The sequence below is a fragment of the Mesoplodon densirostris genome, chromosome 8 (genome assembly GCF_025265405.1).
Source record: "Mesoplodon densirostris isolate mMesDen1 chromosome 8, mMesDen1 primary haplotype, whole genome shotgun sequence".
Taxonomy (NCBI): Eukaryota; Metazoa; Chordata; class Mammalia; order Artiodactyla; family Ziphiidae; genus Mesoplodon; species Mesoplodon densirostris.
The window spans coordinates 90,269,949-90,375,763 of NC_082668.1; the positions used below are offsets into that span (position 1 = coordinate 90,269,949).

The 105,815-nt window shown below is 38.1% G+C and overlaps 1 protein-coding gene and 1 pseudogene across 3 annotated transcripts; one reads left to right on the forward strand and one right to left on the reverse strand.

The window, feature by feature from the left end:
• Positions 1-4,299: 4,299 nt before the first annotated feature.
• On the reverse strand, positions 4,300-97,053 carry SLC25A12 (solute carrier family 25 member 12). 3 transcript variants are annotated; one of them, XM_060106476.1, is made up of 18 exons: positions 96,972-97,053; positions 95,974-96,027; positions 77,682-77,824; positions 67,139-67,254; positions 58,892-59,031; positions 48,350-48,496; positions 46,052-46,190; positions 45,283-45,376; positions 43,585-43,669; positions 32,556-32,637; positions 31,115-31,273; positions 28,017-28,069; positions 27,690-27,770; positions 11,588-11,728; positions 9,397-9,535; positions 6,436-6,594; positions 6,232-6,322; positions 4,300-4,937 (listed from the first exon to the last, which is right to left on the reverse strand). In XM_060106476.1, the coding sequence occupies exons 1-18, from the start codon at positions 96,981-96,983 to the stop codon at positions 4,739-4,741; spliced, it is 2,034 nt and encodes a 677-aa protein (XP_059962459.1). In that variant the 5' UTR covers positions 96,984-97,053; the 3' UTR covers positions 4,300-4,738. The 3 variants fall into 3 exon arrangements, with proteins under 3 accessions (XP_059962459.1, XP_059962458.1, XP_059962460.1); XM_060106475.1 differs by having other exon boundaries at positions 6,232-6,336; XM_060106477.1 differs by lacking the exons at positions 77,682-77,824; positions 95,974-96,027; positions 96,972-97,053 and adding an exon at positions 62,426-62,529 and having other exon boundaries at positions 6,232-6,336; positions 67,139-67,195.
• On the forward strand, positions 36,412-36,922 carry LOC132495296 (small nuclear ribonucleoprotein E-like; annotated as a pseudogene).
• Positions 97,054-105,815: the final 8,762 nt, after the last annotated feature.

Here is a 105,815-nt window from a genome sequence, read left to right on the forward strand (position 1 = left end):
GCCATGGCCGCTGAGCCTGCACGTCCGGAGCCTGTGCTCCGCAACGGGAGAGGCCATAACAGTGAGAAGCCCGCGTACCGCAAAAAAAAAAAAAGAGAGACATGTACCACAATGTTCATGGGAGCACTATTTACAATAGGCAGGACATGGAAGCATCCTAAGTGTCCATCGACAGATGAATGGATAAAGAAGATGTGGCACATGTATACAATGGAATATTACTCGACCATAAAAAGAAATGAAATTGAGTTATTTTTAATGAGGTGGATGGACCTAAAGTCTGTCATACAGAGTAAAGTAAGTCAGAAAGAGAAAAACAAATACCATATGCTAACACATATATATGGAATCTAAAAAAAACAGAAAGGTTCTAATGAACCTAGGGGCAGGACAGGAATAAAGATGCAGATGTAGAGAATGGACTTGAGGACACGGGGAGGGGGAAGGGTAAGCTGTGACAAAGTGAGAGAGTGGCATGGACATATATACACTACCAAATGTAAAATAGATAGCTAGTGGGAAGCAGCTGCACAGCACAGGGAGATGAGCTCGGTGCTTTGTGACCACCTAGAGGGGTGGGATAGGGTGGGTGGGAGGGAGGGAGATGCAAGAGGGAGGGGATATGGGGACATATGTATATGTATAGCTGATTCACTTTCTTATACAGCAGAAACTAACATACCATTGTAAAGCAATTATACTCCAATAAAGATGTTTAAAAAAAAGACATTAAAAAGACTTAAATAAGTGATAAAACATGTTCATGGATTAGAAGGTCCAATAGAATAACATTAATTCTCTCCAAATGCCCTGCAGAATCATGGCAACTCCAATCAAAATCTCAATGTGTTTGGTTTGTTTTTTTCGTTTTGGGCAGGAAACTGACAAGCTGTTTTTAAAATGGATATGGAAGAACAAAGAACCAAGAAGAGCCACGAGCTCTTGAAGAACAACAAGGTGAAAGGACTTGCTATACTATATATCAAAACTTTTCAAAAAGATATAGTAATGAAGAGAGTATATACAGCACAGGAGAAGACCAATAAAACAAAATTAAAAGTCCAGAAATAAATCTTTGCATATATCAATGCTTAATATATAATAGAGAAAGCACTTCAAAGCAGTAGGAAAAGGAAGGTTTTTTTCAACCAATGGTGCTGGGACAACAGACTAACCATATAAAGAAGCAAAAAATAATAATAATAAATTACCTCATACCACATGCCAAAGACAGTTCCAAGTAGGATGAAACTTCTGTGAGAGGCAAAACTAATAAAGCATTTAAGAAGAAAATATCAGCCATATTCATAACCTGGAGAGAGAAAAAAATTTTAAGTGAAATATAAACCGTGCTACCATAGGGAAAATTGATGTATTTGAACATATTAAAATTAAAACGTTAATCAAAACATTGTGAAAAGACAAGCCACAAACTGGGAAAAGATTTCGTAACACCACTCATAAAGGAATAGTATCCAGAACATATAAAGAACCCCCTGCCAATTATTAAGAAAAATGGACAAAACCTGAACACACATTTCACTCACCAAAGATGAAATCCAAATAGCCAATAAACTTATAGGCATTCTCACATGCTATGCGGTGGAAAGTAAATTAGTAAAGTCTTTGAAGAACAATGTGGCAATATATATGAACATATAAAAGGCATCCGCTTCATTTGATATAAGGAAAATGCTAATTAAAATCACAAGATAACATTATACACTCGACAGATTGGTAAAACTTAAAGAGCCAATAAACTCTTGAAGGAATGTAAATCAGTACGAGCATCTCTGGGAAATAGTTTGGCATGATCTAGCTAAGTTGAATCTTATAAACCTTGTGCCTCTGTGGTTCTGCTCTTAGGTATATATCCTTTTAAAAATGCATACTCCAAAACACACATACAAAATATCCAGAGCAGCACTGTCTGTAATATACCCAAACTGGAAACAACCCAGATGTCCAGAGTAAAATGGCAAAATAAATTGTAATATATTCATACAATGGAATAAGCAAATCATAGCTTATATAGCAACTTATAGGGATGAATCTTATAATGTTTAGAAAAGGAATCAAAAGTATACAGTATAATTTGATTCACATAAATTTCAAAAACAGGAACTAAATAGTGTGTTTAGGAATGTATATGTGGGTGGTAAAACTATAAAGAAAAGCAAAGAAATGAAGAGCAGGGATGGTGTTAAAGACAACAGCAGGGGTTATAATGGGAGGATCCTGTGGGGGAACTTCTAAGGTATTAGAAATGTTCTCTTTCTTGACCTGGGTAGTTACATGGGTGTTCACTTTATGACTGTCTGTTTAAAAAATATCTATGTGTGTGTCTGTGAATACATATACACATAGATGTTTCATGTATTTTCTGTATATCACACTATAGTAATAAGATACACAGATAGTAAATATGGAAAGACATTTGACCTCACTAGTAATTAGTAAAATGAAAACTAAAACACCTATCACGATTTGCCTAAAATGTAAAAGACTGACAATATCCATTTTTGCTGCAGTTGCAAAGAAATAGGCATTCTGCATATGCTGTCAGAAGGAAAGTAAATTAGTAAAGACTTTTTGAAGAACAATGTGACAATATATATAAAAATGTAAAACCCATTATCTCTTGAAGTACCAATTCCAATTTGAAATATCCATCCTAATGAAATACTAGCACCATGTACTCAAAATACGTGTACAAAGATGTTTACTGTTCACTGCAGCATTGCTTGCAATAGTGAAAAAAGTGAATAAATGTCAATAAGGGAGTTTTTGTGAAAACTCCCTTATTGACATTTAACCCATACACTGGAATACTATGCAGCTGTTAAAAATTAATCTTTGTGAACTGACCTGGAAAGATCTTAAAGACTTCAAGTGAACAAAAGCAAGTTACAGAACAACACATACATAGCATAATCCTGTTTTTAAAATATAAATATGTACATACATTTATATACATATATATGTATGAAAAACAGACTACAAATTTATACTCTAACCTGTTAGCAGTGATTACCTCTGGGGCAGGGAGGTTAAAGGGAGAAGCAGGGTAAAGAGGGTACTTTCACATCTTTCTCTCTCTCTCTCTCTCTCTATATATATATATATATATATTTTTTTTTTTGTCCTGAATCTTTTGTAAGAACATATCCATAGACTACTTGCTTACTTTTAACCAGTGGTAATAGCAAAATAACTGTATTGCTATTTATTCCATTCCAGTGAGAACAGCTGAATACATTTGGAAATAACTTGCTTTCGAAGCGAATTCTTTTGTTCCTGGAGGGCCTCGAGAGAGCCTATAGTGTGTTACAGGGCTGTCAGCCATCAATTGATGAACCATGTGTAGGATATTAAGTGACTTGGTCCAGCTCCAGGCTCACCCCTTGAAAATATCTGCATACATTCTCATATGCCAGCTCATTGGCAATAGCAATAATGTTTTCCCAAAGCACTTTGCTAAAGTAAATAAATTCTGATGCTATACATCAAATCACAACCAGAGCAAAGTGTTGATGTGGCTGTCAAGATGCATGTTTAGATCTAAGTTAGCAATCACACCCTTGGTGAGTGACTTTTGGAATAAGTTTGTATTTGGATTCATAACGAAGAGCCTAGACCCCACCGAATTATGAGATAGAGCTTTTCTCTTTCTTCTGCACTCCTCTCACTCCACCACAGCCCTTTCCAAATCAAATGATGTCCTATAAAAGTGGGAAAGAGGGAAACCTGATCATTAGTTATTGGGAATCGGTAGTGAATCAAAATAAAAAGTACTCTTGGTACCTTTATGAAGGAAAATCCAACTCCATGCATACATTTTGGTGTGCATTTTATTTTTGATTGGAATCATATCCATATGAATGAAAATTGCCAAAGTATTCTTTACTCTTTTGAAAGCTAGGCCCTTGCTTTGCTGTGTCAGAGGAAGGCAAAACTAAGCCAGTAATGCTGGAGACATCCCTGTTTCCATATGCACACGGGCAGGAGAGGAGCTATCTAGGAAACGCCTTTTGATTGGTGAACACAGGAGAATCTATACACACATGAAATATAAATGGAAACATATCAGCACACACACAAGTCATTAACCTGGTCCTCCGGCATCCACTGGCATGCATCTGTTCCAAAGGGTCTCTTCTTCAATGGTCTCAGCACTTTGCCTCATTACGCCTCTTATCAGCAAATACCTTTTTATTCCAGAATGGAAAACAAGCTAGGAATTAAATACATCCAATACTGAATGCTTTATTTCAGTTAAGTCACCAATAAGAGAATGAATTTAATTTTAATACATTTATTTTCGTGTGATTCTTAATAAAGCACTTTCAAAACATTCTGTACATTTCAAGCCACTCAGAACTGCATTACATTCTATAAATGTGATTTGTCGGGATGAGGTGCCAAGATGTCTCTGTACAAAGATGTACAATATGTACAGTCACTATAAGTGCAAGCTGTGCAAAGCAGTCTAGGACAGTAATTCATGCCAAGGCTTAGAAAACATTTCAACACATAAAACTAAGATTCAAACTGCATTGTAGTTTTTTTTCCTGGGCAAATGATTAGTTTATAAACAAATATATGTATATGTCATATAGAAAGAATAGTTTGACCCCTCAGCTCAGTCAGCACCATGCAGCTGACTGGATGCGTTACGGGGCTGCTCTCCTAGGCCTCTCTCTAGGGCGCCATTTTGCCGCACTCGATGGTTGTCTCATCACTGAGCTGCCGCCGCCACCTTTGACTGAACCACAGCAACACTAGGAGGTTTAAATTTGGGGAGATAAAGGCCAAACTTGTTTTCGATGCCAGCAAAAGTGGCTGTGGCGAGTCTGTATCCGCCGATGTGGTCGGGATTGGCAGGAGGAAGGTCTGCGATGCGCGACTTAGGTGTTGGTTCTGAGCCAGAGGGTTTGCTGTTGATAGGGAAAGCCAATGGTTAGTGGGCTCGAGACTGATAAAGATGGAAAACTACTGAACACTTTCAATCTGACCCACGTGCCTCAAAGAAGAGTGTCTGTCCAATGAGTTCCTTGTCATTTATGCTGCGTTAGTCATTATTTACAGCTACTTTGAAAGCAACACATTCACATATTTGATTAAGAAGAGAAATGGCCTCAATTTCATATACATATATAGAACCACAGAAAAGAGACCAGAAAAAATACACTCAAATATTACCACTCTGGGAAGTAGGAATATGGATGATTTTCTCTTTTCTATTTTTCTGTTTTCCCAATTTTTTTACACTAAGCATAAATTAATCATAGAAAATTTACATCTTTCTTTTATTTTGACATAATTTTAAAAGCTTTTTATGTAATAGACTCACGAAGGTTATTACTAAAATTACTTAAATAGATATAATTCTTACTTTTCCAGGATGTAAAAGTATAGAAAAGCCTGGAATTGTGAGACTACTGTTCTTACTTTCTTTGTGTTAAGTCCCTCTACTTCTTGGTTCAACAGCTAATTCCCTACTTGGCTTCTGAGCAGGAAAGGGGTTCACAGGTTTATGAGGAAAAGACTCAGATACAGAATTTGATCTTCTGCTGAAAAGCTGGTAATTGCTTCCTTTGGGTACAACCTTCGCCAGCAAATTCAAGTGATTCCTCTTGTCCACAGCACAAGCTTCAAGTACTAAGCTTCAAAAGGCTCAATTTCTGGCCTAAATGTCACCAGTGATTTTGTCCATGGGCATAACCTCTCTTTGAATTTTTTTTTTTGCAGTAAATCAGTTCTAAGAATGTCTATACCTATCGAATAATAAATTATGGTGAATAATGAAATCTTGGGGGTGTGAAAGGGCTTGACTGAGTCTTAGAAAGTTTACAGAAGTGTAACTAATACCAATTTATATTACTTCTGGAGAAAAGGCCATATATAATAAAATCCAAATAAGGAGCTAAATCCATGAAGCTCAGTATCTGCTTACACTTAGAAGACAGTTATTCACATTACATTTTAATTTGCTACCTCCCTAAACTTTCCCCAAGTAGCTGCTTAATACTTGTACGATGTCACCCTGCCAAGGTCTTACTCCTCCGACACTGAAGCTTCTCAAGTCCACTGTCTGTTTTAAATGTGTTGGTCCTACAGGATCCACCTGTCCTGTCAGTTTCTGTTCCAAAACTGCCTTAGTAGGCTGAACAAAGACCTGTTTTGGGTTTTGGTGCTTTCTTTATAAGGGAGTTGAAAAGCTGCACTTACAGGCCTCCAAAATCAATGTAAAACCACCGCTGAAGAAGTTCATAGGTGACCAAAGTAACACCAAACTGGGGAGAGGATCGAAACACTCGAGCTGAAAGAGAAAGACTGGGGCAGTTAACAGCAGGATGACTATGGCAAAGACAACCAGTGGGTAATGGGACCAGGACCCCAATGCCAGCCTTTCCACATGGCCCCAGCCCCTACCTGCGGTCCCTTTCCAAAATGCAGAGGGCCCTTCTTCCCGGAGTATCTTCCTGAAACAGTCGATGACACCACTGTAGGTCGTTTGGCCAGCGCGGGCGGCCACCTGCAGTCTTGTCTTGATGACATCAGCAGGGGTCACCAGAGAAGCGGCAGGCACACCTTTCAGGAGAAAGGCACATTTAATTCATCCAAAGTGCCTTAACAAAGGATAGACATACTGCTAAAACTAACAATACAATTAGCAGCTTTAACTGGAGGCTTCTTAAATAGATACCTGGGCGCTAATGGAAAAAAGGATCTATAAGCCTATTAGCTGCTTCAATGGGGTCAGAGCAAAGCTCTTTTTTTTTCTTTCTGAATTAGGAGAATCACTCTATATTGCATGATCCTGAAGAACTGTGAGAGGGAAAAAAATGCAGCAGTGTTACTAGGACAATCCCCAAGTGTTCTCCTTTAGGTTTCAATTATTTTACCTCCTTTCTTTTCTTAAATAAGATACAGTATTTTCATGTATAATAGAAAAAATGAGGATATTGCCAATTTAATGAGCTGCTAAATATATCTGATACCAAGCTGTAGTGTTTTTTGCTGATTCCTGTCACCTTACTGTGCAAGGTGCATATCAACACTCATATATCCACTCACCCGTTTGAGGGGCTAACCTGAGAGCTGACTGTGCCCCTTTCAGACATGCTTACATGACAGAAGTCATTACAACTGAAGCAGAGGAGGCCAGGCAAGCAGTTAAGGAACGTAATGGAACTGATCATCAAAAGGCCTTGCCATCCGTCCCCTGTGCCCCAGCTCCCCGGGGCCATGTTAAGATTCAGCAGCAGCAGGACACACGAGATGGATTTCACAACCACACCTTTCACTTATAAAACAAAACAGGGAACAAAGGAGCAAGATGATCTTCCTCAGGGGGAAGAAATTCAATTTGGCCTGAATATCACCGAATGGTCACTAGGCAGATGGAGCTGAGACTCTGGGGGGCGGGGGTTCTGTTAGAGACGATGCAAACATCCCCCCCCAGAGCCCTCTACATTGTTCAGACAGAACTGCCGCCTTTGGAATGTTCTGAATTCTGAATGTTCTCAGTGCCTGCCAGCAAAGCTTTACAGGTAAAAATTAGAACAATTCATCTCTCATTCTGAAAACTGACATCGAATGTCTGTGGGCAAGAAGCTGGTGCTGACAGTTCCATGAAAATGTTTACTTGGTTCCATCAACCACTGGCAAAATGCCTGTCCATGATTAGACTGTTCTTTGCTGCTGCCTGGACAGCAGAGAGGAAAGACTGGGGGGAAGATTTGCTGGCCCTCACTTAAAATGGGGAGGCTTGCATAGCACAGGGAGATCAGCTCGGTGCTTTGTGACCACCTAGAGGGGTGGGATAGGGAGGGTGGGAGGGAGGGAGATGCAAGAGGAAGAGATATGGGAACATATGTATATGTATAACTGATTCACTTTGTTATAAAGCAGAAACTAGCACACCATTGTAAAGCAATTATACTCCAATAAAGATGTAAAAACAAACAAACAAAAAATAAATAAATAAAATAAAATAAAAATAAATAAAATGGGGAGGCGTTGGTGAACACCCAAAAGGAACTGGATGAACACTCGGTGCCAAGACTGAGCAGGCAGCTTTACTGGCTTTCAAATTATAACTGCAAGTGACTGCCCCAAATAAGGGCTCAAGGCTCCCTGGAAGAGTTTCTTGATCATCACAAGTCATTCCCTGTCATCATGGATGAGAAGAGTAACATGCCCACCCAACACCCCTGGAAGCAAGGGCCACACACCACACTCCAGGGAGTGCTCGGGCTATCCTGCTGTACTTAGCCAGCAACCAGAGGAGAAGGTACCCAGTGAGCCACACGGCAGTGCCAGGAGCCAAGTGGTAAGAGCCACCCTAAGCACCTGGGGACAGCCCTGGGTTTGTGTTCATTCACCTTGCTCGTTTCTCTCCCTGATGAGCTGTAATGGGGAGCAAACATGCGCCCTTTCCTTCTTCTGTCACATCTGAGGGCTGGTGCAATAAAGGACGCCTGGTCCTCCCCTGCTATCCCGAGTCAGCTCCCTCACAGCTCAAGAGGAAGGCTGGAGCGTGAGATCAGGAGGAAGCGTCTTAGTACCTTCCTGCACTTGTTGGGCTCCTCTTTCAGATGGAATCTCTTCTGTGCTTAATCTGGTATCTTAGACCTGATGAAGATTTTCATTCGTTTTGTTAACATTTACTGAGCTCCTATTATTACTATGTTGGCCATGTAGGGAAGGCAAGGATGAACAGAATGAAACCCCTGCCCTCAAGGAGCTTCCAGTCCAGTACAGAGGGTAAAACTTATGCAAACCACCATTAATAAAAGACAAAAAGTGTTAAGCGACAGAGAAGAGATGCCAACGGAGTGCAAGGTGGTGTGCTGGGGAAGTACGGCTCACTTTGGTCTCATGAGGACGATGGCAGAAGGAACAGGAACAGCTTCCTGAAGCAAACTCAATTTTGAGCCAAATCGTGTTGATTCCAATATACAGAATTAGAAAGTGAGAGCATGCTTAGACCTGTGCATCAGGATGAGGTACAACAAAGCAACTGGTTTGATGAAGAATTTTTCCACCTTAATGCTTAGCTTGGCTGCACCCAAGGTTTCAGGGGTAGAGGAGGCTAAGAAACATGTTACTGATGAAAGCCCAATTGAGATGGGCAGAGCTAAATTGGCTGGGAGTTGCTACGCAGCGGCATTAAGCTGTTTATCCACATTATGCAAATGTAATTAACTCTCATCAGAATTACAGCACACCTCGCAAAGGAGAAAAAGCGATCATATTTAAACTAAGTCAGATACAAACAATAACCTTTCCAGAAATAAAGGGGGAAAGCACATACAGATTTTGTACTTCTTAAAGAGAATGTAGGGGGAGGCGGGGACTCTTTTGGTTTAAAAAAAAAATTGTAGTTACCTGCCATGGCTCCAGCTGTAAGGAGATATATACCTCCCACGTGTCCGTTTTCATCAGCCAGAAGTAGTTTGCAGTGAGCATAAACAGGAAAATAGATTGCAGAGAAGGGAATGTCTCGGAGGAAGCACGCTTTGGCACCCTGTCACACAGTGAGGAAACAGTGCAAAACAGTTGTGTAAACAAGGTGTGAATGCCCACGAGGGATCCAGGATGACAAGCCTGAGATGTCCCTCAAACAGCATTGGGACTGATGTGAAAGGGAAACGGGAGAACCAGCCAGGCACAGGGAAATAGAGACATTGCTCAAAGTTTGAGAAACACTGGTGGACCCAGGAGTCCTAGAGTTAGTTAACTGGGTAATGATGGTATTCTGACAACTAAGAATTTTTTGGCATTTCCAGTATAGATTCAGATTTTAAGGTTAATAAAAATTCAATGCTCAAATCTCTAGGCTGCTTGTTCTGTTTGGCTTTGGTGAGTGCCAGGGGGAGGGCGTGTGGGTGGGAATAGACTTAGAAACCCAATATTAATAGCTTGATTTCAAAGCAACCAGCAAAGGCAGCCCCCAAAACTAACAAATTACCGATTCAACCCACCTCAGCTTTGAGTCCCTGAAGTACCAGGTAAGAAGCTATGGACAGGAGCAGTGGAAAAGGAAAGTGACTATTTTAGGGAAGCGGAAAAAGAAACTACCAATCTTCCCTCCTCATTCCCCATGTCCTAAACAGCAGAGGACGGGGGAAACCCAGACAAAATACTTTAGCAGGAAATTTCCCTGGGAGTAGAAATCCAGCCAGGTACAGCTTGTCTCAGTGACTGAGGTTGCAATGAACACCTTCCTCAACCCCACTGTTCTACTCCCCAGGCTTTAGCTAGCCAGGCAAAAACTCCATCTTTGGTACTTGTTTCCCCGATGGCTCTGTTTTTAAAAGACAAACTCAAACATTAAAAAAAAAAAAAAAAATTCCTGGGACTCTCTGAAAGATGATACAGAGAGAAACAACTTTAATAAAATCAGCTCTCGGGCTTCCCTGGTGGCACAGTGGTTGAGAGTCCGCCTGCCGATGCAGGGGACATGGGTTCGTGCCCCGGTCCGGGAGGATCCTACATGCCACGGAGCGGCTGGGCCCGTGAGCCATGGCCGCTGAGCCTGCGCGTCCAGAGCCTGTGCTCCGCAACGGGAGAGGCCACAGCAGTGAGAGGCCCACCGCAAAAAAAAAAAAAAAAAATCAGCTCTCAAAGGGAATTCCAAAAAGGATGGAAGTTGGGGGCGGAGGGGAGGGAATATGTACAAAACTCTCTCAGGATAGGCATCATTGGTTTACTGGTCTCCTAAGAGCCTTGTAGCTGTGTGATTCTAATCTAGAGAATTTCTGATTTCCAATTTGTAGCTACAGAAGCCAATTTATACATTTCTACTGTGATGGATCTATAAATAAATCAGATGCTGTGGAAACACATTGTCTGTAAAAGCTAAATTTACATATACTGCCTTTATACCAGGCAAAAGAATAGAAAGAAATATTCTTCCTTGTTTAAGAAAAATAATAGCTTCTGCTCCATTACATCTGATCTGTAGTGATGGGAGTAAGTACACCTGTGGGGAAGGAATCTGTTGACTGGCATTTTGCTGAAGTACAGCACACCCTGGTCTGGTTTGGTTTTGTGTTTTTAAATGGAATTCATTATTGACAAATCCCACCACTTAACTTCTTAAAGACCTGAATCCTACGAAACCCTACTACTGTTTCACTGTGGTCAAATTATTAAGACAAAGAGAAGCTCCTACTGGGAAGATAACAATAGAGATAACTCAGACTCAAAATAAACGTAAGACTATTTTGAAGTCCTAAACCAGCCCAAAAAAGAACACCAAAGAAACTTCCCAAACCCACCGTCAAATAAAAGGCTGTGAGCCTGCAGCCAGCGGGTCTGCAGGGCTGGCCTCCCTGCTGGCAGCTTCATAAAGGCCTGAAGATGACAACAGGAGAGCGTGTTTGTATATCCCACTGCCTCTAATAGAAGTGTCCTGGTTTTTCCTTTTTGTTTGATTTTCTACTCCAGGGACTACCCTGCTGGACAAGATTCCTTTTCCATTTGGCGGGGGAGAAGTCTGGTTCCACATTTTTTCACATTTCTATTGAGTACATTACAACCTCTCTACTGAGATAACCCAAGGGAATCTACCCACCTTGTACAGACCAAAGAGTCCCAGGTCCCGGAGCACATTCAGGGCACTGACCCTGGGTCCTGTGGTGATCTCTCCAGCTACCTGCAGGCGAATCTTGACTATCTCCAGAGGGTTAGTAAAGATGACCTGAGAGCCGCCAGCCTGCAGGCAAGAAAGGAGAGATAGAGCAGATTTCCAAATCAGCCCCACTGGAAGTACAGGCAAGAAAACTCCGGAGATGCCTCCACATTGTACCACTTGACGCTTCCCTCTTCACGGGGGAATGAGAGTCCGATGCTTTGGCCTGTGCTGGAGGGGCTCACAGGGATGGCCCGAAACTCTGTCTCAAGCTTTGTTTCTACTTGAAAGGTCAAGAGTGTTTCCCAGAGCAGTCTTTCCAGGGTTAACCCAGCCATATGCAAAATGGCAGAACTAATAAACTCATTTGGAAAACAAAAGTGAAGCCAGAAGTGGCAGCACGAGAGCCAGTGAAAGGGAAAGAGATGGTAGCGGATTGACTGGTATCTTTTACCAAGCTGGAGCTAAAATTCGGATCTACAACAGTTCCTCTCCTCTTCTTAGCAAGCGTTCTCCTCAGCTCAACCACCTGCTTCTGCTTCACTGGACTGCAGAGCAATTAACACAGAGGTGTTTCTGCCCCACAGAGGTGGCTTAAGTCAAAGGGGAAAGTCTCCTCTAGTTCAAATTCTAAAATGTACTATCCTGAACAAAACTCTGAGACAGATCTACAACTACACCCACAAAAGAAGATAATTTGGAAGGACAATTGCAGTATCATTTCAAGACCAAACCAGAAACACTGTTCAAAGACAAGAGCTGGGAGATGGAACATCTAGTTACCATGAGAATGAGAGGGCAAATCAAAGCCACACTCCACACTCAGCTAGCGGTGGGTGGGTGACTGACAGAGATATTTGAATTTGGCTAATGAAAGTGTATTTGCACCTGAAATCTGTTAACTAGTTGGGGGGGAAATGTTTAACAAAACTGCTACCAACTCCTTTTTTGGTTTCTGTGAGAAAGAAAAAAAGTGTTTATGTGTATGTGTGCACATATGGATATATAAAAATAAATAAAAATTTAAAAATATAAATATATATACATCTCCATTCATGAAGTGAAAAAATCTCATTTGCACACCTTCATCTCAAGTGTAGCTGTTTACATTATATAATCAGAACCACATTCGTATAATCATATTACATTATATAATCATAACTTCACTGTAATAGCGTGTCACATGTGAAACAGGAAACAGGTACCTCACTGGTGATTCTAATTCCACAGGTATGGGTGGACTACAAACAACACCCATAGAACTCACAAGCAGGGGCTTTCCTGGTGGCGCAGTGGTTAAGAATCTGCCTGCCAACGCAGGGGACACGGGTTCGAGCCCTGGTCCAGGAGGATCCTACATGCCGCAGAGCAGCTGAGCCCATGCACCACAACTACTGAGCCTGTGCTCTAGAGCCCACGAGCCACAACTGCTGAGCCTGTGTGCCACAACTACTAAAGCCCATGCGCCTAGAGCCCGTGCTCCGCAACAAGAGAAGCCACCACAATGAGAAGCCTGCCCACCACAACGAAGAGCAGCCCATGCTCACCACAACTAGAGAAAGCCCATGTGCGGCAATGAAAACCCAACGCAGCCAAAAATAAATAAAATAAATTTATAAAAATTTTTTAAAAAGTTATAAAAAAAAATACTCACGAGCAACATTCAATGCCACTTCATTACTCTACCTTCACCCACATTCCCGTTCAATTTTTCTAAAACCCACAGCCCTCCCAGACCCCCTTTTCCAAGGGGGAGCAACAAGTCCCAGCCCATTCTCCTAACTGGCCAGGGGCTATAAACCAACTAAATACTCTTGCTCCAATTCTGATCCCTTATTCCTGTCAACATCCACAACTGCCAACAGTGACACAAGATTCCTTCCCTCTTTGTGAACCGCTTGCTGTCTTGGATTCCTCAGGGCCCTAATCCTCTTTTTGTCCACCAAGCACAGAGGGTGCAGCAATTTGCTGTCTCTCTGTGGACTTCCTGCGACTCCCAACTCGACAAAATCCAGACCACTGGCACACAGGCCCCTGAATGATGACTGACCCAATTTTACGTGTTGGTTTGCCTGTGTTTCTCTCTCTTTTAATCTAGGGCACTGCCGGCAGGAGGAAGTATTTCAATGTTTCAATCGAAGCAAACAATACTTTCAAAAGGATTGCTGGGTGAAAAATTATGTCAAAATGATAATCCAAGTAATTGCTCCCCGTAGCTAGCATTAAAGACCAAACAAATCGAAAAAGTTTACTACTTCCCTGAAATCTCTTGTTTAAATAATTGTTGCAAAGGCTGTCTTTGGGAAAATGCACTTTATGCTCTCAACTAAAGCAGATTAAATTTTAAAAAGAACCAATTTTTATTATAATCCCCGAAATCTGCCACCACCAGATGATGTCAACCCCTGGGCGCCACTCATTAAACGTGGATGTTATGTTTAAATAAATACAAGGTTCTTTCATGTTTTTAACCATTAGTAAATTATAACATCCTGCAGAGCAGGAATACTCCAACTAGCACTCCCCCCAGCCACAGCTCCCTCCTCCTCCTCGCTCTCTCACAGACCCTTTTGGAAATAACTGCCAGTTTACTGAGGTTTGTATTTCTTTAACAACTCTTCAAATTTCTTTCTACGGGTACATGTAATAGGCTTTCAGTTAAAACAGTACAACTAAAAGAAGGAAACACAAACACATTAACCACTGCATGCTTTGAAGATCTGTTACCCAGCACATATACTAAGTCCCAGCAACTCAATGGAAACAACCACAAAATTAAACACATATATATATATATGAAATATGAAAAATGAGTGTGTAAACAATGAAACAATGACACTATGATCAAGGCACACACCGTGAGTTTGTTTCACACCTATGTATGTACTCTACTATGATTGAAGGAGAAAATTTCTACTAATTTCACCGTCTGTATATGCTTTAAAAATTAATAATCATTTTTAAGAACTTTATGATAGACCTAGGAATATGTAGATAAATACTATTCCAGATGAAATGGAACAAGACCCCATGGGGCACTCTTAGGTAAAAATCCTTTCTGGGTCCCCTGTTTCTAGTTTGTAGGCTTCATTCAGCCTCCTTGACCTTCCCTTAGTTCCAAAGGGCAGATTCAAACAGTTGCTTTTCAGGGAAGGGAGGGAACACAGAAACAAAGCAGGAGCAATCAAGAAACAATACTGCAGCCATGCGGCAGGTTCCTGATGCCTCCTCAAGGAATATATGTAACAAAATACCTTTGAGTTCTTCTGCAGGAACTAAGGCCGCTACCCAGGTGGAGGATGTTAACTTCAGGTTGAGCACAGGATTCCTGGAATACTGCCTGGTTATCTCACCACCAACCAATCAGAAGAAAGGTACACAGTGGAAGATAAGGAAGACTCTGACCCCCTCCCCAAATGATTCACCCTTTAAAAACTTTCATGGTTGAGCAGAATATTTGAAGGTGGTTTTTGGACACGAGTCTGCCTTCTGCCCAGACTGCTGGCCTCCTAAAGCAACCTTTCCTTTTCCAACCAACACTTGCCTCTCAAGGTACTGGCTTTCAAGAGGGGAGCAGCTGAACCTGACTTCAGTAATACAGAAACACTGAGTAATAAAGATTGCTATCTAATTTGTTTAAAACTTTGGATATTTTATAACACTTGAAGGAAAACATACAAGGCAAATACAGATTGTCCTTTTTTAAACGCTGAGGTTAACCACTCTCATACATATTAAACTGGGAACAGGGGGCAGGGGGAATAAGATCTGCAATTAATTCAGTCACTCTGGTAAGAAATGTAGTGACAAAGAACAAGGATTATGATGTTATCACATCCTTAACTTTTTCCCCTCTGAGAAACAAACACCAGGAAAGTATCATTTCTCCTCTATATTAAGATGCTACTAATTGTTAAGTGGTATCCTGAATTTAATAACAGCTTTCCACAGGGAAAAAACACTACTTACAGTAAATACAATCACTTAATATACAGAATTTCAGAAATGTCAAATTGTGAAATATATAGTAACTTTTCAATAAAAAAGTACCTGTATTTTTACAAATATGCTAACGTTTGCTATTCTAAAAAGCAATAAAATTAAACAGAAAAAAAATTTTAAATGCCCATAAGTAAACAGTTAAGTAGAAATAATTATATGCTCTTAATCAGGCAATAAGATTAGGTAATAAATCATGCCAAGTGACATAAACAGAACATAAAGTATTAGGTACCCATTGATTACAAATATATCAAAATTTACCTAAGTTTATCAAAACCAGAATAGCTTTAGAGATGAAAACATTGGTTGCTCCCCTGGAAGGAGAAATAAATAGCTAGGAGAAAGAATTTGCAAAGCATATGCTATTGTATCTTTTAAATTCTGAATCATATGAATGTATTAACTATTCAAAAACAAAAAAACAACCCCCCCATGAGCACCACAAATAAGAAACAGAACTGGCCTTAGAAACAATGGCTCTTTTTACATACTAGGTCCTCTCTCACACATTCTTTCCCATGGTAAACTTGGTAATTCATACACTTTAAATGAATTTTTAAAAACTAGTTAGCACTTGTTATCTGTGGATCCAAAACTTTTAAAAGGCTTATCAACATATACATATATGAACATCAAAAAAATCTAACCAATTAAAGCTAGTGATCTGAAATAATAGACACCAAGATAAATAAAATTTCAGGTTAAAGCATGATGATACGCAACTATGACATAAATATATATGGACGTTTAATGTGTGTGCGTATGTATGTGTGTTCATGTTAAGTATGCAAGCATAAAGTTAAGACCACACTGGTTCCTGGGAATGGGAGCTGGAGAAACTATTTCCAAACAGCTCTTTACAGAGATGTGCAAGCTCAGCTTGCCAAGAAAGACATGGCTTAGGGAGCTGGCTAGCTACCAACTGTGGCTCCCAGGATTAGTAAATGCTCCAACTAACAAGTGGACCTCTTGCTGCACCTATATGGGCATGGGTATGGGTGTGTGTGTGTGCCCATGTGCACATATAGGCCAAAGACAGAAGAGTAGAAAGATTCCAGGTTTGGAAGGCTGTTGACCTATATGGTTGTTAGCTTTGTAACCTTAGATAGGTCATAACCTTTCTATTCCTTGTTTTCCTAATATGACAACAGAGATTCCAACAACCTCACAGAGTTCTTGTGCACTAACCTAAGGTGAGAGCGCTATGCAGATTGAAAGCAAAATACCAAGGGAAGGGATTTGTTCTCCAGTAGGTATGTTCATACAGGGCTATGAAAACACCTGCAGCATAATGGGGTTACATCAGTCCTTTGTTGAGCAATAAATACATTTTGAGTTTTATGACTTATCCATTCAGAAGTATCTACTCCCTGAAAGAGGTAATGTGATCAGTCAGGTAAGTGCTCTGGCTAAATTTAACAACATAAGAACCAGAGAGATGATTAAAAAATACATGTAGGTCAGTCCCTTTAGACTTTTAAACTTCCTGCTTTGCTGACTCAGAAAGACATTAAATTTTTTCCCACTTAGGTTTATGAATGTGTCTAAAAAACTCTACATCATCTTTTTCTTTTATAAAAACAACACAGAGACTATTAAGATAATTAATAGGCAAGTCACAGCCTGGGAAAAATATTCATAACACATACACCTGACAAAGGACTGTATCCATGATTTATAAAGAACTCCTACAAATCAATAACAAAATATGAATAACCTAATAAAAACAGGCAGAAGACTGGAACAGATACTTCACTGAAAAAGATGTAAAAAGCCAATAAACACATGAAAGGATGCTCAATACCTTTAGGCATCAGGGAAATGCAAATTAAAACCACAGCAAGGGGGCTTCCCTGGTGGCGCAGTGGTTGAGAGTCCGCCTGCCGATGCAGGGGACACGGGTTTGTGCCCCGGTCCGGGAGGATCCCACATGCCGCGGAGCGGCTGGGCCCGTGAGCCATGGCCGCTGAGCCTGCGCATCCGGAGCCTGTGCTCCGCAACGGGAGAGGTCACAGCAGTGAGAGGCCCGCGTACAGAGAAAAAAAAAAAAAAAAAAACCACAGCAAGATATCACTTCACACCAAGCAGAATGACTAAAACAAAAAGACTAAAAATATCAAACATTGTTGAGGATGTGGAGTAACTGGAATATTTGTACACTGCTGATGAGACTGTAAAATGGTCCACCCACTTCAAAGAACCAACAGGCAGTTTCTTTTAAATTGAACATACATCTACCCTAGTCTACTCTTAGTCACCCAAGAAAAATGAAAACATATGTTGACAAAAATATTTGTACAAGAATGTTTATAACAACCTTATTTATAATAGATAAAAACTGGAAACAACCCAAATGTCCATCAATAGAAGAATGGACAAGCAAATTGTAGTTAATTCATACCACGGAATAATGCTCAGTAAAATCAAACACAAATAAACAAAAAACCCAATACTGATACCCACACAATAACAAGGATGACTCCTGAAAACACTCTGTTAAGCAAAAGAGGCCGACAATAAAAGAATGCATTTCGTGTGCGCTGTTGATATGAAATCCAAGAAGGAACAAAACTGTTGACAGAAATCAGAACAGTGGCTGCCTGGGGGAGGGGAGGAATGATTGACTGGAAAGAGGCATGAATTAATTTTCTAGGGTGAAATGTTCTTTATCTCACTCTTGAGTGGTGATTTCATGGGTGTATACAATTGTTAAAACTCATTAAGCTGACAGCTAAGTTTTTTTAATACATTAATTATACCTAAATAACATATATATGTATATATATTCAGATATATGCTAAATTTCTATGATATATATCTATGTAATATTTTAAAAAAAGAAAGAAAAGCCACTACAAATTTGAATGGGCTCATCTAGATTTATTTTGACACATGGAGAAGGCCTTGATTTGATTCCCTAAGAGCATTATAGAACAAAAGGAGTTGGTCTTTTCTTTAAAATCAAAATATTTGGGTGTACATGAAAACTGCAGCATATATTAGCTGTGTGATCTGGGATAAGAGTTAGCCTGTCTGAGCTTCTGTTTCTCATCTACCCATTTTATAGGAGGTGGTAATAGTGCATGTTAAAGTAACTGGAAAATTCTAAGTTGACAACAAAGTATTGATATTATTCCTGCACACAACAGATACCATAATTAAACACTCAATTATATATATATATTTTTAAAATAAATTTATTTATTTTCATTTATTATTTTTGGCTGTCTTGGGTCTTTGTTGCTACCCACGGGCTTTCTCTAGCTGTGGCGAGCAGGGGCTACACTTCATTACGGTGCGTGGTCTTCTCATTGTGGTGGCTTCTCTTGTTGCGGAGCATGGGCTCTAGAGCACGTGGGCTTCAGTAGATGCAGCTCGTGGGCTCTAGAGCACAGGCTCAGTAGTTGTGGTGCACGGGCTTAGTTGCTCCACAGCATGGGGGATCTTCCCGGACCAGGGATCGAATCCGTGTCCCCTGCATTGGCAGGTGTATTCTTAACCACTGCGCCACTAGGCAAGCCCTAAACACTCAATTATATTTATGTCTGATATGGACATGTAATATATGTATGTGTAACATATATGTATACATTTATACATATATAAAGGGAGGATGCTCATAAGCATCCATAACAGATATTTACTGAGTAACTGTATCCAAATGCATACACTCTTATCTCATCCCCACCTAAAGAAGGGTGGAGAAATTATTAAATCTAAAGTTCGAGTTACAGATACAACAACAAAAAAATCATATCACATCTAAATCATAAATTCTGAACTATTAAAGTCTTTTTTGAGAAGATTTTAATATAGATATAAAATAGGTTTGGTTAATGTTCCCAATGAAGATTTAAAATTTGAAAACACACACTCTGTTTATAATTCTGTTCCCAAAGGTTATATCTATTTCCAAAGTGAGAAGCTCTGCTGTGATTTTCTGCTGCCCTTAGAAAGTGAGAGTATTTCTAATCAGGAAGTCAGAGCCAACAAAACTTCCATCTGGTTTAAAAAATAATGTGCATGATATGGTCACCTTATCTATGGTAAAGGAGGAAAGAATATACAATGGAGAAAAGACAGCCTCTTCAGTAAGTGGTGTCAGAAAAACTGGACAGCTCCATGTCAAAGAATGAAATTAGAACATTTCCTAACACCATACACAAAAATAAACTCAAAATGGATTAAAGACCTAAATGTAAGGCCAGACACTATAAAACTCTTAGAGGAAAACATAGGCAGAACACTCTATGACATAAATCACAGCAAGATCCTTTTTGACCCACCTCCTAGAGAAATGGAAATAAAAGCAAAAACAAACAAATGGGACCTAATGAAACTTAAAAGCTTTTGCACAGCAAAGGAAACCATAAACAAGACGAAAGACAACCCACAGAATGGGAGAATATATTTGGAAACTGAGTAACTGAGAAAGGATTATCTCCAAAATTTACAAGCAGCTCATGCAGCTCAATATCAAAAAAACAAACATCTGAATCCAAAAATGGGCAGGAGACCTAAATAGACATTCCTCCAAAGAAGACATACAGGTTGCCAACAAACATGTGAAAGGTTGCTCAACATCACTAGAGAAATCATTAGAGAAATGCAAATCAAAACCACAATGAGGTATCACCTCACACCAGTCAGAATGGCCATCATCAAGAAATCTACAAACAATAAATGCTGGAGAGGGTGTGGAGAAAAGGGAACACTCTTGCACTGTTGGTGGGAATGTAAATTGATACAGCCACTATGGAGAACAGTAGGAAGGTTCCTTAAAAAACTAAAAACAGAACTACCATATGACCCAGCAATCCCACTACTGGGCATATACCCTGAGAAAACCACAAATCAAAAAGAGACATGTACCACAATGTTCACTGCCGCACTATTTACAATAGCCAGGACATGGAAGCATCCTAAGTGTCCATCAGCAGATGAATGGATAAGGAAGATGTGGCACACGTATACAATGGAATATTACTCAGCCATAAAAAGAAACGAAATTGAGTTATTTGTAGTGAGGTGGATGGACTTAGAGTCTGTCGTACAGAGTGAAGTTAAGTCAGAAAGAGAAAAACAAATACCATATGCTAACACATATACATGGAATCTAACAAAAAAAAGGTTCTGAAGAACGTAGAGGCAGGACAGGAATAAAGACGCAGATGTAGAGAATGGACTTGAGGACACGGGGAGGGGGAAGGGTAAGCTGGGACGAAGTGAGAGAGTAGCACTGACATACATACACTACCAAATGTAAAATAGATAGCTAGTGGGAAGCAGCTGCATAGCACAGGGAGATCAGCTCAGTGCTTTGTGACCACCTAGAGGGGTGGGATAGGGAGGGTGGGAGGGAGACACAAGAGTGGGGGGATATGGGGATGTATGTATACGTATAGCTGATTCACTTTGTTATACAGCAGAAACTAACACAACATTGTAAAGCAACTATACTCCAATAAAGATGTTAAAAAATATATATAATGTGCGTGCATACGTGTGTGTGTGTGTGTTCATGTCTGTACATGCACAAAAGCACGTCTATAAAAGCATTAGGAGGAAATATACTGAAATGTTGACAATGAAAAATAAAACTTTCATTTGGTAATATCTCTGCTCAAAGCAAAACACTGGAAAAAATTAAGGTTAAAAATTTGTGTGAAAGGGCCTCCCTGGTGGCGCAAGTGGTTGGGAGTCCGCCTGCCGATGCAGGGGATACGGGTTCGTGCCCCGGTCTGGGAGGATCCCGTATGCCGCGGAGCGGCTGGGCCCGTGAGCCATGGCCGCTGAGCCTGTGCGTCCGGAGCCTGCGCGTCCGGAGCCTGTGCTCCGCAGCGGGGGAGGCCACAACAGTGAGAGGCCCGCATACCGAAAAAAAAAAAAAAAAAAAAAAAAAAAAAAAAAAAATTTGTGTGAAAGATCAAAGACCTAAATGTAAGATCTAAAACTATAAAACCCTTAGAAGAAAATAGAGGTATAAATCTTCATGATCTTGGATTAGGCAATGACTTCTTAGATAGGACACAAAAAGCACAAGCAACGAGAAAATATAGATAAGTTGGACTTCATTAAAATCAAAGTCCAGTTCTTCAAAGGACACAGTCAAGAAAGCGAAAAATATTTGCAAATCACGTATCTGGTAAGGTACACTAAATATATACAGAACTCTTGTGTGTATACAGAATACCCTAAATACATATAGAACTCTTACAATTCAATAATAAAAGACGAACAGGGCTTCCCTGGTGGCACAGTGGTTGAGAGTCCGCCTGCCGATGCAGGGGACACGGGTTCGTGCCCCGGTCCAGGAAGATCCCACATGCCGCGAAGCAGCTAGGCCCGTGAGCCATGGCCGCTGAGCCTGCGCGTCCGGAGCCTGTGCTCCGCAACGGGAGAGGCCACAGCAGTGAGAGGCCCGCGTACCGCAAAAAAAAAAAAAAAAAAAGACGAACAACCCAGCTAAAACATGGGCAAATATTCTGAACACATTGTTCTCCAAAGATAAACAAATGCTAGTACATTCATGAAAAGATGCTCAACACTGTCAGTCATTAGATCACAGTAAGATACCACTTCATACCACTAGGATGGCTATAACGAAAAGACATAATAATAAGTATTGGCAAGAATGTGGAGAAATCAGAACCCCCATACATTGCTGGTAGGATTGTAAAATGGTGCAGCCACTTTGGAAAACAATCTGGCAGTTCCTCAAAATACTAGTTAGAGTTACCATATGACCCACCAATTCCTCTCCTAGGTATATACACAAGAGAAATGAAAACATATGTCCACAAAACTTCTTACATGAATGTTCATAGCAGCATTATTCATAACAGCCAAAAGGTGGAAACAACCCACGTGTTCAACAATTGATGAATGGATAAAAAAAAAAAGTGGTATTATCTATATAATGAAATATTATTCAGCAATAAAAAAGGCCTGAAATACTGATACATACTACAACATGAATAAACCTTGAAAATGTTACACTAAGTGAAAGAAGCCAGACACAAAAGGCCATATATTGTTTGATTCCATTTATATGAAATGTCCAGAAATGGTGACTCTATAGAGACAGAAAGTTTATGAGTAGTAGCCTAAGACTTGATGGGGAGAGGGCGGGAAAATTGGAAGGCAATAGCTAAAGGGTACTAGGTTTCTTTTGGGGACGGGAATGTTCTATAATTGACTATGGTGATAGTTGCACAGCTCTGTGAATACACTCAGAACTGCTGAATTGTACACTTTAAGTGTGGGGAATTGTATGATATGTGAACTCTATCTCAATAAAGCTGTTATTTTAAAATTTTTTCCTGAAACATAGCAAGCATTTGATGAATGAGAGAATGAATGAAAGACTGAACGAATGGAAACATAAACTAAGTATGAAAGAATATAGATTAGAGACAGAAGGGGCTTGAATCTCAATTTTTCCATTTACTAAGTGCTTGATTTCACTGAGCTTTTAGTTTCTTCGACTCTAGCTGGGAATAATAATGAGATAATGCCTATAAAGTGTTCAGTCCAGTGCAAGAGGCTCAAGAAACGGTAGCTATTATTACAATGAATTATAATCATAAGCACATATTTTCTTTGGTGACATGTAGAAATGAAGCAAATAACAATAAGGAATTCTACTTTCAAACTACCACAGTGGAATATGATTAGATACAAGATTAGGTTTTATCTGGTGAGAATGGTCAGAACTACCCTTTTTCTATGAGATATAAACATTTCCTAAGTCTAGTTCCTTGCACAGGAAGAAACTCTAAATCCTTCTCAGCCTTGACAGCTTGTTGCATGAGAATGAATAAATGGAAGAAAGAATGAATGAAAACATACCAAATGTGAGTTAATAGAGATTTGGAGACAAATGTGGTTTGACTCTCAACTTTGCCATTCACCAAGTGCTAGATCTCTCTCAGGTTTTATTTTCTTCAACTCCAATTGGGAATAATAATGACAGAACGCCTATAAAATGTTCAGCCCAGCAAGAAAAGTCCCTACAGCTCATTAGCATTCTAGCAGATTAGAGCTACAGTAAAAGCAAAAACCAGCATCAATGATAATAGTAATACTGTAGTTAAGCTGAGTGGTAGGCTCATGGATGCTCATTTTATTATAACTTTTTGTTTATATAATGTGTTCTCTTTTACATATATCTAATATCACATACTTTTAAAAACAGATCACAAAATAAAACAAACAACAAAAAAACACATAGTGCTTAAGGACTGGATATTTTCATTTCTTGGTCACCTCAATGATCTAGTTAGTGTACATCATATTTCCTAAAGGACGGCACAGTCATTTTCAGAGCAGTAGAATTTCCCTCCCATATGTAGGGAACTCAAGACCCTAGTCCTAGCTGATTCTTCTGCTATGGAAAAAAAATCTATGAAGTCAATACTAACTGCTCAGTTTGAGCCATTTCTTCTGAATTAATCTGCATTAGGTCAACACATTAGGTATTGGGTTGGCAAAAATGTTTGTTCAGTTTTCTCCGTAAGATGGCTCTAGTAACACTTAGTTGCCTTTAACGTCACTCAAAATAATTTTGTTAGATTGTAAGTGACAGCTGTCATATCAGCGTGCATTTAAAAAAAGACTTATCAAAATTGGTGAATTTTTGTGTAGGCATTTTAATATTGAAGATGGAAGAAAAAAAGCAACATTTTCGGCCTATTATGCTTTATTTATTATTTCAAGAAAGGTAAAAGCGTAACTGAAACGCAAAAAAAGATTTGTGCAGTGTATGAAGAAGGTGCTGTGACTGACTGAACGTGTCAAAAGTGGTTTGCAAAGTTTCGTGCTGGAGATTTCTCTCTGGACGATGCTCCATGGTTGGGTAGAGCAGTTGAAGTGGATAAGATCAAATCGAGACACTGAGAACAATCAACATTATACCATGCAGGAGATAGCCGACATACTAAAAATAACCAAATCAAGCACTGAAAATCATTTGCACCAGCTTGGTTATGTTAATCGCTTTGATGCTTGGGTTCCATGTAAGTTAAGCGAAAAAAACCTTCTTGACCGTATTTCCGCATGCAGTTCTCTACTTAAACGTAATGAAAATGTTCGTTTTTAACACAAATTGTGATGGGTGATGAAAAGTGGATACTGTACAATAATGTGGAATGGAAGAGATTGTGGGGCAAGCAAAATGAACCACCACCAACCACACCAAAGGCCAGTCTTCATCCAAAGAAGGTGATGTTGTGTATATGGTGGGATTGGAAGGGAGTCCTCTATTATGAGCTCCTTCTGGAAAACGAAACGATTAATTCCAACAAGTACTGCTCCCAATTAGACCAACTGAAAGCAGCACTCGACACAAAGCATCTAGAATTAGTCAACAGAAAAGGCATAATCTTCCAACAGGATAACGCAAGACCATATGTTTCTTTGATGACCAGGCAAAAACTGGTACAGCTTGGCTGGGAAGTTCTGATTCATCCGCCGTATTCACCAGACATTGCACCTTCAGATTTCCATTTATTTAGGTCTTTATAAAATTCTCTTAATGGAAAAAATTTCAATTCTCTGTAAGACTGTAAAAGGCACCTGGAACAGTTCTTTGCTCAAAAAGATAAAAAGTTTTGGGAAGATGGAATCATGAAGTTGCCTGAAAAATGGCAGAAGGTAGTGGGACAAAAGGGTGAATTCATTGTTCAACAAAGTTCTTGGTGAAAATGAAAAACGTGTCTTTTATTTTTACTTAAAAACTGAAGGGACTTTTTGGCCAACCCAATACATCTTTAAAATTGAGTGATGTTTGGAAAAACAGCTGCACTCCTCTCACCTGGTGGCACTGACAGCATTCAGCCAAACACCCACAGGACACTCCACATTCTATCACCACCCATACCCAGGATCCTGAGGGTTGGGTTCTCCTGATCAGCCTCACGGGCAGCCACTCTTCCCAGTGTTTATCTGGTGGCTGCTTACCATGTTTCATTCAGCAAAAAGAGTATTCCTATATTCCACGGTGCCTGATATTCTATCAGCAGAGACTCATCCTTTTTGTTTAAGGTTATTCTCTGTTGAAATATGTAGACTTTCGGGAGAAGTAGCAGATTGTGCTTTAACAATCATTTATACTGTAGTGTGATTGAATTCATCAGTAGAAACTCAATAATTTACATTTTCTTTCCTCCCTGAAATGAAGATATGTAGAGGAAAGAGGGAAGCAGAAAGTGTTTGTGGTGAAGAACTGCATACAACCTAATCATCCTCCTATAGCCCAACCTGCCTATTTTTCACGCTGTCAATTTCCAGCTAGACAATCCATCGAAGCATCCAGAAATGAGTCAAAGCTTCCAGAAATAAATCTCTTAAGGAAGAGATTTAGGGCTTCCCTGGTGGCGCAGTGGTTGGGAGTCCGCCTGCCGATGCAGGGGACACGGGTTCGTGCCCCGATCCCGGAAGATCCCACATGCCGCGGAGCGGCTGGGCCCGCGAGCCATGGCCGCGGAGCCTGTGTGTCCGGAGCCTGTGCTCCGCAACGGGAGAGGCCACAGCAGTGAGAGCCCCGCGTACAGCAAAAAAAAAAAAAAAAAAAAGGAAGAGATTTAGACTGTCAGCACAACCCTCGAGGCACTCCAGACTTCAAGAGAAATTCCCAAAGTTCAAACCTAGAAACAGGGTCAATACCTAGGAAGAACAAAGGAACCAAATACCTGATTATAATTTAACCACTTAGGTCACGTGTCAGACAAGGGAACAAGTCAGGCTCATGGGCAAAAACCTCTGGATATCACAAATGGAAACAAATAATTAGCTACATGGAACACAGAGAGCATGACTTGGAAGATTTCTGACAGATGTACACAGTGTTGCAGCAAAGCTGAGTTAGGAAATTTCTTAACCAAATTAAAACTAAAACCACTGAGAAAAAGAATATTTATGATACGCAATGGTTCTTTCATTAGAAGAAAAACACTTACAGCATCTAATTGGGGCAAAGGAAGAGGAGAAACAACAGTAAGAACTAAGCAAAGGTCTTAGTCTATGTCCATTATTTGTCCTCCATGAAAAAAGTTAGCCAAAGACATGAGTTTTCTCCCTGAGAATGCACTTGGGCATGTGTGCAGGTATAGCGGCAAATGCACGTAAGTACACACCTGTGCGTGCACGCACACACACACAAAGAGAATGCGCCAAGCTACCTCTTCCATAAGAACTTTGGTTGCAGAAAGATGAGGACCCAGGTATGTGCCAGGCTGACAAATATCATGAAGGAGAATCCAGAGCACCCTCTCTCTCTGACCCTCAGGGAATCTCCTCTGAATTAAAAGCTGCAAAGGTCACTGACCTCATCACCTCAGGTTCCACAAGCAACTGAGGAGGGTTTAGCCAAGACTGTCAGCCAAGTCAACTGGAAGTCATTAAGGGTTTCAGGGACAAAATGGACTAAATAAATCTTTAAAAAAATCATGTACTACCAAATGTGAAAGGAACACCACAAATAAGATGAGTTGAGCTGCAAACTTAGATTTGAGAATTAGTCTAAATCCAATGTCATGCTCACACTTTAAAGACAGAATCTCTGAGTTCAGAATTGTCAATAGCTTCAACATAGTTATGGTTGTTTACTCTGGTCCCTAAAAGGAGGAAAATTATAATTATACCACAATGGCTTACTCAATCCTACACCAAAAATACAAGGGTCCAATTAATCAGTCACCTCACACTTATTTTAAAGTTCCAGTCAATATAAATATAGGGTAACTTTATCCACTATTCTGTTTTCTGTGGTATTTAAAAAGAAACAGAATTAGAACTCTAAAAAGTGTAAAAGGTAAAGTTTTAGGAGCTTCTAAGAATACTACCTCTACAAAAATACCTCTTTTCTGCCTCAAAACCAGTGAGATTATGCAATGAAATTTTTAAAATCATTCCTTATTATCACTGAGAAAATCTGCTTAGAGTCCCTTGAGTTCAGGGGGCATGTCACTCAGATAGTATATCCAGTGTGCAAAAATCCTAAGGAACATATTTGCCATGAGAAATCATCAGTATTAATACTTACACAACCTCCAGCAAGGATTTCTGCTAAAAGTGGAATGGAGCCATCTCTCCTGGTAAATTTGTCCCGGACAAAATCATTGACCTAATTAGAAAGACAACATCAGTTAACCAGAATTCCCAATCATTACCTTTAGTGGTACATTACTGGTTTTCTCAAATCAGCAAAATATTTGTCTCATATAAAATTTAAAATTAGCAAATGACTACAAATAAGTTTAAAATTTTACAAGTGCCTTGATAGTGTGCTAGTCTTACCAGCATAAGTTTTCACTTTTGGCTTAATGATAATCTAAACAAATGACATAAATTCAATGAGAAAGAAACTTACAGTCAGTTTAATGGCCTTTTCTGGAGCAACCCCTATAAGTTGTGGTATCAGACCTAGGTAAACAGAGAGAATTGTTAGCAGTATAGATGTACTAGACGTGAATACACAAGCCCAACAAGGTGGTTTTCCCCATATTATTTACCCATCAAACATTTTAGGGTTTTTATTAAAATGGGAAAAGTGGCTTATCCTAAAAACTATGCATATGTATATAATAATTATTCATGTCAAAACAATGTTATACTTCTTGAGCCTATAAATCCTTTTCTTAAGCATGCCTCCTTTAAAGCCTGGTTATCTAACACTTCCCAAAAAGTATGAGGAAGGAATGGAACACATGGATCTTGTCTACTCCCAGAACACTGCCAATAGCAGTGAAACCAGATTACCTCCCTTTACAACCAACAACATACTAACATACACAGACACTTTAGAGAAGCCAATGTTGTATGCTTCGAAAAGCTCTGCAAAGTGTCTTGTTAAGTAGACCCAGATTTTGCCACAAATGATGCTACCTGCGTAATAGCATACAGTGGCTTGGCTATTACAGAAAACCACTCCCATCATTTTCTCTTTACAGAAACCCAGAATTCGGTACTCATTTATTTAAAAGAAAGCCAAAACTGCAAAGAAAAATGCAGTTTTAAGTAACATTTAATGGGTATCTTCTACAAGCAAAAACAGCCCATTGTTAGCCTATTTGCTAATATATGTCAAACTTAAGACATTTCAAAAGATTTCTCCTAAAACAAAGGAAATCATTATTCTTAGAAAGTTAAATTTTCCAGGCTGGCTGCAAAAGAAAAAATATATAAACAACTCAACATCTGTAGCTATTCATAGGGCTCAACTTTCTAAAGCACACAGATTATCCAAATCGTTAAAATACATTTTTTGCATACATCTTTTAAAGATGCTAACAATAAACATACTATATCCTTTAAATCACCCAGCCAAGGGGAAGCTATGTATGTGTTTGCATGCTCGCTGCTGATCTTAAGCCTACTTTGAGGATACTGCTGAGTGATTTTCTACAAGTTGAGAGCCAGCAAGTAATCGTACATACAGCCTACTGTCAGTCAAACTGAATTATCAGTGACAAACACAAATGTGCACACACCTTTAATGGGTAGCAAACTGATTTAAAAGAATAAATCAGCAGATGGCAGTCTTAACTTTCTAACTCTTATGATTATCAGGCCCTATTACTTTTAATCTGACTCCCATACAACGGTGTCAGCATGTGTGTTTGTTTTACTACTTGCCTCAATAAGGCTCACGGAATGTTAATAAAGTACTGATTTATGTCATTTTATCATTGTTGACTATAAAGAAATTTAGGCTAATCTGTCAATAAATTTGTCCATCATCTGACAAAATAATGGACCACTTCTAAGCAATATATGACAATCTCAACAATCACAGTGTTCAGGTACAGGACTCCTACAATCTCTCACTTAAAGGACTGATTTTATCAGCTCACATTCTGAATCAAGCTAATGATCCCTTCACACCCTTCACCCCCAACTTGCTATATTGGACCCATTTAATTAACATGATATCTCTCCCAAATGAAATCTTCTGTAAGCATCCATCCATTGAGAAGGCTAAACTGTGTGGTGTATGTCTAGGTTCCTTCTCTTTTAAAGTATACCAAGGAAGAAGAAAGATTCTTACTCAACAAAGAAAGACTGGAGATGTCAAAGAAGAAAACCACCGTAGTGCCACTTAACCCTCAGATTCCCTATTAAATAAAATCTAGATATGCAGAGTTTAATATTGTCTAAAACAAGCACTCACATGCACAGATCTGCATTCTAACAATGCACACCTCTTCCCATGGAGTAAATGTCGTACAGCTAGAATTCAGACGGGCTAGAGTTCTGCATATCTGAATAAAATTCATCACATTCTTTCTCAGGGGCAGGGTATTGAGCCTAGTTTGATTCCAGAACAACTCTCTTCTCTTGTTCTATACACAATGCCCAAAATGAACATCCTCAGGACCCTCTCCTTCAAGTATAAGTATATTAGAACTACATTTTCACTTGAGTATCTGCACATAATGCCAATCAGAAGTGTTTTTCCTCCTGGCCATGAGCATAAAGCTTTGCTCAGGCCCAGTTTTTCTTTCCGAGGAAGAGGCTCTAAGCCAAACAGTTCAGCAGAGCTCAGAATGAGCTCAGGATTAATGGGACTGTGTGTGCAAACAAACAAGTACAGTAAATTACATAAATGCCCTGGAACTGAGCATGTAGAAAGTTTTTCAAAGAATTCTAAGTGGCGCCCAAAGGGATTAAAAAATTAATCTCCCTCCCAAAGGAAACCCTAAATTCTAATGTGAAAACATGTACATGAAAGTCTCCCTCTCCTAAGAGAACAAGTTCCTACAAAGCCGATGGGGGTGGGGAGGATTCTGCATGGGGCTTGCTGCCTCTGATGCCGACAGCAGTGTGCTCAGCTTAGAGTTGGTGGTAACATTCCCTGCAAAAGAAAATCTCTCTGCTTCCACTCAGTGCCTCTGAACTACAGGGAGAAAAGGAGCAAGAATGAGACTTGGAGCAAAAAGGTTTTCTTTTCTTTCTTTCTTTCTTTTTTTTTTTAACCTTCAGATGACTCACTGGTCTCCTTGGAAGAGACAAAAATGTGCAATATTTCTTTCAGGTGAAACAAACAGATAGAGTGTACACTCACCTTCAAGTGGCAGTCTGGTTTCTATTTCACAGAGGAGAGATATATTTCTCCTCTCTAATTCTTTGAGAAAAGAAGCTCTCTATTTCTTAGCTGTCATCCTCGTATTCCACCTGCAGACATGTGCCTTAGTTTGTAAGAGCATGGTGACCACCATAGACCATGCTGGGGAAAACGCAGGCTTTAGATTGCAGGAAGAAGAAATAAAGAACTTGTCTGCAGACTAATATTGCTAGTTACCAGCAAGAATGTAAAAAGGGAAATGAGCAAGGAGTAAATAAAAAGAGAGAAACAGCCCTAGTCTGTCTGAAAAGGCTGTGCACTGATTTTCACAATCAGTTGAGTCTGAAACCTGCTGCTGGTGAGATAAACTCACTAACTTCAGCAGCTGAGATCTGCTTGCTCACCCCGGTAGAGTCCAAAGAAGCCCTCATAACGCAAGACTTTCTTAAAACAGTCAAAGCTGTTTTTGTACATCAGCTCCCCGACAACAGAGCCGGTGCCACGCTGATTCTGCATGCGGGTCTTCACCAGGTCTATTGGGTACACCGCGGTGGCTCCCACAGCTACAAATGAAACAATTGTAAGGCTTAAAAGAGAGCACAATTAAACGGAGAATCTGTAAGGACAACAAATCTCTAAATCAAAGGACTAGAAAACAGAACACAGTATATATCCTCACAAAAGAGATTTTACGTAATTTTCCCTTCTTCCATACACAGCTGAAGGATCACAGGCTAGCAACCACCGGGATCCATAAAGACAGCTGCTTCAGAGAACAACTGTAATGGATTTTCAAGTCATCACCAACATTAGATAATCAACACTCAATTTCCTTTAACAACATTAAACTCTTATATATAACATATTTCTTTATATTTTCCATTAAATGCCTACATATTATACAAGTTACCTCTTAAAATAACTATATATCTACACATAGGTGGCTGCAATTTTAAAATTTAGTTTACTACAGCATTTTGGTAAATTAACCTTAGTTACAACTATAATATTGGAACCAAATCTCAACATGACCCTCCCCCTACTTACAGCATTCGGTTTATAAAAAAAAAAAAGCCTAGGCTTTAGAATTTCTCAGGGACTGAAAAATTTATAACATGAATTAGAGTATTATATTTTTCAACTGTTGAAAACCAAAACATGCTTTACAACTTCTAAAACAGATTGAAAAGTAAAAATAATAGTTTCATCAGTTTAGGCTTCTTTTGAAAAATCATAAGTATTTTAATCACACTACTAGGTTCTTCTCAATAAAGCAACTTCAGATTTTTTATACATTTTCTATGGAGAGATTTAAGCAAAAAAAGCCTCTCAAATTTTGCCCAGGAGCAGGGAAGAGAGGTTCATTTTAACAAATAACCTTCAAGTCTAGATATTCTTCAGCCAGTAAAAGATGAGGTGGGGGGGAAACAAGCAGAAAAGCAAAAGCGAATCACTTTGAGAGGTTGTTTTACTTCATAAGGTTCTGGGATTTGTACCCCAAATCTTGATCTCTTACCTGCCCTCACTCCTAACACCAGAAACACAGTCTTATTCTCCATTTCTTCGTACTGGCTTTAACCAGTATAATTAAGGGGAGTGCAGCACGCATCCAAGACTTTCACATGATTACAGAGGTTTTGTCTTGAAGACAGACTGGAGCCAGAGGGGGCATGGCCGTGCTATGACAAGTCCTCTGATCGTAGGTAAAAATAAAGAATACTTCAGAAAGCCCTGCAGTCGTGACCCTTGGGAACAATGAACTGAACCTTTGCTGATCTGTCCCGGTCTAGTGAGATAATATTACATGAACGCAAGCTTGAAACAGCACATAGACATGTCACTCACCTCCAGCAATTGAGCCCAGAGTGAATCTGTAAGCAGACTCGGCAATCTGGAGCCAGACAGGCCTGCCTAAACTGTGAGATTGCTGTGGGGAAGAAGAAAACATGTAAAAAATTTTGGAAAAGCATATGGCTAATGAAAAAAACTATAATTTGGCTGTGTTAAGATTTTGAAATAGATACTTCTATTATTAGCATTTAAAAACCATATCTGGCCAAATAGACTCAGTAGCTTTTTCCCCCCATTTGCACAAGCCTATTAATGCCTCATTTATCTGCTACTACTTGGGAATACACTATCATTCTACAGAAGTGAATCTTTCAGGTAAGTAAATATTTCAGGTTTAAAATCACTTCCCCCTTCTTTAACCAACTTAAAATTTTAAAATCTTTCTAAAATGTATAAAAACTATCGCGATTCCTAAATCAGATAATATTGATCATAATTTTCCACCTCTAATGACTGAAGGTCAACATATTCATACGTCCATCAATTTCTGCATCAAGATCTAACGCAGCTGTTTGTACTATCTTCCCACGCTTGACAGCTATTACTTCTTTTACCAACAGCCTCCTAGTTTGATTTTGCCACTTCTCATCTGTCAGGGCTGGAGAAATCACATAACTAGAATTGTGAGGATTATATGTAAAGCAAGGTCAAGGACTTCTCTTTTGGGCTAAAGTGAAAAACTTCAATAGCTGCTATTTCAAGGGTTCAGAGCCTTTGCCCCTTTATTTGTGGCTTTGAAGCTCAACCACTGAGGTTATCAATAGATAAGTATAGTATTTCTCACCTATGCTACCGAGCATTTGCTCTCCTAGACCTGTGTATTCCTCAACTCTGCCTACGCAAAGAAAACACCTGAGGGACCTTAAAATATATATCCCTGAGGCCTGGGGTTTATAAATTTTTAAAAGGCTTCAAATCATTCTGCTGTGTAGTTAGGTTGAGAACCACTGTCCTAGCCACATTTGTAGTTCTAACATAAAATCTATGTTGAAAATAAAGCTAATGGGAAAAACCTATTGTGGTTCAGAATGTTATTTCATTGGTATCCCACAGCATAAAGGACTTGAAATAATTTGTCTATAGTAGTGTGTCAGTCTTGTTCTTTAATATTTTCATTATGAAAATAACAGTTATGTGTATAAACAGTCTGAAATGAAGGAATAAAATACTGCTTTATCATAAGAAAACTTGAAAAATAGCAACTTGAATGAGCTTTCAAAACACAGCATAATAAAAATGTTTAGATACTCTCACTAGAACAATTGAGAATAATTTAATGGAGAGGGACTCCTTGCCTAAAATCTAAAGGAAAGAAAAAAGTAAGCTAGTCTACTCTCATTTGCTTTCATTTGTACAATCTCTTCAGAGTTCAATTAAGGAAGCTAAATATGGCAAAACCAGATATTTATAAACAATTTGGGAAGCAGCCTATAGAAAGGTTTTATCTGTCTTCTTGTTTTGTAAATTTTGCACCACAGTAAGCATCACTTCTCTTTGAACAAAAGCATGTGATATCTAAATATTTAATGTTTGATTGTGATCTCCGTAGGCAGAGACCTTTAAAAGCTCATTATGCCTGTCATAGTGTTGTGGTTCAATATATTCTATAGTGAAGGAAAATAAGTAATGTTTGATGAAAAGTCAATAAGAAACCCTTGGAAAATCTGGCAATTAGTCAAACACCATTACTTCAAACAAAATCACTACATATTTTATAAATGTCAACTGTCCCAATATACCAACTTTATTATAATGAAATTAGGTGAAAGCATACATCTATCACATCCAAAACTGAATTTAATACATGGAAGAAACCATCATAAAAAAAGGCGAAAAACTGCACAAAGACATAATCATGATTTTGTAGGGAATACATTTTTTCCTAGCAAGTTAGCCCAAGCAACTGCATGGCCATCCATTATGTTTGATCTACATGCTGTAACAAAAGTGAGCAATTAACAATTTAATATTGACATTTTATTTGAAATTTAATAAGGGAAAGAGTAGAATATTTTAACAAAACCTTGAGTATAAGCCTAATTTTGACTCATTCACAGAACAGCAAAAAATATGCCGTCCACAAAGATATTTTTTGTTTCATTTATTACTATGATAATAATACTAACTTTAGACTGTTTAGAGATTTGTTGTCCCCCAAAAGGTGAAAGTACTTGACCAAGCACTCAGGACTGTTGCCCTAATGCAGCCCTCAGGGGTCCAGTGTTTTTCAGTCTTCTGTAAATAAATTCCCTTGTGAGACCATGGAAGGATGCTTACTCTCAGCAATTTCTACCCACAGTGAGACCACACTGTACTATTTTGCCAGTCAGTCCACTATACATACAAAGGTAAGAGGGCCACACTATGGACAGGACAGGCGACTTGCCAAAGGTCTCACTGTGAAATAGGGAATAGGCAGAGCAATGGCCCTTGTCACTCCACTGCATTCTCCATTATAACTGAACACTCCTGCCAGGCAAAGATTGTAAGCACTTAACTCCAATATATGACTTCATTTATAAATTATACGCATGTTTTACTGTACTAATTATATACATAAAAATCTAATATATATTATTAAATTACATATAATATACATCTAAACATACAAAAATAGAAATTATAAAAGAATGAGATGAAATAAAATGATTTTTTAAAATTTTATTTTGCATTTATTAATGCAAAACCCTTCTCGGTATCGCTTTAAAATATTATATTAACTGAATATGCTTCAGTTAGTTTTTCAAGTATTGATTGAACACAATGAGGGTAATGAGTTAATTCTGATACTCTGTTTCAAAGACAATCCAGTTGAAAACGAACGCAATCTGTATCTCTGAGGTAAAGATGATGTTCAACATCACATTTTTTTTTTTACATCTTTATTGGAGTATAATTGCTTTACAATGGTGTGATAGTTGCTGCTTTATAACAAAGTGAATCAGTTATACATATACATATGTTCCCATATCTCTTCCCTCTTGCGTCTCCCTCCCTCCCACCCTCCCTATCCCACCCCTCCAGGCGGTCACAAAGCACCAAGCTGATCTCCCTGTGCTATGCGACTGCTTCCCACTAGCTATCTATTTTACATTTGGTAGTGTATATATGTCCATGACACTCTCTCACTTTGTTCCAGCTTACCCTTCCCCCCTCCCCGTGTCCTCAAGTCCATATTTTAAAGAAATTCAAGTTATGGCATTTTGGCTTAGATTTTAAAATCTTTTATAATCAATGCGGCTGTTATACTACCTATATAGTATATATGTTTTTAACTTCTAAAAATGCACACATAAAACTTTTTTTCCGAAATCGAAGTTTCTCAGTCACAAAACTGGGTGAAAATAAATCCATTCTCATAGATTATGAATTATTTTCAATCATGACCTCTTTCAAAAGAATATGTTAAATTTAAAACTCACTGACTAAAAAGAGCTATGGTCCCAACTATGAATCAAATATTGGGGAGGGGCAAGATAAGGGTATGGGCCATATGGTATCACTGATATGTGGAATCTAAAATACGACACAGGGCCTTCCCTGGTGGTCCAGTGGTTAAGACTCCATGCTTCCACTGTAGGGGGCACAGGTCTGATCCCTGGTCAGGAAAATAAGATTCTGCACACCGTGTGGCACAGCAAAAAACAAACAAACAAACACCCCGAAACAAATGAACATTATCTACAAAACAAAAACGGACTCACAGATATAGAGAACAGACTTGTGGTTGCCAAGGGGGCCAGGGGGTGGGGAGAGGGGACAACTGGGAGTTTAGGATTAGTGGATGTAAACTATTATATATCAGATAGATAGAGTGTGTGGGATAGTGTGGTCTTTGTGAGCTTCCACCATGGCGTACCAGGGCCAGGGCCAGAGGGTGCAAAAGGTGATGGATGGTGCAGCCCATCAATCTCATCTTCAGACACTTGCAAAATATATCTCGGATTCAGGTGTGGCTTTAAGAGCAAGTGAATATGCGGATACAGGGTTGTATCACTGGTTTTGATGAGTATATGAACCTCGTATTAGATGATGCAGAAGAGATTAATTCTAAACCAAAGTCAAGAGAACAACTGGGTCGGGCTTCCCTGGTGGCACAGTGGTTGAGAGTCCACCTGCCGATGCAGGGGACACGGGTTCATGCCCCAGTGCGGGAAGATCCCACATGCCGCGGAGCGGCTGGGCCTGTGAGCCATGGCCGCTGAGCCTGCGCATCCGGAGCCCGTGCTCCGCAACGGGAGAGGCCAAAACAGTGAGAGGCCCGCGTACCGCAAAAAAAAAAAAGAAAACAACTGGGTCGGATCATGTTAAAAGGAGATAACATTATTCTGCTCCAAAGTGTCTCCAACTAGAAATGATCAATGAAGTGAGAAATTGTTGACAAGGCAATGCAGTTTGTTTAGGTGTCCTTTGTTAGAAGTGTAATTCTAAAGCATTTATTCATATTGTTTTGCTCACCTTTATGTTATTAGCAGATGACAATAAATGCTGTGGGATTGTTTTTATTTTTAAAAAATGGATAAACAACAAGGTCCTACTGTATAGCACAAGGAACTATATTCAATATCCTGTGATAAACCATAATGGAAAAGAATATGAAAAAGAATATATATATGTATAACAGTCACTTTGCTGTACAACAGAAATTAAACGCAACGTTGTAAATCCACTACACATCAACGAAATTTTTTAAAAAACTAAAAACAAAGGCAGGGTAAGTGATTAAGAGACACAAGCTACTATGTATAAAATAAATAAGCAACAAGAATATATTGTACAGCACATGGAAATATAGTCATTATTTTCTAATAACATTTAATGGAGTATAATCTATAAAAATACTGAATCACTATGTTATACACCTGGAATGTAATATTGTAAATCACCTATACCTCAATTAAAGAAAGAATCAAGTAACCACTAATTCCCTTACTCATACAAAAGCTTTCTCCTGTGTTCAAGCACATATATTTTCTTTATATGCTCTTCCTTTAAAGAATGTTTATAAGCCCTACAAAATCCTGTGAAAACTGTAGGATTATACTGTCTTTAATTCTTAGCTAAAAACATCTCTAACTATAAATACCCAAATGCCTTTTGAAAATGCCATCTCTGCCCTTATTAAATTGCATTCTATTTTTTTTAAAAAATACAATATACGGTTACTAAGGGGTTTTTTTTTTAGGCTTAGCTATCACTATAACTTATGGTTCACTTATATTTAGGTATGTAAATTAATATAATTAATGCTATGGATTTCATTTCATGAATATTCATAAGTAGAATGCTACTGTAGCTGTCATCTCTATTAATGACTGTGTACTGAATTTTTTAGCATTTAGGCTGAAAGAAAATCTCAGCACTAAGAAGATCACCTACCGTGAGCAAATGGGCCAAAGGAAAAGGCACTCTTTTCCTTAAGGTTATGATTATGATCATGAAGGTGATATTTAACAAGATTAATTAAGTGTTTTTCAAAGCAAAATAAGAGTTGAAAATCTTAAATGATTTTACACCTGCTCCCTAAGCGTATGTGTATGATAGGAAATGAGGAAATGGCTCGAGAGCTCATTGAGAGAGGAGAAAGTTCTTTTACTTGGTTGTTAAATGTACCTTATCCTATAAATGAGAATTAGATAAGGCAAGATCATGTCAGTTAACAAGTCAGGCACCCTGCCCAAATCAAGCCGCTTCATGGAGTATGCCAACCCAACGACGAGAACTGCCTCTTCCAAATGGCACTCTATTGATGGACAGAAGGAAAGGAAGGAAAAGCTGAAGTCTTTTATACTGAGCATGGGTTGTGACGGGAGAGGGGAAGGCTAGACTTTACATCAACTAAAATGTATGACTGTAACAGCAAAATAAGCTTAGGGAAAATAAAATTCTTTTGTCTGCAAATCACATCTATGAATTTAATATGCCTGAATTTGAATTCCATACTCTTGGCCTCATAAAACAAGATTAAAACCCAAAGCTGTGATGATATATACTTTTTTCTCAGTGAGAGGTGAGGTTAAATTGTGTTAGAGACTGTAATAAGACTTTAATTCTAATACTTTAAATGAGGTAAATGGCTAATAAATACATAAATAAAACTAGTATAGAAACCCAATCTCCTCCTTTTTGAGAATAGATTTCCATTTATGGTAAAACTATTGCAGATGACAGAGGTTAAAAGTTCCAAAAAAGGGCCTCCCTGGTGGCGCAAGTGGTTGAGAGTCCGCCTGCCGATGCAGGGGATACGGGTTCGTGCCCCGGTCTGGGAGGATCCCATATGCCGCGGAGCGGCTGGGCCCGTGAGCCATGGCCGCTGAGCCTGCGCGTCCGGAGCCTGCGCGTCCGGAGCCTGTGCTCCGCAACGGGGGAGGCCACAACAGTGAGAGGCCCGCATACCACAAAAAAAAAAAAAAAAAAAAAAAGAAGAGAATTAGTAAGTGGATTTTAACGCTTTATCTTTACTCATGAAAACAAAGTTCTCAAGAAGGTCCATTAGAATGCAAAACACACAAAGAGACAAACTCCTATTTGTCTAAGAAATACTATATAGAAAACAGAGAGAAAAATCATTCTAATAATGTTCTGATAGAACCCAAGCCAGCTTATATTCCAAAAGTTCTTTGTGTGAGTGGTCTGTAGCTTGAATGTAATTTCCCATAGAAACAAAACTTAAAAGAAAAAAGTATTTATATGCCCAAGCAGGTCCATCATAGATAATTTACCCCATACAGTTGAAAAAGCAATTATGTAGTATACAGTAAAGAAAAAAAAAAGAAGTTGCCTACCCATTCTCACATTGGGCTAGATAGAATTGGTCTTTAACCTCCAAAGCACTTCATGCTTCAAAAATGTCACATCCTCTTCTCTCTGCAACCCACCTCCTTTTAGCTAACCCATTTTATCCAATTGAAAATTTCCATTTTTCTCATTGGTCATCTCTATACCACAACATATTTACCCATTCTACTATGGACACTTACTGCAAATAATGCTGCTATATACATTGTTGCATGTTCCTTTTAATCAGCATATGTACTTATTCCTGTTAGGGACTACACCTGGGAGAGGAATTGTCAGGTCACAGGATATATGTCTCTCAATTGTAGTTGATACTCCCAAATAGTTTCCAAAGTTGTGATGCCAGAAGTTTCTGACAGTTCCCATTCCTCCACCTCCTAAACAACACTTGCCATTGTCAGAGTATAATATTGGCCAATCTGGATAGTATAAAACAGCATCTAATTGTAGTTTTAATGTGTATTTTTTTCTGTTTACTAATGATGCTGAACTAACTTCCCCTCCCCTCCTCTTCCCTTCCCCATTTGGATATCCTTTATCTTTCCCTTTTGTGTAGCCTGTCTTTTCACCCTTTCACTGATATGTTTTAATGAACAAAGGTTCTTAAATTTAATGAAGTTCAAGTTATTAATCGTTTTCTTTATGACAGGTATTCTGTGCCCTGTTTGTGAAATCTTTGCTTATCTCTCGATTATGAATATAATCTCCTATGTTATCTTCTCTAAGCTCTCAAGTTTAGAACATCCCAACTGGAACGTACTTTTGTGTACAGTATGGTGTGGGAATTTTTTTTCTATACGATATTCATCGGTCATAATTTTAAAAAAATACAACGCAGAATTTCAGCCAGCACAAAAATTTTAAAAGCAAAACATTTCAGGCAATAAAGAAGAAAATACAGAGATATAATTCTTCCTCACTTCCCATCCCCTTCCACCTAAGGAAAGTGGATGAAGGTGGATGAAGGAGTTGTGTCATGTCTATATTTGAGCCCAACTTGGAGTTTGCTCAGATAGCTTTTTCATATTTACCAACAATAACAACAACTGTAATAGCAGTTAACATTTATTGCATGCTTAGTAGGTGTAAGTGCATTATCTCATGTAATTCTAACAATAACCCTATGAGATGGATATTACTGGCTCTTCTTAGTAAATGAGGAAACTGAGAAAGGAAAGATGTTACATCATCCGTCCCCAAGTTCTTAACGTCTGCCTCTTCTATTTCTGAACTCACGGATTCTCCATCATGCACATGTGCTTTCATAACAACTTTCATAGATTGAGATAACAACAAAACATGCCTTCCTTCCTATTTTTTATCTAAGTTTCAAGCAAATTCCTATAGAGGAACACTCTACATACAAAATGTAAATAATCATGTATTCATATGTGGTAGTATAGAAAAAATAAGAGAATCAAAAATGTCTTCTGGAAGTGACATGGAAACAGTTATGGTTAGCACTAATGTAATTCTGTGGTTTAGAGAATTTTCAAAAACAAGTCAGTCACTAAAATTGAAGTCTATATGGCTGCCTTAGAATGCCTCATAAATCTAAACTACGTTAACTGAAAAAACCTGTTTCTAGACTGAAAACTGCAGAAAGCTTACTACTTTGTTTGCTATAATAACTTAGGCATATTTTTATATTATTCTACTTGGGTCCTAGCCTATATTCCTTACATAGCTTTTAATGCTACAAGGAAAAAGGAAGATACATTAAAATTTTTGAAAAAGAAAAAAATCTATTGATTCACATAACTTTTGCAGAATGCAAGAACTTAAAGGATTCTTAGAAATACCTGCAGGTACTAATTTTACTAAAGGAGAAAGTGAGGCCCACAGAAACTTGTACCAGATGCCAAGGACAGTAAAGGTCAGAATTACAATGGATGTAACTAGGGATATTAACCTGAATCCCTCTTAAATAATCTTCATAAATCTATTTCTAAGAAATTCTAAAAATTATTTATGACTTCTTTGAGTTTTATTTTCCCAGGTGTTGTTTTTACCCTAATTTACAGGAAAAAAATAGATTTAAAATCTTCACTTTATTTCTCTATTCCTAACCCTCAGCAATAAGACTACCCAATATAGCTGATATGTGAAAGGAAAAATAATACAGTCTCTGACCTTCCTCCTTTGAGACCAATGTAAGAACACCCAGGATCTCTACATGCTCTCTGGAGACTGCAGATCCCTGCGCCATCCTACTGTTAGAGAAAAGGCAGAGAAGGCACTCTACCACCATCCTGGATGCCAATCAGAAACAAACGGTAAGAAGAGTTAGTAGTGGTTTTTATCACTGCCCATTTTCTAAGTATCTGACAAGAGGTTTGAGGCCATCCATGCAGCAGAAAACGCACCAGTGCTGCCACTGAAGGCAAATCATCTTCGAATCTGTCTTCAAAACCATTTCCAACAGTATCAGAATTACATCACCTTCCTAAGGAATCAGAAATATGAGCGATGCAGACTTAGGGCGCCAAAGACTGCAAAAGCCACTTTCATTTATGGCCTCCAGGAAAATCGCTAGGGGCAAGAAAGGCAGGTGAAACAAAAAAGAGTGGCAGAAAGGCTTAGAAAGGAGGAAATGAGTGGGTTTTTTTAATTCATCACATTGTTTTTAATAAGCTAAATGAGATATTCCCCAGTTACAAATATTAAGGACACCCCCAAGGAAAGCTCTATTAATAGACCTGTAACACTAAAAAATATCTCCTTTTGAAATGCAATTTTTCAAACTTCAAGAATAAATTTTTATAAATGTGTACTACAATATATGAAATTAAATTCAGTAAGAACTCTTTAAATATTTCAATACATCTCAAATTTTAAGTAATTTTATTAAATTTTGCTATAAATCAATGAATTGGAATAAATCCATCTATTTTTTTAAAGGATCTGAGAACGTGTAATGAAAAGAAACTTTGTTGTCAGCAGATAAGAGTTTTTTGCTACTAAAGAGGCTAAATCACAGTGGGTTACAGATATATTTTAATTTACAGGAAGCTTTATTACACACCAAGCAAAGTATTAACATAAAATGTAGATCTAAAAGCAATTATTTTACATTTTCAATTTACTTACCTGACTACAAAAGTTCTTGTGTATTATACAAAGAAAAGCTGGAAATTCTAATTTGTTTCAGAGGCAGAATCATCATTCCGTGGAGTTCAAGTAGAAGAAAGATTTGCTCCTGAAACTTCCCACAGTGAAGCACACTTATATACCTAGATCTTTCACTGGCACATGTGGCTATTCAACAGTGCGGTAGCAGAAAAGAAAAAGCAGACTTGCTCTCTTTCCATGGCACGCCGACATCGCGTTTCTCTCTCTCTTCTTGTCTCCTGTCTTCATCCCCCCTCTCCCCACACCCTCTCCATCTCTCCTAGCCTCATAGGGCATCACAGTCTCCTAAAGAATCATGAGGGACACGGGTCTCATGTGTATTAGACAAGGACTAGCCCTCCTATAACCCCCACCGCCCCCTCCCACCAAAACTATATGACCATTGCTGCAACTGAGGCTTCCTCCAAATGCTCCAGAAGTAGGGCTTCAGTTTAAATTAGATTTTTTAAAAACTGCTCCGTTCCACTATTCAAGGTAATATCATGAGGTTTATTTTCCTACCAAGACAGTATGTTTGAAACCAGAAATAAGACTGCATTAACTTTATAGGACTCAGAGCTATTGTTTTTATCACTCAAACAAAAACTAATATTATCAAAAATGTAATAATAATCAAGGTTTTCCTTCTGGTTCATTAAGTAGATAGTTTTCCTGTGTTATTGTTGTAATCTATAAGACACATTCTCAGTGAAAGATTTATTTCAGTAAAGGAATGTTTTGTATTTTAAAAACCCTATAAATATCAGTTTAATGATACAAAATGAACTTAACACTTATCTTTAAGTGTCACTAGACAAATAAAAGGAAAAAACTGCTACTCCTAGGGGGAGGGAAGCCAAGCCCATGTATGTCTACACTCTTATTTTCCTCATCTTAATAAGCTAGAAGAAAAAAACCACAAACATAAATCTAGTTGCTCCATAAAATACTCTGTGAGGGTAGGGGTAAAAGTTCTATAAAGGTAGTCTTTGAGCTAAGTTAAGTCTTTCTGTAAAGCAGTTTTTAATTTTCATAGATTCAGGAGCCTGAGGCTGTCATGTACATATTACTTCGGCATTTTTGAAGGTGATTCTGTTTATGAGACTCCTCCTACCTGTCTCTGAAGTTCTGCCAGGTTGAAAGGTAAGGCCGCCTCAGCCAATGGGGCTATTCTCTCAATATCTGCCAAAGTCAAGCGCCTTCAGGCAAAAACACACGAAAGAAAGAACTGTTAGATACCAACAAACTCCTCATACTAAGATCATCCTTCTTCAGAAAAAAAGAGGGTAAAAAAGAACTATGGTTTAAAAGTAGTATTTCTCTATTCACACAGATCATATTAGTGAGAGAAAAAGAAAACTTCAGGCGCTGCTTGCCACACAAAAAGCAAAAGACTCTAAAGAAATAATGTGGAGTACATAAATTTAATGACTCCAAAGACAGATAATAAAATTAAAGAAATAATTCTTGCCAGAAGCAAAGTATAAACATCGACAGTTCATACACACTAAATATATTCCTATAGCATACATATTTATTGCATAAGTGCAAAGTCTCTTGAGAAGGATAAAAATAAAAGTGATAAACACCGGTTGCCTTTAAGGGGAAAAGGGAGAAGGGTAGAAGGGAGACATTTTTACAGCATGCTCTTTTAAACTCTTAAGAGTTTTGAACTACGCGAATACACTACTGTTTCAAAAAATTTTTACTTTAAATAAGTACATTCCCTGAACTAGCTAGTACGTCACGTCAGATCCAGTTTTGAGAAGCACTTTTTGAAAGCATTTATTATCATGGAGGTACAATACCTTTACTAAAAATGTGAATTCTAGATGGCTGAGACATGGCCTGATAGTTCATGTCAATCACCAAAGACGGGCTGGCTTATCCAGTATCATCTCCAGCTCAACAATTCATTATGTAGCATGAAGGTAATAAATCATCTATGTACACTCAACTTCTATTAGTCTTCAGTTCTAGGGTTAAAACCCATTTTTTTCAGATATGCCTACACTTAAGTAACTACTACAGGTGACTAATAAAATCTGATCACTTAGCAGATCACACAGGTCCTACTGCGTGCCCAAAGACAAGAGTTTTTCATCTGGATTTGCATGAGACTTTGCAAATTAAATTCTCTCTATGTGCTTTGGGTTTTCTCAATCTATAAAACAGAGGCATAAAACATCTGAGCTTAACTATGATGATAACCATGATGATAATGTCACAGGCATATTTCAAGAAAATGATACTCTCCAACACAAAATGGTATATACTGTTTAGTAAAATCCCCATTCACAATGAATCAAAAAGATTATAAGATTCCTGAACATGTACTTCAATTTATTTTAGAAATTTAGGCAAATGTCCACAAATCACTAAAAATTCCTAACACCTCTAGAGTCCAGATTAAATCAATTTTTCTGTCCCTCTCTTACTTTTTGTCACTTCCCTCTCCCCGTCCCCTATCATTTTTCTTCCTTTCCCGTTTCCCTCTCTCACACCTTACTTACTCCCTTTCAACCCTTTACTCCCTTTCTTTTTACGCTCTCTCTCCATTTCTTCCCTCCCTTTTTTCTTCCCCTCCTCTCTCTTTTTTCCCCTCTTGTCCTCTTTTCCCTTTCCCTCCCTCCATCTCTCCCTACCTTTAGTCTGTCTTCATCTGTCTCTCCTTCCTCCCGTTTCTCATATCTGCCTGTCTCTCTTTCTTGAAATGTATATACTGAATAAACTATTGTTTAAAAAAACACCACTGCGTCACGTTAAAATAACTGTCCTAAAAAATATCATGAAGAATTATTGGAATAGTTACCCTGTAGCATTATATAAGTCTGAAAGCTGGTACAGGATATCAATTTCTAGTGGGGTGACTTGCCCATAGCGTATGGCACTCTGGGCAAATTCCTCTGGAAGAAAAAGAAAATATTTTAAAATCTTAAAAGATTCTTAACATATAACAAACTTCTACCTTAACCAACTATTATTTGAAAGCTAAAAACATTTCAGTATTATTTTTAAAGTCTAAAACTGAATTTCAATATCTAAGTTCAATTATATAGAAATAACCACAAAAGTATGAAAGCTGGCAAAAGATAAAATGTTAAGATGACGAAACAGTAAAAGCAGATAAAGATAAATTAACTTCAGAGATAAAACAATCTCTTTAGGATCCTCTCTCTTGTCTTGTTTATTTGATTTGGTCTCCAGAGTTACAAGACAAAAGAATTGGCTCTTCTCCAGTCACCTAAAACTTCCCACTACAATTCAGCAAAAGGAGTAGGCTTGCCCATCTTTCTGTGGCAACTCCTTCCTCATACAAACAAGCCGCTGCCACTAACCTGTTTGACAGACTGGGCCAAGGTTCTTTTCAAAACTGTCAAAGCCACTTTTCCATTCCTGACCTCAGCATCCCATTAAATCCACCTGGATTTCTGGAGACCATTATGGCCCAAGTGAAGCATACATACATGGTAACATACTTTCTAGATCTGGCTTCAGAGTAGTAAACTTAGACCAACCTCATTCCCTAGATAAAGTGAAAATGCTGAGATTCGAATCAACGTATATTTTTAAAATCTTACCCTTTGTGACTTCAACATCTTTCCTTGTGCCAGCTAGAGTGCTATATATCTTACGAACAAGCTCCATGTTATTCAGTAAGGAGTTAAATGCATTGAAGTACGAGAAGCTAACCTGGTGTGAGATACTTCCTCCAGCTGCCTAGGAAATGACAACACAGAAAGTTAAACAAACAAACAAAACCAAAAAAATACATTTATGGACACTGAACTTTTCTCAAAGAAGATCCAAAGGAGTCTTCATTACTAAAATGATTAACAGCCAGTCCATAAATACAAGGAAGGTATCGTGCTAAAACACTGTCAGTGTGTTTCATGCCCTCAAGGAAGTCTATGTAATTTAGGTGTTAAGGAAGAAAGCAACATCTGGAAGTTGGACTTCATGGTTCATCTACCTATAAGGTCAAAAACAACAAATACAATTATCACAGATCAAAACCAATGATTATTTAAACAGGATTTCCAAGACCTTCAACTATGGAACTCCTGCTAGTTCTGGATAATCCAAACCTCAATGTACAATATGAGGAGCATTTTTTAAACTTGCTTTTTTTCCCACACACATATACAAAAACCAGTGGTAACTTTAAACTTTAAGACTATTTCACTATGTCAGCTCTCCTAATCTTTTCCTTTTTAAGCTTACTGTTATAAGTAAGATATAAAACAGTCCGTGCTAGGTTCTGAATCTCTATCACAAAAAGGTACAACTACCAAAAGCTCCAAAAGGTGTGGAGAAAATCTAGGGATACAAATCATGTCTTTAGTAGAATAGCACTAAAGAGGCTCTCTCATGCCTGGGGAAGGATGGGGGACAATATGGCCTTCATTACCTCTACAGGGTGAGGAAGTAATTTCTCCCTCTGTCCAACACTTGGACATAAACTCAAAAGTGAATATTTTTCATAGCTTGCAAAAGCCTAATTTCTAAGCCAAGAGGCAGAGGAACCCAGATGATTAAAAACATTCTCTATTAAAAACTCAAAAGAAATACTCATAGAAATACCAGTGTGACAACCTTAATCATAAAGGTCTACATTAAGGAGAGTATAGGTAATGCAGGGCATATGTTCCCACCCCCACCATCCCTCACACACATGCATTAACCTAAATATATATGATATTTGTATTAGCCTGAATTTGGATACCAGCGACCCAAAAGCCAGACTCAAATTATTTAACACATTCCTCCAGAAATTGAGATGGCATTTGGTAAACTGAGGCTGTAACAGGTCTATCTAACCCAACTGGAAAAGATTAAATGGGTCCCATCACCCCAAGGCACTAAGTCCTTCTCTCTAGGATTCTCTTTCCTTCTTCCCTCCTTCTCTCCCTTTCTTTCTTTCCTTCCTTTCATTTTTTGGCTGGGGTACGAGGTGAGGGTAGGGGAGTGGGAGATGGGTGTCAAGGAGGTGAAATGTGTAGGAGAAAGTGACATGCTCCATGTTCAAATTCACTGAAGAAAAAGAACAGAAGTTGATCTTTCTACCCCCGGTCTGAATCAGGGATAATGATCTTCAGCTGAAACAACAAAAGCACTCATTGGCTTCCCTCCATTTAAAACAAGCAGCAATCAAAAACTTATACATAAGTACAACACATGAACAAGAAAACTGATAAGTGAGGACAGTTTCACCATTCTTTGTGAGGAAGTGGATGACATCAGTTTGCTATTGGTCCAGATGATTGCTTTACAGAGATTAGCAGTTTAGAGAACAAAAAACTGTCTGGTCCATGCAGACTGAATGCACAGGTGAAAGGGCAGAGAGAGGAGTGAGCCACAGAAGCTGACGCCCACATATGTCCTCCATACCTTCTGCCACAGCCATGGTTATTAAAACAGTGTAGAGGCCAGTGATGATCCCTCTAGCAAACAGCACCCTGCTGGCAACAAAGGAAGGAGCCATCCTTATAGCAAGGCTTTGGGAGCCTGGTGGGATGGAAAGAGGCCAAAGGTGAAGGCAGTAGTGTCTGAGAGAAGTACTGCCCACTGGAAAAAGTAATTTGCACACCCTTGTCTACAAACTCCCCTGTTTTCTTTAGGGGGACTCTGTAAATGGAAATAAACAATTTGGAAATACATGAGAGCAAGATGGTGGTGCTGAAAAAAGCAGCTATGATCTGGGGAAAGACTATTCACTATCATCCCCCCCCACCTCCCTTACTCACACCCGTTTACCTACTACCAACCAAGCATAAAGTTAGAATAGTTGAGAGTGAGATAGGCCCAGGGATGCAATCCAGGACAATGGTTTCGAAGCTTTAAGGAAACAGAAAGTTGAAGTGGTTGTCTTTACTTACTGAAACTAAGTTCTCCTCCACAAAGGGAGTAAGCATGTGAGACCGAATGGTAACCATGATGTCACTGAAATCCAGACCAGAAATCATGCCACTTTTGTTTTTGTCTTTCAGTGCAAAGGCTTGTCTTGCATGTTCCAGCTGTAGTTCCTGGAGGGAAAGTCAGAAATGGGGCCTTAGGTTAACTAAAGCACATCCCGAGTGTATGTTTTAGAAAAGAAGGATAGACATCCTTCCCCTACATGCATTTACTACAAAAATGAACAATATACAGCTCTGAGTGTACAACAAAACTCTTCATTTCTTTTTAAAAAGCACGTTTTCCTGAAAATGAACTACATGTTACTCCTCAGGAAAAGTGAATCACAGAATGTCAATATAGAAAAGGGAGGGAAAACAACCTTTGTTTACTTGAGAAGTTTTCATCACTGAAAACTTTTCAGAGTGTCTTTTCAGCGCTTTAAGTTCTACCTTTAAAATAACTAGGGCCTCCCTGGTGGCGCAGTGGTTGAGAGTCCGCCTGCCGATGCAGGGGATACGGGTTCGTGCCCCGGTCTGGGAGGATCCCATATGCCGCGGAGCGGCTGGGCCCGTGAGCCATGGCCGCTGGGCCTGTGCATCCGGAGCCTGTGCTCCGCAACGGGAGAGGCCACAACAGTGAGAGGACCGCATACCGCAAAAAGAAAAAAAAAATAATAATAAAATAAAATAAAATAAAATAACTAGTAACTCTCCTGCTTGAAGGCATTCTTATCATCCAAGAGTACTTCTGAATTACAGCTGGCTCTCCACATCCGAGGGTTCCGCATCCGCAGATTCAACCAACTGAAGCTTGAAATTCTAACGTGAAAGTTATGAATAACAAACTGCATAAATACTGTTCAGCTATCACTCTGTGTGGCTTTGAGTGATACTCATAAACTGTAGAACAATACAGAAGATCTCTGAACTTTTAAATTACTGGGCAGCTGACTTTTGTAATAGGTGATATCAAAAAAAAAGGTGCCAGTAATACCCTAAGGACTATATAAAAGTCAAAATTTAGAGCATTTCTGCCCTGAGGACATAGGACATAATCCAAATAAATCTGTTATCACAACATAATAATAGTGCTATTAGATGTCATTTTCACACTATTTGCAACTCTGGAAATAATATTCCTATCTAAATATATAAATATTATTCACAGATAAAGTTAAGTATTGTAATTTAATATTGTAAATATTGTAATGGCAATTTGCATTGCCATTCATTTATAAAAGCCTACAAATCAATGTTGATTTACCCTTTTCTGACATTTAAAATAGCTTTTGATAGAAGTTTCACCCTTTTACTAATTAATTATATTTTTCTATATCTCAATAGTAATTCAAAGACATTAAAATTGCCTTAGCAGGTGTTTGTCTCATAATTCATTAAGTTATACATTTGTTTTATATGGTTTTCTGTATTTGTATGATATTTAACAATAAAACAAGTTTTTAAAATATTTTTTCTTAGCAGGTTGATAGGCTAGACGCAAGTATATCAAACCTACTAAATCTTTCAATAATCTTAACTTTTAAAAAATTTAATAACAACATTGTGGAAAACATCTAAACATTTTAACATCCATCATCACACATGTAAATATTTGAATTTGAAATATTTATACATATTCAAATATTCTATTGGTCTTGAAAAGACCAATAGAAGTAGAGAAACTAAAAGTCAACTGGTAAAAATGTATGAAAGATAGAGTACAAAATAAACAACCAGCATGATTTGACAAAGTTTTCTTTCCAACCCCTTCTGCTTTTTAAAAATTTCAACTTATTAAAGTATAATTGACAAATAAAATTATAATACACTTAAAGTGTACAATGTGATGATTTGATATATGTATATATTGTGCAAGGACTCCCAGCATTGAGTTAATTAAACACATCCATCACCTCACATATTTATCTTTTTTTTTTTGATGAGAGCACTTAAGTTCTACTCTCTTAGCAAATTTCAATTATATAATACAGTAATATCGTCAGCACGTTATACATTAGATCTTCAGATCTTATTTATCTTATAACAAAGTTTGTGCCCTTTTTCCAGCCTCTTCCTATTTCTCCCACCCACTAGCCACTATTCTACTCTGTTTCTACATGTACAACTTCTTCTTTTTTTTAATTCTACATGTAAGTGATACCAAGGAGTGTTTGTCTTTCTATGTCTGGCTTATTTCACTTAGCATAATGCCCTCCAACTTCATCCATGTTGCTGCAAACGAGAGAATTTCCTTTTTTTTAAGTTGAAAAATATTCCATTGTATGAATGTGGAATAATATACGTATATACATACATATATATACACATACACACACACACACACATATATATACACACACCACATTTTCTTTATCCATTCTTTTGTCAATGGACACTTAGGTTGTTTCTACACCTTGGCTACTGTGATAATGCTGCAATAAACACAGGAGTACAAAAAAAAAGTAAACACAGCAGTACAGATAATCTCTTTGAGATGATGATTTTATTTCTTTTGGATATATACTCAGAAGTAGGATTGCTGGATCACAGTAGCTCTATTTTAACTTCCTGAGGAACTTCCATACTGTTTTCCATAATAGCTGTACCAGTTTACTTTCCCATCAACGGTGTACACGGGTTCCCTTTCCTCCACATCCTTGACAGCATTTGTTGTCTTTGGTCTTTTTAATAACAGACATCCTAAAGAGTACAAGGCGATATTTCATTGTGGTTTTGATTTGCATTTCCCAGATGATTAGCAACGTTAAGCAACTTTTCATGTACCTGTTGGCCATCTATATGTCTTCTTTAGAAAAATGTCTATTGTGGTCCCTTGCCCATTTTTTAATTGCGTTTTGGTGGGGGTTGTTTTGTTTTGCTACTGAGTGGAATGAGTTCCTTGTATATTTTGGATATTAACCCCTTATCAGATATGTAGTTTGAAAATATTTTCTCCCATTCCATAGCTTGCCTTTTCTTTTTGCTGATGGTTTCCTTTGCTGTGCAGCTTTTCAGTTTGATGTAGTCCTATTTGTTAATTTTTGCTTTTGTTTATTTTATTTTTTAATTTGATGTCAAATTCAAAAAATCATTGTCAAGATTGAAGCCAAGGAGCTTACTCCCTCTGTTTTCTTCTAGGAGTTTAAAGTTTCAGGTCTTATGTTCAAGTTTCTAATCCATTTTGAGTTGAGTTTTGTGTATGGTTTAAGACAGGAGTCCAGTTTCATTCTTTTGCCTGTGGCTGTCCAGTCTTCCCAACACCATTTATTAAATAGACTATCCTTTCTCCACTGTGTATTCTTGGCTCTTTTGTCAAAAATTAATTGACCATATATGCATGGGTTTATTTCTGGGCTCTCTATTCTGTTCCACTGATCTATGTGTCTGTTTTATGACAATATCATACTATTTTGAATACTATACCTTTGCAATATAGTTTGAATTCAGGAAGTGTGATGCCTCCTGCTTTGTTCTTTCTCAAGATTACTTTGGCTGTTTGGGGTCTTTTGTGGTTCCATACAAATGTGAGGATTGTTTTTTCTATTTCTGTGAAAAACGCCTCTGGAAGTTTGATAGGGATTGCAATGAATCTATAGATCACTTTGGGTAGTATGGACATTTTAACTATTAACTATTCCAATCCATGAACACAAAATATCTTTCTATTTATTTATGTCTTCAATTTCTTTCATCAATGTCTTATAGTTTTCAGTTTACATATCTTTTACTTCCTTAAATTTATTCCTGTTTTCTTCTTTTTAATGTTATTGTAAATGAAATTGTTTTCTTAATTTCTCTTTCCAATAGTTTCTTGTTAGTGTACTGAAATGCAACTCATTTTTGTATACTGATTTTATATCCGACAATTTTCCTGAAGTCATTTATTAGGTCTAACAGTATTTTGTGTAAGCGTAAAGTCTTCAGGGTTTTCTACGTATATTATGTCCCCTACAAGCAAGGACAATTTTAATTTTAATTAATTTAATTAACTTAATTTTAATTTTTCTCGTTCCAACTTGGAAGCCTTTTATTTCTTTTTCTTGTCTAATTGCTCTAAGGACTTCCATTATTTTTTGAATAACAGTGGCAACAGTGGACATCCTTGACTTGTTCCTGATCTTAGAGGAAAAGCTTTCAGCTTTTCACTATTGAGTATGATGTTAGCTGTGGACCTGTCATCTACAGCCTTTATTATGCTGAGGTATATTCCAACTACACCTAATTTAAGAGTTTTTATCATGAAAGGATCTTGAATTTTGTCAAATGCTTTTCCTGCATCTATATCTATTGAGATGATCATGAGTTTTATCCTTCATTGTAATGTATTAATGTGGTGTAGTAGCATATGTTGAATCATTCTTGCATCTCAGGAGTTAAGTCCCACTTGATTATTGTATATGATCCTTTTAGTATACTACTGAATTCAGTTTGCTAATATTTGGTTGAGAATATCTGCATCTATCTTCATCAGGGATACTGACCTGTAATTTTCTTGTAGTGCCCTTGTCTGGCTTTGGTATCAGGGTAATACTGATCTTGTACAATGAATTTGGAAGAAGTATACCCTCCTATTTTTTGGAAGAGTTTGAGAAGGATTTATATTAATTCTTCTTAAAATGTTTGGTAGTATTCATCAGTGAAGCCATCTGGTCCTGGACTTTTCTTCATTGAGAGGTTTTTGCTTACTGATTCAATCTCCTTGCCAGTAACTAGTCTGTTCAGAGTTTCCATTTCTTCACGATTCAGTCTTGGTAGGTTGTATGTGTCTAGGAATTTATCCATTTCTTCTAGGTTTTCTCATTTGTTGGTGTATAACTGTTTATAGTAGTTTCTTATGATCTTTATCAGTTGTAAGGTCTCCTCTTTCATTTCTGATTTTATTTGAGACTTCTTTTTTTCTTAATCTATCTAAATGTCTGTCAGTTTTGTTTATTTTTTCAAAAAACCCGTTCTTGGTTTCATTGATCTTTTCTACTGTCTTTCTAGTCTCTATTTCATTTATTTCTCCTTTGATCTTTGTTATTTCCTTCTACTGACTTTGGGCTTATTAGTTTATTCTCTTTCAGGTTCCTTTAGGTATAAAGGTAGATTGTTTGAGATTTTTCTTTTTTCTTAATGTAGGTGTTTATCACTATAACCTTCCTTCTTAGAACTGCTTTTGCTACATCCTTTAAGTTTTGGCATGCTGTGTTTCCATTTTCATTTGTCTCAAGATATTTTTTGATTTTCCTTTTGATTCCTTCTATGAACCGTTGATTACTTAGGAGCATGTTGTTCAATCTCCAATTTGTAAATTTCTCCTCTTCTACTTTAGTCATTCTCCCTAACATACTCCAACTTTCTATCACCCCAGTTCCAACCACATCACCCTTCAAATGAAGCAGGAATTTTTTATCTTTATTTCAGCCTTAAAATATGGTTGAAAGTGCTCTCCAAGAAAAGGATATTCCTAAGCAGCATCAGAAGCACAGAGAGCTTCACTCTATCTTACATAGACTTTCCCTTCCTCACTCTTTTTTTTCCTCCCTATTTATGCCTTTGTTATGTCTTTGTCTTTTCCATGCACGTCTTAGACTCTCAGAAATATCCAGTGGCAACCATGGGCATGATTAAGCCTTGCTAATGACATTCAGTACTGAAGAAAAGCAGAATCCTCACTACAAGAGTATTGCAAGAGTAATGCTGGAAGAATAGATTTTCTATTTTCTATTAGGTCAACAGCTGAAGGACTCCCCTGTATCTTTTAAAGATATATATTTGAAGTATCACATATGAAACTATAGAGTGTATGGGATTGGCTCCCAAATGCTCCAGTAGGGAACAGAGTGGAGAGTATAGATTAAAAAAAGACTGGCCAATATTTAATAATTGTTGAAGCTAGTTGATGGGTACATGGGGGTTCATTATACTATTCTATTTTTAAATATATTTGAAGTCTTTCAAAATAAAAAATTAAAACTAAGGACTTCAAAAAGAAGCAACCAAAGGAAAAACGTTCTGCATATAGAGCTCTCCATTTATGTAGTATAATCAAAACATCAGGGTAGAATAGATACTGTGATCACGCTAATGAGAAAAACAATACTCTGGACCTATAAAAGATAAAATAAAGATATTCTAAAGAGATAAAAATACTCTAATAAATAAAAGATAAAATAAAATAAATCTGCTCTAGATTGAAAGGGTGGGAAAGGGGAACTGAGGGAAAGGGTAAATATAGGAAGTTATGTTAAAGCTAAAGATCTTGTGTTTTTAGAAATGCATCTCATCTAACTATGGGATGAAAATAGCAGGGGTTCAGAAATACTGTGGATTTGGATGAGACTGAACTAGTACATTTAGCTCTGTTGTCTTTCAAAACTCTACTCTTCAATAAAAATCACACTAAAGAATGAAAAACAAAACAATACAGAAACTCAAGGACAAAGAGAACAGAAAAGAAGACAGCAACTACATTTTTAAGATTAGAGGGACTTCCCTGGTGGTGTAGTGGTTAAGAATCCACCTGCCAATGCAGGGGACATGGGTTTGAGCCCTGGTCCGGAAGATCCCACATGCCGCAGAGCAACTAGGCCCGTGCACCACAACTACTGAGCCTGTGCTCTAGAGCCCGCGAGCCACAACTACTGGGCCCGTGTGCCACAACTACTGAAGCCCACACACCTAGAGCCCATGCTCTCAACAAGAGAAGCCACCGCAAGGAGAAGCCCACACACCACAACGAAGAGTAGCCCCTGCTCACCACAAGTAGAGAAAGCCCAAGCACAGCAACAAAGACCCAAATCGGCCATAAATAAATAAATTTACAAAAAAAAAAAAGATTAGAGGGCAAAAGAGCAAATGACAACTGGCTTAGCAGGCCCAAGAAAACTAGAAGTGAGGAAAGCAAAAAAGCAATCCAATGTACATGACAGAATTTGCCAAAGACTTGTGAATTGGCTATACTAGTACCCCCAGAAGTAATGGTGAAGGTGAAGCTGAGAACAGGAGGCTTAGATGGAAGCCTGTTTATACAGCAATTAGTTACCTGCTATACTCCACCACAGCCAGTCCACTAGCCCTTTCCCAACCCTGGAAGACAACTAGGTGAGTCTAACAGAGGATCTCCGGACTAAGGGAGACCAGGCACAGATGAAAACAGGTAATTAAATGAAAGTCCATCTCCATACTGAATGTTGCAGACCTCTAACCCTTTTGTCTTACTCAGCAACCAGAATATCAAAAGCCAGATCTAATACTCCAGATGGGTGGCCAAATGATTATTCTGATTCCCCAATCCAAAGTAAAAGACCTGAACATACAGGCATTAGAGAGTCCCTGGAAAAAGAGCCCAGCCAGAGAACTTTACAGTAAGGTCCAGTTAATAAATCCTGCCATGAACCCAAAGCTCCCAATAAGCCTCAATCTTAATTTTAATATGAGCAGAGGACCAAGAACCATCAGACATAGGAGAAGAGCTGCTAACATGAAAAAGAGAGACCCAAACAAAGAGAAGGAAAGTAACTTGACAGAAACAGACACTTTGCAGGGAGAAGAAAATTAAAACAAACAAACAAACAAACAAAAAACCCTGCCTCTAATATGTTTGGAGAAGTGAGAGAAAATACTACATCCATGAAAGAAGAACAGTATGCTATTTTTAAAAGAAATATTTAGAAAACCAAAAAGAACTCTTGAAAATTAGAAATATAACAAAAGAAACAATAGAAGGTTCAGAAGGAAAACAGGAGAGAAAAGAAAACTAAAGGATCATACATTTATTACATTTACTAGTTATGGACAGGAAGAAAAAATAGAAGAAAAGTAGAAAGAATATTTTCAAGAATTGAAGTACATAAGCTTTCAAATTAAAAGAGCCCCTGAATGCTCAGCACAATGAATAAAAATAAACTCACATCAAGGAATATCATCATGAAATTTCAAAATGCTGAAAAGAAAAAAATCTTAAAACCCTCCAGAGTGGAAAAAAAAAAAGTTTCAAAACAGAATCAAGATTAGAATGGTACTAGACTGCTCAGTGGCAACACTGGAAGCTAGAAAACAAAAGAGATATATTTTCAAATTAGGAGGAAAATAAATTACTGAAATTCTATACCCAGCCAAACTAAAGGTAATGATAGAGCAGAGGTTTTCATATATCAAGTCTCACAAAAAAATTATTTTACTTTCTTAGGAAGCCCCTGCAGTAAGTATTCTACCAAAAAGAGGGAGCAGGGACTTCCCTCGTGGTACAGTGGCAAAGAATTCGCCTTCCAATGCAGGTGACGTGGGTTCAATCCCTGGTCGGGGAACAAAGATCCCACATGCCATGGGGCAACTAAGCCCATGCACCGGGACTAATGAGCACGCACGCCTCAACCAGAGAGCCCGTGTGCCGCAGACTACAGAGCCCATGCACTCTGGACCCCCCGTGCCACAACTAGAGCAAGAAAACCCACATTCCACAACTAAAGAGAAGCCTGCGCGCCACAACGAGCACCGCAACAAAAACTCCCACGTGCCACAACGAAGACCTGACACAGCCAAACAAATAAATAGATCAAATAAATATTTTTTAAAAAAAGAGGAAGCAAACCGTAATAAAGGAAGAGATGAAATCCAGCAAATGAGAGGTTCAACATACCAGAAAAGCAGATGGACTCCCCAGGATGAAGGTGAAGGGAGATCACAAGCTGACAGCTATGTAGTAAGTACAAAGTCCAGTATCAGACGGTTCCAGAAAATGGTGTAGGGGCTGTGGAAAACAGTCTGGCAGTTCCTCAAAAAGTTAAAATTACCATATGACCCAGTAATCTCACACCTTAGGGGTATACTCAAAAGATTTGAAAACAGGTATTCAAAAGCATACATGTATACCAATGTTCATAGCAGCACTATTCATAACAGCCAAAAGGCAAGAACAACCCAAGTGTCCATCAACTAATGAATGGATAGACAAAATATGATATATCCATACAATGGAATATTATTCAGCCATAAAAACAAATGAAGGACTAATATATGCTACATACAGATAATCCTTGAAAACACTATGCTAAGAAAAAGCCAGACACAAAAATTCATATTGTATAATTCCACTGATATGAAATATCCAAAATAGGTAAATCCATAGAAAGTAAATTGGTGGTTTCAGGAGCTAAGGAAAGGCAAGAATGGGGTGTGACTGTTTAACTGGTACAGGGTTTTCGTCTGGGGTAATGAAAAGGTTTCAGAATTAGAGCTGGTAGGACTTCCCTGGTGGCACAGTGGTTAGGAATCCGCCTGCCAATGTGGGGGATGCGGGTTCGATCCCTGGTCCAGGAAGATCCCACATGCCGCGGAGCAACTGAGCCCGTGCGCCACAACTACTGAGCCTGCACTCTAGAGCCCGTGAGCCACAACTACTGAGCCCGTGAGCCACAACTACTAAGCCCGTGAGCCACAACTACCGAAGCCCGCACTCCCAGAGCCTGCGCACCGCAACAAGAGAAGCCACCGCAATGAGAAGCCCGCGCACCACGATGAAGAGTGGTCCCCGTTCGCCGCAACTAGAGAGAGCCCGCGCGCGGCAACGAAGACCCAACGCAGCCCCAAAATAAATAAATAAATTAAAAAAAATAATAATAATTAGAGCTGGTGGTTGCACAACACTGTGAATGTACTAAACTGTGCACTTTCACATGGTTAATTTTATGTTAAGTGAATTTTACCTCAAATTTTTTTAAAAAGAAAGCAAGCTTCTGGATTGCTCCAAGAGGATGAAATTGACCAAACACCTACTCTGTTTTAAGCATATTAAAATGAGATTTTAGTAACTGAAGCCAAGTCTGAGAATGAATTGGCATTAATATACAGAAAATGAAATAATAAAAATTAGAATTGCTAAGAAAATCATTTTAGTCATGCACAGTGTTTACAAAATTGTGGTGATTCAAATATGGTTACCAATCTAAGCAGAATCATGACATAATTATATGGAGGGAGGGGAGAGAAAATGTCCAAGTCTGTGATAGAGGGGGAAAGGTGAAAAAACTAGCTCCTAATCTTCCATAGTTCAAATTAAATAAAAAATACCTAAAAGTGGGCTTCCCTGGTGGCGCAGTGGTTGAGAGTCTGCCTGCCGATGCAGGGGACACGGGTTCGTGCCCCAGTCCAGGAAGATCCCACATGCCGTGGAGCGGCTGGGCCTGTGAGCCATGGCTGCTGAGCCTGCGCGCCCAGAGCCTGTGCTCCGCAGCGGAAGAGGCCACAACAGTGAGAGGCCCACATACCGCAAAAAAAAAAAAAAAAAAAAAAACCTAAAAGTGAAAAATTAAAAAGTAGAAGTGCCAGCACATGTTTATTATTTAAAGCTATGAAAGTAAACACCGAAAGAAACAATTACGAAAATTTAAATAAGTTGCCTCTGGGAGTGAGAAATGAAAAATGGGGGTGAAATGCCACAGAGGATTGCTATTTTTTGTAATAAACCTAATAAAGCTAAAAGGGAAGGAGATGGAGGAGGAATGGTATATATTTACGCTGGTTATGAAAAACTAAGCTCACCTGAAGAAATTGTGTGAATTCTGTGTAGTTAAGATGCTTCTTCCGATTATGCCCAAAATGCAGCCGGATAAATTCACAGTCCCAGTTAAAAGGGATATGATGATGAATAGTAGTCTGTCCAAAAATTTCTTTGACATTTTCTTGAAAGGGAAAACAAAAATAAATAAATTATATCTGGAATAAGTAGTTTAGTCCACTGCAATGTTCCTACAGAAAGAAATTAAGAGAAATTTTAAAAGTCAATATTATCTGCTTCTACTAACATTAGCTGCAAAATTTTTGTGCTCAGAAACCCATGCACAGGAGCACAATTGATACAAAATATAATTTTACAGTTAAGATTGTGTACCAGTACATATAAGGCCATGAGATTTTTAATTTCTCTTGATTTAATTTTAATTAGGAAGTGATTTATATCTTGCATTATAAATGGCTGCTACTTTGCATTCCAGTATAAAATCAATAGTGTTTTCCCGGTTCCTCAAGGAGTCGAATTAAGCCCTTTATCAGAAGCATGAATACCTAAATTACAGTATAATGCAATATTTGTCATACTAAGTATGGCTTGATTGAGGCTTGATTATTACATTCACACTAGCCTGAATATGTCTATTGAAGATAGGTATAAGAAATACTATCAAAAGCATATCATTAGCTCAGCAGCAAGCACCTTATTAAAAGCTTCTGATATTGTCAAAAATATGGTCTTGACACAAAGCTTCAAGATCCCCATAAAAACCATGATTATTAGTCTCAGCTATTAAAATATTTTAAGATAAGTGAAATTAGTGATTCACTTTTAAGTAAAGAAGGACTAAACACAGTATACTAACTTTTAGATAGGAACCAGTCACACTGTGTAATATACAACCAAAACCCTCTGACAGCTTGTCTTCATGCACTACAAAGTCATTCGCTTTCTTTCACCGTTCTACACTTACTATGAAAGTCAATTCACAAATGACTGGTACTTTAACAAGCATAGACTGGATAGACTAATTTAGAAGCTCATGCAAAAAAAAAAAAAAATCGTTAACAAAGTTAAGAAAGCAGGAAGCCTGTTTTACTGATGTCTTAAGAACAAAATTATTTTCAAATTTAAGCCAATTATATTAGTGAAAGGATTTTACTATCTATAGCTATCAATTATACTAAAGAATTAGTAAATACAAGCTTAATGTTTTATAATCTCCAACTATGCTATTTTACCTAATTTCTGCAAATTCTTTGAGTAAGATATAAATCTCATATTGTAAATGGTTTAATGGATTCCCTTTAGTTTTAATATACTTTTTTTTTTTGATAAAAGCATTGTTATGCTGGGGGAGCAGGAGGGAGTGTAAGAATCCTGAACTGGAAATCCTACCAGTCTGGACTCAACATGACAGCTCTGAATAGGTCACAGTGATTAGTCAGTTGGAAGGCGGCATTGGATGTCACTGGGGAGATGGGATTCTCATCTTTTCTTTCAAATGGAATGTAGCATTTATTTCTGGCCTAAATAGCAACAGTATTTCAGAGTTTTCAAATTATGTCAATTATTTTCATCTTCCATAAACACAAATTAAATATGAGTTTTTGTTTCTGAAAACAAAGAATTAACGCAATACAGCAAGTCATGGGATCCTAACCAACACAAAGGATTACCCGTGAATCTATATGAAACTTCAACAAGTTGTAAGATATGTTAAAGTTTACAAAATAATTAAAATAAAAAGGATGGCAAAAAACTATTTAGAGTTAAAAGTATTATGGCCGGTTAGCAAAGATTTTTTTAGGATCCTAATTCAATTAATTAGTTGCTTCTCTTTCCAAATTAATTAATTTGATTTCTTATTTTAAGTGTTAAACTAAGGGACTATGAAAAAATTAATGGAAAGCATATTAGGATAACTTAAATTACTACATATATTTAAGTAACATTAAGATAAATTATTAAAGGGAATGAGTTATTTTATAACCTTTATTTTAAAGGTCACAACTCCCAAAACTCAACTATTTGATAAGAAATATACGTATTGCTAACTAAATAAGTTTTATATAACAGTGGAATAAAACTGAATTCCCTTTGTATGACTGGAAAATATCAGAATCTCAAGTACAAAACTATATCAAATAAAGCCAAAGATTAAAAAGCTTTCAAACTTATGAAAATTTAATGAACCATGAAAATTGTCTTCTGTTATCACAAAAAGGATATTTATAAACCAAAATTACAATGTATAATTTACATTCAGAAAAATAGTTCTAAAATAAAAACTTTTAACTAAAATCTTATTTTGTAAACTACTTAGCAACCTTTAAATAAAATCTTACAATACCTTTGAAACAATTAAAATGATGGCTTAAATTACTCATAATAATTTCCCCAAATATATAAGTGTCATTTTCCATGAATATTTGTTTAAACATTTCTCCCTTCACCCAAAGTGGTCAGTTGACAGCTTTGTATATGGTTTTATTATGACCATTATTATATGCTGTGGTTTATTAACTACCCCCAGACACTTTTAATTATTTTAGCCATGTCACAGGCTACAAAATTTCAAACCTACTTTGGCACCTCTTGATATTCCACTTCCCTTCTGTTACTATTTCCACTACCAACTGCCTAAGGCTAAATCAGGAAGCTTACAGAAATAATTAGTACAACTATTGTTTTGAAATCAAATTCATAATTACCACTTTACTTTTACCAGGATATGTTTACTAAAAAAAAAAAAAAAAAAAAAAAAAAAAGTTATACAAAAGCTCCAGAACTGGAGAGCTTATACTTGTGTGAGGCAATAGCCCAAAGAGCTGATGATCTTACCTTACCCAGTTTTATCAGGTTCTGTACGACATGAAAGGGAGCACCAATAATCTCAAATATACCCAGTATATCTAACTGAAACTACACAGCAAGTTTCCCCCCAGAGAGAATCCCGTCTTTCCAGTGGCAAACAAGGGTCTTTAGCTCTCCAAGGAGTGCTATTTCAGTGGCCACAGTTCTGGCTTGGATGAAAGGGATATGATAGTCACATCTTATTGGCAACAAGATCATGATCGAGTGTTTTATACTAGGTTGGCACTGCTAAGGGAAATAGGAATCCATTTGTTTTCTGACATATAGAAAACAAAAGACCACTTTTTCACTTCCTGCAGAGCATGGGCTCATGAAAGAGATGATTTATAATTCCTCTGAAAAGGGAATCGGGGCCAGATACAAAAGTAGCCTGCCATTATGTTCTCTTTGCTTAAAGGAGAGGAGTACAATGATTTGTCAGGAGGGCAGGTAATGGTGACAACTGTGATTAAGTAAAAATGTTCACAGACATATAACATTAGTCAGTTTAGCTGTATCAGTCACTTATGATGATTGTACTAGATGAAATACATCGAAGCATATATATTATGTAAATATGTCTTAACAGAGGTTTTAATTTCCCCAGCAGCCCACACTGTGTCTCCCCATCTCATCCACCCTCATCCCTCCCCTGGTCCTTATGGGAGCTTCCTACTGGTCTTGTTCACCTTTCTGCAGTACAAAATTACCTCTGACCGGGGCTGGCACTCTTCTCCAAGACTGCCGCCATGCCTGTTCCATGAATGAGCCTGGAAGGAGCTGCTGTACCAACGGTGTGGCCAGAGAACTCCTCCTGTAGGTATACAAGCCATCAGCCCTGTGACACAGCCCACCTACCATCAGCCCAACGACATCCTGATTTCAAGGATTCCAGCCCAGCAGGAGCCACTCCTTCAAACTTATAGGCTTAAGATCAAACATTTTTATTGTCAGGGAAAAAAAATGTCCTCAGTAGCTGAGTTTCACCTGCACAGTTCTTAAAGTGAAGTCAGAGAGGCTTTTAGAAGGACTCCCACCAGGAACAATGAATATCCTTTTGTATAACTGAACAAAAACAATGGCAAGACTTGCAGAAGTAAAGAGTTTCTCAGTGAGGGAAAACTTGGGGGGAAAGAAGAGGAACAACTAAGAAACTAAAAAAAGAAAAAAAAGGAAAACAAACAACAACAAAAAGATCAACAACAGGAGCTTGTAGAAGGAGTCCCAGCCAACCCAGCGTGTCAGGCCAGACTTCTAGGTTCTATTTCCAGGTGGCTCATTAGTTTCCGGGGTGACCTCTTCTATTTTACTGAGGGAAAAGTATTTCTATTAACCCTTTACCTACCTCCAAAAGGGACTACTGTACAATCAGTCAACAGAGTAGTCCTGCTGCCAAATATATGTAAAGGTTCACTTCTCAGGAAAAATGAGTTTACATTTAAAGAGCATCTATTACTATAGAAGTTAGATGCTTCAACAATCTATCACCAAATGGCATAAAAACAAGTAAAACCATGTCCTCTTTTTACCTCAAATTCTAAGCTACTCTATAGCCTTGAATATTAATGTGACCTTCTCTGCGATATCTGAAAGCAGTCTCAAAAAGTATTCCTGATTTAATTTGAACACCCAAGTGAAGCTCTCATTCTTACCAAGTTAAACTAGGCATTTATTATCATTAGAATTTCATATTATGCCATGTCTATAGCTTTGTTTCCACTGAGAGGATATGACATTTTTCATATCTAGACTTTCATCTCCTAAATCTTTTTAACAATAGCAGTGGTCATGCCTGAAACAGCCCAATCAGATTATTATTCCCTTTAGGGAAAAAGAGTCTGTTTTAGAGGCACAAATGGAACACATTTTTATTTGTTATACATAATGATGGTCAAACACAGTACAAAATCAAAAGGAATTCCTACTTTTTGAGGGTTCTACAGTTGGGGTAAAGATGTGCCCCTGGAAAAGTTTTCTTCAGAGAGTTCGCATTCCCAGGCAAACACTTTGGAACACAATGTTGATGAGATTTTTAATAGAAAATTTAGAATATATAACATGTTTTATATTCATTTATTAGTTAATAGGTAAGAGTGTTGTTGGGGTTTTTTTTTAGAATGATTACATCCTTGTTAAAGCAATAGGCTTTTTTTTTTTTTTTTTAAACTTGGGACAAATGCATGGCAACTATTGACAACACAATGTAGAATAGCTGGTTATCTAGGGTACCTCAATCTAATTCTATTGAGCAGAATATCCAGTACACTAGTGGACAACAGTGAGACCAAGGCAAGTTTACACGATATCTAGCACACACCAGTCATGCAATGGCCCCTATAAGGCTCATGCCACCAGGCAGAAACAGATATACAAACCATTAAGTAATCATCCACAGCATGCATTAGAAGTTTTACTAAAAGAACACCAAAGAAGAAACAACTAATGATTTTATTCACTCTTTTAAAAACTCCAAAACCCTCTCTTGAGCTTGTACATTCTAAAATGGATGACCAAAGTCTCAATGTAAGTCCTCTTGCCCAGAGCAGAGGTATCTCTAATTAAAAAAAAAAAAAACTTGTCCAGCATTCAAGTAAATGTTGTTCAATACTGATATATATAAATATTTGCAAAGATACACACAATTTAAGTACACAATTTGATGTGTATAAAAAGCATATCTAAGAAAAAAGCATAGATAAGAATATACACAAGTACACAGATAACATCATCATCATAGTCCATGAGATATACTGACGGCGTAATAGTCTTTCCCCACTCCATTACACCTTGCATCCAATATTCTCTCCCACCTTTCTCTCCTGATGTGCACAAGAAAAATCTATACTTTAAATAAGCTCCAAACTAGAAAACATAAGGCCACCTGGTGAAAAGGATTTAGAGTTAGAATGGATCTAAATTTTCCTTTTATCTAAACATACGTCTATAAATACAAAAGCACAATTCATTTTATTAAGTGAGTACAAACATGAAAACTGACCTTTATCACAGATCCAAAATCCTATTAAAACAAACTCCAAGTTAATTATTTCCTTATGTTGAAATTCTGTAGTCTCGAATACAGCCTGAAATGAGTGGGCCTTAGAAATTTTGTTAAATGGCATCTGTAACAGTTTCAATGCTTTTCTTCTTTTCTTAAGAATATAAAATTAAAATTTCTCTCCTTCATTATGATTCTTTTCATTTTAGTTAAGAAAGTTTGTCGAAAAATGAATCCTCAAAATTAGGGATGTAGGGCAGGAGGGGAAATGGTCAAGGTCCCCAGCAAATAGGTGAGCACCATCAAGAGAACCATCCAGTTGGCCAGGGACCACAGGAACAATGTCGAAAGGGAGCTCAATTTTATCTCATTCCGTAAGAATCTTCCTAACTCTAGATTATGGAGCAGCAGAATGAAGGATTCTGGAGGGTTTATATGCTCTTCAGTTCATAACAGGTGCTATAAAAACTAAAACGGATTTGTTCTCATTTTAATCCTAATTATATTTTCTTGAAATTTTAACTCATAAATCATAGCCTGAGGGAAAAACAACAGATCTATAAAATGCTAAAGTTGGAGTCTAATTACTACAAGTTTTCATTTGCATGAAATAATGTGTGTATAAACCACTCAGCTACTTCCTACACATTTTAATCTGCTAATCAACAATGGCATGAGTCTCTATTGTTAGTCTGTTGAATAAACTGACTTGAGTGACTTAGTTTTAAAATAGAAATTGGAAAAAGCAATCAAATGGAGGAGACACAAAGAATCATGATACCAAGGTAAAGGGGACCAAAAAAAATAGAATTTGGTTTTGGGAAATCTAATTCTTAAGAAATGGATGCAACAGAAGCACGGGCATACTGTCACTAAGGCAGATATTTATATCAAGTTATTTCCCAAGCATCTGTGCATCACATTTGGAAATAAGGTATATGAGCATGTGTGATACCTATTGAAAACAGAAAATGCAGCATTCTCAGCAGTACAGGGTTAATGCTGAATGATGAGATGATAAAGGCTTTATGCTTTAAACTATAAAATCTAGGTGTTTCTGAGGAAAATCAACATTCTTTAGGAGGCAGAATGGCCAGAGCTTGCTCCAAAGCTGAGAGAATGCCAAGATAAACACAGACACCTAAAGAGCTCTGCATAGGTATTTATTTGGGAAAATCTTCTGGTAACAGAAGACAACTGGGTCAGTGGGCAGAAGGAAGGAAACAATCAATGCCAAGCTAGAACATGTGCCCACTAAGACAACGGCAAAGGCACCACTGGTCCTTTCAAACACCTGTACTTTCTCACCATATTCTCACCATAGTAGCGATACATCTTCCTTTGGGTTTAACTAGAGGATATTTGTTTTATAACCAACACTACAGTGAATAAATATTTAGCATTGTGGCTCAGGGGAAGCCTGATGTCCAAGAGTTTCTCTACCACATATTGATTCCAATTCACACCACTGAAGGGGTTCAAGTTCAGTTTTACAAGATGAAAAAGTTCTGGAGATCTGTTTCATTACAATGTGAATATACTTAACACTATTGAACTGTATGCTTACAAACGGTTAAGATGCTAAGGTTTATGTTAGGTGTTGTTTTACCACAATAAAAAAAAATCCAACTATTAAAAAAAAAAGGGAGGAGTGCTCTAGGTCCTTGATAACACTACATTATTTTTATTGAAAAGCCTCTTGCGGGAAAAATTAGCTGATACTCTTACTAAACACATACTAATTTCTGCAAGTAAGCCTCTTCAAAAAACTAATACATGGCTATAGATAGAAATCCTAGCTTGTATGCTTTGAGACATCCACAATGTGCTAGATTATGTGCCTACCAAAGGATTTAAATTGATTTTCACATCCAATTCAAACGGCAACTTTAATAGTCTAGCCTTGTTGCCTAAAACCAAAAATCTAAAATGGGGGTTCAGAGAATGCTAACTATTCTTGCCTTAACTCCCTCCTTCAGTTCCATTCTTGGGTGTTAAAATGACATAGCAGCAATTTTCCAAAGATGCTCCAGAGAAGCTCTGAACTCTCTACCCCCAAATTCCTGAAGGTATGAGATGATTAATCCACGTTGTTCAGTATGTTTCATAAAAAATGTTGCCCAGGCTGGCCCAGAACAAGATAAGTTTACACCACCTACTTTAGGAATGTGAAACTGTCAGAGAGTCAATGAGTTGAAGCAACAACATTTCTAAATTCCTTAATTTTTTGCAATAGTCTAATGCTTAAAAGAAAATAAAGCCATTTTAATTTTATCTATGTAAATCTTTTTAGGAAATTAATACTTCATTTTTTGACTAGCTCTTAAATAAGCAGCAATCTATATGCAGTTACTAAATTTAGCAATTAAAAACTGAACCAGCCTCACTAACTTCACTTAAACATATAATCTTTTTTTTTTCTTACCAAATGTCACCTCTCCATTTCCACTCTTGTCAAACAATTGGAAAGCCACCATGAACATGGAATCTGGAGCACATAAAACAGATTCAAATGCCAAAAACTCTTGATAGGAGATCAACCTGGAATAAAATATAAAATATTATCGGCTGGTAAGCTGCCTTTACAGTATGAATTGTAGCTCAGGGTAACCAAATAACTGATGAAGGGAAGTGGCTCTTTATAGTGGTATTCCAGATAAGAAAGAAAGAAGGAATGATAGAATGTTACCGTTTTGTAAACCCTTAACTCATTAATGGACCTGGGCAATGATCAATAGCCTCTAACGTGGCAAGAAGAAAGAGACTAGACTGAAAATAATTGAACCTGAATCTGATCAAGTCTCTAGATCAGGGTTCCTAAAGCTTGGCCCTCAATCGTGCCATTTGAAGCTGGATAACTCTTTGCTGTGGGGGGCCTCCTGTGCATTGTATCATGATTACCAGCATCACTGGCCTCTGCCCACTAGATGCCAATAGCACCCGCCCCACTGAGAACCACTGCTTTAGATGTAATCAACAATTTACAGAAAAATACAAAGGACAAAGGAACATCTCAAATTAAACATTACCACAGAAACACAATCAGCAAAAATGCAGACTGTGGGAAACTACAGAGTGAACATTCTGTATATGAAAAAAAAAAGAACTTTTAAAGAAGATACGGAGGAGAACCTCATTAAAGACCTAAGAGATGTAGCAATTAATTACAAAGATACAGATCTTATTTGGATTCTGATTAAAGCAAAGTAAAAAAAATTTTTTTTTTAGTTTATAAGAAAATCAGGAAATGGAAATACTGTTACAACACAAATGCTTGATGATATTAAGACATCAAAGTTTTTGAGGAGGTTTTGTTTTGTTTTTGGTAATTTTTCTTATCTTCTAGAAATACACACTGAGATATTTACAGATGAAATATGTCACCTGGAATTTGCTTCAAAATACTCCAGAGGATGGAGGAATGGGTGGAGGTATAAGTGAAACAAATTTAATAATTATCTTAATAATTATTAAAAGTGGGTGTATTCACTTCATTAAAGTGAACCCTAAGATGAACTGGGGACTTTGGTGATTATGATGTGTCAGTGAAGTTCATCCTTGGTTAAAAAAAAAAGGTCTTAAAAAATAATTAACACTCAGGGTAGACATTTTTGGCAAAACTTTTATTTCACTTTTATATATGTATACATATTATATATGTGTGTGTGTTTGTTGGATTGTGATGTAAAATGTACTTTTTAGGTCAAAAAAGTTTGCAGGCCACTGTGGTTAAATTATACTGGCAAATAAAAGCACAAACTAACCTCAAAAAAAAGTGGGCGATGAGTATATTGCATTTATTATACTACTCTTTGTTTTGTATATGTTTGAAATGTCAATAATAAAATTTTTAAAGGAAAATTCAAAACCAAAGGGAAGAAAACTAAAACTTATTTCATCCCATAATACTCAAGGTTGTGAAATTAGCCAGTGGCCAAAACTACACTGAAATTGCCTTCAGTGATCTTATGGAGTAGGCATATGCTAGTTTAGAGTCATCTTCCACAACAAATCTTGCTGCAAATATTTCATACCATGTTGCTGCTACTGATAGTGACTAGTATCCAAGTGACAGTATATATCCAAGAAATACATATAACAGTATCTCAAATGGGCTGATTTGGACAATACATTTACAGCCACCCTATCCAAAGGAACAGACCTAATTCTTAATGTAGCTTCTAGGCCCACAGGATCTGACTTCTCCATATCTCTTCCCTGCTCTCTGCACTCCAGGCCATTCATTTTAAGCTCCTAAAACAATGCATGCTCCTTCCACTCAGGGCCATCATTCAGCAATTCATTTTCCTTGGAATGATCCCACCATCTCCAAACTTTTGTCCATTTAATTTCCACCCAGTCTTTCTTTCTTCCTTTCTTTCTTTCCTTCTTTCCTTCTTTCTTTCATTCTCTTTCTTTCTTTCTTTCTGTATTTATTTATTTATTCATTCATTCATTCATTCATTTATGGCTGTGTTGGGTCTTCGTTTCTGTGTGAGGGCTTTCTCTAGTTGCAGCAAGCAGGGGCCACTCTTCATCGCGGTGCGTGGGCCTCTCACTATCGCGGCCTCTCTTGTTGCAAAGCACAGGCTCCAGACGCACAGGCTCAGTAGTTGTGGCTCACGGGCCCAGTTGCTCTGCAGCATGTGGGATCTTCCCAGACCAGGGCTCGAACCCATGTCCCGGGCATTGGCAGGCAGATTCTCAACCACTACTCCACCAGGGAAGCCCCAACCCCAGTCTTTACATAGCTCATCTCAAATATCATTTCCTCAAGAGAATCATCTTAAAGTCCCCAGATGACTTCACATCCCCTTCACACCTTACAGCAGTACTGTACTTTTTTAGTGCCCCTCACAGAATTCTTGTTAAAGTAATTATGTAACTCATTGTTTAAAGTCCAATTCCCCGCTAGAAGGTAGGCCTGTCAGAGCACAGGCTTGATTCAGGGTAGGAACTCATAAATCTTCTTGAATAAACCCAATTTAGAATACATGACTTCTTAGAGATACCTGTTTTCCAACATGGTATTAAGAAAGTGACTACATTTTACTTTTCATTTTATGCCCTCATTCATCTAAGACATATTTTACATTCAAAGTTACATCTTCTATTACTTAAAACACTTTTAAGTATGTTCAAATTACACAGATTACGTTATATCCAAAGCAACGATGTACACTATGCCTTCGCCCTTTTTTGAGGGAAAGAAAGGCTTTGTGGTGGTAGTATTCAGGGCACTGAAGACTATGCCCTCACTGTGCCCAAGCTGAAGAATCCTTGGTGAAATTAGGAGCTTGAGTGCCTAATGAATCCTGGGAGGAACAATCGAAACTGTTTATCAGGCCACATGTTATAACACACCTTATGTATTACTAAAAAATATAGTAAAACTCAAAAGTATGATTATCAGTACACAAATTTTAGGGTAGTAAAAAAACAAAGAAGTAACAATATATCAGGTATCATCATGACTATGCACACACTCCTAAAAAGCCATGAACAATATGTGGTTTTAAGCTCTGAACAAAACTAAAGATCAATGAGAATGTATAACACGAATACAACAGTGATCTAGGAAATGAGTTAGAGTAGACTTTCACTTTCTATGTTATGTAATTCAGAAACATTTGAAATTTTTATATTTATAATAAAGAATTAGCATTATTTCTTCTTCTCATAACATTAATTTTAAAAATAAAAATTAAAAGTAGCTAGGCTGATTATAGGAGGGAAGAACAATGCCCAGCATCTTGGTTTTTCCAAAACAAGTCTCAGGAATTAGACATCAAAAATACAATTACCCTGAAATACAGAATATGTAGCTTTAAAGCATATTTCATGCTCAGTAGTAAAACTTTCTGTATTTATGAGAAGACGTCAAAGACCTTTTCCTTAACTAACAAAGGTCATAAACAGTTGGCTGGCAGACTGAATTTGGCCCACGCATATGGGTGTAAAGCATTATTTTTTTAGTTAGGTTTGTTGCCAACATTAGGAAATCCTAAGATTTCACATAAATATCCAGTTTTCTGGTTTCTCTTGATAAATTATGAACTTGGGCAACAGGTTTCTGGTTCCAAGTAGCACCAGCTTCCTGGAGCCTAGCAGAAGCTGCCTTCTTCAGAGAGACCAGGGCCTGCCAGTTATCTACACCTGCCCCTGCAGATATGAGAGTCTTGCAGCGTAGATTTCCAACTAAGTGCCACTTTGTTTAAAATATAAATTCTATGGACTTTATTAAATATCTACATTTTTATCTACCAGTATATTCAAAAAGGCAAATCATATATTCATGAAATTTAGAGTCAGAAGGACCCTTAGAAAATCTGAAGAAGTGATCTGTTCAAAGACATTCAGCAACCCAGTGGGCTGCGTCACAGACTCAACTCCTGCCTTCAATCCAGTGTTCACCATCCTGCCCCCCAACCCCAAATTTAAAGCTATAGTTGAAAAATAGAAAGGGTATCTGGTATCTATAGCAAGTAGAACATTATTATAATACTCAGCCAACCCTCAACACTCAGAGTTACCTTTGTTATACAGTGATTTACTTAAAGAAAGAAAAGTCAATTTAGAAACACAAAAGCAACTTAAAAATAAGTCATTTTATATTATTCAGCCTTAAAAAGGAATGAAATTCTGATACATCCTGCAACGTGAATGAATCTTTAAAACATGATGCTAAGTGAAATAAGCCAGATGCAAAAGAGCAAATATTGTATTGTCCCACTGATATGAAGTACCTAGAACAAAGTCATAGAGACAGAAAGTAGAATAGTGGTTACCAGGAACTGGGTGTTGGGGGAGAATGGGGACTTGTTTAATGGGTATGGAGTTTCAGTACGGATGATGAAAAAGTTCTGGAGATGAAGAGTGGTGACAATAGCACAACAATGTGAATGTACTTAATGCCACTGCACTGTACACTTAAAAATGGCTAAAATGGTAAATTTTATGTTATATACATTTTAATACAATAAAAAGTAATAAGTCACATGGGGTTTCCCAGGTGGGCACGTTTGTCAAAACTCAGGAAATGTACCTTTAATATTTATATTTTTCACTGTGTGTAAATGTTACATCTAAAGAAAAAAACCTCAAAACAAATACTAAAATCTAGTTAATAATATGCATGCTGAAATATTTAAGAAGTGTATCAATGTCCGCAATTTACTTGAAATGTGTAAAAAAAATAAGACGGACTGATGTAAAGATAGATGGACAGACGCATGAAAAGAAGTAGAGAAAGATATTAATGGTAGAATACATGTGGTGGGTATATGGGGTGTTCACTGTAAAATTCTTTCGACTTTCCTGAATGTTTGAAATTTTTCATAATAAAATATTGGGAGGAAATGGGGAGTGGGGATAAGCCACTTATTCTTTCTGATATGCTCCTTATCTATTTTTAGCCCACAGGCATTTTATACCACATTGTAATGTAACAATACTTTTCAGAAAGCAAGAAACAGTCTGCTTATTTGGCAAGATAAAGCAAACATGTTCCAGAATAATTTTTAAAGCTCTTTTTCCTTTATTCTGCCATGGATTCTCCTATCTATAAAAGAACCTGATCAAGACTTCAGCAGAACAAAGGCAAACCACAAGCCACTAACTGTGGAGTGAAAAAACCGTTGCTTACTCCACACTTTGATAAATAGTTTGTTTTGTTTTCTTTCCTTTTAAATTTATTTTTGGCTGCGTTGGGTCTTCTTTGCTGCGCGTGGACTTTTCTCTAGTTGCTGTTGTCTTCGTTGTGGCACACGGGCTTCTCGTTGCGGAGGCTTCTCTTGTAGTGGAGCACGGGCTCTAGGCACGTGGGCTTCAGTAGTTGTGGCTCTCGGGCTCTAGAGCGCAGGTTCGGTAGTTGTGGCGCACGGGCTTAGTTGCTCCACAGCATGTGGGATCTTCCCGGACCACGGCTCGAACCCATGTCCCCAGCATTGGCAGGCGGATTCTTAACCACTGCGCCACCAGGGGAGCCCATAGTTTGTTTTCTTTTAACGAGGATGAGGGGGCACCTTCACTTTTTACCCTACCTGCTGTTTGACTTTTTTCAAAGAACATGTATTCATTTTATAACTTTGAAATAATATATTTTATTAATTTGATGTGTTTTAAAATTTTCCTAGAGTTCCTTTTTAATTTACTGAATGGAAACTAATAAAATTTCAAAATATTAATATGATAATTTTGTAATTTTTAAAACAACCAAGATTTCTTCATTAAACATTTTTCTATATGCATGTAGAATATTAAAGGAAAACACTTGTGAAAAAGAAAGGAAGGAAAACTAGAGTTTTCCCCATTATAGGAGAATAGGGCCTCCTGATGAAATTCTGACTAGAGCTAAATACAGAAACTATGGTTCTAGAAGTTACAGTTTCAAACAAGAAAATGTCTAAATATTTCAGAGTAAATCACACAATAATGGTCCCTGAGATCTGCAATTAATGCACAAAATCATTTTGCTTTTCATTATACAGCCAGAACTTCAAAGTTTAAGCCACAATCTCACAAATAATGCTTGGCTAATGGCTTTTACTTTTAGACAGCCCATCATGCAATTTATACTATACAATGCTGTTTCTACATGGCTCTCCATAGCAAGCACCTGTATCAAAACACTCCTGCTTATTTTACTATCTGTTGGAGGAAAGGGAGCGGGGAAGAAGAGAAAGGGGGCAGTTTACGTGCTAAGAAAACATGGAGGGTAAGGGCAGAGCATGGGGCCACATTGGACCACTCCCAAACCGCCTTTTCCGATACACTTAGACTAAGTCACTCAAACTTGTTTATGATAGTTCTATTAACTGAGATTTGGTCTGGGGTAATTATAAACAATATTATGTGATTCTGTTTCAAGTTATATATCTATAGGACTCATCATCAAAAAAAGTATAATAGAATCAAGGAATACCTCTTGGAGCTGGAAGAAAGACGGACCAACTGAACTATTCTAACTTTTCATCATTGCCCTGGGTAAAAGGGTGGGAAACAGAACAATGGGGAAAAGATAGTTTTTTTTAATTAAGAGACCTTAATCTTGTGTTATTGGGGAAGTCAATCAACCTCTCTGGAGCTCATTTTCTTTAAACGTTAAATGAGGAAGGGTTGGCTACTTGGAATAAGTTAAACATTATCAAAGCCTGTGATTTTCTTAAATGTATTAAAGAAACTTTAACAATGATATTTAACTTTTTTAAACATCTTTATTGGAGTATAATTGCTTTACAATGGTATGTTAGTTTCTGCTTTTTAACAAAGTGAATCAGTTATACATATACATATGTTCCCATATCTCTTCCCTCTTGTGTCTCCCTCCCTCCCACCCTCTCTATCCCACCCCTCTAGGTGGTCACAAAGCACCAAGCTGATCTCCCTGTGCTATGCGGCTGCTTGCCACTAGCTAGCTATTTTATGTTTGGTAGTGTATATATGTCCATGCCACTCTCTCACTTTGTCCCAGCTTACCCTTTCCCCTCCCCGTATCCTCAAGTCCATTCTCTAGTAGGTCTGTGTCTTTATTTCCATCTTGCCCCTAGGTTCTTCATAACTTTTGAAGTCATAGACCCTTTGGAAAAACCTGTGATTTCTCCCCAGAAAAATGCAGATACAAATTCACTCATTTTGCATTATATTTCAGCAAGTTCAGGAAACTCTGAAGACTATCCAAGAATGGGAGGTTAAGAATCACTGTGTTTCTAGGGCTTCCCTGGTGCCGCAGTGGATAAGAATCCGCCTGCCGATGCAGGGGACACGGGTTCGAGCCCTGGCCTGGGAAGATCCCACATGCTGCAGAGCAACTAAGCCCGTGTGCCACAACTACTGAGCCTGCGCTCTAGAGCCCACAAGCCACAACTACTGAGCCTGTGTGCTGCAACAACTGAAGCCTGCGCACCTAGAGCCTGTGCTCCGCAACAAAAGAAGCCACCACAATGAGAAGCCGGCACACCGCAACAAAGAGTAGCCCTCGCTCGCTGCAACTAGAAAAAGCCCATGCGCAGCAACGAAGACCCAACGCAGCCAAAAAATTAATTAATTAATTAATTTTAAAAAGAACAAAGAATCACTGTTTCTAGAAAATCCCACCTTTCTCTGCTTTTAGAAATAATCTATATGTTTCATAAACATATATTTATAATTTTTATGACCTAACTCTATGAATCAGATTTCCTACCCAATCTCAATCTGATTTATTCCAAGGAGAGAGGGGAAAAAGGAAGTTTAAGATGTTTTTAAAATTTGAAATAGAACAGATTTACCTTTTCAAAAGAGAAACAGTTTTTGGTTTTTTTTTTTAAAGTAAACACTATTCAACAGTATTAGATTCTTTACTAGCCAAACCCATTTTTGATTTATACTACTCTGGCAACTTAAACACTTGATTCCACTTTCCACACTTTAACAACACAACTGATTCTGGCAGAACCACATGAAGCTTCAAATAAGATAGACAAGTAGGATGGATCAGAGCAGACGGTCACAAAAGGAAGCATCTGAAAAGATATGGATATCTGAAAACAAGTCTCAGGCCAAATTAATGACAATAAATACTCTAATGAAAGTTTCTAAAAGAGCTTTAATAAATTTGAAGAAGGAATTCTGATTAAATATGATTAATTATTATATGCCTTACTGTCTAATCACTATTGAGAGACCCAATGACTGAATGGTCCACAGTAACTCAGCAGTTCATTTGACTTTTTTTTTTTTTTTTTTTTTTTTTTTTCCTTTTTGCGTTATGTGGGCCTCTCACTGTTGTGGCCTCTCCCGTTGCGGAGCACAGGCTCCGGACGCGCAGGCCCAGCGGCCATGGCTCACGGGCCCAGCCGCTCCGCGGCATATGGGATCCTCCCAGACCGGGGCACGAACCCGTATCCCCTGCATCGGCAGGCGGACTCTCAACCACTGCGCCACCAGGGAGGCCCCATTTGACTTTTTTTAAGAGACAGGGCACAAAATGTATACAAGTTCCCCGATATCTGCCATTGATAAATTATACAAAATCTTTCCAATATATAAAGTACTCATAGTAAATTTCATGCACTGTGCTAGATTCTGTGAGAAAATACAAATGAATACAATAATCCAGGATTCAAAGAACTTAGAAACCAACACTTCTACTTTAACTATTACAACAGCCTTCTAAACGAATTTCACTGCACACAAGTCTTGTCCTACTCTAACCTTCCATTTTTCTAAAATCTGATCGTATTTGTAATAACAGAAATAAGGTTTAAAGACTTAAAACTAGTTTTGCCTAGTTTTTCAAAGTTTTTCACACAAGCACCTCTACAGGTAGGAAAAAGAAACTGGGCCCTTGGAGGCCTGGGGCTGTAGCTTAGAGCTCACACAGCAAGGCATATAAATATTCCATTCCCTCCATAATACAGTCATACTTGATTTTAATATAAAAATGCTGTTTCCCCTTGATTTGAGTAAACTGACACTCTAGTAAGATGCACCTTGTAACTTCTGTGACTGCACACATGTATACACTGCCAGGCTAAAAATACCTCCAAGTCTGAGAGTCACAAGCCTACAGGATACAAAGCTTAGTACATGAGGTCCCCAGCTGCACTCCAACCGCTACTCTGACAACAACAAAGTAATGCCACAGCCGCACCGAAGTACTTATAACACAACCTCCTCAATGTGTACGTAGCAGAGACATGCAAGTGGCCCTTGATGTTTCATGCCACTGTTGTTCCCTTTCCTGGAATTCTCCTCCCTATTTGTCCAACCACCAGCAAGCTCCTTTTTGTCTTGCCAGATTTCACTCAAGCATCACTTCTTCTAAGATGCTCTCCTGACCACAGAAAACATAGTTAACCATGCTTTCTTGGGTGTCCTTTGTATGTTTCATATGGTTCTACTATAACACCTTATTCCCAAAGTATTACTTTTTTTTCTTTGTTTACTGATCCTCTTTCTCACTAAGCCATGAGCTTCTTCTTATGGTCAGGAACCTCATTTAATTTGTTTGTATTTCTAATGTCCAACAGTGCCTGGCAAATGGTGGTTGTTCAATAAATATTTGTCAGATAAATGAGTACACAGATAAATGAATAAATACCACTCTCTAAATTCTTCCCTGATTTATTTTTCTTCATAGCAGTTATAACCACCTAATGTTATAATTTACTTTTTTTTAATCGTTTTTTAAGGCATATATACTTTTCTTGTGATTCCTTAACTTAACCAATTTTCAACTAACAGTTCTTTTTTATTATTATTATTTTGAAGATGTTGGGGGTAGGAGTTTATTAATTTATTTATTTACTTTTGCTGTGTTGGGTCTTCGTTTCTGTGTGAGGGCTTTCTCTAGTTGTGGCAAGCGGGGGCCACTCTTCATTGCGGTGCGCGGGCCTCTCACTATCGTGGCCTCTCTTGTTGCGGAGCACAGGCTCCAGACGCGCAGGCTCAGTAGTTGTGGCTCACGAGCCTAGTCGCTCCGCGGCATGTGGGATCCTCCCAGACCAGGGCTCGAACCCGTGTCCCCTGCATTAGCAGGCAGATTCTCAACCACTGCGCCACCAGGGAAGCCCCATAATTTACTTTTAAATTTTGTTTATTGGTTTTCTGTGATTTATTCACTGATGGAATTCTAGTACTTAGAACACTGCCTAAAATATAGTAGGTACTCAATATTTACCGAATGAATGAATGAATGAATGAATGAAAGACAGTTACCTGAAAACCATTCTGCTCAGATTATTCAATATAAAATACGGCTTTTGTACGTAATTTTTTTTCAAAAAAAGAAAAAAAAGAAAGAAATGCTAGTATATTTGATAATGGCACTAAATAAGTGCCAATAAGTTTTTATAAACTTCTAAGAAAAGACATGTTTTATTAATATTAAAATTCCAGATGGTCATGGGTAAATTCATGGTTTTCCTATTTTTTAATATAATATGGAAGAACATTAGTTTTTTTAAAAAGTGCATAAAGGTTCTTACCCATCCTTGGTTTGATCAGCTACTCCTGCCAAGAGCTGCACAATCTTCGGATTGCTATTTGGATCATTATACAGTCCAAGATAGCGCTGGACAAAGTCTTCCGGGGTCATGTAATGTTCTCCATTGACCTCAGTACTGGCATACTAAAAAATAAATAAATAATGTATACTTAAAAGTATTCAATATCATTTCGTAGCCAAGAAATGTTTTCTGAAAAGGTAAATTAAAAGCCAGTATCATAATCAAAATAAGAATAATAAATGCAGATTTTTCTCTGGATGGTCAAAAAACAAACACCCAGAGCCTGAGTTAAGAACGTCAGTAAGGTACTGATACATGCTACAATATGGATGAACCTTGAAAACATTATAAGGTAAAGAAACCACACAAAAGGCCACATACCACATGATCCCATTTATATGAAATGTCCACAACAGGCAAATTCAGAGCTTCAGAGAAAAGAGTAGTTGCCAGGAACTAGGAGGAGGGGTGAATGGAGAGTAACCATTTTACGTAGGGGGTTTTTCTTTGGGGTTGATAAAAATGGTCTGGAATTAGATACTGGTGATAGTCATACAACATTGTAAATACACTGAAAAACACTGACTTGCATACTTTAAAATGGTAAATTTTATGTAATGACTTTTATGTCAATCAAATGTATGTATAGATATATATGAAAAAATATGAGAAAGATGAAGAAAGCTGAAACGGCAGCCAAGTGAGCAAGATGGAAAGTGAGAAGATAACATCTGGAGACTTCCTGCCTGCAAGAGTCGGGGGGTGGGTGGGGATGGGGACACAACCTGCCAAACCTTGAATGACAACAGCATAGCAAACAAGACCTGCCATCATAGGTACTCATTCTAAGTTCCAGGAGCGAGAAAAAACAAAAACATTCTGCCTTTTACGTCAATAATTTTAGTGAATAAAGTAATAATAATACCTGCCTATCATATAAATGCCTCTTTATACATTCAGGGTTTTATGTACTATGGTGTGACCAAACATGAACAACCAAAGCCTTCATCTTTGGGTTGTAGTTGATCAATTTAGCTACTTCAGTCAACTATCAAAGTAGTAACATCAGAAAATTTGTCAGAATTGAGGAATACGAGGGCCCACTAGTGCCAAGCACAACAAATTCAAACAAACAAAACAAAAACCCACACCAGAGCCTGGCCCATCATCATAAAATTGCAGAACATCAGGATAAAGAGAAAATCTTAAAAGTTTTCAGAGAGAAAAAACAGGTCATATATAAAGAATTATGAATCATGGGCCTCAATGTTTCCCAACAGAAACAGTAGAAGCTTGAAGACATTGCAGTAAGGCACTGAAAATTCTAAGAGAAATGATTTCTCACCTAGAATTCTAAACTGAGTCAAACTTTCAACCAATTGTAAGAGTAGGTTAAAAGTACTTTGAGATAGCCAGGTTCTCAAGATTTTTTTTCTCCCTTATGTACCCTTTCTCAGGAAGCTACAAGATAATTCGCTCCATCAAAAAGAGAGCATGGACCAAGTAAGAGAAAGACAGGGGATCCAGGAAACAGATAATCAAACCCCGTAAAGTGGCCAAGGGAAATCCCAGTACAACATCTGTGTTGCAGGTCTCTGGAGTGCCATTCCTGGCTGGGGCAGACAGAGGGCTCCAAGAGGGCAAGCCACTGGGGAAACTGGAATGTCAGGGTACCCAAGGCATTTGGTATGTGGAAAATAACAGGGAGGAGCTTAAAGCTTTACGCAAATGCCCTCCTCTCAATGAGACCTACTCTTCATCAGCCTATTTCGCATCACCACCCATGCCTATATCATGTTCCCAATTCCCCTAGGGTGCCCTGCTTTTTTTCCCCCTGGCACCTATCACCTTCTAACATACTATATATTTTACTTCTTTATTATGTTTACTGTATCTCCCAACTAGACTGTAAATAACACAAAAGAAGGAATTTTTGTCTAGTTTGTTCACTGATGTATCCCCAAGCACCAAGAAAAATACCTGGCACATGGAAGACACTCAGTAAACATTTGTTAATGAATTAGTACTAGGTACACAAATCACTAAGTAAATGAAAAGTTAGGTAATTTTTAACTCTATAAAAAAAGTAAATTATAAGTAAGTACTTCTTTTGTATAAAAATAGAAAATATTATAATACATGACTTGGCTGAAAATAAACAGAACTTAGGCATAATAATGTAGATACCAAACATTAATTTAATAACAATTACAAATATGCTCATAAGAATGGAGGGAGAAGAATGGGGGAGGAAGTAGTATAAAGAAGCTAAGTCCTCAACTGCTATAAAAGAAAGTCAATAGTGTCTAGAAACAGCAGTATAGAAATATGGGGCTTTCCTGGTGGCACAGTGGTTGAGAGTCTGCCTGCTGATGCAGGGGACATGGGTTCGTGCCCCGGTCCAGGAAGATCCCACATGCCGCGGAGCGGCTGGGCCCGTGAGCCATGGCCGCTGAGCCTGTGTGTCCAGAGCCTGTGCTCCGCAACGGGAGAGGCCACAACAGTGAGAGGGCCGCGTACCGCAAAAAAAAAAAAAAAAAAAAAAAAGAATAGAAATATGAAGGGAAATATCAAAATGAATAGCTAGAAAAGTTACAAGAGGTTGCTTCCAGGAAACAAGATGAAGATAAGAAGGATAAGAGCAAAGGACGGTTGGTCTGCTTTTTGGTTAAGCATTTCAAATGTCCTCATTTGTGAATCTGTCTAAACCAAGCCACTAGCTCTTTCAATAAGGAGAGAGTTAAATTTTTAAATGTTTCCTTTGTTGTACTCTGAAAAATACCATAGAGGCTATCACAACAAATGCTCTATCAGCCTGCACAAGAAGCAGCCCAAAGGTGGACACGTTTTTACTAGCTGGTACTACCAAAAGCACCTTACTAATATCACCCCAAAATAAAGTCATGTTCTGTCTACATGCTATAAAAGTCATTCCTGAAAGGGTCCTGGGTTTATATCCTGGCTCTACCACTAACTCGCTGTGAGTCCTTCAACGATGCCATTCTCCTCCCAGGCCTCTAGATAAAACACGCATCTGTAAAATGAAAACTAAATAATCTTTGAATTTTAAAACAATACACATGCAAACACAGGATAAAGAAAAAATAAACTGAATGGCATTGATAGTGATAGTGAGTGGATTCTACTAATTCTAGTCAACTGCTTCTTCTCCTCCTTGAAGTTCTTCAATGTATAACATAACATTGTTATACTATACATTGACATGTGTATCCTGACATGTTTACCAAGATATGAAAACCACCAGAGTTAAGGACAGGCAGGAGTGGGGAAAGGCACAATGTCAGGGAGACTACTGCAACTGGAAAGAGGGATCAATACAAGGAAGTATAAAAATAGAATTTTAAGAGACTGACAAGTCAACAACTAACTAGAATGAGTGCCAAAGGTATGAGAAACATACACTGGGAACCAAAAATAATGATTCATTTTGCGGATAGGTGGGAAGGGATTGGTGGGAGGGAAAAGAAAATAATGTTTAGAATAGGCCTTGAAAGTAAAATTTAATTTCAACTGCAAATGGAGAGAAAGGGTATTTCAGGCTTAAAAAAAAAAAAAAAGCAAACAAATACAGAAATTTTTAAAATATATTTATTTCTTTTTTGGGGGAGGAGGAGTTAGTTGGGGAAAGAAATGGTAACAAAGAGAGGGTATACAAAGACATGTAGAAGAAAGTGAAGCTGAAAGGCAGTTTAAGACCAGATAGTGGAAGACTTGGAATGCTAAACTGAATAGTCTGTACTTTATCCTGGCCATGGGAAGCCACTGAAAATTTTACGACAGGAGAGAGACATGATCTGACCTGTGCTCTCTCTGGAGGCAAAGTAAAAGATGGACTAGAGAAGAGAGAAACTGACTGGGGGCAGGGAGACCAAGCAGTGGCTACTGCAATGATCCAGGTAAAAGAGACTGAGGCCTGAACCAAGGCAACGGGAGTGAAAATGAAAAACAATGGGGACCTTTCACCCACTGCTAGAGGCTTTTTGTTTTATTTATGATTTTAATATTGTCAGTTCATACCATTCAAAATGCAAAAGGATATACAGTGAAAAGTCTTCCTCCCACCTCTGTCCCCAGTCACTCAATTCCTCACTCCAGGGGCAATCAATTTCTTGCATATACTTCCAGAGATGTTTTGTGCATAAACAAGTAAATTTTATATATAAGATATATATATATGTGCCAATATATATACATACAAATATGTATGTATGAATATTCTTATCCATTTCTTTTTTACACAAATGATAACATATTGTTTACATTGTTCTATACACCTTGCTTTTTCAAATTCAGGCCTTTTAAAAAGTGATTTAGGGCTTCCCTGGTGGCACAGTGGTTAAGAATCCACCTGCCAATACAGGGGACACGGGTTCGAGCCCTGGCCCAGGAAGATCCCACATGCCATGGAGCAACTAAGCCCGTGTGCCACAACTACTAAGCTTGCGCTCTAGAGCCTGCGAGCCACAACTACTGAGCCCACGTGCCACAGCTACTGAAGCCTGTGCACCTAGAGCCCGTGCTCCACAACAAGAGAAGCCACAACAATGAGAAGCCCATGCACCGCAACAAAGAGTAGCCCCCGCTCACTGCAACTAGAGAAGGCCTGTGAGCAGCAGTGAAGACCCAACACAGCCATAAATAAATAAATAAATAAAATTTTAAAAAGTGATTTAGCAATATATATGTACATACACACAAATATACATACATGTCATATATAAAGAACCATAGAAATGTTCATATTCTTTGACAAAGAATCCTGGGCCAACTTTTACGAGAAATTTAAAAGAATTAAGAAGTAAATATAAAATAAGAAAATACAAGAGATGGGTTATGGTGATCTTTGTTCTCTCACTTCACAATTTGAGTGTTGCTTTCTTTAATCAGCAGATGTCAATTTTCAAAAGAAACAATATGAAAACATTTCAGAGTTAGTATTAACAAAATACAGCAACTAACTGTTCATTTCTTTTGTCACAGTGGTGTCTAATATCTAATACTAATACCTGAATTTGATTGCCAGGACTATCACCACTATATACACAGAACACAAACACACACACACACAGAATGTATACTGCACTTACTGAATCACCAGGATTTCACAACATTCTTGACTTTAAAACTATCAGGAAATAGAGCAGCCTTAGCACAAATCACCAAGGACACAGTGGCCAACAAGGAAAACAAATGCTTTTGTTGACATGTACTTGGAACAGGCTTTGCCAGTATCTTAGGTTATAAATGATGCCAGGAGAATCACTTACCCTGAGGTATTTTGCTAGTGTTTTCCCCAACTCTCCTAGTCTATTTTAACTTGATTTTAACTGAAAGATAAAGTGCATAGCTCAGAGGAAAAAAACACAAGTCTTCTCACCTACAAGGAGTCAGTACTTGACTTCTGCAGGAGACAGTTAACTAATTAACTCATTAAATTAGAGACAATTACTTGGCAATGTCAGTGAGCCTGCTGCCTGAACAGACAAAACAGAAGAGGGAATTTAGAACTGAAACTAGAATCTACTCAGTCAGTCAAGAGACTAAAACATTTTAGGTATTATGTTAACAAAGAAAAGCAGGTACCTCAAAAACAGGTGATACGTTTAAACCAAAAAGTATTTTTTAAAAGAAGACAGAGCTGTTTATTTTAAATAACTTCATTGCTTCCAACATTTATTTTAATTGACTGGATAATAATGTTTAAACAGACAAAAAAAAAAAAGGGAAACATGGCCTAAAGTAACACATACAGCTAGATATAGGAAAAGGTTAAGTGGCCTTATTGAGACCTTCTCTTTCTGCTAACCAAAATGACTTGCATGTTTACACTAAAAACGATAAAAAGCAATTTAAAAATAAGTTTTGGATCTCCTAGGCTAACACTTTGCTAAAATTTTAATATATTAAAGTAATTTAGTAGTTTCACAATATCATTTCTTTTTTTTTTAAAGTTTTTAAAAAATTAATTTATTTATTTATTTTTGGCTGTGTTGGGTCTTCATTGCTGCAGGCAGGCTTCCTCTAGTTGCGGTGCACGGGCTTCTCACTGAGGTGGCTTCTCTTGCTGCAGAGCACGGGCTCTAGGTGCACAGGCTTCAGTAGTTGTGGCACGTGGGCTCAGCAGTTGTGGCTCACCGGCTTAGTTGCTCCGTGGCATGTGGGATCCTCCCAGACCAGGGGTTGAACCCATGTCCCCTGCATTGGCAGGCGGATTCTTAACCACTGTGCCACCAGGGAAGTCCCACAATATCATTCCTATTTTGTTCCTATCATTTCAAAAACTGAACTGACTTTAAATGAAATTAACCAAATATTATATCCATACTCCAAATAACTTTAGAATTAATCATTTGCCATTTCAAATATGTTTCTTAAGCAGTCATAAATCCCTCTTGGGCAAGAAGTCAAGGACACATGAAAGACATAGACAAGAAGTAGCTGACAGTATCTGAATAAAAATAGGTAGTCTATTCTCTCGATTAAACTTTTTCCTAACATAACGCAAGTATTTTAATGTAAAAGTGCACATAGCTTTGACATTTCCAGAAATATTTGAATTTACTTTTAGTTCATATGTGTTTGAAAAAGCCTTGACATTCTGAAGCTTGAGAAAGAAAATGGATCTTAATGAAAAATTAGAATCTTTATACATTTATTCAAAATTATTGCTGATAAAAGACAGTAAGATTTCATATACAGATTTATGTTGTACTTGCACTGAACTACCTCTAGCACCAAGTGATAAGATCATGTTATCCAGAAATGTTTTGCCTATCAAGCCTACAGATCAACACATCAAGACCTCACCTGACTGTAGTAAAGTGGGTAACAGTAACTCCTTTGCAATTTACCAAATTTAACCTTAAGTAACCTTTAGAATGTATGCAACCTACATCACAGGTTAACTATAAAGTAGACTTTATGTAGTCTATACACAACCTTAAATTTCCATTAAGGAAAAAAAAAAGGTTAACTTAAAATTCAATGACAGGGCTTCCCCGGTGGCGCAGTGGTTGAGAGTCCACCTGCCGATGCAGGGGACACGGGTTCGTGCCCCGGTCCGGGAAGATCCCACATGCCGCGGAGCGGCTGGGCCCGTGAGCCATGGCCGCTGAGCCTGCGTGTCTGGAGCCTGTGCTCTGCAACGGGAGAGGCCACAGCAGTGAGAGGCCCGCGTACCGCAAAAAAAATTAAAAAAATAAAAATAAAAAAAAAATTCAATGACATGAATGAGTAAACCCAAATAGTCTAAATGATATTAAATTACCTGTTTAAATGGTTTAAGTTCAAAAACAGATTTTATTTGATGTTTGATATTTCTAAAAGATTTTCCAGAGATTATAAAGGAAAATTCTGACAGGCTGTGACTAGAAAGTTGGTTACTTTTAAAAAAATTATACAGTGTGTCAAGATAAAGGATTTTCTTTTTTCAGTAATACCAAAACAAGGTAATATATCTAGAAGCACTACTTATTAAGCCGAAAATCTGCTTAAATCAAATCTTTCAGGTTACTTTGTTTTCATTTTTAAAACATTTATCAAGCACCAACTTTGTGCTGGGCATCAGGCCTGGTACTAGGGATGTAGAGATCAAAAAAACTTAGCTCCAGCCCTCAAGTTGCTCAGAGAGGATGGCATGATGGACACTGAAACTAAGGTCAGAAAACAGGGACTAAGCCTGGGTTGTTAACTAGTAGAGATTTCTTGAGCAAACACATAGCTTCTCAGAGTCTCTTTAACAAGAAGTTACAGAAAGATAGGTATTTTTGTAAGGGAGAAAATGAGATCTTGAACACCAAAGTACTTGGAAATTGTAAAGCTAATGCATATTGACATAGTTATTCTAAAATGCTTAGAAAACACAGAAAAGCAGAGGATCCCAGTTTCCCTCCTTGCATATTGAATTTTTCTGCTTCTGCTCGAACATGAAGGAGTTACTCTTCTAACTCCTCACCTTTATCCAAACCAAGGTTTCTTTGGGGTTGACTTCCACTATTCTTGGGTTTACCAGAAAATCAGTCCTGACTGGTCTAGGCAGCTTCATCTCTGCTCAGCCAACATGTGGCTGTAATATGAGTCAAAACACACTGTTCCTCCATGACTGCTCCAATTAAGATACACATTAAGATCTGACATTTTCAGATCTTAACGTCCTTGCGATTTCAGTAATTCTCAAACGACAACGTCACAAAGTTCAGTAACTACAAATATCACGTAGAGCATTTCCCATATAGAAAAACGAATTACATGAACAGTGGAGGAGAAAGACAGGTACCAAGGCAAGAGCTGAGCATATGAAGCTAATCCTCTTGCTGTCCTTCACTATCATTACTGCTCTTACTCCTAATGGAAGCCAAATTTAGTCCGGAATGCATGCCCTTTCACTACACAAGCACTCTATGCAACAAGCAAAGACCGCAACAGATCCAACAACACAAACCCTGTTACAATAGTACAATGTGGAATTCATCTATCATAAATAATATTTTAATGAGAAAAAAATTTTTTAACACATATGGTCACATAAATTTTAACAACTCTATTGAGCCACATTAATTTTTTTAAACAGAGATTTTAATTAGTGACACAAAATGTTTCTGATATTTACTAAAATCTACAAATGCATTAGGAAAAAGCAGTTTTATACATCTAATTAGCACTTTCAGTTGCATATTTCACATATACTAGAAACAAAACCTTCTAGTTAATTTTGCAAAGAAAATTCTCCAGAAGTCTGCCTTTCTCACTCTGATTGCTTCATGAAATACTATTCTCTTTTTGCTTTAATATATGTATTTTTTACTGTCCATTACAGCAAGTCCTACTGTCAGCTACTAAACAATGCAATTTCTAGAATGAGGAGGTGTAAGATTCTCGTTAATCACTGAAATCAACTAAAGCTACCATAATAAACTAAATCTATCAAAACAACCCCTAAAAATGGCCGAAAACCTTGGAAATAAAATAATGACCCCAGACAAGTCAATAACTGGAAGTAGAATGCTTCTCAGGGCAGATTAAGTTGAATAATTAATTTGCATTGTTTTTAAAATAAATACTTCAATCTCTTGGTCTAAGTAACCATGGGAACATACAAGGAGCGTATATACTTATAAGCCGGGGCAAATCACGTTTGACAATCAAGGTGCAGCTCCTAGGAGTACAGAATGCTTTACTGTTGGTAAGCCTTGATTAAATAGCAAGATTTTTGCCATGGAGAAAGAAGGCCCTTTATCCTGGTAGGGAGCAAAGACAGATCAACAAAATGCAATGTAGGAACCTGGCTTGGGTCCTGATTTTAAAAAAGCAACTTAAAAAAAAATCAAACAAGGGACTTCTCTGGTGGAGCAGTGGTTAAGAATCCACCTGCCAATGCAGGAGACACGGGTTTGAGCCCTGGTCTGGGAAGATCCCACATGCTGTGGAGCAACTAAGCCCGTGTGCCACAACTACTGAGCATGAGCTCTAGAGCCTGCAAGCCACAACTACTGAAGCCTGTGTGCCACAACTACTGAAGCCCGCTCACCTAGAGCCCGTGCTCTGCAACAAGAGAAGGCACCACAATGAGAAGCCCACGCACTGCAACGAAGAGCAGCCTCCGCTCGCCACAACTAGAGAAAGCCCGTGTGGCAGCAATGAAGACCCAATGCAGCCAAAAAACAAAAAAAGTTATCTTAAAAAAAAATGAAAGAAGCATGGAAATTTCAACAGTGAATGGAAATCCATGTGGTTAGGGAAAAATTTTAGGTGTGACAACGTATTGTGGTTTGGTTGGTTTTTCAGAGTCATCATCTTTTAGAGACAGACACTAAAGTATTTATGCATGCAGTGACAGGAAGTCTGGGAATTGCTTCAGAATAATCCAGTGCAGCTGCAATATAGATGAAGCAAAATTAGCTATGATAGTTGGTGAAGATCAGTGATGGGTACATAGCAATTCATTATGCTACCTTCTTTAAATTCGTATGTTTGAAATTTTCCATAATAAAAAAGACTTTTTAAAAGGTTACAAAAGGGCCTCCCTGGTGGCACAGTGGTTAAGAGTCCGCCTGCCGATGCAGGGGATACGGGTTCGTGCCCCGGTCTGGGAGGATCCCATATGCCGCGGAGCGGCTGGGCCCGTGAGCCATGGCCGCTGGGCCTGCGCATCCGGAGCCTGTGCTCCGCAACGGGAGAGGCCACAACAGTGAGAGGCCCGCATACCGCAAAAAAAAGAAAAATAAAAAAAATAAAAAAATAAAAAAATAAAAAAAAAGGTTACAAAAAAACAATGAGATGATTCTACACTTATTACCATACCTGTATTGCCATACAATATTAAGTAAAAAAGGCATGTTGTATTAACATACATAAAGCAAGTCTCTTCCATTTACCATACAACCTTGAGGAGGTTGCTTAACTGTTCTGGGGCTCAGTTTTCTCATCTATAAAATGGGAATATTAATGGCACCTACCTTATAGAGTTGTTCTGAGGATTGCATATGATTTGTATAAAACACTTAAAACAGTGCCTAAGACATAATAGTAAGCAAACAATAGCACAGTTCTAGAAGCCCAATACTGGCCATGGCACTGGTTTCAGTGAACGATGTTTCAGAAATTTCAGCAGCTCTAAGTAAAAGAGAGCTGGACAGAACAGGGAGATGATGATTTTTTAAAAATTACACACATAAAGAATGAATTACAAGTCTCTCTTTCACATCTGCATCTTGGTATTTCTTGGCTGGACTATTTTTCCTTCTCTGATTCAGAAAGAGCAACTGAAGGGTCAAAAGAAAACTCTGCATGTATCTTCCACAGTCTCCCAGTCTTAGACCATGGCTGCACCCCTTCTCAGAACCTACAGACTTGTGAGAAATTACCTCTTACGGTGGTATTTCTGAATGTGGGGATTTGTGAAGATCTTCAGATGTATATCTCAAGGATGTGAGTAGGACTTCCCTGGTGGTGCAGTGGTTAAGAATCCGCCTGCCAATGCAGGGGACATGGGTTCAATCCCACAGGCCGTGGAGCAACTAAGCCTGTGCGCTACAACTACTGAAGCCGGCGCACCTAGAGCACGTGCTCCGCAACAAAAAGAAGCCACCGCAATGAAAAGCCTGTGCACCACAACGAAGAGTAGTCCCCGCTCACCGCAACTAGAGAAAAGCCCGCACACAGCAACGAAGACCCAACACATCCAAAAAAAAAAAAAAAGAAGAATGTGAGTAATTAACTGATTAAATGTACATAATCATAAACACTTACTAGCATCTTAGTCACTTTATAGGTCCAGCACAGTTATCTGGGGAACACAAGGGACTGAGATCCTTTTCAGGAAAGAAAAGCCCTCACCTCAGAAGAAAAGGAAGGGGACAGAGAACTAAGCTTTACTAGATTCTCCATGTGTCAGGCACTATTTACACATTACCTTATTTATCTTTATAACACCCCTACATGCTAGATATGGTTACTCTTTCTTAGACAGATGAGGAAACAGACTCCAAAAGTAATGTAAACACCTAAGGTCATATAGCAAAAAGGGATCAAATAAGGATTCAAGTTCTGGTTAAATTACAAAGCCCATGTAGCTACACTCTGTTGCCTCCTGGATGAAAAGGAGTCAACCAAGGCCCAGCTCAAGATATTCTAAGAATGCTGTGGACAGGAGGAAATTGAACTGAAAGAATCACAGTCTACTCAAGGCAGTCATCCACGAAAAAGTACAGAAATGTATGAGAAAGCTTACATTTCAATATGATCTATCTAAATACAATGTATTTAAAATATAAATTGAATCATTCCACTTCCAAGGTGAAGGACCTTTAGCGGTTTCCATGACACTCTTTATAAGAAGAATCCAAACTCTTCTTCATGGCCTACAAACAAGGCCCTGCTTGGCGTGGCTCCTTCAGCCTCATCTCTTACTGGCCATGCACCCCCTCACTCACTGATGCTTCAGGCACATTGGCCTCAGTTTTGTTTGTTGAACATACCAAACCCTATCAACAGCTAGGCCCTTGCACTTGCGGAACTCTCTATACCTACCTTTCAGTTCTCAGCCCTAATATCACTTCCTCAGGGGCCTTCACTAGCCACCATCTTGAAAAACAATCACCTTTTCCATCATTCCATTTATTGGACTTGTCACAATCTGTAGTTGGTTTTGGTTTATTTGTTTCTCAGTGTGTGGGCTTTGTTATTGTCTGTCTCACCCCTACCTAGAATGTGAGGTCCTACCTTCACTAAACTCCTCTATCTTATCTACAAAGGTAGAACCACACATATGGCTGGCCTATCACATAGAAGACAATTAAAAATGTATTGATTGGTAGTAGAACATAGATGGCATTTCATAACACATTTTTTCATCTTTTCAATTATTTTTTAATCTGTCTAGTTGATTCAAGGATAAAGTCTTCACTATGTTGCTAGTATGCCCTTAATGCCTAACACTTTTTTATTAATGAGAACTCTACATAGTTTACGGCAAATACTTTATAAACTAAAGATGAAGGTTATCATCTTCAGTTCCTATAGTCTGAAAAACTGGTGAAAACCTGTTAATCGGTGTGGCTAAGAAAACTAGATCTCCTTCTGTGTGTCTCTTACTGGGTTCTACAACCCAATTTACACTGCGAAGTCCTTTTTTAACTTCAGGTTCTGAATTACTAAGTTCTTACTTTTTAAATTATTCACTTGCTCAAAATTTAATACATATACATTGAAATTTTGTTTTTATTTTGCCCGAATTCTTTCCCCAACCAAGTTAACATTATCTATCCTTCCATACCTTTCTTAATGCCCATTAAATTATATCAAACATATATATGTTTAAATATACATACAACATATATGAAGTAATGTTTAGAAAAGTAGAATCATTCTACATAAGCTTTTTTACATCTTTCTTTCCTCATTTATAGTACATTGGAAATCCCTCTAAATCAGCTGGAATAAGTCTAACTCATTCTTTCTCGTATCTGCATAATTTTCCATGTTATGGTTATTTCATAATTTTTCCACCGCTTCCCTTTGATAGCATTTGTCCCCCCCTTTTTTTTTCTATTTTTTGAGGGACAATTGAGCGCTGCCACTAACAGCCTTGTACATATATATTTTTATGAGTATTTTTATTTCTCTGGGATAAATATCCCAAAAGTAGGACTGCTTGTTTAAGTGGTATCTTTTTATTTTAAACCATTGCCAACTGCTTTGCAAAGAGTCTTTGTTTCCACAAATGCAGTATGAGAGCACCTTTTTTCTCCACATTTGGCCTCAGTAGATGTTATCATCTTTCAATCCTTGATAATCTTATTAGAACTGTAATACTGTGGTACACATTCTACACTTTGGAAAACATAGTCCTAACTCATATGTCAACAAAATAGAAAAGTGTCCTGCTAAAAGCCCTGCTTAATTCCCTTCTCAGCCACAGGTTACTGCCAAAAGTAAATAAATACGTAATATATAAACAAATATTTACTGAATAAAGGACATTTCTTTCAATCAAAAATTTATGTTATCATAAAAACCCTAAGGAAGAATCACTCTTTGCTTTACATTAGCAGCAGCATCTTCTATACCTACTTTCTAATGTAAAATAAACAAGATAGAAAAAATGCATTTTCATAATTTTATATGGGATATGATCTTCATTGTTACATTGGTGATAATGAAAAAAAGAACAGGATCAAAATAATATTTGGTTTAGCATATATAACGGTACAGTCTCAACATATATTGCTTTTATCACAGAATACATTGGTAAATGAACAACAGAAAATCTATCAACTAAAAAAAAGACAGAGGGCTTCCCTCGTGGTACAGTGGTTAAGAATCCGCCTGCCAATTCAGGGGACACGGGTTCGAGCCCTGGTCCGGGAAGATCCCACGTGCTGCGGAGCGAGCCTGTCTGCCACAACTACTGAGCCTGCGCTCTAGAGCCCACAAGCCACAACTACTGAGCCCACGTGCCACAACTACTGAGACCGCGCACCTAGAGCCCGTGCTCCACAACGATGAGAAGCCCACGCAACACAAAGAAGAGTAGCCCCCGCTCGCCACAACTAGAGAAAGCCCGTGCACAGCAACGAAGATCCAATGCAGCCGAAAGTAAATAAAATAAAATAAATAAATTTATTTTTTTAAAAAAGACGGAGATCTTGAAAAATCATTCACTTAAAACAGTTTTTTTTTTTTGTTCTGGTTTGGTTTTTTCGGCCCCACTGTGCAGCTTGCGGGATCTTAGTTCCCAACCAGGGATTGAACCAGGGGCCACAGCAGTGAAAGCGCCAAGTTCTAACCACTGGACAGCCAGGGAAGTCCCTTAAAACAGTTTTTTGATAAACCTACTTTGCCACAAAGCACAGACCAAACCAGATTAACTCTTCATTTTGAAATTCGTCAGGCTTATAACAAACAGCCTGTGACATTCCTGTTGTCCTCACCTCACCTCCCTCTTCATTGTTTCTATTGTCTCCTTTTGCTACTGTATACCTCTGATGTAGCAAATTTGGTTAAATGATAGCGTGTGGGTGAGAGAGGTAAAAGAAGGCATAAATCAAGAAATGACAGTTGTAAGGGTAGCAACAGTAAAATATTAGCTTGACAGCTGGTTGTAAAATTATAGCTGTCTAACACATAAGAATTCATAGCTTTGCTCCAATTTTATGAACCTGGGTGGCAGGAAAAAGCAGAATCCTAGTGAATATTATTGTTCTTTTTTAATTAATAGAAAACATAGCTCATCAAAATTTGAGAAACAATGAACACAGACAAAATAAACCTATTTCTCTATACTCAGAACCATAATGCTTTACTCTCATGAACTTGCACACATCATTCCATTAAACATAGATACAACAGCACTTTCAAACAGGAATATTTTGCTGTTTACAAAACAAATGATTTTTTGAGCCACACCGACTATTTGTGAATTTAGACAGTTAATGCCACAGATCTAAAGTTTACAAAAGAGAGCTTTCAGCTGCATTCTAAAATTCAAATTAAATCTTCTCTTTAAGTAGCTCAAATGACCCTGAATTCAAGTGACCCCCAAATCCTACCAAAACCATATTATATTAATAACAGAATAATCTAGATTTTAGTCTTTGACTATACTCTTTTTGTGAAACTCTAAACTCCCATGGGATCATTTTCCCTAGTTCCCCTCCTCCTCCTTCCACTTCAATTGAGGATATCACTTATAAATCAGTCCCTTATTCCCTGTCTTGTTTATTTTATAAGTAATCCCCCTAACCCAAGGATTCATCTACCACCTGTACAAATTTGTATCTGACTTTTACTTACTGGGACACATTTATTTAGCAACCAAACTTCAAATCGCCCCCCCCACCAAATTCCCAAAATAGATGCCTTATAAATTAACATCTATTCTAAAAATGCCAGATTCACTACTCCTTCCTTTACTTTCATATTTAATACCAAATTCAATTGATTCATCCCTTCCAAAGTCCCTGGTATTGTCCTTCCATTCCATTTCCTCAGCCATCAGCCACTCCAGGTCATTATCTCCAACATGAATTATTTCAATAGCCTCTTAACTGATCTCTCTACCTACTTCCAACCTCTCCACACTTTATCCAACATACACAAAGAGCTGCCACAATTCACCACTTCAGTTTGCCCACTCAGAAACCCACAGTGCCTTCCTACTGTTGCAAATCCAAACTCCTTGGCCAAATGTTCTAGGTAGTCACAGTGTAAAGGTACTTTTTTTCATCACCTAAGTAACTGGATTTTTTTTTCTTTAACTTCTTAACAAACACAGCTGCTGTTAGACCCTTACATACCTCTAGCTTTCAAAAGTCATCCCATTTCGAGATCCCACAAGTGGCAGAGTATAAGGGTTAAGAAGATGGATTCTATAGTTTGATTTGAATCCAAATCTCTACCACTTATGAGCTAAGTGACATTAACCAAGCCAATTAACTTCATCTGTTTAACAGGGACAATAATGCTATCTCCTAAGGTTGTTATGAAAATTAATAAAATACCCTTACCTGAAATATTGTAAATCAACTACGTCAATTAAATATTTTTTAAAAGAAAGTTAATATAATACCCTTAAAGGACTAGGTCAATACCCAGCATACTACAGAATGATCAGTAAATGATAGCCACTGTCATTATTATCACATGACCACAATTATCTGGACAAACCAACTTGACTGTCATACCAGAGGCTATGCATTTGCCTTCATTATTCTTGACTCCCTCTACCAAAAACTGTCGGAGATGGAACCCGTCTCAAAGAGGAGCTAGTCACATGTCTATTACCATTCAAGTCTTGGCTCAATCCTCCCCTGTAATTATTCAATATACTAAACTAAATACAAGTGTATACATGGCACACAAATAATCCTTAGTAAATATATGTAGCAACATTAAGTTGTAAAGAAATGCATAGTTAGCATGTATTTTTGCCTGCTATTACCTCTAAAATATTTATAAACCATATGTATCTAAAACAAAACTTTCTAAATAATGTCCTACAGTTTCAAGTAACTATAGTTTGAAGTATTTCAGACAGAAATTTAAAAATCTATGTTACTTGCTAACTGCCCTCAAACTGATTCAACTAAAGCTGCTTCAGCTACTTGACGGTAAGTTATCTCCTCTGTCTCTTATCAATAACTCTTGGGTCAGTGCTTTACAGTTAGTGCTAAACATGCAATTATAAATTCCACAAATTTTCAGTATAAAAAATAAGGGCATCATCAAAATAATGTGTAAAAAGATAAGATTTAAAAGTTTTCAAAAAGCTAGGCACAGTCCCAGCTCTCTCTCTGTATTTGCATTCTCCCCGCTCCCCGAAAACCAAATCCATACAGAATCACAGATTTTTTCCATAGAATGTTTAAAGCTGAAAGGACTTCAGTTCACATTCCCTTATGGCCCAATGAGTCCCACATGAGAAGATAAGCCCAGGAAAGCCAGATAATTAGCTTCCAGGTACCACAACCAGATAAAGGCAGGGCTGGCAACTGAACCCAGTGTTCCTAACACCTGGGTCAGTGCTCTGTTCATCACCTCCTGCAGCATTTCAAATGATTTCTTCCATGCCTACTTAATTTAGAAAATAAAATTAACTATATCACAGGAACTCCTCATAAAACAATTGAGTACATGGTGTGGTTAACACTGACATATTTTTGGTTATTTTCAAGAACAACTGTGAGGAATAAAGGTTTTGAACCATAAATAGAGCATTTCTATCACAATTACTTTTGTTCTGGAAATGATGCTTCCCTTCATCAGATTTTATAAAATTTAAGATTCTCGTTTTCACTAATTGTTCATCTGTGAAGCGTGCTCCCCAACAATAGCTTAAGCAACTCACATGTCTCAGATAAAAATGTCATCTATTCCAGGCTGATCTGTATATGTTAGAGTCTGTTCCTAATATAGAATCATAGACTTTTGCAGTTGGAAGGAACCTTGGAGATCACCTCTCATTTTACAGAGGAAACTAATACCCAGCAGGGACCTGCCCAAGGTCAAAGTTTCTATACAAGAACCAGCCCCAGAATAGAAAGTTCTTAAAAGAAGATTTCAGAGAAAAACACAACATTTGGTAGAACACCTTAGCTTGTCTCCCTTTATATGTACTTAGGTACAATTTCCTGCATGCAGAACTTTTGAAATTTAAGAAAAGAAAGCAAAACAAAAAAACTAAGCCAATTTTTTAGAAGTCTACAGCAAGTCACTGATCCTGAAAACTTAGCAGAAGTAAAGGTGGATCCTTGCAAGAATCCCAAACAGTAACATTTTGTAACACAACCCCCAATGCCCATGGATATAATATAAATAAACAGAGGGAGAAAACACACACAAATTAAGAACAGCTATAATATTCTTATCTCTGTAACAAATTACACAGTTGCTTAGAAGTAGGAAAACTTTATAAACACACAACTTTCAAGGAAAAGAAAAAGAATTTTAATCATCATACCTATCAATTGCACAAGAGTGTCAATATGTTTTGAAATTTTATTTTGGTCACAATGGTTAAGAGAAGCTGGAAATTCTTTTTAGTGTTTTTTTTTACATGTCTTAAGTCATGTTTAAAAAATAATGTGAGGGAAATCTTTTTATAAAAACTTAATAAGAGACTTATAATCTATATTATCTATTGTCATGTTCTTAAGAATACATGAAAGTAAACATTCCTGAAAGTTAAGGCCTAAAAAGTACTAGACTTACATCTCCCCCACCAAGAAAAAGCACAGCACGTAAGCCAATTTACCTGTAGGAATATGTTTCTTAACTCGTGAGGATCACCTCGCTTGGTTGTCTGCACCTGTAAGAAAAAAAAAAGCCAGTTAATGCTTCACTAGAGACCAGGCAATCTCTTGAGATTACAGTTCACAAATGCCAGCAATCAATGCTCTTATCTTTTATAAGGGCATTTAGCTTAAAACAAACCAAAAGCACTAATACTGATAACAACTGTCAAATTGGAGCTCTGTGACCATAAGGTGGAAAGACAGGTGTGAAGAGCCTAAAATATAGCAAATCTACCACATAGATTTCCCCTGGACTGGAAAGGGAAGGCCATGAGAATCAATCCCCTACCTTACTCCACATCCACCAGCAACACATTTGGCAACCACCCACCTTCAAATCAAGAGGCCATTAAGAGTAGAGACAACAGGAAAGTTGAAACTCCCAAATTAATCGCATGGCCTACTGGCCTTTCTTCCCGTGGAAAGCAATCCAGAATATAATTATCTCCACGCCCCTCTCTTTCTCCACCCAACCTAAAATAATGAAAACTGCTGCAACGTTTCTAAGTACTTTAGCCATCCTGCCACCTGCAGCTCAAATGCCAACCACTGCCCCCGGCTCCAGAGGCCCCAAAATCCTGTTACTCACCCCCTCCCCCACCGCGGTACACAGATGCCTTAGGCATCCCCGGCTATATATGCCACTTCCTCCCACTCCCTTTCTGATGCCCTCCAACCCCTGGCTCACAATCCCATGTACCCAGGGCAGGATACTACGCTTCCTTCACCGACCTGTGGTCCTTACAAGCCCCTCCAACTCACAATCCCTCCTCCTTCCCCTCCCCCGGCCAGGCATCCTCTCCCTCCGGTCCAAGCCCCGCACGGCTCTCCCTGGAACCCCAGGACACGCTATCTAACAACCAGGCAAAGAAGTAAATAGGAAGAGGTGAGGGGCTGCAGGCACAGTCCCCGGAATGTCTCTTATGAAATAAAGGCAGCAGCAGAGAGTTAGAGTCACCTTGACCGCCATGCTGTGCTCAGAAGCCGGGGACGAGCGAGTGAGCGAGCAGGGCCGAGCTGTCAGGGCACGCGCGCGCCGCCTTCCCGGCCGCGCCCGCCCGCCCTCCCTCCCTCCCGCTCGCCGGCGCCGCGCGCGCCTCTATGCAAATGAGCCCGGGGCGGGCGGGGCCGGCACAAGGCCCGGCGTCCCGGCTAGAAAGAGCTGGCCCGCGGCGCGGAGGGGGACGCACCTCCCGCCAGAGAAACTGGGGGACCAAGCCGTGGGATTCCGGCGTGCCGCGTGGTTGCCGGCAGCTGAGTATCCGCCAGGAAAGCCCCAGGTCTCTTAAGGCCTCTTAGTGGGTGTGGCTTTGGGAGCCGACTTCAGCCGAAGTCGTTTTCTCCTGAGACTTAGAGCAACACTTGGGGCCTAGATTGAGCAAGATTTCGAAGGATCAAAGAACACGTCCCATTTAAAAGAATAACAGCAAGTGAATTGATGACAACTCAAGGGAAATACTGACAATAAAACAGATTGGGAACCACTCACTCTGGGGAGAGCCTAAGTAAACATAACGAGAAATAGGCCCTTAAATTGGCATGCGATGAATACGCTTAATACACTTGTGCTTCGTGTACTGTTATAAAGCTTTATTAGTAGACTCCACATTCCTAATCACCCACATCCTTTGTGCATGAGGTGGGGCACAAATGCCTAGGGGGAAAAAAATCCATTTGACAGGGCTGGCACTGAATCCTGGCCCAACTTGCCTCTACATAAACATTTCCAGCCCGGTCTAAGAAAGGGTAGCTCTACTTTGAACCAAAATAATGTCTCTCAAACTGAGACTTGCCATTATGACTATATTGAGCCGAATATTGAGTCACTCAACAAATGTTTGCTGGGCATCTATTATATGCCAGATACAGTCCTGCTTATAAAGCATACAAAGATTAATAACATATAGCCCTTACTGTCTAGGAGTTTACAGATGGTCAGTGCTTCCCCACAACCCCAAACCTAAGTGTATTTTTTTGTTGTTTGTTTGTTTGTGTTTTTAAACCAAGCAAGCTTCCTGTTTAAAAAAAAAGTCTAACAACTCCAAGGTTTAGCTTATCTCATTTAGCGCTGTAATCCCTCTCCACCCTCTTTTCCATTTCCAGTGTTGAAGCTCACAGGAGGCTTCCCTTTTCTCCAGTCTCACTAATCATAATATTTGTGTTAAGTATCCAAGTTAATATTGTAGAAATGAGGCAAGTGGACTGGCAAATGGAAATTGTTAAGGAATGATATATTACTAGTACTTCTAAAGTGAGCTTTTCCGCTGCAATTGCTTTAACTGTCTGCCACCATCACATCTCTTTCTTCAGTCCGTTCAAAGTTCTTTTAACAATGTAATTGGACATAAAGATGTACAAATTCATATTTTGTTTTACCAGCACCTTATGTCCCTGATACTCTGCTCTCTTATTTTATGAAGTTTCTCTAAGTAGGAATCTCAAGTTGTTTATTTTATGCTACTTTTCAAGGGAAGGATGTCTGTTTGTAGCCCAAAGTCCCTTAGCTTGAATAAAAGTACTTAAGGGAAAGGAAGGCATTTATTTAAAATGAAGGGATTATCTTCTATTGGAGCACGTTGTTGTTGACCAAATCCATACCGTTGGAGTGAAATTTAGGGACAGACTGGCCACTTGTAGAGAGGAAGACAACACTACATTTAGACAGAACCCGCCACAATAATTCATAGGTATAGGCAGGCACCAGGCCACAATAACAATTTTCTTGAATAAAAAATAGCTGATATTTGAGCAAGCTCTAGAGTTTCACTGATGCCAATCTAGTTGCAATGGAGATGATATAATAATTTAAAACTAAGGCTGCCAGCTACCCTAAATAAAGAGAAGTTAGGAGAGCTCAGCTACTCTAAATAAAGGTGAATTTTGGGACTTCCCTGGTGGTCCAGTGATTAAGAATCTGCCTTCTAATGCAGCAGATGCGGGTTCAATCCCTGGTCAGGGAACTAAGATCCCATATGCTGCAGGGCAACTAAGCCTGTGCGCCGCAACTACTGAGCCCATGTGCCACAGCTAGAGAGCCCGCATGCCACAACTACTGAGCCCACGTGCCACGACTAGAGAAGCCCGTGCAACAGAAATAGAATAGCCCATGCGCCACGCACCACTACAAAGACCCAGCACGGACAAAAGAAAAAAAAGGTGAATTTTGCTAGGTTTTTCATCTATCCAAATATAACAAACAATAAATTGAACAAAGGTATTAAAAGTATGTACTATGGGATGAACTAAGTATGGAAATAAATACAAAAGCCTATGAGTTAGAGCTTCTGCCCTGAAAAACTTTGAAATCTGTTGTTTTGTTATGATGATTGGCTAATAGTATTATTAGACGTTAAAACAAACTACAACTTACTTTTTCCTGAATTGTAGACAATCAGGGTTGAGGGAAAACTTATTAGTTAATGGAATAACAAAAGACAAACCTGTCAAATAAGATTCACAAAATATTTGGGAAAAGGAGGTAGAAATAATTCAAAACTTTTTATAATTTTTAAAAATAGAATGCCAGTAGAGAAATTTATAACTTTCTTTAGACTGCAAATGATATTTGTAAACAAGAAATAATTTTAACACCTTGGCACAACTATAAGTTGAAAACTTGATAACTGAGTCTAAAAAGAATGACATTTCAGAAAGTGAAATTGGAAGTTAAAGGCTAAGAGACTAGCTGCAAAGGTACTGTCATTAATAGTCACTTTTTAGAGTTGGTTTCATAAAATATTTAATATGAAGCTCGACTGAGCTGGAAATTTAAATCTGCTTGTGAAGTCCTTGCCCATGAAAATAATATATTACCCCCAGATGCAAAAATGAAGTATGGGCTTACTAAACAAATCCACAGAAATATGTCTCCAACTCCCAGGCAGCTGACATTGCATTAACTTTGTGGGTGAAAGTTAGAATTATCCTAATGCCTAGCGCCCTAATAAACTAAAATGTAGTTATTAAAACAAGAGGCAATTTCCAATGAGCCTGTTCTGCCACAACTCCTGGCCCTCCTTCTATCTTTAATAAAATGTTCTTTCTGTTTATATTCCAGCTTCCTCTGATTATTTTACTGACATGAATACATTTTTGTTCCCATTTCCATATCCCACACAGCTATGACGGATGCCATCTTGCAAGAACTAAATCAAGGTGGTGTACAAACATGTAGTAGAGCATTAGGATATCACTGACTAATTAAACCAGGAGTGGGGCTCCTCCTAGATTAAGGGTACATACACCATCACTATGATGAGGAATAAGCTGGCATTTATGCCATCCCCACATCAAGATGCTCACTTAACGTATTTGAAATAAATAGCATAATGAAATAAATGGCACATACACACAAAGATATTGAACATCTGGAAATTTTAAGTGTAGATTGGTTTGAGCCTACATCTAGAAGTATAAAATGGTTCTTTATATTTTATTGAAATATTGCAAAACCTACAAGCTTTATAAGTTGTGCTTTTAACTCTTTCCTTGCTAAGAGTCTATATGGGGAAATGGCAGGGGTAGACTGGGCAGAAGTATGAAGGGTTAAGTGTCCAAGTCTGAGCAAATTATGTTTCAGTTGGTAGGCTGACCTGGAAATCAATAAATCAGAAATTATTATTTCAACCCAAGCCACTTATAGTTAGATACTAGATAAATGACACATTTTAGGACTTCTCTATACTGTACAAGTATTATACTCCCTGTAGGAATATTGGCGCTAATTGAAATAAATTCCCATTTTGGTGGAGAGGGAAGAGTGGCATATCAGAAATCAGATGAAATAGCTGTACTCTTGCAATTGCATCTTCCTAAACTGCTCCTCCTCACAGTCTGACTCTAAGTCCTATAAATTATGCAATGCAGATAACAGTGATCTTAGTTTGGGACCACAGTCTTCTTTATTCCCTTGTGGAGGCAGTAACAGCCAGTTTTCTTTTCAATAGATTTTGTAACGAATTCATGGAATGAGCTGCTCTAGATGTTTAAGGCTGTGAGTGCCCTATTACTGTATTAGTCATGTACAAGCTAGTATTTAGTGGGAAACCTTATGATCAGATGGAGGATTGAATTAGGTGAGCTTTAATGCTTCTTTTAACACTCTAATGTTATGATTTAGAATGACCCAAATTTTAGTTAACAAACATTTATTAAGTGCTTTGTGTTGGTACTAAACTTGCTGTTGCAGCTATAGGAAATATAAGAAAAATAAATAGCATGATTCCCAAAGTATGGAGAACATTTTATTGCGGCAACTGCTACTATTCATTTTTTCAATGAATAAAGCTGAACGAATGATACCAAAACCTTTGTATATGCCAAAGGCCAAGGCAGCTTTAGGTAATAATTGGGTAAAAACTCTGTGGTTTGTCACATATTCCCATTCCAATCAAAAGTATATAACTGGAAGAGCAAACATCCTGCCCAGTCCCTCAGCCGCTCACCCTTCCCCTCCTCTGGGGATTTACTTGGATCTGGTTTTTGCCTCCCTTCCACTCAGAGGTCAATAAGGAAGGATGCTTTGGGTCTGATCCAAAGTAAAGAAAAAATTTCCACTTTAAAAATTGTGGGGCTTTCCTGGTGGTGCAGTGGTTGGGAGTCCACCTGCCAATGCAGGGGACACGGGTTCGGGCCCTGGTCATACTGCAGAGCCTGCACTCTGGAGCCCGCGAGCCACGGCTGCTGTGCCTGTGGCCCTCAATCCCCGAGCCGGGAGCCCGTGCTCTGCAACGGGAGGGGCCGCCGCGGTGAGGGGCCTGCGCGCCGTGGCAGGGGCTGGGCACCCTCCCACCCCCGCTCGCAGTGTCAGGGCAGGGCCCGCATGCAGCAGCGAGGACCTAACGCTTCCAAAAATAGATAAATTTTTTTTTTAATTGTGCTGGGAGAAAAACAAAGACCCCAGAATATCTAAAGCAAACTTTAAAAAGAACAAAGTTGGAGGACTTACACTACCTGGCTTCAAAATTTAGTATAAAGCTAAAGAAATCAATATAGTATGGTACGGGCTGGCAAAAGGATTGATAAATAGATCAATGGAACAGAATAGAGAGCTCAGAAATAGTTCCATAATTATAAAGTCATTTGATTTCTAACAAAGGTGCCAATGCAATCCAATGGGGCAAGGAGTCTTTTCAACAAATGACACGACTAGCTAGATATCCATGTGGGAAAATAGAGAAACTTTAACCTCTACCTCAAAACATATACTAAAATAAATTTGAGATGAATCGTAGACCTAAATGCAAAAGCTAAAATCATAAAGCTTTTAGTAGAAAACACTAAAGAATATCTTCATTACTCAGAGGTAGATAAAGGTGTTTTAGTCAGAACATAAAAATCAATAATCATAAATTAAGAAATTGATAAATTAGATTTCACTAAACTCAAAAAATTCTACTTATCAAAAGACAGCATTAAGAAAATTAATAGGACAAAAAAAAGAAAAAGAAAAGAAATAGGCAAGCCACATCTAGGAGAAAAACTAGCAAACATATATAAAACAAAGGACTGATATCCAGGATATAAAGAACTCCTAAAACTCAATGGTAAATAAACAGCCTAGTTTAAAAATGGGCAAAAGACGCAAACACTTCACAAAAGAAGATATACAAATTGCTAATATGCACATGAGAAACTGCACAACATCATTAGTCATCAGGGAAATGCAAATTAAATCACAGTAAAAAGATAGTACTACACACCTGCTAGAATGGCTAAAATTAAAAAGACTGAAAACCCCAGATTCTGGCAAGGATGTGGAGCAACCAGAGCTCTCGTGCACTACAGTGGAAGTGTAAATGATATAACAACTTTGGGAAAGGATTGAGCGGGTTCTTATAAAACTAAACATATACCTATACTATGAATCAGCAGTTCTACCTTTCAGTGTTTACCCAAGAGAAATGAAAATATGTGTGGATAAAAAGACTTGGTCAAGAATGTTCACAACCACTTTATTCATAAAAGCCAAAAACTTCAGACTTCCCTGTTGGCTCAGTGGATAAGACTCTGAGCTCCCAATGCCGGGGGCCTGGGTCCGATCCCTGATCAGGGAACTAGATCCCACATGCATGCAGCAACTAAGAGTTCGCACGCCACAACTAAGGAGCCACGTGCCACAACTAAGGAGGCTGGGAGCCACAACCAAGGAGCCCGCCTGCTGCAATGAAGGAGCTCATGTGCTGCAACTAAGGAGCCAGTGAGCTGCAACTAAGGAGCTTGCCTTCCACAACTAAGACCTGGTGCAACCAAATAAATAAATAAATATTTAAATAAATATTTAAATAAATAAATAAAAGCCAAAAACTGGAAAAGCCCAGTCGTCCATCAATAGGAGACTGGATAAACAAACTATGATATATTCACAGAATGGAATACTATTCAGCAGTAAAAGAGAGCAAACTACTGATACACACAATGACATGGATGAGTCTTAAAAGTATCATGCTAAATGAAAGAAGCCTTACATGGAATCATATACAAAAGGGCATATACTATGTGATTACATTTATGTGAAGTTCTAGAACAAACAAAATGAATCTATGGTGGGAAAAAGCAGAACCATGGTTGCTTAGGGAGAGGAACTGACTGGAAAGAGGCATGAGGGAACTATCTGGAATAATAGTAATTGTCTATGTCTTGCTAGGGGCTTCGGTTACAGGTGTATGTATTTTCCAAAATTTAGGGAATGTACACTTAAGGTTTATACATTTCATTGTGTGTCAATTTTTCCTCAAAAGAAAAAACATCTGTAAATAAATATTGAACTAGGTAGGTAATGACATGAAGTATTTAAGGAGAAGAGTACTGGTATATTAAATTTACTTTGAAATCCATAAAAGAAATAAGACAATGGATGGATGGATAGATAGATAGATAGATATGCTATATCTAACCTGGGGTGAGGTGGTATTTAGGAATTCACTGTTAAAATTCTTTCAACTTTTGTATACTTTTGAAAATTTTCATAATAAAATGCTGGGGAAAATCGTGCTGGGTCTTTTGATACTGAAGATGGCTATCCAATTATGTAATTCTGTTATTTGGCTAGAAATTGTAATGGACCTTGTTTCTTAAACACTGACAGGTCTCTCTGCATTGTTGCAGGGTAGGGAAAAGAAACTGAAACTGCTTGACAAATAATATATCTCTAGTATGAGCAGCGAAATCTATGAAGACTATATTGCACTGAGGGAAAAAAATGTTTTCCTTAACATGGATTCACACAGTAATTATATGTCCTTGGGAGTTGTGTGTGTTTGTGTCTATGTGTCTGTTTGGTCTAATAGTTACCCACAGGAAAATTAGAGGAAGAATGTGGAGGTGTATTTGCATAACATACTGACAGAAACCTTGGAGAGTACCAGACTTGGAATCTGAAGCCTGCCCTGGAACTCACCTGTTGAAATGCACCTAGAGTGTAAATCTAGGCTGAGAAACTCAAGACTTTGGTGGGAAATATCCTGCAATGGGTCATTGTGTCCTTGGACTGCCCTGTTGGGAGAAGGAGAACTGATCCTAGGATGAAATCAACCCCAGTGAGAAGGGAGTTTCAAAAAAGGGGAGGGCAGGTTTGTAGTGGGAGACCTAAAAAAAGCACTCCTTAAGAAAGAGAGGGCCACAAATCTCAAGACAAGGAAGCTGGGAACCAGGGTATGCCCAGGAAGAAACTCCTTCTGAAGAATTGCTATAAAGGAATAATGTAATGCAGTGTAGTATTGATCAGCATAAAATTGTACTGACCAGAAGAATAATCAGGAAATTTAAGTTAGAAAGTTCTGGAGAAACAACATGAAAGAGCTAAAACTTGAGGACAGTTAGACCTTGTGGAAAGAGACAAATCAAGGAGGAAAAGTGGGCAGAATTGTGGAATGATTGGCATTCTTTTTATTGGAAAAGGTCAGAAGCTGAGAACACAGAAGGAACTTGACCAAGAACTGTTAAAAGGTCTCAGTCAAAGTAGTATTCTGCACTTCCCATTCCCAGTAGCCCTGACAATAGTATATATAGCACCTTAAGGTAATGACAATATGATAAGAAAAAACTACATGAGAATGAAATAAATAATTATGAGGTCTTCACGATGGTATAAGGTCTTTGTACTTCAAAAGATGCCACAATGGATAAGAATAAACTTATGTATAAGAAGGGTTAACTAGGGGGTTCCCTGGTGGCCTAGTAGTTAGGATTCAGCGCTTTCACTGTGGAGGCCTGGGTTTGGGGAACCATCCTACATGCTGCGTGGTGCGGCCAAAATATCAAAAAAAAACGGGGGGGGGTTAACTATATTTTGTGCTTTTGAGGAAGCTTCTGGGTAATGCTGACCTGCTGCTTCTTCCGTGACTCTGGTCAAGTCAGCATGGGAAGAAATCATGGAGTAACAGATCTACATGGTCTTGCCTGTATTATCTCTCACTTTTACTACTTGGAACGAAGCCCCAGAAAACATTGCTCATCCTGTTCTTCCATCAGCCTGGATGGATGGATGGGCTTACATGGACAGTTCAGGATGAGGATGGGTAATAAAATAGTCAGCAATTATACTTCCTTTAATCATCCCCAGCCCCTCAATAAAGCGTTTTATGTGAACTAGTTTTGTGTTGATGGTGTGGAAGGAAAATTAAGGCACAGTAATGGGAAGTGTAGCCTTCCTCATATCACCCCTTCACTGAGATCCATGTAGCAGTAGCAGCAACATCATTTCATCAAAGACAGTAGGCTCAGAGTTCTAGGTAGGGAACAGCAGCCAAGTGAGTATAACCCAAGGCATACTGGGTGGTAAAGAGTGGACATGGGTCACAGA

Bases quoted from the DNA above. Each gene is read 5' to 3' on its own strand.
- SLC25A12 (XM_060106475.1), bottom strand. The intron at 43,670-45,282 runs GTAACTATTCCA...TTTTGCCTGAAG, and splicing joins GACTTATATAATGCTACAGG to GCGCTTGACTTTGGCAGATA. The intron at 31,274-32,555 runs GTGAGTGACATG...TTTCATTTGTAG, and splicing joins TCTGGGCTCAATTGCTGGAG to CTGTGGGAGCCACCGCGGTG.